A 107,127-nucleotide genomic window follows, 5' to 3' on the forward strand; every position below is an offset into this window, starting at 1 on the left:
CATGCTGTTGCCAAGTGATTCTAATTCATATTTTGATAAACATTTTACCCAATTCTATATTTGCTGAATTAGAACAATAATTTGACAAGGATTCATGAAGGTACATAATGCTATCACCTTATAATTTCATGGCTCAGAGGCTCTCCAACTCTTTGCCCTTAATATACCCAGTGTTCCCCAGCCATTCTTCCCCTATAAAACCACTACCACAACCCCATACTGCCAGTGCTCCCCTTCCCTGGCACTATTAGTATGATCTTAAATATAGGGAGACAGGAAATAGCAGATGAAAGTTCAGAAAAAAGGAAATGAAGCCTACCATTCAGATGCTAAAGACTCGGCAGTTCTGTACTCACAATCCATTTTGGAGATTGTTCTGATGAAGAACTCAAACCTCACACCCTTTTGAGAAATGGAACAGATAACAATAGCAAAATTGGGCTGTTATTGAAATAAAACAGAAAATATGCTAGACACAATATTTAAGCCTTAGCACACACATACAAAAATTTTGACTAGATATAAATATCATACAGTCTTCAAAAAAAAAAAGTGATCCTTAAACTTTGTACTTATAAAGAACAAAAGACCCACCCATGACATTCTATCATGTGACAACTTATCAATGGAAAATAAAATTTACTAATGTCTCCTTTAGACATAATTTTTAGAATTTTTCATTTATCCAGATGTCATTTTTTATGCTTTTGGTCAGTACTTAAAGGCTATATAAAATGCATTTATAAAACTCAACATTTTTATGCAAACTACATGTTAGACATAGAGAATCCTTACTAACAACCAATGATCTATGGCCCATATTTAAAGAACCACCTTTGTCCTTTTTTTTTTAAATATGGCATCTTTTTAAAAAAAATATTTATTTGTTTGGCTGCACTGGGTCTTAGCTGCAGCATACGGATCTTTAGTTGTGGCATGTGGGCTCTTTTAGTTGCGGCATAAGTACACTTATTTGCAGCACGCGTGTGGGATCTAGTTTCCTGATCAGGGATTGAACCCAGGCCCGCTGCACTGGGAGCGTGGAGTCTTAGCCACCAGACCACCAGGGAAGTCCAAAAACCACCTTTGTCTTTTTAATCCTCTAGCTGAAAACAACAGAACAAAACTGGAATAGTAGTGATTAACTCACCTGGGGAAATGCAGGAATTATATTCTTTTGAAATCCCAAGTGCCACCAAATATTTGGGCAAAAGAGGACAGCCAATGATATACAAGGTTTTTCAACCTTTACAGTATGGGTCAGATAATTCTTGTTTATAGGTGGTTGTCCTGTGCATTGCAGGATGGGTAGCAATATTCCTGGTCTCTATTCATTAGATGCCAGTACTACTATCCCACCCTCTCAGTTATGATAACAAAAAATGTCTCTAGGGCTTCCCTGGTGGCGCAGTGGTTGAGAGTCCGCCTGCCGATGCAGGGGACGCGGGTTCGTGCCCCGGTCCGGGAAGATCCCACATGCCGCGGAGCGGCTGGGCCCGTGAGTCATGGCCACTGAGCCTGCGCGTCCGGAGCCTGTGCTCCACAACGGGAGAGGCCACAACAGTGAGAGGCCCGCATACCGCAAAAAAAAAAAAATGTCTCTAGACATTGCCAAACGTCCCTTGGAGGAAGGCAAAACCATCTCTGGTTGAGGGCCACTATTATAAAGTGATAGGAGGATAAAGTTCAAAATTAGATATTCATAAAAAAAACTAGAAGATTGCAGTCACAGAGGTATCAATTTGATTTTTTGCATTATCTCAAAGTTTCTCCAAAGATTCACATTTTCCCAATGGAATAATTCCCTCAAGGTACAAATGACACTCCAGAGACAAGAAGAAAAGTTCATTTTATTGTCCAATCATTTTCTTAAAAAAATTTAATTTTTGATAAAATAAAACAAACTTTTAGTACCATAGAAACCTTTCAACATGTACAACGACATATTATTACTATGTACAACTTCAAAAACAAATGCTGCCAGCTCCAAGTAAAGTGATGTTGAACACCCTGACTACGCATAAGCTGTAGGAAATTTCCTAGATGGCCAATGTTTTCCTTAGCTTGGAAAAAAAAGTATACAATTGAAAAATATAAATAAGACCTTCAATCAGTTGAGAATCATAAAAACACTTTCTGAAGTTCAGTCATCTGGATCTTGGGGAATATGTAGTAGTTACGAGAGTTCAACAATTAAAATGAAAGCCTGTGGATATTGAAAACTGAGTATTCCGGGAGAGGTCCTGTAGGTTCACAGTCGGTCTATCAAAAATAAAAGCTATTCTTATTGTGGTGGAACTTGGTATCTGGCTCATATACCATTCTTCACCAGCTCATGGACTCCATTCTCATCAATGATTAAAGGTGCGTGGAATTCTTTATCTGCCACATAACTTTCTAGTCCCTACAAGAAGGGTTGAAATGAAACACAGTTAGAAAATTGGTGGACACTAGTCATGTAATGCTGGACTTAATGGCTATATAATAATGATAAAGCATGAATGCCAAGTTGGGTTGAGATACAGAATTTACAAGTCAATAAAAAATCTGCTTAGTATACTTTTTAAACTGGGCTTAATGACCTATTTATGGAAGCATAAAACAAACAACAAAAAGAGGGAAAGTTATTCTGATTATAATAAAAGTTTTAAAGTTAATAAGATGATAATCATTCTTCCTTATAATCATCACTTAGTAGAGTTAACATTCTAATAAGCAAGGTGGCTGTTTCTGATGTTAGAAGTGAACAATCTGACAAGGATCTCCAGAAAAAAATATTACATATTAGAATAAAGGGGTCCCTACATCCCCCAGTCTTAAAGGTGAAAGTACTAAGCATATGAACAAAACAGACCCACTGAAAGGAAAAATTACATCACACTAAAAAATGACAGATGATTTACCTAAAAAACAAGGCTTATTTTTTAAAAGCCCATTGCATTTCAATGTGTAGGTGAAATGAAGTAAACATTAAACATTCTGTTCATGGCAACTAATGGACAGATGCAAAGCCATAACAGGAACTCTCGAAGAGAAGGTTTCTCATTCTCAGGACGAGCTCCTCAGGGCAGGGCCACTGGAAAATGATGTTATCTTCTCTACGGACAACTCTACTTCAACATAAAACAATATCACAATCCTACTTCTAAAAGAATAGGGAAAAAAGCAAAAAGCAAACTTACTTCTCCAGCATAGGAGATAAGAGGAGAGATTTCACATTGTATTGGTACATCATTGGCATCCTTCAAGCTAAGAAAAAAAATCAGACACAGTAAAGATTCTGCTTCCCATGTTACTTGCCAGAGCGAAGATACAGACCATAATTTCCCTCTGAGAAACCTGCAGATAACAAAATTCTCCTAAACAAATAGAGCAGGTTCTACCTTCATGATCACTTAATTCCCTGAGGAGTAAGTTAACATGAAATCATCATGGTCCAAAAGACACTATCTGGGGTAATCACCAGTAGCTCTTCAAAGTACTTCGCCAACATTGACACACTTACCCCCTAACGTACATATCATTTTTTATCATTTCCAAATTTTAAGTTCATAGACAAGGGACTAGTTACTGAGTACACACTGTGTTCCAGGCTCACTGCGAGGCATTTTGAATCCTTCGTATTTGATTTTAACCCCTGCCACAGCCTTGCACGTTACATACTAATGTTGACCAACATTCTAAAGCTGCACTGTCCAAGGCAGCGGCCACAAGCCACATATGGTTATTTAAACTTAGATTAATTAAAATTTTAAAAATTAATTAAAAATTTAGAATTCAGTCCCTCAGTCATAATAACCACACTTCAAGTGTTCTGTAGCCATAAATGGCTAATGACTACCAAATTGGATAGCACAGATACAGAACATTTCCTTCATTACAGAAAATTCCATTGGACTAAAGGGTCAGTTAAATTATTTCCCAGTACAGCCCAAATCTCCTAGATTAGCTGAGCTGATTTATTCAATGTTTCAAGGTGCTTCTCGGCTACTTTCACCAAGGTCCCTTTTTTAAGAGCTAAGGCAGAATGCACCCAAGTGAAGGCAAGGCCAAAGTCACCACTTGCTTCCTCTAGATCACGTTCTAACATTTACAGCCACCTGCGATCCTGAGTTTCTAAATTACGTAACACAAAAGTCAATAAACAGTGCTTTTAATATGCTTAAAGTCACTAACTTCACTAACTTTGGTGGAGTCAATAAAATCAGAGGGCTTCTGAGGTTAGCCACACCTAATCTTTCTGTCAACAGAACCATTTAGTGAGCCTTCAAGGCACTCTATACCCTACTCCAACTCACTTGTCCTGCTACTTCCCACTCAAACCAGCCCAGACACATGCACTTTAGATTATTCCAAGTCATTCTCAGCTATGGTCCCTTTAACTATCCAAATCATACCCCCCCTCCAAGACATAACTCAAGCCCCAACCTTCCTTTGACCAATGCATTTCATAGTGATTGCTCTCATTCAGTTATTTATAAAAAAATAAATAAATTTATTAGACATGTGATAAGTCACTGCCTCCTAGGGTAATTATTATTTATACCACACATTTAACACATACTGCCTGATGATGTTACTTAACTTTTATGTATGTGCATCTTGAATCTCCCAGTAGGCTGTAAGAAATGACTTATTTCTCTTGTGTAAGCTACTTCAGCACCTGGGATACTAACAGTACTGAAGGTCTGTGTGCAGGCCTACAAACGCTTGCTGGCTGAATGAATAAACGAACTATGAGGGTAGACGGATGGCAGACTAATTCAGGTAAAAGATGAACTAAAAGATAGAGCACATATCTCTCCAGCCAGAGATGTAGATATGTATCAGATTCTATCAAAAGAGCTCAAGAGATCTGGTCCAGACCCTCTGGGGCAGCTTGGAGTCCTATAAAACCAAATGGGAAAATGAGGACCCATTCCATTGATAAGATGTATATAACCCAGCCCCACCTGAACCCCTAAAGGATTTGGTGTGCCGGGAACTGAAGGTGTTTTTGAACCGGAGGAACACATAGCCGACCTGAATATAACTTCCCTTCTAGTACCACAAAGATACCAAAAAAAACTAAGAAAGTTGGATGCCCGAGAGGAGAAAAGAGAGGAGCTCCCGTCACCAAATGTAAAATCTCAGGAGATAGGCAAATCAGCCCCCAACAGCCCTGTCCCCTAATTCTTTAGTCAAGCATCCTTCTGGTAGCTAACACTGTTGAGTAGGTATTCAGGTAAAAAATAAAAATAATGTCATTTTGTCAAAATTCAGCATCCTTGCTTCCATTCTTTCAGAATACCTCCAAGCTGTTTCTTCCCTCTTTTATAAAAAATACTTTCTTTCCATCTCTCATTTTTAAGTAATCTTTTCTACTCTATGAGGGCATCCTTTAATGCTAAGAATTTCAGCAGGACCTATTTCTAATTCCATGATCTCATTTGGGGCCAAACTTTGATTTCAGTTTAACTATTCAACAAATGGTTAAAATGAAGTAAATTGGGATGGGGGGGAGTGTGAAATAAAAGAACCCAAACAAGAACTAAATAATGTTTAAAACTTTTTGTATCTTAACTGAGATAGCTGGATGTTGTTTTCGGCTCTATAATTAAGAAGCTGTTTCACTTTACAGGTTAAAAGCTATGGTTCAATCAGAAGGAAATTTAGGGTCAAAAATTTATTTTTTTAATTGTAAAAGCAGGTTGCTTCCACATATTAAAGACGATGGATGGGACAGAAAATGACAAAGGGCACTGCATCCCAGCTGCCATGGCATGAGGGCAATAGTTAGCTATGGCTGCTATAAGAAACTAGCCAGCTCTGTTGAGTCCACTTCCTTGTCTCCAGGCCCACATCCCAGAAACAATGACACTCACAGGGACTTGTCTCTACAGGGCAAAGATGAGTGGCACAGGCAGGAAAAAACATACAGATGAAACTGACATCACTGCCACTCTATTTTTGAGAAAACCCCCATCTCCAGATCCTTGGCTATGTACACATTTCCCAAATTATCTTACAAACTTAAAATTCAGACTAAATCTTATTACTTTTAAAGTGTAACAAGAATACCAAGCTGACTCTTTAGCTATAAAGATAATGGCTTTTTCAAACTCTGTCAGTACCCAAACAAGAGAGGATACATGCTACTTCTAGCTAAAAATTATCAACCATTAAGACAAAAAGACACTTTCTTTAGAAGCAGGAAATAACTGACTAAAATTAACACAGAGAGACGAAAAATGGAGCTGTTACTATGAGAATAAATCAAAAGAACAGTTTTCTCCACGTTAAGAGCCATCAAATATGTCAGGAGCAGTTAGCCTTTATACTGACAGCATATATCCAATTTGATAAGACACATCTGCAGAATGTTATTTTTATCTAGCTTATGCTAAAAGGGGTAGGCTGGGATCCAAATTTGTTCTCCCTGGCCTGTAACCTGCTCTAGATTTTATCTTTTACTTGTTAACTTGTCACTACAGGCTCAAATACCTATGGTCAAATTCTTTAGAAAAGCATGCTCCCCATTTCCAGCATGCACTGAGATTCTGAGTTAGTGTCATCCAGCGAGATACCTGCCACCAAATAAGCAGTACCCCCACCAAAGCTTCAATCATCCACCCCCCCCCCCAGACCACCAAAAGGCAGAGAGCACTAAACTACAATGCCAGTTAGTATGGAGGGAAGCACAGCCCCATCACCATGCACTGCAGGCAGGCTGGTATATTTACTTGTGATTGACATCAGCTGTGATGGTCTCTGACTTTCCATTTGTAGCACTGCTATGTAGGAACAAATAAGCATTAATGGGAAAGGAAACATACCAAACAATAAAAATGAAGTGGAACTGCAAAATATACTTGACTGAAAGGCATGTATTTATGGTAAACTATAAACTTGGCAAAGGAGATCTGAGGGGGTAAAAAAAACGAAAAACAAAAAACTCAATGGTCAAAGATGAAGCATGAGGACAATATGACATGGCACAGAGCAAGTCTGTTGACAAGACAGAGCCTGAAAGTAGCCTTGGACTGCGAGACAGTCTACTACTGCTCCTTCTTGTAAAAACACAGTTATGGACCAGTAAGTTCCAATGCCCAATGTTCTAACCTTTACCAAGGCATTCTAGCGCTTTTGTGCACACAAACAATCTTTTTATCCCTTAAGAATATAAATTATACGGCAGAATGTTTTTTACAAAAGTATAGAAACATCGAATGATTTAGAAAGGGGGAATTCTAGGTGCCAAAAGAGGTTTTATCAAAAAACATAAGACGTAACTTACTTTATCTCACATTTGAATAGCTCCAAGGATCTTCTTTTTTTTTTTAATTCTAAAATCCTAAAACGTTTCCAAAGTTTGAGTATCAGTGAATGTAAGTAGCGTGCACATCCCTTCCTGGCACCTCCCTCAGCAATCTGAAAGTGTCATGGTGAGAACTGAAGTGCGCCTATGTCTCACAGGCAGCCTGTGGGTGGCGGGTCTTTTGAGGGTTGGAGGGCAGGGGCTCGTAGAGAGCACTTAAGTGAGGCCACAGATATATGGGCAGCAAAAATCAATCCTCTTGTGCTGTGGCATAGTGGCCTCTGATGGACTTTAACCATGGGGCACACCAGAAGAATTACCTTCTGACCATCATTCAGTAGGAGTCAGTTCACTGACACAGTAGAGAGGCATCCAAAAAACCAAGAGTTTTAGAAGATTCCTCTTTAAGGGGAAGTAAAGCTATTGTTCTCTTTGTAACAGGCCAAGCCTTCATTACTTCACATCAGGATCTGCCCACATCAATACTTTGCTTTTTTTTAAGTTCTAGGAATACATCAGAGATAGAGGAAAAGGAAGTGCAAGAGGAGAAGCCCAGGAAGCATACACACAAAAGAGAAAAGGCATCAACCTACCGCGGAATTGCTGGGAGGCGAGAGCCATTTTCATCTATGAAGTGGCCCCCGGCATTGAGGACCCAGCAATGATGGAGGGACATCAAAGCATGCCTTGCAGTAGTGGGGTTGTCCTTCCCGTTCTGACTGTCTGCATTCTTCAGTGGGGAAAACTCATCTTCCCGTAATACTTCATACACCACAAACTTCCTAGAGTAGAACCATACAAACACTGCTTTATTATGAAATAAAACTGTGCACACAGCTTCTGACTCCTCTCTATATAGCTAAGCCTTTGGTCTTCAATTACAGTCTCTCTTAATCCAATTTCAAACGAATGCTGAAAGAAATAATGTTCATTCCTGGATGAAATAAAGTTGGAATTCCCTTCTCTCTGCAAAATGAAAAATTATTTCCAACCCCAACAATAAAATACTTCATCTTAAGTCAGATTAGAAATCTTAATACAAAAAGATCATATTAGTACCTATTCTGGAACAAAAAAAACAGGCAAAAAGGGTGATTTAGAAACATATATAGGAAGATTACTCTTCTGCATTTTCATATTGGTCAAATTCTGAGACACAAATCTCAACATCAATGTGATCTTTAACAGAGAGCTATATAAGATAAAAACATGTTCACTGAAACATTTACTCAGATCAATAAGACATCCTAAACACAAAATGGGCCAATTCTCTATCTCAACCTTTTCTGTCTCTCAGCCAAAATAAGTGACTTTAACAATTTTGCAGGAGAGTCAGATAATAAACTAATTGAAATTTTTAAAAAAGTGCTCACAGGCAACTCAAACCATATTCTTGGATTGGTGGTTTCACACTAGAGGATGATAATGAGTCAAAACTATACACTCACAATCAAAATGCCATAACTGACATATATGCTGTCAACTGTTTTCTGAAAAGAGTGTTCTGCCTAGAAGAGTAAAGGGCAACGTTTCAAGACATACTTAATCTTACTGATGCGATTCGAAACATACTTTGCAAACTGGAAGATGTCAAAGACAAATTTTTCCATCTTTATTCCATTTGGTTTGTCTGGCTTAATTAACTGCCCCTGGGAATCCACATATGGAATCTTCTTTTGAGCCACATGGTGCTGCAACTGAGGTTCATAAATACTAAGTAGGAAAAGAAAAAAAAAAAAAAACGAAATCACTTTCCAAATTTAAAATGCCAGAGAATCTGATAATCATACTCAGGAGCAAACGCACCCACAATGAGTACTAAGATTTCAAAGGGAAAAGCATTTGTTAAATTTCAGTTCATGTTTAAATATTAAATGAATAGATTTCCCTATTCATTTCCTTAAATTAAAAAAAAAATCAAATCATGATCTCCAAAATAAAAAAATACACACACAGCTCACACCGACATCTCTCCCATGAATTCCATGTCTTTTATAAAATGTTCCACTCTTCGTCCCAACTTTCCCAACTGAGATACCATCAAGTGTTAGATGGAAAGATGAGTATTTATAATTACTTTGGATGAATTAATAACACAGCTACAAAAAGCATAGTGGAATGGGAAATATTTTGGGACTGGAGTTGAAATTCTAAAGTAAACCTGAAAATGGAAATCAAAAGAAAGCTGGAGTAGCAATTTGCATATCAGACAAAACAGACTTTAAAGACTATTACAAAAGACAAAGAAGGACACTACATAATGATCAAGGGATCAATCCAAGAAGAAGATATAACAACGGTAAATATTTATGCACCCAACATAGGAGCACCTCAGTACATAAGGCAAATGCTAATAGCCATAAAAGGGGAAATCGACTGTAACACAATAATAGTAGTGGACTTTAACACCACAATTTCACCAACGGACAGATCATCCAAAATGAAAAAAAAATAAGGAAACACAAGCTTTAAATGACACACCGAACAAGATGGACATGACTGATATTTATATGACATTCCATCCAAAAACAACAGAATACACTTTCTTCTCAAGTGCTCATGGAACATTCTCCAGGATAGACCATATCTTGGTCACAAATCAAGCCTTGGTAAATTTAAGAAAACTGAAATCATATCAAGAATCTTTTCCAACAACAATGCTCTGAGACTAGATATCAATTACAGGAAAAAAACTGTAAAAAAGTACAAACACATGGAAGCTAAACAATACGCTACTAAATAACCAAGAGATCACTGAAGACATCAAAGACAAAATCAAAAAATACCTAGAAACAAATGACAATGAAAAGATAACAACCCAAAACCTATGGGATGCAGCAAAAGCAGTCCTAAGAGGGAAGTTTATAGCAATACAGTCCTACCTCAAGAAACAAGAAAAATCTCAAATAAACAACCTAACCCTATACCTAAAGCAATAGAAGAAGAAGAACAAAAAAACCCAAAGTTAACAGAAGGAAAGAAATCATAAAGATCAGACCAGAAATAAATGAAAAAGAAATGAAGGAAACAACAGCAAAGATCAATAAAACTAAAAAATGGTCCTTTGAGAAGATAAACAAAATTGATTAGCCAGACTCATCAAGAAAAAAGGGAGAAAACTAAAATCAACAGAATTAGAAATGAAAAAGGAAAATAACAACTGACACTGAAGAAACACAAAGGATCATGAGAGATTAATACAAGCAATTATATGCCTATAAAATAGACAACCTGTAAGAAATGGACAAATCCTAAGTAAAGCACACCTTCTGAGACTGAACCAGGAAGAAATAGAAAATATAAACAGACCAATCACAAGCACTGCAATTAAAACTGTGATTAAAAGTCTTCCAATTAACAAAAGCCCAGGACGAGATGGCTTCACAGGTGAATTCTACCAAACATTTAGAGAAGAGCTAACACCTACCCTTCTCAAACTCTTCCAGAATACAGCGGAGGGAGGAATACTCCCAAACTCATTCTATGAGGCCACCATCACCCTGATACCCAAACCAGAAACAGATATCACAAAAAAGGAAAACTACAGGCCAATATCACTGATGAACAAAGATGCAAAAATCCTCAACAAGATACCAGCAAACAGAATCCAACAGCACATTAAAAGGATCATACACCATGATCAAGTGGGGTTTATCCCAGGAATGCAAGGATTCTTCAATATACACAAATCAATCAATGTGATACACAATATTAACAAATTGAAGAACAAAAACCATATGATAATCTCAATAGATGCAGAAAAAACTTTGGCCAAAATTCAACACCCATTTATGATAAAAACTTTCCAGAAAGTAGGCACAGAGGTAACCTACCTCAACATAATAAAGGCCACATATGATAAACCCACAGCCAACATTGTTCTCAATGGTGAAGAACTGAAACCATTTCCTCTAAGATCAAGAACAAGACAAGGTTACCCACTCTCACCACTATTATTCAACATAGTATTGGAAGTTTTTAGTATTTAGCCACAGCAATCAGAGAAGAAAAAGAAGTAAAAGGAATCCAAATCAGAAAAGAAGAAGTAAAACTGTCACTGTTTGCAGATGACATGATACTATACATAGAGAATCCTAAAGATGCTACCAAAAAACTACTAGAGCTGGGCTTCCCTGGTGGCGCAGTGGTTGAGAGTCCGCCTGCCGATGCAGGGGACACAGGTTCGTGTCCCGGTCCGGGAAGATCCCACATGCCGCGGAGCGGCTGGGCCCGTGAGCCATGGCTGCTGAGCCTGCGAGTCCGGAGACTGTGCTCCGCAACGGGAGAGGCCACAACAGTGAGAGGCCCGCGTTCTGCAAAAAAAAAAAAACTACTAGAGCTAATCAATGAATATGGTAGAGTAGCAGGATACAAAATTAATGCACAGAAATCTCTTGCATTCCTATACACTAATGATGAAAAATTAAGGAAACACTCCCATTCACCACTGCAAAAAAAAGAATAAAATGCCTAGGAATAAACCTACCTAAGGAGACAAAAGGCCTGTATACAGAAAACTATAAGACACTGATGAAAGAAATTAAAGATGACACAAACAGATGGAGAGATCTACCAAGTTCTTGGATTGGAAGAATGAGCCTGTGAAAATGACTATAATACCCAAAGCAATCTACAGATTCAATGCAATCCCTATCAAACTACCAACTGCATTTTTCACAGAACTAGAACAAAAAATTTCACAATTTGTATGGAAACACAAAAGACCCCGAATAGCCAAAGCAATCTTGAGTAAGAAAAATAGAGCTGGAGGAATCAGCCTCCTGGACTTCAGACTATACTACAAAGCTACAGTAATCAAGGCAGTATGGTACTGGCACAAAAATAGAAATATAGATCAGTGGAACAGTATAGAAAGCCCAGAGATAGACCCACACACCTATGGTCACCTTATCTTTGATAAAGGAGGCAAGAGAATACAATGGAGAAAAGACAGCCTCTTCAATAAGTGGTGCTGGGAAAACTGGACAGCTACATGTAAAAGAATGAAATTAGAACACTTCCTTACACAAAAATAAACTCCAAATGGATTAAAGACCTAAATGTAAGGCCAGATACTATAAAACTCTTACAGAAAAACATAGGCAGAACACTCTATGACATAAGTCACAGCAAGATCCTTTTTGACTCACCTCCTAGAGAAATGGAAATAAAAACAAACAAATGGGATCTAATGAAACTTAAAAGCAAAGGAAACTACAAACAAGATGAAAAGACAACCCTCAGAATGGGAGAAAATATTTGCAAATGAAGCAACTGACAAAGGATTAATCTCCAAAATATACAAGCAGCTCATGCAGCTCAATATCAGAAAACCAAACAACCCAATCCAAAAATGGGCAGAAGACCTAAATAGACATTCCTCCAAAACAGATAAACAGATTGCCAACAAACACATGAAAAAATGCTCAACATCACTAATCATTAGATAAATGCAAATCAAAACTACAATGAGGTATCACTTCACACAGGTCAGAATGGCCATCATCAAAAAATCTACAAACAATAAATGCTGGAGAGGGTGTGGGGAAAAGGGAACCCTCTTGCATTGTTGGTGGAATGTAAATTGATACAGCCATTATGGAGAACAGTATGGAGGTTCCTTAAAAAACTAAAAATAGAACTACCATATGACCCAGCAATCCCACTACCGGCCATATACCCTAAGAAAACCATAATTCAAAAAGAGTCTTGTACCACAATGTTCATTGCAGCACTGTTTACAATAGCCAGGATATGGAAGCAACCTAAGTGTCCTTCGACAGATGAATGGATAAAGAAGATGTGGCACATATATACAATGGAATGTTACTCAGCCATAAGAAGAAACGAAATTGAATTATTTGTAGTGAGGTGGATGGAGCTAGAGTCTGTCATACAGAGCGAATTGAGTCAGAAAGAGAAAAACAAATATCATATGCTAACACATATATATGGATTCTAAAAAAAAGGTTCTGATGAACCGAAGGGCAGGACAGGAATAAAGACAGAGACATACGGAATGGACTTGAGGACACGGGGAGGGTGAAGAGTAAGCTGCGACGAATGAGAGAGTGGCATGGACATATATACACTACCAAATGTAAAATAGACAGCTAGTGGGAAGCAGCTGCATAGCACAGGCAGATCAGCTCGGTGCTTTGTGACCACCTAGAGGGGTGGGATAAGGAGGGTGGAGGGAGACACAAGAGGGAGGGGAAATGGGGATATACATATGCACATAGCTGATTCACTTTGTTATACAGCAGAAACTAACACAACAGTGTAAAGCAATTATACTCCAGTAAAGATGTTAAAAAAAAAAAAAGAATAAAGCTGAGTAACTTTTTAAGAAGTAGTCATCTTAAATGTCTAAAAAGCAATCAAGTGAAGAATCAGATATTGAGAATGTCCTTCATTTAAAAATCTGGTGTGGGCTTCCCTGGTGGCGCAGTGGTTGAGAGTCTGCCTGCCAATGCAGGGGACGCGGGTTTGTGTCCCGGTCCGGGAGGATCCCACATGCCGCGGAGCGGCTGGGCCCATGAGCCATGGCTGCTGAGCCTGCGCATCCGGAGCCTGTGCTCCGCAATGGGAGAGGCCACAACAGTGAGAGGCCCGCGTACCACAAAAACAAACAAACAAACAAAAAAAAAAAACAGATGTCTGCATCGACCTCCAGAAATTCTGGTTCAGTAGATGTAGGGTAGACATCTGTATTTTTTAAGGTTTCCAGCTGTGGTAGAGAGAGGGTATTCCCTTTCTTATTCTTTGCTTCTCCAGAACCTAGCACAGTTGGAGGGAGGGAAGTAAGAGAAGAAGAGGGAGAACTGCTTTGGACTCCAGTTAATGCACTGAGGAGAATGGACTACTACAAATTTGCACTCGATGAGATATCGTACTGAAAACAACTACAATGTCAGGTAAACTTCCATTTGATAAAGATGCTCATCAGAAAGGAAGATGAATCATGTACGATATGGACTTGAAGTTTCTTCCTACTTCTCAAGTGACTTAGCTTCGGATTAACAATAAATAAAAATTTTTAAAAGCCCCCATCTTGCCCATACTTGACAACATCTCTCAGAAACGGTACAGTGAAGAAATGGTTGGCAATGTTCCCCGCATTGAACAGCAGTCGTCCATCTGAGCTTCGTTTTTGAGCCGTAGACAGAGAAATCTCACTATATTCCACCACCTGGTATACTCCATCCACTTGGCAAACCACTCCAACTGGTTCTGTAGGGTTCGTTTTCTCTACCACCTGCCCACCAAAGGAAGACAACAGTAGAGAAAGAAATTTAATCAGGCGCTGCATTGGAGATCTGTCATTTTCCAAGACCACATTTACAATTTTACTTACTTTATCTTTAAGGTATTAAGTCAAGAGGAATCTTTAGATAATCATCTATCTGAGAAGAGGTAAATTATCTCCCTCCTATTTATCATCTAACTAAACTGTACAGTAGAAATTCCATCATACACATAGGGCCCAGAAGAAATCACACTGGACTGGGAATAACTAAATGAGGAGTCTATGTCCCCCCGAATATGTTTTTATTACTGAATTTATCCTTAACCACACTCAACTACTTTGAGAATAAATGAAACAAAATCTGAGATTCACAAAACAAGAGAAGTAAGGCATTTTGCCTCTCATTTTGCACAAATCAATATTTCATTTGAAAATGGTGTTTCTTTCATTTTCATTCATATATATATTATAATATTATATATATATTATATATAATATATATTATATATATTATATATATAATATAATATATATATATAATATAACAGCAAATTCCTTATGTTTCAGGAACTTGGCTAGGAGGTAGGAGGGTTAGAGCAGGCAGGTCACAGGGTTCCACTCCAACTTCAATAAGAAAAGCCCACTCATATTTATGTTTTGCAGGCTAGGTTTTGTTTGAAGTAAGAGGTTCTATGCTTTTTTAAAAAGTCTGAAAACCAGTGATTTGATAATCTAGCAAAGACTCTAGGCTGATCAGGGAGCTGAGAGAAAAGTATTTGGTCAAAATCAGAGGGAAAACATAAGAGTATGCAATTTTAAAAAACCTCACAGGTGATTCTGATACCCCACTACCCTAAGCATATATCACTGACCTAAATTAAGTGTTTAGAATAAAATTATGAAACAACTGTATGCAATGCACTAATAGAAAACTCAAGCCTCAGATGAGATGAATATCCAGCAGAAGAATCAAACAATTAAAATATATGAAGATATTATTTTTGCCCTGTTCGATTAACAATTCAGCATATTCCAGAGTATTTTGAAAAATCTGTCCCCACTTTGAAAAGTCTATCCAAACCATACATGAAATTATATCAATAAAATTAAAGATTTTCTTCAGCAACTGATCTCTTAAAATAAATACGGCCAGTAGCAGTCCCTTCCAGACAACTAAAGCCACTATTGAGCACTTAGTTTACACAGCAATTAGAGATATAGGCACTGAGTGTAGCTCAGTGAGGCTGGGCTACTGGATACGTAGGCCTGCTGTGTAGTTTCACTGTTTGCTGCCCTGAAAGGAGTACAGTATTCAATGAAAAGAAACCTTCTACCACAGAAGTGGATTCAACTGGAGGGAAACATACAGCAAAATTATTTAAACCAATCATGGACCTATTTGCAATTCTAGTCTATCACTTCACATTCTCTACAGTAGGTATCTCAGTAGACAGGGAATCTGGAATAGATTCCTCCCATTCCCATTAAAACACACACACACACACACACACACACACACACACACACACACACACACACACACACACACACAAGGTTTGTTTTCCAATCACTTCTATACAACCCTACTCCTAACCAGCCATGGAAAATAAAAATAAGCATATTTACACTTTACTTCCCAAGTGTTAATCTGCCAGTAAAAGGTTTACTTTTGTAACAACTATGAACCTCCAAATACTATAAAAGTCCAGATTACAAAAGAAAGCATTTGTAAAGTACATGAAGTTGGAAGTCAGTTTATATTCTACAGAAAAGATTTACAGCATAAAATTAAGAGGTCTCTTGATTTCCTACAAGTTAAATCCTGAAAAGCTGAGTTCAAAGTAACACTTCAACCTCAAAGTTACTGCAACTGCCTTACAAAATTATCTTTTCTTTTTTAAACATTTTTTAAAGGAATTTTTTCTTTCTTTTTTAAATTTAATTTATGTATTTATTTATTTATTTTTGGCTACACTGGGTCTTCATTGCTGCACGTGGGCTTTCTCTAGTTGTGGTGAGCGGGGGCTACTCTTTGTTGCGGTATGTGGGCTTCTCATTGCAGTGGCTTCTCTTGCTGCAGAGCACAGGCCCTAGGCATGCAAGCTTCAGTAGTTGTGGCACGCGGGCTTCAGTATTTGTGGCTTGCAGGCTCTAGAGCGCAGGCTCAGTAGTTGTGGCACACAGGCTTAGTTGCTCCGCGGCATGTGGGATCTTCCCAGACCAGGGATCAAACCCATGTCCCCTGCACCAGCACGTGGATTCTTAACCTCTGTGCCACCAGGGAAGCCCTAAAATTATCTTTAATTAACAATCATTCCTACTCTCTCAGCTATGAACTTTTGTAAACCACTCCACTAAGTCTTTTCTCAAGACTCTCACTCCATGAAAAATACTTAATTCACCAAGACAGGAGCCTATTAAAGAATTAAAAAAGAATTCCCTGCATAGAATTCTACTACACACTATGAATCACTCCCTAATTTAGGTGTTTTTAAAAATATACTTTAACATCTTGATTTTTTTTAATTAAAAGCGTGGGAGGACAGATTACATAAATGGTTTCTACTATTTCTAAAAGTTTTTAACATATACCAGTCTTGTAATATTTCGGTTCCATCTGAATATGTATTTATGCATTCATTGAGTGACTATTACATTATATGCCAGACACAGAACTAAGCAGGAAGACTGAGACAGGATTTGTCCTAGAGGACCCAGGGGAAATGGAGAAGAGAGAATGGTTATATTTACATCCCTGTGTGATTAATATACTCATAAAAGTTGGCACACCAATTCAACGTTTTTTGAGCTGCCAGCAAAAATATAATTAATCTAAAGAATTTGGCTTTATAAATGTGATATAATACTAAAACTAAGAGTTGGGAAACAGTTCTAATCCTGCCTCCGCTAATGTGATGAAGGACCTTGAGCATGGAACTTATTTAGTACTGGAACTCAGAGTGTCCATTTCTGAGATCAAAGGGGTTGACCAGATAGATGATCTCTGAGGTCCCTCCCAGGTTCAACGTTCTCTAATCATTTAGAATTTAAATTGATTCTGAAGCTCAGAGCAGTAAAATTTTAAGTTTCCATTTTAGAAAGAAGAGTGACACCAAGTGGAACAAAGTCAGAAATACAGTTTTGTTTTGTTTTTTAAAGCTTAGTAGCTACGTAATTAAAATCCAATGCACTATTTCTATTACAGTTTAGTAGCTATTTACAATACAGCACAGATACTCATAGAGTACTGAAATGGATAGAGGTCTTCAATCAATGAACTAAACCAACCCTTTACTTTCAGAGTCAGGAGTCATCTTCTTAGGTCTACCAGCTTATTCTCTCAAAACTTGTACTAGTAAATTTAAGACTTCAGCTTCTGTGACTTTGCATTAGATTTGTAGATTAATTTGGAGAGAAATTACATCTTTATAATAGAAAATTTCCAACCAAGGATATGATATGTCTCTTATGGCAGCTCTTCTTTTTAAATTCATATATTTAAAATTTATATGTAGTTTAATTTGTTTTTGTCAGAAGCCTATACGGTTTTTGCTTCTGGGAAATAGGTCTTCCCTTCATGTTGATTATAAAATTATTCTAACACAACACTGTAAATCAACTAAACTCAAATAAAAAAATAAAAATAAATAAAATTATTCTAAACTTTCTTCTATCATCTTTATGGTTTTTTTACTTGGTAATGCCTTTGAAATTGATTTTGGTATGAGCTCTGAGGGTGACATCTTACTTTATTTTTATCCAGTTATCCCATTCATTTCCCCCCAATGAGTTGAAATGCCATCTTTACGTGAGTTTGTTTCTGACTGATCTGTTCCATTAACCTGTCATTCTATTCTGGTTTCAGTACTACACTCCTAGTTATTTTATTTACAACCCATTTTAATATCTGATAGATTGTCTTCAACCCTCTTCCTTCCTTATCATCATTTTTTTCAACATTTTCCTGGTCATCTTTACAATCTAAACTTTATTTATTTATTCTAAACTTTACAATCATTTTGTCAAATGTCCCCAAAATAGTCTCACTAGGACTTTGATCAGGATTGTGTTATACTTTAATTCTGTGAGAAATGATACCTTTACAGATTTCCAGGAAAGTAATATTTACATTAATATTTTCAAATCTTCCAAAGTGTTATTAAGGTCTTTCATGTCATAAAGGCAAGTCTCTTATATTATCATCTATGCAACCAAAAAAAAAATGCTAAAAAGAACTATGCCAAGGACAGCTGTATTATATGGCATTACAAACCTCCCTCTGTCTCAATATCAGTATGTTTGTGGTCATTCATGCAGTTATTTAATCTCGTTAATTGTCCTTATCCCCTATCTGCATATTTCCATCTTATTCACAAGACTATCATGAGTTACCCTGTCAAATGCCTTACTGAAGTCTACATCTGCTATTTCTACCATATTTCCTTTACCTACTACTCCAGTAACTTTGTCATAGGAAGAAACTGGGTTAATCTGATCAAATACAACTTGATATTAATGAATCCAACAACTTGATATTAATAAGCCCATCCCAGGCCTAGTGGTGACCATTCACTTTCCCAGGTACTTACAAATCATCCTCGTATATTTTAAACTCTTACTTGTGATGGACTAAGCATACATCATTACGTCTAGAATCAAATGTTGCCAATTTAAGAAAAAAAGTGGGTGCGGGACAGTTTAGTTACTTTAGAAGATGAATGGTTCTAAAATATCCAAATCACCCTGATAAATCTAGTTTGACTCCTGGAATGTATATACTGACAAGAGAAAGACCACTTAAAGCCTCATTATAGTTGAGAAAGGCATTACCTTTGCTCCACAGTCTGCTCCTTTCTGAATGCAAAATCCAATGAACCGTGGGTCTGCCACTTTTACTAATATGTTGTCAACACAATAGACATGAATGCTCCAAATGCCTCTTTGCTCCATATCCTCCACAATGTTCTGGGCTGCAAGAGCCCGATAAAGACCACCATTCCCATCTGGGAAACACAACAGCCTGTTAGTAGCACACCAAAACTCAGTGTGACGGTAACCCAAAGATTGTTTAATGTTTCTCAACTGGGATGAAGAGCTCTGAAAACCAGTTTTACATTACAGGGCCAAGAAAACTGAATGTCCATAAGGAAGGATTCAGGTGTCAAAAAGTTATACTACGTGATTTTGAAGGTAATTTAGCGTAAGTATAATTACATTATTAATGTGGGGCTAGGCAACTCCAAAGAACATACTTTTCTTTTTAACTCAGCCCTTTTAACAATTTGGCCTATAATATATTGTGAAACATAAAATTCTTTAACAGGCAGTTTTTTTTTATAACATTTCAAGTTTTATTTGTATGATTCAAGTTAGCTCTGTATTTATAGCCCCAACACTGACAATTTCATCCATCTCAAAAATAAAAATACATGAGTATTGATACCCAATGATTTGTTAAGAAACCAGATTAATATGAAGGTCTATGGTGATTTAAACTAAATATATGCAAAAGCCTCTTCTTTCCCCATCTATTTTTAGTGCTGCTTTAATGTACTTCTTCCATCAACAACCTCAGCTACAGCTTAAATGACAAAAAATTAGACAACTTCACAAAACAAAGCTAAAAATAGTAAACTCTTCCATTAATTAAAAAGAATTGAGTGGGGGGGAGAAAAGAGTTGAGATGAAATAAAAGCCTACACCTGCAACGCACCACTGTAAATACTGTTTTTATTTCCTTTCAGCCTTTCCTTCAAGAAGAGCTTCACAGAGATGAGAATCTGTTGACACATTTACTTTATATTATAGTGGGATCATACTTATGGTCACTATATGTGGCTACACAGGCAACACACTGCCCAATCCTAGGGATGCCATTAGCAAACTACAACTGTGCATGTAGCTCTGTATTTCCCATTCTCTTACTTAACCTACTGAAACTATTTCGCTTTGTCAATTAATATCTCCACACAATTATTTCAATACTGTTTAAGAATTAATGCTACAGGTAAACTATAATCTAGCCTCTTATTTTTTAAGCAGCAGATGGTTTCCAATTTTTCACTACAATGAACAATGTAGCCATGAACAATACTGTATATAAAATACTGGGGAAAGAGAATAAATACTCTGAATGCTGCTCAAATTGCTCTCAAGAGCAGACATCCACAGAAGTATAAAAGCATATCCATTTCACCCATGGGCATTTCCATTTTTTTTAATCATTGCCAAATTTAAAAATAATTAAAATATTAATTTTTAACATACAAATCACCGTATTAAAAAAATATATATCAAAACATAAAAAGCTACGTATCGTAAATCAACCGTACTTCAAAAAAACAATTTAATGAGTTGTGTTACTACCACTTCTAGTCACCATTAAATAAGAATGGTTACAAACCTGGAGCCATAGAAACCTTGTTCTTCTCTTCCAAAATAATTTTCCCATCAAAACTCATAGCAGGCAGCATTCCCTGCTGAAAAAAGATTACATTCTCTTTTTTTAAACCAAAGTACTTGTGCTTTGTGAAGAATTCCTTTGTAGATTCCATTGTTCTGCCACTGGTCATTATATACCTTGCAAGAGAAAAGTAAATCTTCTAAGCCATAGCACTATGTGAATCAGGGCAAAGTCAAGTCTTGTCTATTTCCTAAGCTAAAGAAAATTTTTGAGAGCACTGTTTGTTTTCACTTCCTTCATCCTCTTCCTGGATAAGGTAGCATTAGCTGCTACCCGAGGGGAATTTCCTCCAGTAACTTCATCAATCCTTATGTATAAAATAAATCTGTAACAATATTAAAACATATCTCCTGCAACAGAAAGCCTACAACTGGCTCAAGTAAACATTTTAGAACTCTGAAAGGTGTATTCTAGGTTGAAATCTCCTATTCTAGTAATAGGGAGAAAAGGATAAATGTAATACATTCTAATTATCTCTTATGGTTCTTTTTACAAAAAAAATGAAATGGAATCTGGGCTCTGCTCACCCTTTATTTAAAATCATAAAAGTGTAATTATACTCTCTGTTGTCACAAAAATCCAACCCATGCCACTGTAGCAAAAGAGAAAAAAATTCTATCTAAAACCATAATTAGTGACTACAATAGCTTTTCCCCTTACTAAAATGTAAACCATATATAAGTAGGGATTTTTGTCTGTTTTGGTTCTGTCTGTCTCGGTTCCCAGCACCTAGAAGTAGGTACTCAATTAATATCTGTTAAATGAAGAACATTATATAATTTCCCAGCACAGTCAATATCTGTCTGATTAACAAATTATCCTGGGTATTATGAGTATTATGAACCCTGGGCACAAAAACTTTGGGCATCATGATTTAGATGACAAAAGAAGTGACTAAACTGTTCCACATAAGAAAAATAAATTCTGAGCTGTGAGGAGAAAGAAAAAGAAGAAAATCCAACATGATAGTGGGAGGCCAGGGCTGTAAGTAGAATTTTGGCCACTTAGAACACAGATGTCCTTCAAAAATCCCCAAGGGAATCAAAATGAAGAAAATAGTTCACAGCTGGCCAATACCATCCTTAATAGCTAGAAAAGCTGAGGAAATTACAAAAAGCCTATTTTTAAAGGCATCAGAGAGCTACAAAAGCAACATGGATTAGAACTAAAATTCAAGAGAGTGAGAATCTTTCAAAGGAGAGCTAAAGATATGCAGCTGCCTTTTCCTGGGGGTATTTGCTGATCTGGGGTAAAGGCTAGTGGTAGAGAATCTGAGCTTGGACCAGGCAGAAGGACAGAGAAACCAGCAGAGTTTCTGTTGGTCACCTGGGGCTAAAATAAGAAGATTTGGGGCTAAAATAAGAAGATTAGGGACTTGAGGGATTTCAAACGCACAGCTGGTTTCCCCCTCAAAACATGCTAACTTCCAAAGCTGCTCCGAGAAACAGATTCAAGAGCTAAATCAAAACCTCTTAAAAAACAGAGCAGAATTTCCTGTAATCTCTTGGTGTTTAGAAGATGAACACTGGCCGAGATAGGCCCTGAGGACCTGGCATACTATCAGAGACTGAGAATCCCAGTTTGGCCCACAGCAGAGAAATCAATGGGGCTTTCAGCTGGTGTGTATGGGAGAAGGGTGAGGTTTCAGGAGGACTAAATAACCCAATACTTAAGGATATGAGTTTCTAGAGTGAGAGAACCCACCGAGTGCCCACAGCAGTGACTGAAAATAGATCCATACCACGTCGTCATGAAATTTCAGTTACTGAAGATAAAAAGAGACCCCAAATTCTTTCAGAGCAAAAGGGGAAAAAAAAAAGATTGGGGATCAGAATGGCAATGCAGCCCTCCAAAGCAATGCTGAAACAATAGAGCAATGCTTTCAAATTTCAGAAGGAAACTGATTTTCAATCAGAAATTCTATACATAGACAAACTACCAATCAACATGAAGTTTCTAGACCGAGAGAACCCTCTGAGTACCCAAAGGTACTCAGGTAGGGATTAAAAGTTGGAGGTGAGTATATATTGCTCGTTAAGGCTACAGTGATTATCTATCTAGCTGTAACACATATTTTAACATATATAGTAAATTATAGCTCCCAAGAAAATCTGTAGTAACAGGAAATACATCTGCCTACGAATAAAGTACATAGGCATTTTGAATATTATAAACCAATACATGTTCAGACACTGTCCCATAATGAGAAATATCTTACCACGGAATGATGCATTTGTTGCCATGATATTTTTCAGCTAACTGTTGAAGCTTCAGGATACGCTCTGCTTGAATCTGAAAAAGTGTCTTATGGGATGGCAAACCAACATCATACATCCCCTTGGGATATGCAACACCAAGTCTTGTCCCCTGCCCACCAGCTAGAAGAAGAACTGCTACTTTGTTCTGAGAAATCTGGAAAAGTCCTAAAAAAGAAAATACGTGTATCACTCTATAATTCAACACTTTAGGATTACATATACAAAGGTAGCTGCAAAGAGTCACCCTATCTGCATAAGGCGTAAAGACAAGGAATTCACAAGTAATCATGGATGACTATCTTGTTGATAAAAACATTTTTATTATTAAAAAATTAAATTTATATAACCCAACCAAACACTAAACAATGAATAATATACTTTAATGAACTAATAATTTTTATTCTGATAAGGTTGGAAGGCAAAGACCAAGAGATGTTATAAATGTTGTACAAGCACTTGACAACTTATCAGATGTGGCAAGTTAAGAAAAAGATAGGATAAAAGCAGATCCCTAGGCTTCAGGATGAATGATGATGCTATTAAATTACCTCCAGCTGATCAATCAATCAATAACAATTAATCAATCAATGAGCATGTAAGTATACTAGACAAGCTACCATCCAGTAAATGTAAAGAAAAGAAACCCTGAGTTGGGAAAGCAGTGTAGTCCAGTGGTTGAGAAGCTGGGCTCTGAAGTCAGGACAGCTGGGTTTGAAACCCAACTCAAGTGAATGAGCTCAGGGGATTTGCCTGCAAAAGGGCGTCAGGAGACTTTGTGGAATGATGGAAATGTTGTATATCTGACTGGAGTGGTAGTTACATGGGTGTGTAAATTTGCTAAAAACTCATAAAACTAGTGCATTTTATTGTATGTAATTATACTTCAGTAAAATTTATTAAAATGCCTTCTTTTTTTTTAAATGGGCCATCTATTGCAGCTCAGAAGGATGTGACACGGAGTTTTTTTGAAACTGTAAGTGAAACTATAAATGTTATTAAGAGACAGAGGCTCTCAGTTTGGATTAAAAAATAAAATAAAATAAAATCTTGCCATGTACCATTTCTAAGAGCTACCTCATAACTCTAAGGCAGACAGCTTCAGCACCAGAAGGTAGAGTAGCTTGTGGGAAGAGGCAACATAGAAACTGGATCTCTGGGAAGCTAGAAAAGCTGTAAAAGCTCAGATGTGATAAAGCAATGGCTGATGGCTTTTGTTCTATTTTCTGAATTTCATACTTTCATTAAAATTCTCAGAAATTCTATGAACAAGGCAGGCCACTATCCACAATTGTAGGCCAAGCCAGAGGGGGCAGTGGTGGCCAGTATCAATTATTATTATTTTTTACATCTTTAGGGAATGCAGGTTTGTCTAATTTACCAGCTTTAGGCTTTATGTGTTTTTGATATATTGGGCTTTCCTAAAGCTAATATACTAGTACATTGTGAACTTAAAGAAATATTCTTAATAAATCCATTATAAAATCAGAACTGTCCTGATTCTACAATCTGTCTTTGCCAGTAACTAAGTACAGCCAAGGATGTTATGCAAGAACTTTCTAGCAATTTTTTCAATCAAAAACTGTAAAAGCACATTAGATATTTCCATAATTCTCACCTTTGATGTAAAGCTGCGAGCTAAGCTATCTGAGAATTAATTTTCTCTCTTTCTTCCTTGCCTATAACTAGATTGTCCTTGTCCTTTTCTCCATGGCATTTCATTGTACCTTATCAGAGTTTGAAAATAAAATACCAGGGGTAATGTTAGACTCCAAAATAGTAACTAAAAATCTAAAAGGCAGGTATAATTTTCCCTATTTTAGAGATAATAGGCTCAGATGAGTTAATGATCTTGCCCAAGGTCACACAACTAAAAAGTGTGAATCAGGATTAGAACTTGACCCCAGGGCCTATTCACCAGCACTGCACTGCCTACAGCAGTCTCTTATCACACCCAAACATTTAACAGATAAATTACATAGCACCATAATTTTTAGGGGTGTAAACTGTCCTTCCTATTTCCTTCTTGCCCTTCCTACTCTTTTCCACTGAATTCATGAGAGGTTGTGCTGCCTTTTCTTATCTATCTTACCCATCACCCTACATGGAAAAGCTGCTGAGCCGGGAAGAGCCCACATTCTCCAAACCTTGCCAAACACTGAATTTCTAACAGCATTCCACCTCCGTGTTGTGCTTAAACACTCCCCACAACCACCATGTAACGAAGACTGGCTTGAGATGAAGTAATCTGAAGGGAACAGGGAACCATATAAAGCAGTTTTGAAAACCATTTTACATTTGGTTATTCCTTGAGTTATGAAAGAAACTATGGTTTCTAGGAAATAAATTTAACTCTGCTGTCACTGACCCAAAAAGCATTATTTTAAAATACAGGTCCACAATTCCTTACCTAAACCAGATTTATTTCAGAATTTTATTTCAGAATGCAGAACTCTTCAAAATTTAGAAAAGGAATATAGTACACAGACAATATGTTGTATTTTACCCCAGCAGATCTGAGACAGTACCTTATAATCACATTAAGTGGGGTAAAAAAAAGTTTATTAATAGTCTCATGTCTGTTCAGGTCAGGTTTTGCACCATTTTAGAATGGCAGATAAATAACTTCAGTCTGTCTAGACCCTCACATACCACCAAAGGTGATGGAATCAAAAATATTTCTAAACATGTTCCCAAAAAGTCCCAGATAAATATTCTGGACACAAAGGTCTTTGTTTTTTTGGTACTATTTATTTTCTTTATAGAGCACATGTGTTTTAAGTTGTACTGTTAATATGGCTCTAATCATCCTTCCTGCCTTCTTACTTTTTTACCTTCGGGGTCCAAAAGTAAGTTTCTTCTCTCAGCTCCCTTACCTGTAAAAGGTAAGAGCCATACTCCCAGAGTCAGCTCCACATCTGAGCTCCTGCTTGCCAGATGGCCAAGCAACACCAACCAGCGCTTTCCACAGATTCTTACTGGTTATCAAAATATCACTGTATAACCTTTTCTCTTCCTTGGATCAGTTCCCTAAACTACTGCTTCATTCCAAATTTCCAAATGTTTCCATTCTAAAGCTGTGCTAACCAACAGCTGATAGTGGTCTCTTTCTTCATTGAAATAAATGGTATGTGTTTGTTTCCTAAGTCCCCGACAGCCATACTTTCTCCAATTCTTCTTTCCATCTGTGGACCTGATAACCCATCTAATCACTATGTCTTAAAAGTAGCATTGAGACCATGCTTGCCAGGGGTACATTTCCAGGCAGATCTACATTTACATCTCATCTCCATCTAGCCACAACTATTATAACCAATTATAACACAATCCATAAATATTTGTGATGAAAAGGTGTCTCTGCATTAACTTCTTCCTGCTGTATGCATCTCACTTATGAACAGACAGAGAAAAACAAGAGGAAAGAAAGCAGTCCCTAGAGTATCAAAGCCAGCTTCAATTCAAGAACTAAATAAATGTAGCTACAGCTGTTGTTAACAATACCAAATCGTATGGGGCTGAAGTATTCATCCATTTCATCTGTGTTACTACAATAAAACTGCAATGTTTATCAAAAGTGTGTAACACATAAATTAGTACCTGTCTTATAATGACAGATAAAATACTTCTTGAAATTAAGCAGGCCAATAAAACTCAGTAAGCCTTTTAGTTACACGGCAATATACATGATTTCAAACTGTATGGGTCATAACATAAATTTTATACAGGCAGCACTGCACCTATTTGAAAAATGTTAACTGATTATAAACGTATTTAACCCATGTGACAATTAGGAAATTATGAACTTCTATCCCAAAACTTCTGCAAATATATGGGAAAAAAACCTGAAAAGTAAATTACTATATCATCTTTTCATTACAGGTCACTAGAGTTAATTACCTTCCCACAGAAATCAGGACCTAACACACACTAAATGAGAAGTTTAAAAAAAAAAAAAAAAATCAAGCCAGAATGAGCCATTTCCAGGGCAGGGGTATACCTCTCTCCTTGGGGAGTCATGCATGTTAGCCCAACAGAGTCCGAGCACTTTTCCTGATAACATTTACAACAAACAGAGGGAAGAGTTTACAGTGGCCTCTCACAGGTCAACTGCTTCCTGGATAACTTCCTGCTTGGACTAGCTCCTCTCATACATACTCTTTGATTTGGGCACGTGCCTGAAACAAGGAGCACCTGTGCCAACAGGTGCTTCTGATGTAGAGCATTCCCAGAGCTTTCTATCTAAACTTTCAGCACTCCTGGACAAGGGGTGGGGTAAACAGGCTATTCAACTGGTGGAAATGAAGAAAGACTATACACAAGAGAGGAGATATTTTAAGTCTTTAATTTTTAATCACATTTTACAGGTGAAACAATTATTTTATGGATTAACTACTTCCCCAAAATATTAAGCACAAAAAGTAGACTAATAAGGGAAATCTCTATTTGAACTCGTTTTAGATACTGGGGGATTATTGTGAATTTCATTAGGTATAATAATGGCATCGTAATTAGGAAGAAAATGTCCTTATACTTAAGAGATGTATACTGAATTTTATGAGGGTAAACATAATGTTTGCAAGTTGCCTTAAAATACTACAGCAGAGAAAAATGAAAGAGGGATAAAGCAAAATTAACAAAATTTTCATAATTATTTAATTAAGGTAATGCATATATAGAAGTTCATTATACTATTTTTTGTCTCCAAATATCTGCTTCCAAATATGCTTGAAATTTTTCATAATAACGATTTCTGGAGCAGGCTACAAGACTATACATAAACTATAATCCTAATGTATGTGTGTGTATATAAGAAAATACTATAAAATACTACTAGCGAGTATTTATCTCTAGATTGTGGGACAGCAGAGATTTATCTTTTTTCCTTTGTAATTCTTAGTATTTTCCAACTTCTCCAAAATAAGTATGTGTTACTTTTAAAATAAAACAAATCTGTTAGAAATATCACTGCACTAGATTTCAGGAAATGTAGAGGAGGATAATGTCATGAATACATTTTTTCTAAACAATCCATTTACTTTTCTACAATGCTATATAGATTAATTTTTTAAATGTCTCACAGGTAAAAAAAAAAAGGCTAACACTGAATATTAATTTCTTATTATAACACAGAATTACAAGATTGTTTTGTGTTCAGTTTAAGCATGCATTTCTTTTAATGAAGAACGGGATTTTTTTTTAAGCAAATATATTTTCCCAGTGTGAATATCTTTTCTAAAATGATATTCTCATTGAAGCTTCTGAACTACTTCCTCCAAGACCTCAGTTTTGTAAGATAGAGGTTTTTCAGTTACCACTCTACATTCCATTTTCTACAACTGGCCAGAACACTTCAAGAATTAAATCAAAACAAGATCTCTCTTCAATAAAAAGCACAGTGGTAGCTTACGTATTTATCCTTCACCAATAATTTTCCACCCTAGGTGTTAAAATGTCTAAGGTCAACAGCCACCAGACACTTTGAAATTATTGTACAATGCTTTTATTTCCCCTATCCTGGGGCAGTGGGATGGGGGCAGGCGCAGTGGGGGCTGGTGGGGGAGGTTGTCTTTGATACAATTATCAGGAATTTCCTACTATCTGAAATAAAGCATTGGAATCTTTGCAATGGCAATCTCTTTCCTTTGATAACTTACTGCAGAAACTTCCTTTTGTTATGAATTTGCACACATATGGCAGTTTCTACCTAATGAAAATGTTGTTAACGTCAGTTAAAAAGTCTCCCTCTCCACCCCTACTGCTTAAGCCACAAATAAATATTCTTCCCTTGCCAGCAAGCCAAAAGGAAGTTTGCTTTGCACCTTCTTATACTAGACTTGCTTGTAACAGTTCTGGATTTTAATCTAAATGAGAAGTCATAAATGTGGACTTTTAGTTCCACAGATTCCAACAAAAAGGCCATAAAGAAGAGACTCAAACTATAGACTCAAACTATAGTCTTGACTGTTGCTCATGGTCCCCATTATACAAGGCCAAAGCTTGGCTTTCCATAAGAGTTAATTCTAAGACTTTATCTCCATAAAATCACAAGGAGAAATATAGGCAGCTGGAATACCAGAGGGTAAGAAGAGGTCCTGTGTGGCTTTTGGTGAAACCCAGGGAGGGAGGGAAAGATTAATGAATCCAAAGTTAGTGGGGGTCACTACTGTCCTCCATTCAGAAGGATCCATCTGGAAGCCACTCTCTCACATCTTAGTGGCAGAGCCCTGCTCTAAGTAAGAAGCGAGGTTAGCCACTACCAAGCATTTTAAATACGAAAGGGCCCTCCTTGAAGATCATCCAATTATTTTCAATGTTTTCAATCTTCAACCCCTTTTAAGTAAAACTTCATCTAAAGAGGTTTATTTGTTTATGTATCAAATACATAAAAACAGGTCAAAGTAGAACTGCTCCTGGAGTGGGGAGATGAAAGGGCTGGAGACCTACCTGTTTAGTATCTGTTCCCCCCTCTCCACAGTTTCACCAGCAGTTGAAACCCTAGAGGTCTTTGGAACAGTTTGAAAAACAGTAGATCTGTAAGCCCAGAGAAAGACATGAAGATAATGGCAGAGAAGAAGGTTCATAATGGCAGTTATGTTTCTTTTTTGGGGGGTTGCAGGGAGTGCCAAAAAGCGAAAGACAATAAAAATACCCATAGTGTGGTGCAAATTTAGACTATAAACCATATCTATAAAAGTAAATATGTATATAATCGAGTACTAGGTGGCAATGTGGACAAATAAAAACATAGATTTGATGAGGTTATGGGCAATTTCTCTACCGTAGTTCTGTTACTTTGATATTATTTTTGCGATAGAGTAATGTTTTTTTAAAAAGGAAAAAGTATTAGTCCAATCTGTTCATTCGAAAACTGAGGAAATGAGGTCCAGATTTGACAATAGCATGTACAAACACTCAAGGGCCTGCAATATTTAGTCACTTTTACTTATGGAGGAGTAGTAGATTATAAAATCCACAGTTCTTAACCCTACCAAAAAAAGCTAAATTTTAGCTATTTTGCCATTGTCAAAAGCACTCATTAGTACTAGTTATCGGGACAGATTTTATGATATGCTTTAGAGGAAAAAGCATTGGGGAAATTCAACAAACATTTATCGACCAACATATAACTGCAGAACACTGCTCTAAATGCTATGTGACATACATAGACACCTAGGACACGGGCTGCTCTTTAAAAGTTTACAATGTAATGATGAAGATAGATATAAACAACCCTTATTATAAGGAAAAATGAAAGATGAGCATGGACAAACAATTTCAACCTGGGACACTGACAGAAAGGACAGATGAAAGAGTATGTGTGGTGAACCTTGGAGAATGAGTGTAAGTTTCCCAAGTGGCACAGCCACCTCACTGCACAGCTCCAGGAGACGGGTGGCGTCACAAGGTGATCCAGCTACATGGAGAAGGGGTAAAGGCCAGACCCAGCTAAGGACGAGCATGAGCAAAGGCAGGAAAGGCATACTAGAATGTTCAGAGAAAGGTGAATTACAGGGTCCAGCTGAAAGGTGTGGGGCAGTAGCAGTGGAGAGACACATAAGAGACAAGATTGGATAGGGCCGTGTTAGGGAAGGGTTTTGGAGTAAGCTAGCATAAACTGAATCATTCAGCTTGTGCTTCAGGAAGGGAAATCTAATAGAAGTACGGACACTGAGAAAGGAAAGAGACTTAGAGGCAAATTATGACTTGAATGAGAAGAGCCTTGAAGCAGGCACCAGAAATGAAAAGAGAATGGAGAGACGGGCAACAGGAGCCACTGCGGCCTCTTGGCCACACAATCTGTCACTCTCAGATCAGTCACCTGGCTTAAGGTCTTAAGGAAGTGAAAATACTGTTACTTTAATGGTTTTAGTACATCTCATAATAAGCCTTAGAGCAAATCTTCCCAGGCTCAGTACCTTCACTTTCCCAGGCCTGCAGCTGATCGTGATCCCTGGTAGCACTGCCCAACACCTCTCGAGGGACAGCTTCCATCCGTGAGTCCACTTTCTCTGGCTGGGAAGAATGGTTAAATCCTTCAATGGCCTTTTGGAAAAAGAAGTTCAGCTCCTCAAAGTTCATGGCCTGGAGCTCTGTGAAAAGTTCTACCTGTTGGGCTTCTTCCAGCTCATTCCAGAACTGCAATAGATGTTCTTGCCCAGCTTTGGACAACCTGAGTTTGAGGTCATTAACATTCATAATGCTCTGGTAGCCAAGTTTTGTGATAACTGGGGTGTAATTTCTGCACCTGTAAACCTGAAAGAGAAAAGAAATGAATAGCAGGTCGAAGTCCAACCTTAAAACCTGAGATTTTTCCTGCTAAAAATAAGTACATTAAAAAAAAAAAAAGGGGGCTTCCCTGGTGGCGCAGTGGTTGAGAGTCCGCCTGCCGATGCAGGGGACATGGGTTCGTGCCCCAGTCCGGGAAGATCCCACATGCCACAGAGCGGCTGGGCCCGTGAGCCATGGCCGCTGAGCCTGCGCGTCCGGAGTCTGTGCTCCGCAACGGGAAAGGCCACAACAGTGAGAGGCCCGCGTACCACAAAAAAAAAAAAAAAAAAAATCTTGGGAGTTCCCTGTGGTCCAGTGGTTAGGACTCAGCGCTTTCACTGCCAGGGCCCGGGTTCAATCCCTGGTTGGGGAAGTAAGATCCTGCAAGCCCCACAGCATGGCCAAAAAAATTTTTTAATAAAATAAAAAAAAATTTTTCAACCCTTGATGTTAAGGAAATTCTGCCTTTCCATCATGATCATACTCATAAGAGATCAAACTTGTAAGACAATGCTAATTATTCTTATATACCAGGCACTGCACCAAGTACTTTACCTACACGGTCTCATGTAATTTTCAACAACTCTATGACATAAATACTATTATTATCATCGCTTTACAGTTGAGGAGAATGAGGCACAGAGGGGCAAAGCAACCCGGCTGACTGGTGGAGCTAGGGTGTGAATGCAGACAGTCTGATCCCAGGGCTCTAGTTGCCTCTATACTACTCCTCTGACCACTAAGCTACTACTGAAAGAAAACTTGACTGTTTAATATTTCAACCCTTCTTTTATCTCTAAGGACAGAAACACAGAATTCAGAATACAACAATATCAAGAAGACAGGAACCCTATAATTATAAAAAATACATTTTAGGGCTTCCCTGGTGGCACAGTGGTTGAGAGTCCGCCTGCCGATGCAAGGCACACGGGTTCGTGCCCCGGTCCAGGAGGATCCCGCATGCCGCGGAGTGGCTGGGCCCGTGAGCCATAGCCGCTGGGCCTGCACATCCGGAGCCTGTGCTCTGTGGCGGGAGAGGCCACAGCAGTGAGAGGCCCGCGTACAGCAAAAAACAAACAAACAAGCAAACAAAAAACCATTTTATTTAAAGAGCAACTTCCACAAAGAAGCAATAAAATATATCCACTGTCTTTACTATGAATTGAGCCCTAGGAGATTGGTCCAAGATGGTGGAAAAGAAGGAATGTGCGCTCACTCCCTCTTGCGAGAGCACCAGAATCACAACTGCTGAACAATGATCGACAGGAGGACACTGGAACTCACCAAAAAAGATGCCTCACATCTAAGGACAGGGAGAAACCACAATGAGATGGTAGGAGGGGCGCAATCACAATAAAATCAAATCCCATAGTCGCTGGGTGGGTGACGCACAAACTGGAGAACACTTATACCACAGAGGTCCACCCAATGAAGTGAAAGTTCTGAGCCCCACATCAGGCTTCCCAAACTGCGGGTGGGCAAGAGGAGGAGGAATTCCTAGAGAATCAGACTTTGAAGGCTGGTGGGATTTGATTGCGGGACTTTGACAGGATTGGAGGAAGTGGAGACTCCACTCTTGGAGGGCACACATGAAGTAGTGTGCGCATCGGGACCCAGGGGAGTGAGCGGTGAGCCTACGGGAGACTGAACTGGACCTACCTGCTAGTGTTGGAGGGTCTACTGCAGAGGTGGGGGGGTGGGTGGCTGTGACTCACCACGGGGACAAGGACACTGGTGGCAGAAGTTCTGGGAAGTGCTCCTTGGCGTGAGCCCTCCAAGAGTCGGCCATCAGCCCCACCAAAGAGCTCCACTGGTAGGCTCCAGTGCTGGGTCTTCTCAGGCCAAACAACCAACAGGGAGGGAACCCAGCCCCACCCATCAGCAGACAAGCAGATTAAAGTTGTACTGAGCTCTGCCTACCAGAGCAACACCCAGCTCTACCCACCACCAGTCCCTCCCATCAGGAAGCTTGCACAAGCCTCTTAGATAGCCTCATCCACCACAGGGCAGACAGCAGAAGCAAGAATGACTACAATTCTGCAGCCTGTGGAAGGAAAATCACATTCACAGAGACAGACAAAGTGAAAAGGCAGAGGACATTGTACCAGATGAAGGAACAACTAAATGAAGTGCAGATAGCAAACTTCCAGAAAAAGAATCCAGAATAATGATAGTGAAGATGATACAGGACCTCAGAAAAAGAATGGAGGCAAAGATCGAGAAGATGCAAGAAATGTTTAACAAACTCCTAATAGAATTAAAGAACAAATAAACAGAGATGAACACTACAATAACTGAAATGAAAAATACACTAGAAGGAATCAACAGCAGAATAACTGAGGCAGAAGAACGGATAAGTGACGTGGAAGACAGAATGGTGGAATTCACTGCTGCGGAACAGAATAAAGAAAAAAGAATGAAAAGAAATGAAGACAGCCTAAGAGACCTCTGGGACAACATTAAACACAACAACATTTGCATTATTGGGTCCCAGAAGGAGAAGAGAGAGAGAAAGGACCTGAGAAAATATTTGAAGAGAATATAGTAGAAAACTTCCTTAACACGGGAAAGGAAATAGCCATGCAGGTCCAGAGCACAAAGAGTCCCAGGCAGGATAAACCCAAGGAGAAACACACTAAGACACACAGTAATCAAACTGACAAAAATTAAAGACAAAGAAACATTATTGAAAACAACAAATTGAAGAATAAAAACCATATGATCATCTCAATAGATGCAGAAAAAGCTTTTGACAAAATTCTACACCCATTTATGATAAAAACTCTTCAGAAAGTGGGCATAGTGGGAAACTACCTCAACATCATAAAGGCCATATACAACAAACACACAGCAAATATCATTCTCAATGGTGAAAAACTGAAAGCGTTTCCTCTAAGATCAGGAACAAGACAAGGATGTCTACTCTTGCCACTATTATTCAACATACTTTTGGAAGTCCTAGTCGCAGCAATCAGAGAAGAAAAAGAAGTAAAAGGAATACAATTGTAAATGAAGAAGTAAAACTGTCACTGTTTGCAGATGACATGATACTATAGGTAGAGAATCCTAAAGATGCCACCAGAAAATTACTTGAGCTAATCAATGAATTTGGTAAAGTTGCAGGATACAAAATTAATGCACAGAAATCTCTTGCATTCCTATACACTAACAACCAAAGATCAGAAAGAGAAATTAAGGAAACAATCCTTAATTTCACCATTGCAACGAAAAGAATAAAATACCTAGGAATAAACCTACCTAAGGAGATAAAAGACCTGTACTCAGAAAACTATAATACACTGATGAAAGAAATCAAAGATGACACAAACGGATGGAGAGATATACCATGTTCTTGGATTGGAAGAATCAATATCATGATAATGACCATACTACCCAAAGCAATCTGTAGATTCCGTGCAATCCCTATCAAATTACCAGTGGCTTTTTTTACAGAACTAGAACAAAAAAAATCTTAAAATTTGTATGGAGATACAAGATCCCGAATAGCCAAAGCAGTCTTGAAGGAAAAAAAATGGAGTTGGAGGAATCAGGCTCCCTGACTTAAGACTATACTACAAATCTACAGTAATCAAGACAATATGGTACTGGCACAAAAGCAGAAATATAGATCAATGAAACAGGATAAAAAGCCCAGAGATAAACCCACGCACTTATGGTCAATTAATCTATGATAAAGGAGGCAAGGATATACAACGGAGAAAAGACAGTCTCTTCAATAAGTGGTGCTGGGAAAAATGGACAGCTACATGTAAAAGAATGAAATCAGAACACTCCCTAACACCATACACAAAAATAAACTCAAAATGGATTAGAGACCTAAATGTAAGACTGGACACTATAAAACTCTTAGAGGAAAACATAGGAAGAACACTCTTTTTGATCCACCTCCTAGAGTAATGGAAATAAAAAGAAAAATAAACAAATGGGACCTAATGAAACTTAAAAGCTTTTGCAAAGCAAAGGAAACTATAAACAAGACGAAAAGACAACCCTCAGAATGGGAGAAAATATTTGCAAACGAATCAACAGACAGAGGATTAATCTCCAAAATATGTAAATAGCTCAAGCAGCTCAATATTAAAAAAAAAAACTCAACCAAAAAATGGGCAGGAGACCTAAACAGACTTTTCTCCAAAGAAGACATACAGATGGCCAAGAAGCACACTAAAAGGTGCTCAACATCACTAATTATTAGAGAAATGTAAATCAAAACTACAATGAGGTATCACCTCACACCAGTTAGAATGGGCATCATCAGAAAATCTACAAACAACAAATGCTGGAGAGGGTGTGGAGAAAAGGGAACCCTCATACACTGTTAGTGGGAATGTAAATTGATACAGCCACTATGGAGGTTCCTTAAAAAACTAAAAATAGAATTACCATATGACCCAGCAATCCCACTACTGGGCATATACCCAGAGAAAACAATAATTCAAAAAGACACATGCACCCCAATGTTCATTGCAGCATTATTTACAATAGCCAGGTCATGGAAGCAACCTAAATGCCCATCGACAGACAAATGGATAAAGAAGATTTGGTACATATATACAATGGAGTATTACTCAGCCATAAAAAGGAACGAAACTGAGTCATTTCTAGAGAGGTGGATGGATCTAGAGACTGTCATACAGAGTGAAGTAAGTCAGAAAGAGAAAAACAAATATCGTATATTAACGTGTATATGTGCAATCCAAAAAAATGGTACAGATGAACCAGTTTGCATGGCAGAAATAGTGACACAGATGTAGAGAGCAAACGTATGGACACCAAGGGGGGAATGTGGTGGGTGGCAGTGGGATGAACTGGGAGATTGGGATTGACATGTATACACTAATATGTATAAAACAGATAATAAGAACCTGCTGTATAAAAAATAATTTAAATTTAAAAAAAAAAGAATTGTGCCCTAAAGGACAAGCAATACACACATAACAATCAAGTGATATGGTAATGCTTTTTAAGAGCATTCCATGATAATCCAGCCAAATGTTAATAGTAATAAAAAATAGGAGAAAGAGGAAATATTTAATCTACTCAGCTAATACAGATAAATGCAAGAGAAGATAGGCATTGTCCAGAAAGAGTTCACAAAGGAAATATGATCTAGCTGTGCCTCAACGGTTGAACAGATTATATAGACAAGATTAGGAAACAAGCAGAGCCTGGTGGCCATGGTAAGTAAACATGTGTAGGATGGAGAGCAGTAAGAAAGTTCAAGTTTTATGTAGAATGATGGGAAATGATGTAGGTTAGGGCTAACCCATGAAGAGCCTTGAAAACTAAGCAAAAGAATTTAGACCAAACAGAGTAGGTAACAGGAAGCCAACACAGATTACTAAACAGGGCCGTTCCACCATGCTTTAGAGAGATGAGAGAAAAGAGCATGGCACAAAACAGACTGTAAGGAGGGACAACTAGAAGCAGGAAAACAAGTTAAAAGACAATTGCAGGTGTGAAAAACCAAAGAGCAACCAGATTTGTTGCAGAGGAAATAAGAGTGAAAGGGATAAATTTGAGACACACTGGGAAGAATCATCACTGCATTATAATTGCTTAGCTTAGATATAAAGGACAGAGGAAAAGTAGGTATCAAAGAAAAAGCAAGAATCTTCTCATGTAAGAATAGTAAAAGGCAATATACAAGGTAGTTGAGAGCAAAATTCTGGAGTTCAGCTGAATTACTTAATTTCCCTATGCCTCCGTTTCCCCACCTGTAAAGTGGGATTAATAATACTCTATCTCATGAGGACTATTAAACATCAAACACCATTTACAAACTCAGGTTAAGAGAACCTACATCTGTGGGTCCCTTGAAGGGGCAATAACAACAAACACTACCATATATATGGCAGCACGATTCTTATTGCTTTATAGATAGCTGCTAATCCTCAAAACAACTCCAAGGTACTGTTATTGGGATTACTTTACAGAGGAAGAAATTGAGCCACAGCGATAACTTGCTCAAGGTCCAAAACCAGTAAAGTGACGGAGCTAGGATTCAAACCCTAACAGCCTGACTCCTAAATTCATGCTCTTAACCATCATGCTATACTGACTCTCAAGAGAAAGACTCTGTTATCTCCACGTGCATGTGCATGTGCGTATATGTGTAAGAGAGGGGTGGCAAGAGAAAGAGAAACAAGTGATTTGTACTTTATTCAAAAATACAGACACAGTTGATTTTCTTATACCTGACTCACTTTGCAAAACTGAGTTCATAAGCCAACAGAATGGAGAAAGGAAGAAAATGTACAGGACAATAGGAGAGGAACTTTACAGGATGAACCAGATATAACCACCTCCATGCCACAAAAATCGTATTATTTTCTCCATTAATTCTGATAAGAGGTGTGTGCGTGTGTGTAATGGGTAAGCAGTAGTGAATAAGAGAATCAGACAAGGATTTTTACTTTGACAACCAAAGTCTGAAAAAGTTGAAGATCTAGAAATTATGACAGAACTTGCTATGTGACATATTTGGCAGTAGCCCACCATTATCAAACATAACTTTATCAGAATTTAAATTCCAGTTTAAAAGATATTTAGTATTTCCCCCTCCTCTTCTGGTCTCCTTCCTACCTCTATCTCTGCAGCTATACTATGTCCCCCAAATTGATAAGTAACCTCTTAGAGCGTTTGAAAAATAGTCATGGGGAGGAGCCATAACCATTGAATGCTTTAAATGCTTCACAGCACAGCCTATTAAGTCTTTTTTAGCCCAAGCTAAGTGAGGCAACTCAGTAACAGTGAAGGAACAGAAACTGCCTTCTGTCCACACCTAGTTAATTTCACCAGAAAGCCCTTAAACTAAAGGCACTACATAATAACATACACACATTATCACAATCACTATTCCCTTATTTCAGATTTCATAAACCATGTACAAATAAATATAGCATAGGGTCAGGCCAAACTTAACAAAATCTTCGGGAAGCCATACAGCACATGTGTGCTCTGAACCCTCCAATCCCATGTTGCTGCTTGGCCAAGCCAGGGGAAAGCCAGAAATTTCAACCCTCTTCCATCATCAGTATTAAAACAAAACGGCAAGTAGGTTTTGTCCCACTCTCATGGCCCCCACAAGTATCTCCAATCCTTACCATCAACGCTTTCAGAGTCTTTTCCTCATATACTCAGGACACCCCAACTCACTCCCACCGCACAGTTCCAACGACTTGTCCCCACTGTAGGCCCCCCAAGCTTGGCAAAACTGTCCACAAGGCCCTAGCCTGAGAACCTCAAGGCCCCCATCCCGGGTCCAGGCGAGGCTCCACTCCCAACCTCTTGACAAACCCCAGATTGCAGACACTGCCCATGTGGGCGCCCTCATGCCAGCTCTCCCAGCGGGGTCGCCGAAGCTGAGAAGCGCTGCGGGCCACACGGGAGCAGTGTGGGTGGGCAGCGCGCTCCTCGGTGTGTGCCAGGTTGCTGGCTCTTTGCACGTACGTGCGCCGCGTGTCCACGTCGCGCGCGTGGCCGTGGAAGCGGGTGCGTGGCGGCACCAGGCCCCCACCCGCCCCGGGTCCCGAGTCCCGCCGTCTCCTCCAGGGTGGCAAGAGTAGACAGCGACTGAGCTGGGAGTCCCTCACCTCTCTCGGCGCGACCACAGCTCCGCCCAGCTCCGGCTCCTTCGGCGCGGCCACTCATCGGCGTCCAGCGCCCGCTCCGAATATATACCCTCATCCGTGGGGCCGGGGCGGCAGGGCGGGCCAGGAGCTGGGGCCAGGAGCTGGGGCCAGGGGGAGCGCCGGCCCCAGCCTCCCCGCCCCTCCGTCGCCGCGACGAGTGGCTGCCCGCGCGGGGAGGAGTCGCAACCACCCGCCCAGACACGTCAGCGCCCACAGCGCAAGCGACGAGGCAGGCGCGGAGAGGAGCGCCGCGAAGGAGCGGGGCGGGGAGGGGCGGGGCCTCACGCGTCACTCATTCTCCAGTCCAATGGGGATGGCGCGAGGGGCCTGTCAGTAGGGGGCCCCGCCCCCCAGCGTCCTCGCGGCTGGGAGGGGTGTACTTTGCGTTCGCTGGGTGGGGCGAGTTCCGAGCCCAGCGGTGGTATCACGGTTAGGCCTTAAGATCCCTGACGTCACTGTGTTGTTCCTCGAGGTGCCGTCCTGCGGCTCCTAGTCTTCCCTGTGGCCCCACGGCTCGGGGCGCCCCCCCTTTTCCCAAAACGGACAGCGGAGCTGGACTGGGAGCTGCGTCATCCGGGTGGCGTGTGTCCGACCACCCACACAGAGGGTTGCGAAAGCGCGGCAGCCGCCGACGTCTCTGCGCAGAACCCCAGGGGCGGGCCTGGCGCGCCCTCTGACCTTGCGCCACTGTTTCGTCTTAAGCTGGCCAGGTAGTCGGGGCCGTGACCGTCTTTCTGTTCTATGGTGTTTGGGGTCGCAAACACGTGAAGCCAGACCCATTTACCTTTGCACAAATGGGCACCAAAAAAAAAAAAAAGAGAGGAAATGCAAGCAAATTTATTAGGTAACCTGAGAAAAATGAAAAGCGCGCGCCATAGAGAGGTAAGCCCGATGTCAGTTTTGTGTGACTGTGGTCTTAACCTCTCTGGGCCTCAGTATATGACACGAAAAGTGTTGTTGGACTGGTTGACCTCCAAGGCCGTTGCTGTGCGACTGGTTATAATTGCCTGTATACCATATAACTTTGTGTGGATGTGCACATGCGATTATATGCTCGGCACTGTGCCTTTGAAAGCTGTGTTTACGCGTGGCACTTGGCACATTTTCTGCAAGAAGTCCAAAATGTTGAAATACCAAAACATCTAGATTTAACAAAATACCTGACTAAGAAATTCAGGCATCTCGGTTCCTTTCTTCTACCTTCTTGAGTGCAAAAGCCTTTTAATTTTATCAATTTCAAAATCATCCACTGCATTAAGTAACTGAAAAATTTACCCTGGATGAGTAATGCTGGTAGTTACACATTCAGGAGGTTGAACACTATCTTTCATGATCACAGAATGTCATCCATTTGTTTGAAAGATTTATAGTTGTAGTGGTTATGAACATGACATCTGCAGAATTCCAGCTTCTTTGTTGCTTGGAATCTTTGGCAAGTTAACTTTTCTACATCAGTTTTCTCATCTATAAAATACAGACAATAATAAATATGCCCCTTAGGGGTGTTGTGAGGATTAAACCAGTCAATACAAGAACAGAATGTGGAACAGAGTAAATAATAAATTGTAATTGTTTTTATGTGAGTGCTTATGCTATGTCAGGCACTGGTCTAGGTCCTGAATACCTTGATATACTTAGCATCATCTAGAAAACCTTTTGTTGTTTGGATCCCTGATACTATAAAGAACATTTCTTGGGCTTCCCTGGTAGCGCAGTGGTTGGGAGTCCGCCTGCCGATGCAGGGAACACGGGTTCATGCCCCGGTCCGGGAAGATCCCACATGCCACAGAGTGGCTGGGCCCCTGAGCCATGGCCGCTGAGCCTGCGTGTCCGGAGGCTGTGCTCTGCAGCGGGAGAGGCCACAACAATGAGAGACCCGCGAACCGCAAAAAAAAAAAAAAAAAAAAAAGCCATTTCTCTCAAACCTTTCATGATAACTAAAAACAAAATTACTCCCATTAATGTTGCTGAGGTCCCCCTTGAAGAGACCTAGAAGCCTCCACACAATAATACAGCTTTGTGACCTTTAACGAAGGGAAAAGAATGTAAGACAATTGCTTTCTAAAAATATACTGTCACTCATCTACATTTCTACTCCCTGAGGAAGAAATATATGAGAATTTAGAAAAATTTGACCTAGGAGACCAGATTCAAAATCACAGTTCAACCCTGAATTCTTCCTTTATAAAATGAGGATAATACCTAACTCACGTGGGTGTAGTAAAAATTAAAAGATAAAGACTCTGTAATAGTGTCTGGAGTATTATAGGCATTCTATAAATCTTAGATGAATGAATGAATAAAGAGAAAAATCACTATTAAAGAGTTCATTAAAGAAAAAGGAAGAACTGAGCCCAGGACAAGTGTTTTCAACGCACTATTATAAAATCAAATTTTTACTTTTACCCTTTGTGCTAAAAATATTTTTCTAGTTTCTAGGCATAAAAAGGGCCGTAATCTCATCTTACCAGATAAATATCCAGAAACGTCTTGCCTAAAGAGTTATTTCTGTCTTTTAAAATATTTTTTATATACATAGTCTTTTAAAAACTAACGGCAGTGACTTCCCTGGCAGTCCAGTGGTTAAGACTTCGCGCTTCCACTGCAGGGGGTGTGGGTTCGATCCCTGGTTGGGGAACTAAGACCCCGCATGCCACGTGGGGTGCAAAATAAATAAAATTAAAAAATAATGGCAGAGAAGGCAAGGATGCTCACTATCCATGATTATTTAACATGACACTGAAGATCTCTTCTAATGCAATTAAGAGGAATAGTAAGAAACTTAAGAATTAGAAAAGAATAAGCAGAACTACCTTGAATTTCAAATGACATGAGAGTACCTGGAAAACTCTAGAAAATAAGATTAACTCAAACTATGAGAATCAATGATAAGACTAAATCATAAAAGATTTCAGTAAGGCTATAAAATGAACAGATAGAAGTCAATCATTTTCATATACACAACTAGTTAGAAGACATGATAATAGAGGAAAATCCCATTTACGATAACAACAAAGGACATTAAATGTAACACAAAATGTGCAAAAGCTGTATAAAGAAAGCTGTAAAACATTCCTACACAAAAGCCATAAAGATACCTGATAAAAGGAAAAACACCCTTTGTTAATGTATAAATTACACTCCATGTTATATTATAAATGTATAAACTAGACAAGCTGATACCAAAGTGCTCATGGAAAAAGAAACATGAAAGGATAACCAGGAAAGCACTGAAAAAAACTAAAAAACTACAATAAGAAGCCTACCTACCAGATACTAAAATATTCTATGAAACCCCTATAATTAAAACAATGTGGTAGATTGTGAATACATGTGAACAATGTGAACAATTGTGAATAGTCAAATGGAATAGACTAGACAGTCCACCTTTATAATATAGTACTTGGGCCTATTTAGGCCCAAGTACTATATCATAAAGGTGGCATCTCAAACCACTAGACTTTTGAGTAAATGGGACAACTAGGTAGCCACTTGGAAAAAGATGAAACTAGATCCGTACTTCACACCATTCGTAAGAATAAACTCCAAATACATCAGAGATCTAAGAGTAAAGTATGAAATCATACAGGTAGTAGAAGAAAACATGGAATACTACATAGCTACATGGAATACTACACAAAACAAAAAGAGAGACTGATACGAACTGAAAAGGGGTGACTTTCAGGACATTGGTATGTGTGAAAGAAAGCAAAGTGCAAACAAGTGTACATAATGAAAGAAGGGGAAATAAGAAAATGTACACACATCTGCTTATTTTTGGAAACAAAACAAAGCAGGAAAGACAAACCAGAAACCAATAAGATTAGTTATCTGCAGCGGGTGGGTAGGAATCAAGTGGAGGAATGGGGAGGGAAGTCACACTTTTCTAAATACAACTTTCTGTATAGTTTTGACTTTTGGAACCCTGTTAATGCTTTACATATTCAAAAGATGAAATAAAAATAACAAAGAGGGAGGTTGAACCCTGAAACAGAAACCAAACAAACAAATCAACCTAACTGTATCTTAAATAACATAACTTTTTACTGAAGGTTCCTTGGGGGAATTAACCCAAGTAAATTTTGAAGACAGTATTTTTTCACAGCTTTATTGAGGTTGACTTCAAATAAACTACAGATATTTAAAATGGACAATTTGGTGATTTTTGACTTATGAATATACCTGTGGGCACAGTATTTTAACTTTCTACCCTCAATCTAAAGACAAAATGAATTGTAAACAAGTGTTAAACTCTAGTTAGTAGGTTGGCTTTTCACAGTGGTGTGGGTTAGCAATTCTGAAACTATTTTGTTTGTATCGTGGAGGTGAGCAAATGACTAAATGTATTGAAGATAATGAGAGAGAAGTTACTTCTGGAGAAGAAAATTACACATATGGAAAGGCAGAGAGGCTAGAATTACCTCTTTAGTGCAGATTGGAATTGAAGTTAGCATGAACTCATGATTATTAATCCCAGTACAGAAATTGGCATACATATGTGTGTATATGTGATAGAAATGCATATTTTGGGGAAAATGCTAGCAGTTAGTGAATTTGGGTAACGGGTATATGGAACTTCTTTATACTGCTCGACAATTTCTCTGTAAGGTTGAAATTATATAAAAATTTTAAAGTTCAAAAAATTAGAATACAACTAATGGTGGAGTTCTTCACTATCAGTCCAAACAAAAAAAGAAAATCTTTAACCCACGGAGCACACAGCTCTGGAGGAAAGGACCGAGGGTGTGAGAGTCAACAGAATCATTTGCCTGTCCCCTGTCACATGCCCTCAATCACCGGGTCGGAAAGCCTCATCACCTGGGAAGCTGTAAATGCCACACAGTACTGTTTTGGGTGACAGCTGTGCTCCCTTAGGACAGGCATCATGCTAGGGAAGTGTTTTTCTCTAATTCTCAACCTTCCAGTTGAAAACAGGCTTAGATGAGGAGTATGGAAACGTGTTGTGCAGAGTGGGGAATGGCCTGGAATCCCTGGCTATTTATATGGATGTCCCTGGGCTTGAACTATTCTCTTAAGAACAAACTGGCACATTTTTCAGTATTCAATCAAGAACAAATAGATGTTTTTTTCAAAATATGTTTACTGGGTTGTTCTGTGCCAGTCCTTGTGATAGATACCACGGGGAATCAAAAGCTAGGGTCTGGGTCCCCAGGGAATATATAAACATGGGGGAGATGTTCCTTTTTCAAGCCAAGGGGCCATAGTGCAACAGTGAATGCACAAATGAAGGATTTCAGAGCTCAGAGAAGGGAGAGAATAAAATAAAGAAATTTCTTAAAAGGATAGGCCAGTAGGGTTTGAGAGAGCCAGGAGGTGAGAAGCCTCACTCTTTAAGAGTGCCACCCCTTGATCCCCAGCCTTAATAATGGGGCTTCTATGAGCCAGTTATTTGTTTTCACACTGGCAACACCTGATGCCTCCTTAGCAAAATAAACCAAGGAATTTGTACTCAGAGAACTTAGCAAGAGATCTAGTAGGGTTGGTACTAAATAAACTGTGAAATCAGAAGCATCGAAAAGGGAATATTTACCAAAGGGTATGTATTTTGGGTAGTACGTATGATCCCAACTTGGCTTTAAAAAAAAAAAAGATAATACTTTCATTAGTTAGATAGATAGATAAGATAGATTAGATAGATAATAGGTAGATAGAGGCTGTGAGATTAGGAAAAATCACCCTAATTCACTGAACTTCCCTTTCCTTATCTACAAAATAGAGATAACAATACATGCAATATATCTTACAGAGTTGGAAAGAGAATTAAAAGAGAAAGGACCCAGCACACAGCAATTATTCAATAAGTGTTAGGTGAATAAATAAGAGAAGGAAAGAAAAATAAAGAAAATAAGGGAAATGGAGTGGTCCTCTATTAAAAATACAGAATCATGTTGGGATTCCAAGAAAGGTGTTTTAAATGGGCTATTATCAGACACATTCAAAAATTCAGAAGTGTATACCAAAGAAGATCTTATGTTTTATCTTTTAGGGACAATGGGATTCCGGTGACTTCGGGGTGTTTTCTAAATTTACTAAAATGAAAATTATTTTACAATTAAGAGAATATATATTTTTTAATTTCAGAAAAGCAGGTATGTTACTTCACAAGTAAAGAGGCTACTTGCTTGCTTGTTTTTCCCTGAAGTTGTATCGGATATGTGCCAGTCTGTCCACACTTCCTTTTGTAGTACAGCCAGTGAGGATCCACACAGACTTTTCAAACAGGGGGCTGGTATTAATGAGCGTATACCAGGAGTCCTCCCTTCACTGTCCTGAATGTGATGGCCTCAGCTAGGCCCCTGAAAATCTAAAGGACTCAGGTTATTTCTCAGCAGTTCATCAGATCACCAGGAGGTCTGGCTTAGCATGAGTGTTTCATGAGATCACTATTTCCAAGAGACAAACAGATGAGTGGTGGAGGAATTAGGGCTTTGACTTTCCTGTTGATATTTTCCTAGGACTTGAGTCATCCTAACGTAATAGCTCATCATTCCTCCCACTCTCTAAATTTTCTGTAGCTCAGGCGGGGTTTTGAAATATTGTGAAATAATGAATACACCCTTTTATTTTTATATATATATATATATATATATATATATATATATACACACACACACTCAACATACAGCCCCTCTAAACTGACTATAATCTAGGAAGTAAATAAATAACAGGAAGAAATGAACCAGGGAGAGAGTAGATGAGTGCTGTGTGTAATAATTACAGAGATACACAGCCTCAGGACTCCAAATTGAGTAGGCTGTTATGGTGTGGGAGAGTGGACTTTAAATTCCATTCCAGTGCTGTTAGCCAGAGATTGTCTGGTCCATCTCCCTTAATTAATAGAAAAGGAAACAAAACCCCCCTAAAGTTAAGTGACTTATCAAAGGATAGAATAGATAATTAAGAAGCAGAACCAAGATTAGAAGCCTATCACTGTATAACAGGGTTTTTCTGGATTTAATGAGTGGAAAAATAATCCAGTCATTAAAAACCTCAACCACCATAATAAATGTTTCGAGTATATTTTCTTCTCTTCAAGCTAAAAGGCTCTCTACATTGAGTCCTGGGTCAAATATTTAATGCACCCTCTTGGGAGGCCACTTAGCTGGATATTTCTAAAGCACAGGGGGGCTGTCCCCAGGGGAAATTCCTTGGAAACTTAGCCTAGAATGGCATCTGGCCAGCACTGAAACCAGAGCTGCAACATATTTTGTTCTAAACCTGTCTCACCACCTATCTGGTCATTGTTCTCTTATGCCTCTCAACTCAATATGAATGACAAACCAAGGTATAGCATAAGTGGTTATTGTTGGAGATATCTCCTAGTCACCTATTCCTTCCTTATGAATCTACTACAGCTGAAATTTATTTTATATTTTCCAGGTAATATCTTTAAATAAGGAAAAGATAAAAATGGCATGTCACCTCCGAGAAATCTCATGCACAGCAAGGAGTTCCACAGATTTTTTTTGTTCCAGGCTCCACCTCTCCACTTGGCCTGTGTTACTTAATATTAATAGAAAAAAGACCTAAAATCGCAATAAAAGTCTCTGATAGTGCCAACTGGCTTAGCATCAAAATTGAAATACAAAATGCAGTTTCAAAACTTACTTGGTTCTCAGAGCTGCTGGGTAATTATTTCCTGTACCTCTCAACAGCACTCATTTACTCATTCACTTTGGTTTTGGCCGCTTAGCATAATAGGTAAGAATATGGACTCTGAAGCCAGAGAGCATGAGTTTAAGTGCTGACTATGCAATTACTTAGCTGAATGACCTTGAATTAATTGATGTCTCTGTCCCTCATCCCCCCATCTGTAAAATGGGGATAATGGTAGGACCTACTTACTAGGGTTGCTGTGGGGATTAATATTTTTAAAGTGCTTAGAGCAGTTTCTGACTCAGAATAAGAGCTTGGTAAGCTTTTGTTTAAAAAATAATATTTACTAAGTTTGGCTTACTGGGTATCAGGTATTGGGACTAGAATGGTGCAGCAGACAGACTCTAAAGTAACTCCCATGATCCCTGCCTCCTGGGTTGTGTAATCCCCTCCCCTCGAAGGTGGGCAGGACCCATGACTCACTTCCAATAGAATATGGAAAAGGTGATGAGATAATCATTCCCATGAATACATTATGCTATATGACAAAAGTGATGGGATGTCACTCCAATTATTAGGTTATATTATTTAAGACTTTTTGCTAGCAGACTCACTTTGACTTTTTTTTTACTGGCCTTGAAGAAACAAACTGCTATGTTGAGAACTGCCTATGGAGAGAGCCACATGGCAGGGAACTTCACACATGTTCTAGGAGCTGAGAGTGGCCTCCAGCCAGTAAAAATACAAATAAACAAAAAACCCTTAAGTTTGCAGTCCTACAGCCATGAGGAAATAAATTCTGCCAACAACTTGCCAGCTTGGAAGTGGATTCTACTCCAATCGAGCCTCCAGAAGAGAATGCAGCCCAGCTGACACCTTGATTGCACTGCAGTGAGACCTTGAAGCAGAAAACTAAGCCTTGCCCAACACCTGGATTACAGCCTTTTGAGAGACCCTGAACCAGATGCCCCAGGTAGCTGAACAGGTTGGAGAAAAACACACAACCATTCTGACTGGAGTCACTTTAAATTCATAACTACAATACTACGCAAATACCATATATTTCTATAGTCCACTCATTTTGCAATTCTCCTAGATAACTGTTTCACATCTTTTATTTCTCTCAAAGAGAAACGTTTGTAATAACCTTCTCCCCCATGCTCATTCTCAGCAGATAACCTTGCTTCTCCTTTCATTGAGAAAAAGGAACAATCAGAAAAGAGCTTCCTCAAGCTCCCACCACCACATCCAGCCATCTACTGTATCTGTACCTGTATTTTTATCTTGTCTCCAAGTGCTTAGAATAAACTATCATGGTCCAATCCTTCTACCCATGAGCTAGGTCCCATCCCCTTATGCCTCCTTAAGGATATCATGATTCCTAATAGGTATCTCAAAATTGGCATGTCTTTAACTAAGCTCCTGATCTACTCCTATTATCCTCTCCACTCTGCCCCACATACAAACCTACTTCTCTCAGTCTACTCTATGGTAACTGCATGCCCCTGGTTTCTCAGGCCAAAAAACTTAGAGTCATCCTTGGCACCTTCTCTCGTCCCAGAGCCAATCTACAGTAAATCCCATGCACTCTATCTTCAAAATATATCCAGAATCCTATCCATTTTCACCATCACTTTCTTCCATCCATGTCTAATCCAGCATCATCTCTTACTTGAATTGTACAGAGCAATAAACCCGCAACAGATCTCCTTGCTTCTACCCTTGCCCCTCTGCCAGCCATTCTCAATATAGCAGCCAGAATGATCTCTCGAATTGCATCACTCTTCTGCACGAAACCCTCTAACGGCTTTTTATCTCACTGGGACTAAAAGGCAAAATCATCAAAAGAGGGCTTCCCTGGTGGCGCAGTGGTTGAGAGTCCGCCTGCCGATGCAGGGGACACGGGTTTGTGCCCCGGTCCGGGAGGATCCCACATGCCGCGGAGCGGCTGGGCCCGTGAGCCATGGCCGCTGAGCCTGCGCGTCCGGAACCTGTGCTACGCAACGGCAGAGGCCGCGGCGGTGAGAGGCCCGTGTACCGGGGGAAAAAAAAAAAAATCATCAAAAGACCCGCAAGGTCCTACAAGAGCTCCACCCCACCCCACCCCACCCCACCCTGACATACAGTCCTTCTCTAACTCCCCCCTTTTATGCTGTCCATATCCTGCCCTGGTTCACCAGACCCCAGCCACACTGGAGCTTAGAATTTGTCCTGAGAGTGGTGGGAAGGCCCTGACGAGTTTTACAAGCCATCTTTCTTTCTTCTCTGCCTATAACGTAGGACAAAAGATAGACAGTTAATATCACAGACCTGCACTACTACGAAACTGTTGCGATGGGCCTTGCTGCCCCCAGCAAGGGCACAAAGGCTCCCTTTGCATAGTTGGTGGGGCTTGAGATACATTTCTTATTTTCCTTTTTGTGCCAAAAGAAAGATTAAAAGCAGAAAATTTAAAGACTGAAACTCTTAATGTTTTTAAAAGTTTTTTCTTAATTTTTTGTATTATACAAGTATTATAAGTATTAAAATTTGGAATGTACAAAAGAGGTAAGGAAGGAAGGAGGGAGAAAGGGAGGGAAGGAGAGTGAGGAAAGGGGGAGGGAGAGAAAAAGAGATAGAAAAGTAAGGAAGGAAGGAGGGAGGGAGGGAAGGAAGGAAAGAAGGAAGGAAGGAAGGAAGGGAAAGAAAGAAAAGAGATGAAAGAGAGAGAGAGAGAAAGAAAGAAAGGAAGAAATAAGGAAGGAAGGAAGGAAGAAATAAGGAAGGAAGGAAGGAAGGAAGGAAAGGAAAAAAATCATCCGAAGAACCTGCCACATAAAACAGTTCCTATTAACAATTATATTAAATTACTTTTTAAACCACCCCCACCCCTCCCCTCCCCAGGGAAGTGGGAGGAACAGTAGCTTCTCCTCTGAAGGCTTGACTTCATTTAGGATGCCACACCCTGCCCTGGCTGAGTTCACTTCTCACCCACAAGTTTTAGAAAAGGGGGTTTGCTTATGAGTCCATGACCTTTCTGGCATTTCACTCAAGTAACTTCTGACTAGGTTTTGTCTTGGCCATAAGGCTGTTTTTAAAAGAGAGTCTTGATTTTTCTCTTGATAGAAAAAGGATAAATTTAGTTGCACTACATTTTCAGCAGTTTTAATGAATGAGTGATAAAATATAAGCAGGCTACCCAAGAATAGAATAAATCTTTTCAAATTGAAATGACCATACAAACTCTCTTCTTCTCACTAGAATCCCTCATTAAATTATATCAGGATAGAATTCTACTGATCTCTGTGTTTTTTAAAAATTGATTTCTCCTTTTATTTATCTATCACTGAATATACTATCCTATTAGTGTTAGGTTTTATTAGTTCTATTGTAACTATTTTAAAAAGTTGTAATATTTTGTTTGGACATCATCATTTTTGTTTATATAACTCTTTAAAGATTGCTATTTATTGGTAGCCATAAAAGATGAAGCTTTAGGTCACAATTCAGTACACAGAAATAGTAATTGATAAAAAGTAATTTAGAAATTTTAAAATATAAATGAAACTTTCCAAATGGCAGTTGGTGACTCATTGATTACAGCATCCAATTATAGCCAGTTTGGATTATTTTTAGAATGAGGAAAGTACACATTTAATTAACAAACAATATGAAATCTTTCCAATTATGTGCTTAAAAATTTTCTGACCACAAAAATTTAAGAACATTTTCTAATAATTATTTTGGTCATTTTTTTCATCACCCATTCTCTTCACAATTGATCCAATAAAAGTATCTATGAACAATGCCCTAAATATGATAGTTACAAGACTGGCAGATTTCCAGAATTTCATTATTAAATATATTGGCTTGACATTTGTTATGCACAACAAAGTACATTTGGCTAAATTTAGTATAAAATTAATGTTTGCAAATCCTTTAGTTATTTATAACTATAGGTAAATTTCCATTATTTCTTAGGTGCATATTGTGAAATAGTAGACCTAAAACACAACTTTTTTAAAATGTGAAAGTGCCCCTTAAGTGATTCTATGCTGTCATAACTTCTCTCAGAAATCAAGTTTCAACAAAAGAAATAAATATCAATCAAGTAAATCATGGCTTAGAAAGCAAGGATGTTTCTAAATCATTGAGCTCTTCTCAAAATCAACTAAGATGTACAGAACAATTTCTACTGAATTTTACATGCATTTTTTTCTTATAGTCTCATTTCATCTTCATAATAATCCACTAGGCTAATTTCAATATCATCTTCATCTTATACATCAATAACCTTAGGCTTAGAAATGTTAAGTGATTTTTTTAAAACATCTTTATTGGAGTATAATTGCTTTACAATTTTGTGTTAGTTTCTGCTGTGAAACAAAGTGAATCAGCTATATGTATACATATATCCCCATATCCCCTCCCTCTTGCACCTCCCTCCCACCCTCCCTCTCCTGTCCCTCTAGGTGGTCACAAAGCACCGAGCTGATCTCCCTGTGCTATGCAGCTGCTTCCCACTAGCTATCTATTTTACATGAAATGTTAGGTGACTTTTGCAAGGTCTCATACCAGTGGCAGATTTTGAATTTGAACACATATTTGTCTGACTAAAAATTTCATTCTCTTAATCACTGTTTTAATAAGTCCATATCTCCAACCCTTTAATTTCCAAAACAGTAAGTACTCTCCTCATCACTCACCACCCATTTAGATATATATTACTTGGTGATGTCTAAAAAAGACAATGGTGACAAATTAAGTATCTGTGTACTTCTAATCAGTAATGTAGTGATATCTTATTGTTTTAATTTGCATTTCCCTGATGACATAGGATGTGGAGCATCTTTTCATATGCGTATTTACCAACCATCTGTATATTTTCTTTGGTGAGGTGTTTGTTAAGGTCTTTGGCCCATTTTTTTTTAACTGAGTTGGTATATTATTTTTTATCTTTTTATTTTCAACCAATTTGTGTCTTTTATTCTGAAGTTTATCTCTTATAGACAGCATATAGTTGTATCCTGACCTTTTTCCAGTCTGACATCCTCTGCCACTATATTAGTGTTTAGCCCATTTACATTTAATGTGATTATTAATATGGTTGGATTTATACCTGAAATTTTGCTATTTGTTTTCTTTATGTCTCATGTCTTTTTTGGACCTCCATTCTTCCTTTATTGCTTTCCTTATGTTAAACAATTATTTTTAGTGTAGCATCTTAATTCCTCTGCTGATTTAACTATAATTGTTTGGTGTTATTTTTTAACAGTTACTTTAAGAAATACAATATGCCTTGTAAGTTTTCACAATCTACTTTTGGTTAGTAATCACAATTCTGGTAAAGTTTAGCAAACTTGCTCTAATATAGCTTCATTTTCTCATATATATTACATATTTATATGTTATAAACCCAAAAGTAAAGTGTTAAAGTTATTCTTTAATACGATCTTAGGTCTTTTTTTTTTTAAGAGAAGAAAAGATTAAAATCTATCTTTGTCTTATATTTACACATATTTACCATTTCTGATGCTCTTCATTTCTTTGTGTGGATTCAAACTGCCATCTGGCACCACATCCTGTCAGCCTGAAGTACATCCTTTAGTATTTCTTGAAGGCAGGCCTGCTAGGAATAAATTCCCTAAGATTTTTTTTATCTGGGAATATTTGTAATTTACCCTCATTTTTTGAATCATGGTTTTCCAGAACGTGAAGTTTACTCATTTATTTCTCATCAACTTTTCTATTTTTACTGACAATTCCAATGGATATGGATTTCTCACTTTCCACCCAGATCAAGCCAGCCCTTCTAGCAGTGAAGCTGCTGGTTTTTACAGCCAGCCCCACCTTGGTAGCACTATCAAGGTATTAGGGTTGGGGAGTTGGAAACATCCCCAGGCAAGAATACCACAGACTCCCACTGCTTGTATAGAAGTTCAGCAGTTTCTCACAAATAAATATTTCTTAATTTGTTGTTTGTCTTTGGTCTTTTCCCAGACTCCTGAAATGATCATTTTTTGAAATTTTTGTCTAGTTTTGTACTTGTTTTTTGGGGAGAGCATTTTCTGCCAGAAGTACTGCTCTCTGATTTATATAGATTAAATATTCTCAAAGGATTTAATGCTTAGAACAGCCATTGACTTAACGCTTTATAATTTTGGCTGCTCAGGGCAGTAGGAGTGATTTCCTATCCTATTATAGAAACTTATTGCTCTAGAGTGTCACATTTTAACTTTATTTTTTCCTATTGGAAGTACAGCTAGTTCCTTTTCATGAGAGATAACAGGGGACTTAATTTACTGAGCATATACCAGGCTACTGACATGATACACTCTCTCATGCTCTATTTCTCTTTAAAATAATGATTGTGGGCTTTTTATAACTGTAAATGCAACATAAACTGGTTTTTGAAAAATTGAACAATACAGAAAAGATTCATCTCTCCAGAAATATTGTATAATGTCACCATCTAGAGAAAGACATACTTAACATCAGTCTACTTCCCCTCTCCCCCTCCACCCTTTAAATCTGTGTGTGTGTGTGTTTTGAAATTAGTTGCAGAAGGTGGGAATTAAATCTGCTCTCAAGATCATAGCCCTCTTCCAAGGTTCTAAGATTTGTAAAAATCTTTTTCTCATTCCAACTGCTGGGGTAGAAGAGAAAGCCATAGCCCTTTGAACTTGAACAGTGCCTAAGACATACATTTTGGTTATACAAAGATAAGCAAAGATTCTGTTCTTTAAGGAGAAACCAGATGTTTAGCTCCAAAAACTATATTGCCCTCTATATGCAAGAGTTTTTTCTCTGTGGGTACATATTTTATCCTCTAAGAATTTTTAAAATATAAATATGGATTGACTGCTTTGCTCTTAAAAATTATTGTTAACAGTAGGATAGACTGCTATCAGGAGAAAACTTGGACTAGAGAAGAAAATCATCTTAATTTGAGCTGGTGCTTCCCCCTTTTTCTTTCTTTCTTTTTTTTTTTTTTTATAGGAAGCAAAATGTAATTTACAGCCAGGCCCAGGAAGAAGCAAATCTTCAATAACCAAGGGTATGTTGGTTGAAAGAAGCAGCCAAACCAATAGCAATCTTTAATGTCTTGTCTTCTTTCTCCCAAGAGGGAAAAAATAAATGCTGTTCTTGGTTAGTTTGAGTTTTACTCATTTTTTTAGGTGAAGTGAGTAGGAAATCGTTGGCTGCTCTCATTGAGAGAGAGAGAACTGGAGTATCCCCATAACTCTCAGTCCAGAAAGGACAGCTAGTTCCTCTTTTCCCAGGAGCTGACGCAGTCTGAGTGGAAGGGAGTCATCATTACCATCTAACCAAAGCCTGAGGCATTCCCCTGAAATGTTGAGAAAGAGGGGAAAAAGTTCTTTCTCCAGTAGATGGGACTGGACTCTCCCAAGGGAACAGAAGCTGTGAGGCCACTCAGTTGAGGGAGTTTGATGGCAGAGGCTGTGAGAGAACAGAGGAGAACTGAGGGAAGAGGGGGTTGTGGAAGAAGAGATTGATTGATCAGTCAGTGCAGACTCTGTAAACCTATTTGGTAGCCATGGTGAGGATCTGCTCTTGACTCAGTTCTAGGGAAGCTATCAGTCTAAGATGCATGTGGGTACTGCACCAGAGTTCCAAACTATCTCAAATGGACCCAATATGTAGTCCATCTGCACTGTATTTTTTTAGCTTCTGAGAGCAAGATATTTTTGAAATCCAAATAATAAGATAATCCCAATTTCATGTCTTTGGGTTTCCCACAAGCAGAAAATCAGGTGACCACTCAACATGCTCTGTACCCAAGGAACACAATCTTGGACATACCAAGCAGCTGGGCTCCTTATTTCCACACACTCGTCTGTGAGTACTATCTTTACATAGCCCAAATGCCCATTAAATTGCTCCCCCAAAGAAAAGATGAATTCTCTTTGGAGGTATAAAATGCAGCTTGTGAAATCGTAATAGTTTTTCAATCTGGGAAAGCCACCCCAAAACTCTGCTAAAATGATCAGGGATTCCCTGGTTTCTTGTTCAGAACTTATATCTATGATCTTAATTATTCCATTTAGATTTTTTTTAACATGGTGCCTGGTTTTTTTGCGAACAATGTCTTTGGACTGGAAAAATATAACTTCCTATATCATACCAATTCCCTAGATTAGAAAGAGAAGGGTTATGTCACCCATCAGGCTTGGCTGCTAACTCAGCGTAGTCGGGCAAACCTGCCCTTTTCTGTAGATGGGCTATGAGCATTTGTTGAGTTGTTCTAACAGAGATCACAGTTATTGTACTTACCCTTGATTGAGAACTTTGTTTTTCCATAAACAAAGTTTCGAGTTTCTGTGTTGCTAAGGAACTTCAGAAGGGCTGTAGGTGTGGTAGGGGTGGTGCAGGGCAAGAATAATGAAAGGCCTATGAACTCAGACAACTGGAAGGCTGAGACATGTCGTAGTCCAAGTCCATTCATATCATGAGGTCAGTCATTACTAGTGTAATTTTTGTTTTCTCTTGAAAAAGTAGAAAATTAGTGTCCTGGAGCTCAAAGAAATATCATGAGCAATGAATGAAGTGTGGATTTTATCCAAGCACTGTAGTCTGTCCACATAGAACATATGTATGTGGGGCATATCTACAAAATTGTTCCGCTTTATTGAAGCTAACTGTGAAAAGTGTAATTAAAGAGAGACTTAAGGCTAGAAATTCTGGCTACCCTGGGGATAGACTGAATTAGGCCACAAAATTTTACTCTTAGCATATTAAACCAATAGCTTAAGAAAAAATTAGCCCACATGGGCCCTCACCTACATTAATAGTAAAATATCCTTTGTAAATTAGTCATCAGCCAACTAACCCAGCTTTTCATCCTGAAGTAATAATCCTCTTTTAGCTAGTCACACAGCTGTAAACTATAAGCAAAATGAAGAGCTCATAATCTTTGGAAGGAAAAGATAATATTAAAATCCCAAACAAAACTCTTGCCCAAAGCTTCATTTAGACCTGCCTGACAGCAAAATTGTATTAATGAGGTTAACTTTAATATAATAATTTTATATGAAACAAAAATTTGATGGTTGCAATATTTATTTTTTGCCCACAACGTCAAAGGGTAAAGAATATATAGTTTATACTTAATCATCCTTAGACAGCCTTAAGAACTTAAAAGAATAATAACAGTAAAAACAAGGAAGAAGGAAAAAACCTTAATAACTGTACGCTGGACCATCATAGTTGACACATTTTCCAACAACTGCAAGTAGAAATGAGTTTTCCAAATGTCAACTTGATAGAAATTAAAAGTATGGATTTGCCCAAAAATCCTGATATTTGGGATGTTTCTTACATCAAACGTAGTCAGGGTGAACTATGTACTAAACCAATACGGTTAGAGAAATGGAGATAATACTGAAAGGAAAAAGCTTTGAAAAGTTCAACCTGCAGCATGACATGGTCAGAATAATTAGGATGATGAGAACAAAGCAAAAGTAAAAAAAAACTCTTAATGGGGCGTTTCATGTGAATTAGCTCATTTAGTCATCATAACAATTTTATGATGTAATTACAACTATTATCTCTGTTACGAATGAGAAACCAAGGCTTGTAGAGTTTAAGCAGCTGCTTCAGTCACAGAATTAACATGTGAGGAAGTCTCTCCAACTGTAAAACTGCGATGGTGAATCATACAATCCCTCATCACTCAAACTTACCTGCATTTCCAAGTCACCTCCTTTGCCTGGTCTTTAAATCTCTAATTCTGCCTCTGTCTGTCTTTCTCTCTGTCTCTGTCTCTCTCACACACACACGTATGGCATCTGATTATCTCTGTCTCTTACCCTAGTAATTCGGCCTTTGTAAGCAGGCAAGTGGCCCTGATGTTCTGTCCAAAAAGATATTGGGGAACATATAGCATTAAAAAGAACAGATATTAAAAAGGAAAAAAAAACCCCTTCTGTTCCTTAACTCTTGGCCATTATGTCCACTTGTGATACCAACCAATGTTGCACCATCAACGGCCTTGCCAGATCTTCCCTATTCCTAAAGGTTAGCCCATTAGCTGATTTTCCTTTGGATTGGAAGAAGAAAATGATTATGTGCATGAATAGATAATATGAGTAAGTGGCCGGAAGCCATTTTGAGTGGCAGAATTCCAATTTGCCGAAACCATGAAAGTGACACCAGGTCACCACTTGGAAGCAGCCTAGGTCAGCGGCTATAGCTCCATGTTACCTATCATCACAGCACCAACATCCAAGTTCTCTTTCTTGGCTACAATCTAAAAGTCAGATGCTGAGGCCCTTGACGGATATTCAGCAATGATAAGAAGAGAGTGCTTTACCACAAGCTGGAAGCCATCTCTGATTCAAAGTGCTGAGTGAACACTTAGTCCCCACCCCTGCTGCTCCATGTGTAAAGAGCACCTTCAGAGTCTCACTCTTGCCATCACTCCACGTGCTTACCTACTCATTTCCAGAGGACCACGAGGGAACCGACGGGTAAGTTTGGGAATAGGAACTGGGCTTTCATAACCCATCTTTTCTTTGGTTCTGCAGAAAGCATAGGTTTTCTGCAAATGTCAGCCATTTGGTAAGCTTAGTAGTAAATCCTCTGCACTCGCCGTCACTGGATGTTAAGTCTAATTCTATGGTGCAGTATTAGGAAGCTTATTGTAGTCATGCACCAGAACTGCATTCTCCAGCTGTGCATCAGTAAACAGTAGCCATTTGAGCTCCAATTGCCTGACTTCTTTATCTCAATAAATTCAGGACCTGGTTCAGAGAAGAGGGGTATCTTTTTTTTTTTAATTATTTTATTTTATTTATTTTTGGCTACGTTGGGTCTTCATTGCTGTGCGCAGGTTTTCTCTAGTTGTGGCGAGAGGGGGCTACTCTTTGTTGTGGTGTGCGGGCTTCTCATTGCGGTGGCTTCTCTTGTTGCGGAGCATGGGGTCTAGGCACGCGGGCCCCAACAGTTGTGGCATGCAGGCTCAGTGGTTGTGGCTCACGGGCTCTAGAGCACAGGCTCGGTAGTTGTACAGCATGGGCTTAGTTGCTCCGCGGCATGCAGGATCCTCCCAGACCAGGGCTCGAACCCGTGTCCCCTGCATTGGCATGCAGACTCCTAACCACTGCGCCACCAGGGAAGCCCGGTATCATTTTTTTTAACTCTCTCTTTCCCTGACAGAAATAATGTAGTGTTCCTATTAAAACACATGTCCTTTTAGATGCAAGATAAATAAAACTCAGTTACTGCTCTTAAAGTTCTCAAATGCAATGGGGAGAAACAGAAAAGTTATTTAGCGTGAAGAAATTCTAACAGAGGTGGAGCACAAGATTCACTGGAGCACCAAGGAAAGAGTAGTTGAGTCAATCCACAGACCATAGCTTTACAAAGATGGTGGTGGTGTACAGGCTGATTCTTAAAGGATGAGTAGTTGTTTGCCAAGCACTGATGCACAGAAATGGACAAAATACTCTGAGCAGATATTGGAACACTGGGTCCAACGTCCAATACAGAGTTGGGGAGGAGAAGGCAGGGTATATGTTGAAGAGTTTGGTAAACATTGGAAGCAACTGGAGTGCTTGTTAAAAACACAAATGGGGGCTTCCCTGGTGGCGCAGTGGTTGAGAGTCCTCCTGCTGATGCAGGGGACACGGGTTCGTGCCCCGGTCCGGGAAGATCCCACATGCCGCGGAGCAGCTGGGCCCGTGAGCCATGGCCGCTGGGCCTGCGCGTCTGGAGCCTGTGCTCCGCAACGGGAGAGGCCACAACAGTGAGAGGCCCATGTAACGCAAAAACAAAAAAACAAAAAAACACAAATGACCAGGTTATACTACAAATTTACTGATCCAGAGGGAGGAGTAACCTGGGAATCTGTATTTTTAACCAGCACCCCAGGTAATTTTTTGATCAGGAAAGTTTGGGAAACACTAACTAAACTTGAGGAGCCATTGAAGAGCTTCAAGAAATGGAGGAATCTAATAAGAACAGTATTTTCAGCTGTTGATACAGTGGAGCTTGAAGGCAGGGAGCTCACTATAATAGTTTGAGGCTCTGGTGGTCCCAAACGTGCTGTTGACAATGGGCATAAAGGCCAAGGACTAAATTTAAAAGATATTTAAGGTGTAGGATGGGCAGGACTTAACTGACTGCATACTGACAATGACGGAGAAACTGGGTGGCTCCTGTTTCCGACATAGGTCACTGGGTGGATAGGCTATAAGCAGGAAAGAGAAGACAGTCAAGGTAGGTTTTGAGGTATCTCCTTAGCTAATGAGCAACTGTCCCTTCTGTAAGCACTGCCCCCTCTCCAAAGGAAGAGTCCACAATAATCTTTGCACAGTGTGGACTGGTTGTATCTTATTGATCTAGTATGGACACTTAAAAACACTATGCCAATTAGATTCTTTTCTGGTAATTTGTGATTGGACCTATGGAAAACCAGAGTTTTTAAACTGTGGCTGGAATTTTAATTGTTTGTGCTGTGGGCAGCCATATCCAGAGAGAAGACAGCAATAGTAATAGTAGTAGTAGCAGGAAGAAGAGGAAGAGGAGAGGCACTACTAAAGCAGGAATACCCCCAAATTAGCAGAGACTAAGAAAATAACCAGGAAGAATACCGGCAGCTTCCCATTTTTGGTTCCAACCTCTGTGTAAGACCTGGCTGTATTGCTACTCTTGTATTTCATAAACTCAACTGTGTCCTTATGATACATTCTTTTGTTTTTTGGTCTGTTCAATTCAGCTCTCTTTTATGTGCCATACAGGGATAAAGACTGCATACTGGGTTTTGGACATATCAAAATTTGAAGTATCCACAGGACATCCAAGTGAAAACATCTAGTAGGATGTTTGATACATTAGTCTGGTGTGCAAAAAAGCGGTGGAATGGCTGGGATGAAATACATATTTGCCTGTGTTTGGCATATAGGTTGAGGTTGAGTGAGAATGGTTATGGTCACTTAGATCATGGGAAAGGAGATAAATATAAGCTATCTAGACATTAAAATGATTCTGGAGGAAAGTTAAAGGCTTGTTATTTCAGAGGGAGTAGAAAAGATCCTTTGGTTATTGTGGTTAAAAATAGAATCTTCCCTAATTCTTAGAATTATTAAGTATGATTGAGGTCTAAAAACATAATTAATCTAATAATACTGTAAGTGATGAGTAATGGCAGACATTATTAGAAAGAAACCTCTACATGCAAATTTGACATAGTAGTATTTACTCCAGTGGAGCAAGAATGTTCATGCAGTGCCTTCCATTTCCTTTCAGGAAAACCCAACTACTACCGGACAACGTTGATGACCCTATCACCTACTTCACAGAATGCAGAAATTCAGGATGCAATACAACTGATTTGCTAAAGAGATTGGGAAGGATTTCTTAGTTTAGCTACAAATGAGGACCAGAATGCCTCGTGGAGTCAAAACTTTACCACACCTACTAAATTAGCAGTGGCCCTGGGATGTGGTCTGGGATGATTTCCAAACAAGTGTTAAGCATTATTTGTCATGGACTTTGGGCAATAAAATGTTTAACTTTTTTATTAAAGATCACTAAGATGTTTGTCAGTTATGATGGTTCCTTGGATCTTACTTGTTCCTTCTTTTTCCTTTTAAAGTCACACATTCCATTAAAATATTGTTTTAAAGTTTAGGCCCTGAAGCATATGCCATTTTCAGCATGCCATTCTTCTGTCCCAAATCCATAGTTAGTGACATAGAAAAAAGACAGGAAGGAAACATTTTAATTCTTCCAAATTTTCTTTGACCATGGAATTTGTCATTAGAAACAGAATTTTTAAAAAAATCTACTGTTTTCCATACATTGTTAGCAATTAACACATACTAAATTTAAAAGGCATGGTTTTGGGACTTCCCTGGTGGTCCAGTGTGAACACTCCCCCTTTCAATGCAGGGGGTGCGGGTTTGATCCCTGGTTAGGGAGCAAATATCCCACGTGCCTTGCGGCCAAAAAAACAAAATGTTAAAAAAAACAGAAGCAATACTATAACAAATTCAATAAAGACTTTAAAAAAATGGTCCACATAAAAAAAAAATCTTAAAAAAAAATTAAAAAATAAAAGGCATAGTCCTGAAAATAATTTTTTTGTATGATATTTACTATTTTGTCAGGCATATTCAGGTACTTAGTAATTATAGCTCTGCTTTCCCCTGCAGTCATAATTGAGAAATCCAAAGGATAAAATATACAGTTCAGGCAATATTGTTTCCCCTAAAAAAATTTTTATTTTTAAATTTATTTTTATTTTTTGGCTGGCCATGTAGCTTGTGGGATCTTAGTTCTCTGACCAGGGATTGAACCCAGGCCCTGGCAGTGAAAGCACAGAGTCCTAACCACTGGACCACCAGGGAATTCCTGGAAAGCACATTTTAAATGAAGTGTTAGCATTTATTAAATTACAAGAAAAGGGACAGATTTAAATATACAATCTAAGCTACTTTTTCCCAAACTCAGTTCTGCAGAACACTAACATCCCACAAATTCCCAACAGGTATTTTAAATACAAAAGAGTATTGATTGGGTCCTGGGAGGAGGAAAAACATGTTATAAAAGACATTGAGACAATTGAGACAAACTGAATATGGACTGTATATTGAATATTTCTGTATCAATGCTAAATTCCAAGGGTGTGATAAAGGTTTCATGGTTATAGAGGACAATGTTTTTATTTATTTATTTATCTATTTTGGCCGCACCATGTGGCATGTGGGATCTTAGTTCCCCGACCAGGGATTGAACCCACGCCCCCTGCATTGGAAATGTGGAGTCTTAACCACTGGACCGCCAGGGACGTCCCCAATGTTTTTATTCTTAGGAGAGTCATGCTGAAGTACTTAGGGGTCAAGTGTCATGATATCTTCAACTTTCAAATGGTTCAGAAAAAGAGAAATTACCATTCACTTATGTATATAAAGGGGGAAGAGCAAGAGATAAAACAAATGTGGCAAATTCCTAGAGGGGGCCGGATCAAGATGGCAGACTAAAAGGACATGGAGCTCACCTCCTCCCACAAACACATCAAAAATACATGTGGAACAATGCTCACAGAATACTTGCTGAACGCTGGCAGATCTCATAAAACAAAATTGCAAGAAAGATCACCAAGTAACTGTGTAGGATGAAAGAGAAAAAAAGGAATCGGGACCGGAGGAGGAACCTGTGAAAGAGGAAATGTTCCCTCACCCTGAGAAGCCCCTTCACCAGTGGGGAGGTCAGCCAGGACAGAAAGGAAGCTTCAGAGGCTCAGAGGAGAGTACAGCAGCCAGCTTGCAGCAGGCAGAACAGAGAGAGACCAGCACAGAGGGTCTGTGCCACCTCTCTACACTCCCCAGGCCCAAGACGTGTCTCCTGGTGCACATGGGGGCTGGATGCTGAAACTCTGGCTTCAGCAGGCAGACCCAGGGAGAGGGCTGGGGTAGGCTGCATGGAGACAGTCTGAAGGAGCTGGAGTGTGGTCTGGGCCACACCCAGGGTGTGTGCAGGAAGGAGCCCAGGTCCGCCACTGAAGCCCCATTGTTAATTTGCGTACTCAAAGGGAGGGGCTGGGCCCACCATAGCAGCCTCATTCTCGGCCTGCTCACAGCTGGTGCAGTTCCACCTCTAAGAGTTCTGGGAACAGCAAGCACTGGCGGCTGTCCCCATGCAGAAGCGGAGCTGAAATCCTAGCCCTGTCTCAGCGGCTGTGCAATCCATAGATTTATATGCTGGCAGTGTTTTTGTAAACTCATTGCCCGCGGGACATCCAAGTGGATTACTGGTGCTCCTGCAGCTGCACGGGTCCAGCAATGGTGGCTGTGGGCTCTGTGGGTGCGCACATGCAGAGGCAGGGCTGGTGTCTGGGCAGACTCAGTAGCTCCCACTGCGGGTCCAGATGCGTTACTGCAGTGGTCCCTGTGCCTGACCTCAGCAGTTCCGTGCCAACAGATCTGCATTTGTGGCTTTGTGTACAGTGCCTGAGGGAAAACTAGTCCGATTAGCTGAATTCCCACAGTTGAGGCAGGGCCGATGGCAGTGCCAAAAACAGTGTACTTTGTGAGCCCACACAACAGGTGACAGGTGACACCACAGAGCACACTTCCCGGTGGACAACTCCTGTGAAGGAATACTCAGTGGCTCCTCTCTCAGCAGGAACACTCCAGCCCCACCTACCTCACACCGCAGCTCAGAAACAGACGTGGGGGAGTCTACTCCAACAACAGGAGAGCAGACCTGTCTCCACAGGTCTGTGACAACCACAGAGCAAAGAGGAGGCTCCACTCAACAACCAGTTCAGGCTCTGGTCATCACAACAACAATCACATCCCCTAACAAGGGGATAACGGCCAGCACACACTGAGGAAAAATGAGGCAGGCATCCATACTAAAAACAGCCCTTGCACCAAAAATATTGGACTCATGGAGGCTACACAGGTACACTCCTATATAAAAACAGCCCTTCAAGACAACAGTAGATAACAGTTTCTCCTAAACTCATAGAGTCAGAGAAATATAAGTAAAATGAAGAAGAAGAGGAACCACTCCAAGTTAAATGGTCAAGAGAACTCCCCTGAAACAAACAATGAAACAGACCTCTTAAGTCTGGTAGACACCAAGTTCAAAAAAGAGATAATTAAAATACTGAAGGAATTAAGAAAGGCTATTGAGGACTTCCCTGGTGGCTCAGTGGTTAAGAATCCACCTACCAATGCAGCGGACATGGGTTCGAGCCCTGGCCCAGGAAGATCCCACATGCTGTGGGGCACATAAGCCCATGCGCCACAACTACTGAGCCTGTGTTCTAGAGCCCGCGAGCCACAACTACTGAGTCTGCATGCCACAACTACTGAAGCCCATGTGCCTAGAGCCCATGCTCTGCAACGAGAGAAGCCACCGCAATGAGAAGCCCACATACTGCAACGAAGAGTAGCCCCCGCTCACTGCAACTAGAGAAAGCCTGCACGCAGCAATGAAGACCCAAGGCAGCCAAAAATATAATTAATTAATTAATTAATTATTTTAAAACAGAAAGCCTATTCATAGAAATACGGATCACTGTAAAAAGGAACTAGAAACTATAAAGAGGAGCCAAGAAAAATTAGAAAACTCTGTTGCCAAGATGAAAGCTGAGCTAAAGGCAATGAATAGCAGAATGAATAACGCAGAAAAATGAATAAGTGATCTGAAATATAGAATAATGTAAATCACCCAACAAAACAGCAGACAGAAAGCCAAATGAAAAAAAAAAAAAACAAATAAAAGCAGCATAAGAGACTTATGGGATAATACAAATTGTGCCAATCTGTGCATAATAGGAGTTCCAGAAGGCAAAGAAAGAGAAAATGGGACTGAAAATGTACTCGAAGAAATTATGGCTGAAAACTTCCCAAACCTAAAGAAGCAAACAGATATCCAGGGACAGGAAGCACAGAGGATACCAAACAAGATGAACCCAAACAGACCTACACCAAGACATTATAATTAAAATGGCAAAAGTTAAAGGCAGGATTCAAAAGTCAGCAAGAGAAAAACAGAGTTAATTACAAGGGACCCTCTGCCATAAGGCTATCAGCTGATTTCTCTACAGAAATGTTGCAGGCCAGAAGGGCGTGGCAAGATATATTCAAAGTCCTGGAAGGGAAAAACCTGCAACCTGGGATCCTCTACCCAGCAAGATTATCATTTAGAATAGGAGAGAGGAAGAATTTCCCAGACAAGCAAAAACTGAAAGAATACAGCAATACTAAACCTATCCTAAAAGAAATATTAAAAGGTCTTTTTGAAATAGAAAAGAAGCAAGAATCTATAAGAAAAAGAAAACGACTATAGAGTAAATCACTTAAATAAGTCTGTACATAGATTATCAAAAAAAAATTTTTTTTCAAATTTTTGTGGAAGTGATGAAAACTACAATGAACAGCAAAAGGATAAGCATGAAGATGTAAAGGAGGGCATCAAAATCATAAAATGGCAGGGAGGAGAGTAAGAAAATGTAGATTTTCTTTTCTTTTTTTAGAATGTGTTTGAACCTATATGATTACCAGTCTAAAGCAAGTAGATATAGTAATGGGTTAACATACTTAAAAAACAGGGGAACCAGGAATCAAAAATATACAATAGATTCACAAAAACCAAAAAGCAAAGAACACAAGCATAATACAAAAGAAAACCATCAAAACACAAAAGGAAAAACAAAAAGAAAAAGGAACAAAGAAGCAATACAAAATCAACTGGAAAACAAGGTATAAAATGGCAATAAATACATATCTATCAATAATTACCTTAAATGTCAATTACCTGAACTAAATGCTCCAATCAAAACACATAGAGTGGTACATTGGATAAAAAACAAGAGCCTACAACATGCTGCCTACAAGAGACCCACTTCAGGGCAAATAACACACATAGATTAAAAGTAAGAGGATGGAAAAAGATATTTCACTCAAATGGAAATAAAGTGAGGGTAGTAATATTCATATCAGATAAAATAGACTTTAAAGCAAAGGCCATAAAGAAAGATAAAGAAGGACCTATATAATGATAAAAGGATCAATACAAGAGGATATTACACTCATTAACATATAATCACCCAATATAGCAGCACCAAAATACATAAAGGAAATACTAGCAGACATAAAGGGAAAAACTGATGGGAATACAATAATAGAAGGAGAATTTAACACCCCACTCACATCAATGGACAGATCTTCCAAACAGAAAATAAGGCAACAGAGATCCTAAATCATACAACAGAACACTTAGGCTTAATTGATATTTTCAGGACATTATATCCAAAAAACAAAAAAAAACAATACACATTCTTTCCAAGTGCACATGGAACATTCTCTAGGATTGATCACATACTAGGACACAACAAGCCTCAACAAATTTAAGAGAATAGAAATTATTTCAAGCATCTTTTCTGACCACAACAGCGTGAAATTAGAAATCAACCACGGAAAGAGAAATGAGAAAAAAACAATTATATGAAGACTAAACAACGTGCTACTAAAAAACCAATGGGTCAACAATGAAATCAAAGAGGAAATTTAAAAATACCTTGAGAAAAATGGCAATGAAAATACAACCATATAATATCTATGAGATGTAGCAAAAGCAGTCCTAAGAGGGAAGTTCATAGCAATACAGGCCTTCCTCAAAAAACATGAAAAATCTCAAATAAAAAACCTAACCTACCATCTAAAAGAATTAGAGAAACAAGAACAAACAAAACCTAAAGTCAGCAGAAGGAAGGAAATAAACATCAGAGGGAATTAAATATTGATAAAGTAGAGATTAAAAAACAAACAACAACAACAAAAAAAAACCCAAGAGCTGGTTTTGTGAAAAGGTAAACAAAATCGACAAACCTCTGGCCAGGTTTACCAAGAAGAAGAGAGTGGACTCAAATAAACAAATAAGAAATGAAGGAGGAGAAATAACAACCAATACCGCAGAAATACAAAAGATCATAAGAGAATACTATGAACGGTTATATGCCAACAAACTGGATGACCTAGAAGAAATGGACAAGTTTCTAGAAATATACAGCCCACCAAAAGCAAATCAAGAAGAAATAGATAATTTGAACAGACATATCAATAGAGGTGAAATAGAATCTATAATAATAATAATAAAAAAAAACTCCCTGCAAACAAAAGTCAAGGTCCAGATGGATTCACTGGGGAATTCTACCAAAAATACAAAGAAGAAATACAAAAATATACTGATCCTTCTCAAACTCTTCCAAAAAATTGAAGAGGAAGAAACACTCTCAAAGTCATTCCATGAAGCCACCATCATCCAGATATCAAAATCAGACAAAGACACTACCAAAAAAAAAATTACAGGCCAATATCTTTGATAAATATAGACTGAAAAATCCTCAACACAAAATTAGCAAACTGAATCCAACATATAAAAAAGATCATACACCACGATCATGCTGGCTTCATCCCAGGGTCACAAGTATGGTTCAACATACGCAAATCAATCAATGTGATACACCACATCAACAAAAGAAAAGACACACCACATGATCATTGCAATAGATGCATAAAGGCGTTTGATAAAAATTCAACATCCATTCATGATAAAAACTCTTACCAAAGTGGGTATAGAGGGAACGTACCTCAACATAATAAAAGCTATTTATGACAAACCCACTGTCAACATAATACTAAAAGGTGAAAAGTTGAAAGCCTTCCCGCTAAAATCTGGAACAAAACAAGGATGCCCACTCTCTATTTAACACAGTATTGGTCCTAGTCACAGCAATCAGACAAGAAAAAGAAATAGGTATCCAAATTGGAAGAGAAGAGGTAAAACTGTCATTATATGCAGATGACATACTATATAGAGAAAACCCTGAAGACTGCACACAAAAACTACTTGAACTGATAAATATATTCAACAAGGTAGCAGGATACAAGATTAGCATACAGAAATCTGTTGCATTTCTTTACAATAACAATATCAGAAAGAGAAAGTAAAAAAAAAAGAAAATCCCTTTTAAAATTGCACCCAGGGCTTCCCTGGTGGCGCAGTGGTTGAGAGTCCGCCTGCCAGTGCAGGGGACACGGGTTCGTGCCCCGCTCCAGGAAGATCCCACATGCTGTGGAGCGGCTGGGCCTGTGAGCCATGGACGCTGAGCCTGCACGTCTGGAGCCTGTGCTCCGCAACAGGAGAGGCCACAGCATTGGGAGGCCCGTGTACTGCAAAAAAAAAAAAAAAAAATTGCACCCAAAGAAATAGTTAGGAATAAACCTGACCAAGGAGGTGAAAGACCTATATGCTGAGAACTATAAAATATTAATATAGGAAATTGAAGATGATTCAAAGAAATGGAAGGATAGCCCACTCTCTTGGATAGGAAGAATTAACATTGTTAAAATGGCCATACTACCCAAAGCAATCTACAGATTTAATGCAATCCCTATCAAATTAACCAGACATTTTCTGGTTAATTAACTAGAACAAATAATCTTAAATTTAGATGGAACCATAAAAGACACAGAATTGCCAAAGCAGTCCTGAGGACAAAGAACAAAGCTGGAGGCATAACCCCCCACCCCTGGACTTCAGACAATACCAAAAAGCTACAGTAATCAAAACAGTGTGGTACTGGCATAAAAACAGACACATGGATCAATGGAACAGAATAGAGAGCCATAAATAAACCCACACGCCTACAGTCAATTAATCTTCAACAAAGGAGGCAAGAATATACAATGGAGAAAAGACAGTCTCTTCAGCAAGTGGTGTTGGGAAAGCTGAACAGCCACATGTAAATCAATGAAGTTAGAACACACCCTCATATCATACACAAAATAAACTCAAAATGGCTTGACTTAAATATAAGACACGACACCACAAAACTCCTAGAAGTGGACATAGGCAAAACATTCTCTGACATAAATCACATCAATGATTTCTTAGGTCAGTCTCCCAAGGCAATAGAAATAAAAGCAAAAACAAACAAATGGGACTTAATCAAACTAATGAGCTTTTGCACAGCAAAGGAAACCATATGCAAAATGAAAAGACAGGGCTTCCCTGGTGGCGCAGTGGTTGAGAGTCCGTCTGCCGATGCAGGGGACATGGGTTCATGCCCCGGTCTGGGAAGATCCCACATGCCGTGGAGCGGCTGGGCCCATGAGCCATGGCCGCTGAGGCTGCACGTCCAGAGCCTGTGCTCCACAACGGGAGAGGCCACAACAGTGAGAGGCCCGCGTACACAAAAAAAAAAAAAAAAAAAAAGAAAAGACAACCTATGGACTGGGAGAAGATATTTACAAACGCAACTGACAAGAGCTTAATTTCCAAAATATACAAACAGCTCATACAACTCAATAACAAAAAAAAAAAAATCCAATCCAAAAATGGGCATAAGACCTAAACAGACATTTTTCCAGAGAAGACATACAGATAGCCAATAGGCACATGAAAAGATGTTCAACATCATTAATTACTAGAGAAATACAAATCAAAACTACAATGAGGTACCACCTCACACCAGTCAGAATGGTCATCTCTACAAATAGAAGATGGCGGTGTGGGAAGATAAGAGTTAGCATCTCCCCACAACTAGGGCACCTGCCTGCCACTGGTGGGAGACTCTGACCCCCAAGGAGATGGGAGGAACCCCAGAGTGAACTGGTAGGATGTAGGAGGACCGAGGGGGGAGGAGAAGTGGAGGCCAGACAAGATAGCACCCCTGAGGCCAGGGAGATCAAGAGAGGCAGGTGGGAGGGACTCTCTGGGAAGAGCAGGAGAGGAGTGGAGGGCGATCTCCAGGCCCACTCGGGCTGGGGAACTTGCTGAGCCCCCAAGCCGGTTGCCGTGTCTCCAAAGCCCCATCCAGGCCACATGGGTCCTGGGGCATAGGAGGGAGGCCAGGGGAGATCAGGAGTGGTAGGCAGGAGGGGACACCCAGAAGGAGCGGGAGAGGAGCGGAGGGTGACTGGCCTGCCCACTCAGGCCTGGGGAGCCTGCTGAGGTCCCAGGCTGATCCCCCGCCCTCCAAAGCCCCCTCCAGGATGCATGGGTCCTTGGGGGCACAGTAGGGAGGCCGGGGTGGGGGAGGGGGTTACTGGATCAGGAGAGGCAGGTGGGAGGTGCCCTCAGGAAGGAGCAGGAGATGAGTGGAGGGCGATTGCCCCACCCACTGGGGCCCAGCAAGCCTGCTGAGCTCCCAGGTGGATGCCCTGCCCTCCAAAGCCCCCTCTAGGCCATGTAGGTCCTTGGGGGCATAGGAGGGAGACCAGGGAGATCAGGATAGGCAGGCAGGAGGGGCCCTCCCAGACCCCAGACCTGAGAATCAGGAGAGGAGGGCATCTGCCCCACCCACTTAAGCCCAGGAAGCCTGCTGGGCTCCCTGGTGAGGTACCCTGCTCTCTAAAACCAGGGGTGGGGGGCACGCCTGGGCCCCTTATGTTCCTTGAGCCTAAACTCCATCCCCCACATCCCCCAGGGCCTTTTCCAGCCCTGTGGGTCCTGACCATTGGCCCCACTGACCATCCAAACCTTGCCCTTGCTGTAGGCCCCACCCTCCACAGCCAAGGCCTTCCCCTCCCCACCCTTTTTTTTTTTTCCTTTTCCCTCCTGCTCTTTTTTATTATTGCATTACTGATGTACCTTCTGGTTGTTGATTCATCTATATTTTTATTTTTACATTCTTTCTAACATATCTGTTAGCTTCCTAGTCTAATTTTAGTTTTTACTTTGTTATTGTTGTCTTTTTTTTCTTTTTTGCTGCCCCACGCGGCTTGCAGGATCTTGATTCACGAGCCTGGGGTCGGGCGGAAGCTCCTGCAATGGGAGCTCTGAGTCCAAATCACTGGACTAGCAGAGAACCTCAGACCCCAGGGAATATTCATCGGAGTGAGGTCTCACAGAGTTCCTCATCTCAGCACTAAGACCCAGCTCTACCCAATAGCCTACAAACTCCAGTGTTGGAAGCCTCAGGCCAAAAAACCAGTAAAACAGGAACACAATCCCACTCATAAAAAGAAAAAAAATGAGATGGCCAAAAAATATGTCACAGATGAAGGAGCAAGGTAAAAATCTACAAGACCAAATAAATGAAGAGGAAATAGCAATCTACCAGAAAAATAATTCAGACTAATGATAGTAAAGATGATCCAGAATATCGGAAATAGAATGGAAGCACGGATTGAGAAAATACAAGAAATGTTTAACAAAGATCTAGAAGAACTAAAGAACAAACAAACAGAGATGAACATGAAATGAAAAATACACTAGAAGGAATCAATAACAGAATAATGGAGGCAGAAGAATGAATAAGTGAGCTGGAAGACAAAATGGTGGAAATAATTGCTGAGGAGCAGAATAAAGAAAAAAGAATGAAAAGAATTGAAGACAATCTCAGAGACTTCTGGGACAACACTAAATGCACCAACATTTGAATTATAGGGATCCCAGAAGAAGAGAAAAATAAAGGTTCTGAGAATATATTTGAAGATATTATAGTGGAAAATTTCCCTAACATGGGAAAGGAAAGAGTCACCCAAGTCCAGGAAGCACAGAGAGTTCCATACAGGATAAACCCTAGGAAAAACACACCAAGACATGTATTAATCAAACTAACAGAAATTAAATTCAAAGAAAAACATATTAAAAGCAGCAAGGGAAAAACATACAAAGGAATCCCCATAAGGTTATCAGCTGATTTTTCAGTGGAAGCTCTGCAGGCCAGAAGGGAGTGGCAGGATATGCTTAAAGTGATGAAAGAGAAAAACCTACAACCAAGATTACTCTACCCAGCAAGGATCTCATTCAGATTCAATGGAGAAGTCAAAAGCTTTTCAAACAAAAGCTAAAAGAATTCAGCATTACCAAACCAGCTTTACAACAAATGCTAAAGAAACTTCTCTAAGCAGGAAACACAAGAGAAGAAAAAGACCCACAAGAACAAACCCAAAACAATTAAGTAAATGGTAATAGGAATACACATATCGATAATAACCTTGAATGTAAATGGATTAAATGCCCCAACCAAAAGACAAAGACTGGCTGAATGGATACAAAACAAGACCCATATATATACTGTCTACAAGAGACACACTTCAGACCTAGGGACACATACAGACTGAAAGTGAAGGGATGGAAAAAGATATTCCATGCAAATGGAAATCAAAAGAAAGCTGGAGTAGCAATATATATATTAGATAAAATAGACTTTAAAATAAAGACTATTACAAGAGATAAGGAGGGACACTACACAATGATCAAAGGATCAAGCCAATAAGAAGATATAACAAGTATAAATATATATGCACCCAACACAGAAGCACCTCAATACATAAGGCAAATGCTAACAACCATGAATGGAGAAATCGACAATAACACAATAATAGTAGGGGACTTTAACACCCCACTCACACCAATGGACAGATCATTCAAACAGAAAATAAATAAGGAAACACAAGCTTTAAATGACACAATAGACCAGATAGATCTAACTGATATTTACAGAACTTTCCACCCAAAAGGGGCAGAATACACTTTCTTTTCAAGTGCACATGGAACAATTTCCAGGATAGATCACATCTTGGGTCACAGATCAAGCCTTGGAAAATTTAAGAAAACTGAAATCATATCAAACATCTTTTCTGACCACAACGCTATGAGATCAGAAATCAATTAAAAGAAAAAACTATAAAAACCACAAATACATGGAGGCTGAACAGTGCGCTACTAAATAACCAAGAGATCACTGAAGGAATCAAAGAATAAAGAAATACGTAGAAATAACTGACAACAAAAACAGGACGACCCAAAACCTATGGGATGCAGCAAAAGCAGTTCTAAGAGGGAAGTCTATAGCAATTTGATCTCACTTCAAGAAACAAGAAAAATCTCAAATAAACAATCTAACCCTACACTTAAAACAACTAAAGAAGAACAAAGAAAACCCAAGTCAGTAGAAGGAAAGAAATCATAAATATCAGAGCAGAAATAAATGAAATAGAAACAAAGAAAACAATAGCAAACATCAATAAAACTAAAAGCTGGTTCTTTGAGAAGATAAACAAAATTCATAAACCCTTAGCCAGACTAATCAAGAAAAAAAGGGAGAAGACTCAAATCGATATAATCAGAAATGAAAAAGGAGAAATCACAACTGACACTGCAGAAATACAAAGGATTATAAGAGACTACTACAAACAACTATAGGCCAATAAAATGGACAACCATGAAGAAATGGACAAATTCTTGGAAAGGTACAATTTTTCAAGACTGAACCAGGAAGAATCAGAAAATATAAACAGACCTATCACAAGTAATGAAATTGAAGCCATAATTTAAAATCTTCCAACAAACAAAAGTCTAGGACCAGATGGCTTCACAGGCAAATTCTATCAAACATTTAGAGAAGAGTTAACACCAATCCTTCTCAAACTCTTGCAAAAACCTGCAGAGGGAGAAACACTCCCAATTTCATTCTAGGAAGCCACCATCACCCTGATACCAAAACCAGAAACAGATATGACGAAATAGAAAATTACAGACCAATATCACTGGTGAACATAGATGCAAAAATCCTGAACAAAATACTAGCAAACAGAATCCAACAGCACATTAAAAGGATCATACACCATGATCAAGTGGGATTTATCTCAGGGATGCAAGAATTCTTCAATATACACAAATCAATCAATGTGATACACCACATTAACAAATTAAGGAATAAAAACCATATGACCATCTCAATAAACGCAGAAAAAGCTTCTGACAAAATTCAAAACCGATTTATGATAAAAACTCTCCAGAAAATGGGTATAGAGGGAACCTACCTCAACATAACAAAGGCCATATATGACGAACCCACAGTAAACATCAAACTCAATGGTGAAAAACTGAAAGCATTTCCACTAGGATCAGGAACAAGACAAGGATATCCACTCTCGCCACTCTTATTCAACACAGTTTTGGAAGTCCTAGCCACGTCAATCAGAGAAGAAAAAGAAATTAAAGGAATATAATTGGAAAAGAAGAAGTAAAACTGTCACTATTTGCTGATGACATGATACTATACATAGAAAATCCTAAAGATGCCACTGGAAAACTACTACAACTAATCAATGAATTTGGTAAGGTTGTAGGATACAAAATTAATGCACAGAAATCTCTGGCATTCCTATACACCAACAACGAAAAATCAGAAAGAGAAATTAAGGCAACACTCCCATTTACCATTTCAACAAAAAGAATAAAATACCTAGGAATAAACCTGCCTAAGGAGGTGAAAGACTTGTACTCAGAAAACTATAAAACACTGATGAAAGAAATCAAAGATGACATAAACAAATGGAGAAATATACCATGTTATTGGATTGGAAGAATCAATATTGTGAAAATGACTATACTGCCCAAAGCAATCTGCAGATTCAATGCAATCCCTATCAAACTACCAATGGTATTCTTCACAGAATTAGAACAAAAAAATCTTACAATTCGTATGGAAACACAGAAGACCCCGAATAGCCAAAGCAATCTTGAGAAGGAAAAACGGAGTTGGAGGAATCAGGCTCCCCAACTTCAAACTATACCACAAAGCTACAGTAATCGAGACAGTATGGTACTGGCACAAAAACAGAAATATAAATCAATGGTACAGGATAGAATGCCCAGAGATAAACCCATGCACATATGGGCACCTAATTTACGACAAAGGAGGCAAGAACATACAATGGAGAAAAGACAGCCTCTTCAGTAAGTGGTGCTGGGAAAACTGGACAGCTACATGTAAAAGAATGAAATCAGAACACTCCCTAAAACCATACACAAAAGTAAACTCAAAATGGATTAAAGACTTAAATGTAAGACCAGACACTATAAAACTTTTAGAGGAAAACATAGGAAAAACACTCTTTGACATAAACCACAGCAAGATCTTTTTTGACCCACCTCCTAGAGTAATGGAAATAAAAACAAAAATAAACAAATGGGACCTAATGAAACTTAAAAGCTTTTTCACAGCAAAGGAAACTATAAACAAGACGAAAAAGACAACCCTCAGAATGACAGAAAATATCTGCAAACGAAGCAACAAACAGGGTATAAATCTCCAAAACAAACAGGTCATGGAGCTCAATATCATAAAAACAAACAATCCAGTTAAAAAGCAGGTGGAAGAGCTAAATAGACATTTCACCAAGGAAGACACACAGATGGCCAAGAGGCACATGAAAAGATGCGCAACATCACTAATTATTAGAGAAATGCAAATCAAAACTACAATGAGGTACCACCTCACACCAGTCAGAATGGCCATCATCAAAAAATCTTCAAACAATAAATGCTGGAGAGGGTGTGGAGAAAAGGGAAGCCTCTTGCACTGTTGGTGGGAATGTAAACTGATACAATGACTATGGAAAACAGTATGGAGGTTCCTTAAAAAACTAAAAATAGAACTACCATATGACCCAGCAATCCCACTACTGGCATATAGCCTGAGAAAAACATAATTCAAACACAATATTCATTGCAGCACTACTTACAATAGCCAGGACATGGAAGCAACCTAAATGTCCAACAACAGATGAATGGATAAAGAAGATGTGGCACATATATACAATGGAATATTACTCAGCCATAAAAGGAAACGAAATTGAGCTATTTGTAGTGAGGTGGATGGACCCAGAGTCTGTCATACAGAGTGAAGTAAGTCAGAAAGAGAAAAACAAATACTGTATGCTAACGCATATACATGGAATCTAAAAAAACAAAAATGGTACTGATAAACCTAATTGCAGGGCAGGGATAAAGAGGCAGACATAGAGAATGGACTTGATGACATGGGGTGGGAGGGCGAAGCTGGAGCGAACTGAGAGTAGCATCGACATATATACACTACCAAATGTAAAATAGTTGGCTGGTGGGAAACAGCAGCACAGCACAGGGAGATCAGCTTGGTGCTTTGCAATGACCTAGAGGGGTGGGACAGGGAGGATGGGAGGGAGGCTCAAGAGGGAGGGGATATGGGGACATGTGTATGTATACGGCTGATTCGCTTTGTTGTGCAACAGAAACTAACACAGTATTGTGAAGCAATTATACTCCAATAAAGATGTATTAAAAAGACAAAAGTCTACAAATAATAAATACTGGAGAGGGTGTGGAGAATAGGGAACTCTCCTACAGCGCTGGTGGGATTGTAAATTGGTGCAGCCACTGTGGAAAACTGTACGTAGGTTCCTTAAAAAACTAAAAATAGGGCTTCCCTGGTGGCGCAGTGGTTGAGAGTCCGCCTGCCGTTGCAGGGGACACGGGTTCGTGCCCTGGTCTGGGAAGATCCCACATACCGTGGAGCGGCTAGGTCCATGAGCCATGGCCGCTGAGCCTGTGCGTCCGGAGCCTGTGCTCCGCAACGGGAGAGGCCACAACAGTGAGAGGTCCGCATACCGCAAAAAAAAAAAAAAAAAAAAAAAAACCTAAAAATAGAGTTGCCATATGGTCCAGCAATCCCACTACTGGACATATATCCAGACAAAACTATAATTCAGAAAGATACATGGTCTCCAATGTTCATGGCAGCACTATTCACAACAGCCAACACATGGAAGCGACTTAAATGTCCATCAACAGATGAATGGATAAAGAAGATGTGGTATGTACACACAATGGAATATTACTCATCCATAAAAAGAATGAAATAATGCCATTTGCAGCAACATGGATGGACCTAGAGATTATCACACTAAGTGAAGTCAGTCAAAGAAAGACAAATATCATATGATATCACTTATATGTGGAATCTAAAATATGGCACAAATGAACTTATTTATGAAACAGAAACAGACTCACAGATATAGAAAACAAACTTACGGTTACCAAAGGGTAAAAGGGGTGGGGGAGGGATAAATTAGGAGACTGGGATTAGCAGATACAAACTATTATATATAAAATAGGTAAACAACAAGGTCCTACTGTATAGCACAGGGAACTATATTCAATATCCTGTAATAAACCACAATAGGAAAGAATATGAAAAAGAATATATATATATATATATATATATATATATATATATATATATATATATATATATAACTGAATCACTTTGCTGTACACCAGAAACCAATACATTGTAAATCAACTATACTTCACAAAAAATTTTTTTAATGTGGCAAAATGTTAACAATAGGTGAATTTAGGTGAAAAGTATATTGGCATCAACTTATACTATCCTTCTAACTCTTTGTTTAAACAGGCTTCTGTTCAAGACTTCTCTAATAAAATTGGGAAAATGTATGCAGCATATCCAACTTATTTAATCATGGAATATTTTCATCCTACCCTGCTCCCCAAAGCTTCTCTTAATATCATACAGCATGTTAGTGTTCCAAGGATATAGTCTGGGAAATGCTGAACTAAACACTAATAGACTCTTCTCTAAGTTCAACTGTTCAGTTCCTGATTAACTAAACTTTGGCTTTCATTCTTAAAGATGAGCCTTTGTATGTTTGATCCTTTCTCTCATAACAGTTTGTCTAAACATGCTCTGAAATGCAGGTTTGCCTTTTTAAACAAACAAAAAATATGGCACGGAAAATGGGCTTTTGGAAATGGTTTAGTAATTATGTGTTGCAAACTCTCTTGTGTTCTATCCTGTTTTATAAGTCAAGGATTCTTATTAAAAATTGCAGAATGGTGGCGAGAAGTACAAATTACAATGAAACACCTCATGTTTTTAAACTGGAAATTTGCTTTGCTTTTTAATATAATCATGCTAAGACTCAAGGATTTGGGTTTTTCAGACATACAGTTTTATGCAGTAGAAGGAAATGAAAAACCCAAATTCCTTAACTGTGGGACCACATACACTCTTTCACAAAAATAATTAGCCATATCTTTAAAAAGTCCAAAGAAAGTCTACCCTTCCAAATTCAATAACGTGATTCATTGCCAATGTTATCATTCACGTGTCAATAGGTTAACATTTTATAACTGTTCCCTTTTGCTTTGTAATTGAAGTAGAAACTACCAAATTGTCATTCTTTGAAATATTGAAGTCATCCATAACCAACTGGCCGCCAGTTCTACAAACTCATTTTCAAATCAACAAACGTTTATTGGGCAATTACTGTAGTCCAGCATGGTGCTAGGTGCTAGGGATACAGATCAGAATATGGTGACCCAATGTCCTCAAGGAATGCACTTTGGGCAAAACAAAATGGTAAGTCTAACCACATTGGAAATACATGTATACAAGTACGAAGTTGGCACAGAAGCATTAATGATATTTTGGGGGGAGGTGGGAAGTTGGGGGTGGAGTTTAGGGAAGATAACTTGAGAAAGTGACAGTTGAGCTGTTTTAAAAGATGAGCAGGATTTCATCACACAGGTAAGATGGGGGGACAGAGAATTGAATGACATTTTGATAAGAAGCTCAGATACAAGAAAAAGGTCTTTGTAGAAAGATGGATAGTTTAGTCCAGACGAAGCATAAAGTATAAACAGAGAGGAAATGCAGCAAGATTTGTAGGAGGAGCCAGATTGTGAAAAATCTTATATGCCAATCTGAGGGAATTAGATATTATTTTGAAGGCAAATGGGCAGGAAAAGAAATAGGAAATAATGTGAAGAATTTTTGAAGCGGGGAGTAGCATGATCAGGTTTATTTTTAAGAATGAAAACTGTCAGCATTGTGAAGCAGAGGCTGGAGGGCATGAGACTAAAGATGAGGATCTTGTGAGAAGCTAGAGTAAGGAGGAGAGATCAAGGACTAAACTAAGTAGTATCAAAGGAAATGGAAAAGGGAAGATGGATCAGAGAGGAATTACTGGGTTGACTAGAAGGCAATCCAGCATAGTGGTGTTAAGAACATAATTTTAGAGCCAGACATCCATTTACCCACTATGTAACCATAGGAAGTAAGATCATCTAAATGTTCATTTTCCCAACCATAAAATGAAGTGAATACCAGTACCTTCCTCACAGGTTTGTGATTATTAGTGTGGGGGAAAAAATGATAATGAACAAAAAGCATTTAGCACAGTGCCTGGCACAAAATAAGTGCTCAATTAGTTACTATTTTTACTGCAACTATCAGGGAGAAGGAGGGATTGAGAACGACGGACTCCCAAGTAGCTTTCCAATCCTACAGCTCAAGTCCTTTGTTTAGATCAGTGCTCCTCAAAGTACGGTCTCCAGACCAGCAGCAGCAGCATAATCTGAGAACTTTGGTAGAAGTGCAAATTCTCAGACCCAGCAAGAACTACAGTTATAAACTTTAGAGGTGGGGGACCTGCAATCTGTATTTTAACAAGCCCTCCCAGGTGATGCTGTTATATGGTGACTGTGAGAATTACTGATTAAACATTCATTTTCTCAACTCTGAGCTCTTAAAACAGTCTCTTAGGGTATCCGTCTCAGCAGTCTCTTTCCCTTGAATTCATCATACAGAACAGCCATAGGCTTCCTAAAAAACATGCCACTACTAGAGAGACCAGTATAGGATTACCACCTCTAAGTCACAGGAAATGTTGGGCAAGCTTATTTAACCTATTTGGGCCTCAGTTTTCATATGTAAAAGGGAACATTAAACATGACATAAACTATCTAAAATAGTACCATCATCTAGGAGATGCTCCACAACTGATGGCTGAACCTACTATCTCACACTGTTGTCAGAAATCAAGTCACTTGATTAAAGTCATCCAACTTGATAAAAGAACCAAGATTAGAACACAAGTCTCCCAACTATGAATTTTGGTTCTTTTCCTGAAACAAGGCTGTTTCTAAATTATCAAGAACATTTATTCCAAAAAAAAAAATATGTTTCAGTATTGTCAGTTTGATGTACTATTTTCAAAGATGAAAAATCACATTCTTTAGAAATGAATGAATGAAGCTACATGGAAATTTTTCAATGGTAGCTCTCAGTAAAAATGAAATCGTAAAATAAGTATACTTACCTGTTATCTAAACTTGAATATTTATACTAAATACAGAAATATTTGAAATAAAAAAGCAATTCCTTTATTTTTAAGCTTTATTTTATCACCCTTATCAAACAAACACACATCAGAAAGCGTATCAACAGTGCATCTTATGGTAAGTCAGTTTACAACAAAACTGAACAAGGCAATTGTGTTTACAGATAACGTTTGCAGCAAAAAACTATATGCAGTACAATTAATTGAAACGCAGTGTCCATACTTTTTAGGTATATAGGAAAGTGGAAAGTAAAAGTTCTTTGCTACTCAGCAAGAAAAAACAGGTTTAAAAGACTTGAAATCAGAAATATAGGGATTTGAGAAAAGAACTTCTTGGTACTGATACACATCTACATTTATAGTCCCACTTAGTTATTAAAAAAAAAAAAATCACAAAATAGTAAGACATCACCAAGAACAGAGAACCATAGTGCCAAGAAATGCCAAGACCAATACGCTATTGAAACAACTGGTAGAAATGTTACAGACAACTATGCACTATGTACTGTAATATTCTTGTAGTTCTGAGGTGAAGGTAAACCAACAGGAGAGAATACTCCTTATAACTGGCTTTGGTTTAAGTGATCGTTCACATTTTTTCTAACCATACCTTCTAATCAAAAACATAGCAATTACATGTTATTGAGGGAAAATAGTAGTAGGTTTTAATATTCACAACCAGACACTCCAGTGCTGATATGGGAAGCCATAAACTGTTAAAAATCTATTAATCATAACTGGATTTCAAAGAGTGACCAAAAGATAACAAAGATGGAGCCCTTTGGGGGGAAAAAAAAATCCCTTCTACCCCAGATTTGCCACTGTTAAGAGGATATAAAGGAATGTTAAATTACTGAAGATTTTTTTTTTCAAAAAAATTAAGAATGAAGGAGTTAAATCCTACTGGAAAAAGATATGACAGCTTTACACTCTGCAAAGTAAATATTCTACAGAGATGCAGCTTAACTTTTTTTTTATTATAATAAACACTATTTACTTCATAAGGTGCTATAACACTGCAGCTAGTGCATACTAATGCCACCCACTGTACCCACTGTGCAAAGGGAAATAAGGAGATGGCTAATCCCGTTTCTTTCTGATCCTTGATTTGCATAAGTGTTGATATATACCAAATACACAAAAGATGGAGTTTAACTTAAATATGTATTTTAAAAAATTAGACCAAACTGAATATGGATATTTAGTCTGATCTCATACACTCTTAAAATAATTTTCTGGGGAAACAATGATGAGGAATGTGTAGGAACAGCAACATTTCTATGTTACAGGTACCAAACCTGGATTTTTAAAAATAAATATCATTTTTAGGTCATAAACTATATGAACAATTAATAACACCAATAAGGAAGATATTTTCCTCCCCTCATCTATTTTTATTACTTACCTTTCTCTTCTTAACTCTTAAATTTGGCAGACTTCTGACAACTCATGCTAATAAAATAACACAGCTATAGATAATTCAAATAACTGAAAAGACTTAGACCACAAATGCGTGATTTTGGATGTGTGATTTAGAACACCTCACTACATTTGCTTTTACACACTCACTGTCCTGACATCATGAATACTATTAAGGAGAGAGCTTAGAAGGGGAAGGCAATTCCACCCTGGGATAGAAGTGACTATGAATAATTCTCTTGCTGACAATCAAGAGTTTATGATAACAAATAGCTCTGATGTTTACATAAGGGTTTCCCAAAAAGGAACAAAAATTTTGACAATTCCAGTTTTGGGGTTTTTTTTCTTCAGAATGTGACTTATTTTCATTATACAAGGTAGTATAGCAAAAGAAGCTCTTTTCTGCACAACACAACAAGGATCAACAGTCATATAAGGCAAAATAAGACACAAAGCTTCTCTGTGCTTTTAAATTAAAATACCACAAAGCTAAGTCATAAAACATACATGACTTTCAAAAACAAAATCAATTTTCTTTAGGATATTGTGACAGCTACTCAGGGAAATAACACTCAGGCAATCATTTGATAGATTTCCCATGAATTCCAGCATTTATGGTGTCACAAACATAACTGCCATGATTATGACAACTCTCTGAAAAGCACAAATAAAGCAAATAAAACATTAATCGTTCTAAACAGTATAAGGGACAACAAAAGTGCTGAGTTGTAGGAAAATGAATAAAAACTTCATATCAGGAGAACAAAGATTGTGTAAACTATACATCTGATATCCTGAAGATCACCTTCATGACTACCTATAAAATAAACAATTTCCTAAATGCTCTCTGGTTTATAGATATTTCTTTTACAGCCCATTTCTCCTATAAAATTGCAGGAAAAACAGTTAAAATTGTTTACCTTCTTAAATATCCATAAGTACTTGTCAGTTGCATGTCAGTGTGTAAATCTATTGGTCATTCACTGTGTGAATTTAAAAAGCAGTGAAAGACACTGGAGAAGGGGAGGTGGCTAAGATAACAAACATGATACACCCTGTGGTGTCAGGTAGAGAAGCAGCTAACCTAACACAAAACAAAATCTTTAAAATTTGGGGTACTTCAAAAACTAAAACATCCATGTTCCTCTATAACTAAGAAAATATAACTTACCCAAATATACCGTAAGAGGCTCAGATGAATTCCATATCATAGAGATTCAACAGTCTTATATTCATTGAGAAAGCCAGAAAGTAATACTAACCTGAAAAGGCTAACATCTCAAAGTAAAGGTGATTTATTGAGCACCTTAAGAAGAAATGGAAATTCTTTTGAGCTAATTGTGACCAAAGGCTGGTCTGTATTGTGACCACACTTGACAAGAAATAAATAAATTTTACCAGAGCTAGAGTAGTAAGATTTGAAGAAGGAACCTAATATTAAAAATGGAACTAGATCCAAGGAAGAATTTGATTCTGCCAGATAACTCTGGCTTTCCATTATATGTAATATTGGGGGGAAAAATCAAATATGAAGTTTTACACATATAAAAAAAGGCAAACCCAGGCAATTTTGGAGTTTTATATTAAGTGACTCAATCCAGAAGTTATTCCAAGGAAAAGGCAAAGGAGCAATAATTATCATCATTTGGGAAGCGTTCACCCAAATGAGTTTTAATATTTTCCAGGAAACACAAGGCACTTGCTTAAATCTTTGACTGTCTACACATCCACCAGACTAAAAGTCATGATGCAATTCCATCTCTACACTTATCTGAATAAAGCCACCTAGCACGTACCTTTGCATAAAAGTCCAGGTAAAACACGTGGTTACTGAGTGTCTCCCTCACTCCCTCACCCAGTAACTATGTTATCATACTTATCATCAGTTACTATGGTGCTGATTTTCATTAAACTATAAAAAATAAAATGTCATGCTGCCAAGTATAATAGTAGAAATTAGGTAAAATAGGCCTAATTTTATAAGGTCACAATATAAGTCTAAAAAGATAATGATGCCAAAATGCCAGTTACCTGCATTTGAGAAATAACTCAAGTGAGCCATAAAACAGCATCTGAGTATTGTAACTCTGACTATAATTTATTCCATAAAGGTAACTGATTCCCTTACCAGGGTGAAAGCCCAGTGTACTAAGACAGAAACAAACCTTATGCTCATAGTTTCTTCAACTTCCTTTACATGGCAGCACTCTTTCTGGCAGCATTCCTTATAATAAATTTGTTCAAAGGTTAAAATATAAGTACAAGCAATATGAATCTAGAAGGCAAGTTAAATAAGAATTGAGAGATTTTTGAAAAAGGTTAATTTAACATAGCTCAGCCCTCTTTATTTAGCAGCTGGAATACCAAAAAGAAGGCAATACTTGTCTCAATGAAAACAGGGAGAAGGATGAGTAAAACTATATTTATGGTTTTGTTCTAAAAGAAGCCTAGTATTGGCTCAAGGAATAGCAGAGAGGGAATTTTTCTCTGAAGAGTTTCTATACTGATGGCCACAAAACAAGGAAGACATTCAGTAATAATAAATGCAATCTCTTATTGTAAGAGGCTCATTTTGTTACTCCTTTAAAATGCAGCAAATAGTTTCTTTTAGCAGTGCTATCTTTCACTGAGGTGTCCAACTCTACTTATTCTTCTCTAAATACAGCATTAAAGTTTTGAAAGTAGCCAACTAGCGACCTCCTCCAAATATGTTTCCAAAGAACCAAAGATTTCCTATAGAATTATCAATTTACATGCCTTTTCTGGGACAAAAATGTACCATGAAAATACCATGGAATAAGGAAGAAACTGGAAGGCAAGAGGGAAGGAAGCACAGACATTAATTTAGGGAAAGAAAAACTACCTGAGATAAAATTTTCCCAAAATGGTAGGGGTTAAGTGACATGAACCCTCACATGTTTACCCTACCTCTCAAAAAGAAAATTTCTGTCTTTAAAACTTCAAGGAATCAAAATCTCTGTGTATATATTTCATCCTAAAGGATCATGAAAATTGCATCATTCAATATTTGGTTCAGGTTTAAAAAAGATAACAAGATTAAACTTCTTATAATATCAGAAGAGGGAGGGAGAATCTGCAAATGTCATCTTTGGTAGTAATGGGCTAAGAGCTATAAAATAACAATTTAAGTCAAAGGAGGCACCTCCATTCAATTTTGTGGCTTAAATATAAAATATTTAATTCGATGCATGGTTACTTAGGCTTATCAATTATTCCCTCAGCTCCCTTAAAATCTAGTTAGCATCTTCTATAATAAAATTCTACAGTGTTAAACACTACATATACGCATGAATACATCAGCAATAAGAAGACGATCGAAGAATGCTGTGAAATTCAGCATCAAGATGTTAGCAGCATACTGCAACATTAAGCTTAGAAGCCTACCTGCAGTTTATTTGTAAGGATTTTTCTTTTTGGTGGTAGTCGGGGGAGGGAGAATGAGAAAGGTATATGTGCTAACCTAGAATACTTGCCCTTAAAATGAATTCATTTGCATTCTGTGTTCATCAGTATGTATGGAAAGACCTGGTGTTTTTAATCACCATGGAAGCTGCTACCATCCAAACGGTTATGTTTTAGGAAAGCTTTGGTCTCCACAATACTCTCTTGAATTTTTATTTGAAACCAAACCAGCTAATCAACCTCTGAAAAGGCCGAAATGAAAAATAATAGCTCTTCCTTCTAAGGGCACACATTAGAAGCTTACTCTACAGTTCTCCCTTGGGCGCCACGCCACAGATCTTTTGGCAATTCATTATACCGAATTTGGCTTCATAACAAATATTAAGGAGAGTCCTGAATAATTAGGTAACTGTGACTAACTAAAATATCAAATGGTAATTGTCTGCATAGGGTAAAATAATTCATCCTCTGAGACGTAAACTCTTAATTGGGCTCTCAATAACCTGCGTGGCACACACAAGGGAAGACTATATGAGGAGGCTTCCAGCAGGGAAAGATATAAAAGCTTTTTCCTTAGGAAAATAAATAAATAAATAAAATTTTCATTTAGTTAAGAAAACAAAAAATTCATAACCTGTATACCTTTCTTTTTTTGTATAATCAGTGCTTTATAAAGGTTTCCTAAGATTTAAACCTTTGAAGACAATCTACTGTAAAGTGGGAGGAATCCATAATTATAATTCCTGAAACCATGTAGTCAACCTGTGCCCGTGAACTCACGAATACTAGTTTCCTCTACTGGGGGACACATTAGATTGCTATGAATCTTTTTAAGAATTCTTCGTAAGTTTTTCTTCTTTTCTATTTCTACCTTATTATAGCTACACCTTTCTTAACTTCCTTGTAATCAGAAGTCAGATCACCTGACCACCTAGGATGCTTTCCTCTAACGTCTCTTCAGCTAAGGATAGAGGTAAAGAATGGGGGAAGAGGAAAAGAAGGAGTGGGAGGGAGATGAGAGAGAGAAAGAAAGAAACAAATAATCCTTGACTATGCACCCTTTGCCTATTTTTTTTCCTTTTCCCTTCGCTGAACAACTAATTCTTTCTTTCTGACCCAAGTCAATTTTTCATCATAGTAGACAGAACTCTACCTTGAGAAATTTTACAGTGATCCTAGAAGATTCAGTACAAAACAGATGAGCTAATGCAGGGTCTAAAGCAGACTGAAAAAAGGGGCAATTTATGTGTACCAAAACTTTTACAAGAGTTTTCTCACTTTAAGAGAGTTTCAATGTAACCCAGTTTAGATTTGTGTGTTCTGGGCCTCTCAGGAATGAACTATTTTCTCATTTCACTCTATCAGACAGACCGACTCCCAAAAAACTTGTATCCTAAATCTTACAGATATTAAACAGGTAGGGAGGAGATGGGCATAGACTGTATTAATTCACAAGATTCACACTATAAAGAAAGCTACTCAAATTTTCTCTAATCTTTCACACCTGCACACTCACTCGAGCATACATACCGGACATAAAAATTGTGCAAGATCAAGCATTAGCTTCCTATTTTAAAAGCCTTAATTAAAAAAAAAAATGTAGATAGGCTCACTGCAGTTTCTTTAAAGGAATATTCAGTACTACAGTACTCCTTTAAAAAAATTCGTAACTCAGTGTTAAGAACACAGTAGGGAATTGCTGCTTAACAATTACTTAACATTACTGAGAGCATCCAGTGCCAACTACAGATATCAATAAGGAAGACCCCTCTGACAACATAAGGGAATAATCTGTAAGTGATGTCACCAACTCTAACAAATTTGTTCATAATATTCACTACAACATGATATTATTCATCCTTGCTTCATGATCACATGAAAGAGTTAATATCTTTTTAGGTTACGTACTGGAGAGCAGCACTTGCCCTACTGCACAAAAATAGGTTGCCCACATGGATGCTCTAAAACCCCTCAATGTATAGCTGAGAGGTCTTGTCCTACTCAGTGCCAAATGTCTGCAATGCAGTCACTGCTTGAGCAATGGCTGCACGTCGGTAGGATGGAATAAATATACAAAGTATTCCCTTAAAATGATAAGGGGGTACTTCTGCATTCAGATGTAGAATACAATAACCCAGGAAACAGAAGAGGAGAAACAGGAAATAGTCCTTAGGTTACTGATTAAAGCAAAGTTTGATACAGATATCCCCTCTTGTAGGCACTCAGTGGGTAAAATGTAGCCACAACAAACTTCCCATCAAACATCCTTCCAGTCAGTAATTTCTGAGCAGCTTTGGAATCACCAGCATTTGCATACTCAACAAAGACCTGTAAGAGGACAGAGAAAACAAAGTAACTTCATTTTTATCAACATTGTTTTAGAACAGTGCTTCTCCAACTTTAATGTGTGTGTGTATATATATGTGTGTGTGTCTGTGTATATATATATACACACACACACATATATATATATACATACATATATATATATACACACACATATATATACATACACACATATATATATATATATATATATATATATATGAATCACTTGGGGACCTTGTTACAATGCAGATTCTACTTCAGTAGATCTAAGGTGGGGCCTGAGTCTCTGCATTTCTAAACAGACTTCCAGGTGATGCCAATGCTGCTGGTCCAGGGACCACATTTTTGAACAGCAAAGTTTAGAATACTTCCTTAGAACTCATTTCAATTCTGAAAAATTCCATCAAAACATACATCCTTTTGTCAGTTTCATAAAAGAGTGCTGAATAGTGCTAGACATTTGCTGAAGACAGGGCTGAACAGCCCAGAGAACAATGACATTTTGACAGTGTCTCAAAGAAGATTTGCAGAAGCCACGACTATAGCAAGGAAGAGGTTTAAAACTAGGTAATTTCCTTTCCCATAGGTAAACGAAATAGCATAATAATTTATTAGTTCTTTCTGATGATCTAAAGCAAAAGTTACAGGGAGGCGACATGACTTGAGATGACTTGTCCTCAGTTACCCGTAAATACGTGAGCCAGGAAAAGAACTGCCTTCCCTCCTCAGTTGTATGCCTCATTTGTTACATCGATATTCTCAGGGCTTCACCGGTGGCGCAGTGGTTGAGAGTTCGCCTGCCAATGCAGGGGACGCGGGTTCGTGCCCCGGTCCAGGAAGATCCCACATGCCGCAGAGCGGCTGGGCCCATGAGCCATGGCCGCTGAGCCTGCGCGTCCGGAGCCTGTGCTCCACAACGGGAGAGGTCACAACGGTGAGAGGCCCACGTACCGCAAAAAAAAAAAAAATATATATATATATATATATATATATATATGAGAATATATATATATATATATATATATTCTTCAAACTGAGGTGCGAGCATCCTAGGACACTCAGAGACTTTCAAAGTGGAAGCAAGAATAGACAGTTTTAAGGACATCAACTTCCAAATTCTTAACTTTCATTTGTACCTTTTCCTAAAACTGGATCTACCTAGAAGTTCAGGCAGGTTATTCCTTTTCATTTCCCCTTTCATAGGAGCCCTTTTCCCAGCTGACGAAGCAAAGTTATTACCAAATGGCATAAAAACCTTCAGGGCATAAAAAGAAGCAATTTCAAATACAGTACTTTTTTTAATGGACTGTTTCTTCATTGATAAACAAAGCTCCATGCCCTGCCTATGACTGGTCACTCCCTGTCTCATGCAAATATTTCTGTTAAGGATGATGTGTGACATTAGACCTAGGATATTTTGGCCTGTGATGGGATTTTCTGAATTCATATTTATTGTAAAATGGACAGGTAGAACTGATTTTGTCTCTTCCATTCTATGACATTTTAAGCTATGCATTACTCTTGAACACAAAGTAGAGACCATCCAGTGCTAAAAATTGATGCTCATCTTTTCACCTTAGATATACTTAATATTTTATATCTCCTTTTCTTACCAAAAAAAATGTGCTTAGCTGTAGTTTCTAGCAATACATACTTTTTCACTAAATACAAAAGGAAGATTACATGATGTCCAGTGAGAAAAATGAAGCTCTTTCTGACTTTTTAAAATTGATTCATAATTACTCCAAAATCCATACACCAAAGTTCAATAAATGAGTAGACATGCAATTATAGAAGGAATACCAAGCTTTCTATCAGATTCCTTGCTTCATAGATAACCTATAATTTTACACATTATATAATTCTGAACTAAATAAAGAGGAAACATATTTTATAACTTACTATGTAATTAAATAATTATATTAGAGTTCTATCATTTTAATCTTGACCACTTTTATAATTGTAAGATGCATCCCATAGTCTACTTTCCAGTATTTTTTTAATATTCCTTAAAAAAAATAACATGTTAATTTGAACTGAAATAGTCAAACTGGCTTTACCAACTAGGCAACAGACATTTTCAATAACCCAAGGAAGTTAAATCTGTGATTCTAAGAGTTTATCAAAAGTTGCTTTCACTCTCCAGTGAATATCAGTAGAAGCTTCTTATTTCTTTTGGTGATAAAGCAAATGTCTTCTTGCTCATAAAGACTTATTTTTTTCATATCATCTTAAAGATGGATACTTCCCCCCTGAAAATACTCCCACTGTTTCTCTATGCTGTGTTTCCCATTCTATTTTGACCACTCAGATTAATATCGAGTCAGATCACATTAGTCCTCAATTCAAAATCTTCCAATACCTTCCCTTCTCATTCAGAGTAAAAGCCAATGTTATCTCAAAGGCCTACAAGGCTCACTCTACTTGATTTGTCCCTTACACTCCCATACTTCCTTGATCTAATCTCCCACTACTCCCCATTTTTCTCACTCTGCATAGCCACACTGACCTCCTCAAACCTACCAGGCATACTCAGGGCCTTGGAACTTGCTGTTCTCTTTGCTGAAATTCTCTTCCTTACCTCCTTCAAATTTTGACTCAAGTGTAATCCACTAGTGCTTCCTCACCTGCCTATTTAAAACTGCAATCCACCCCTCCACAGCACTCTTTAAATCTCTTCTCCAATCTCTTTTTCCCCATAGCACTTTTCACTATATATTCTTTTATGTTTTGATCACTGTTGTATCCCAGTGCCTAGAAAATAACAGATGCTCAATAAATACTGGTTGAATAAATAAGCAGCAATGATGTATTCAGTATGTTCCTGACACTGAATGAGGTAAGTGCCGTTATTACTAGACTGGCAATAACTTTTCACTAAGACTAGAGTGAGATTTCTTTTGTTTTTTTTTTTTTCAGTTGCCAAGAATTTTCATAATATTGAACCATGAAAAACAAAATCTACAACCAGAAGTGATTTCACCCACCAGGGGACATTTGGCACTGTCTAGAGACATTTTTGATGTCACAACTGAGGAGGAGGGTGGAGGGAGGGCATCTAGTGAGTAGAGGCCAGGAATGCTGCTAAACATCCTATAATGTACATGACAGCTCCCCCAACAAAGAATTATCCAGCTCAATGTTAGTGGTGTTGAGGTTGAGAAACACTTAGAGTAAAAAATATTCTGTTTTCTGAAAAATAAAAAAAAACTACAGATAAAAGAAAGATTTAATTTAGGATACAGAGTTTTCTTTAGAAACTGTGATCATAGTTTTAGCCTATACATTTTATAGATGAAAAAACTATGGTTCATCACAAAACCAGTCAAGTTGAAACTGGAACTCAGCTTTCAGGATTCTCAGTCCAGTGTATTTTCGTTGTTTAAATTATCACTGATAATTCTATTACAATCAGAATCTAACCTAAATGGTTTCCTAACTATACTTAATTAGAACAAAATTGGGCCAAATATTTCTGTAGCTGACCCTGACCTAAATTAGCATATGATTCAGCTGGCCTGTATATAATGGCTTAAAAGTAGGTTAATATTTTAAAAAAACAAATTTTAACAGATAAAAAAGTACATGCATATTATAGAACTTTTGGAAAAAGTGAAAAGTACAAGAAAATAAAAACAGCCATAATGCAAAATTCATAATCCCTAGCAACATTCTGTGTACATCTTTCTACAAAATTAAAACATTTTGTACAGGATTTTAATAACCTCTGAATCATTCTGGAATTATGAAAATATTCACTTACTTGTCCTCTGCCAGGATTTTCTTTTGGAACAAGCAGAGATACCACTGGTCCATATTTTTGACACTCCTCTTTTACATCTTCTACAACATCTGGTTATTAATAAACACAACAGTAATCAGATGTAATTAATGAGCATTCATTATTTTCATATTTTAAATTAAAGAATTCAGGAATCCATATCTAAGTAATGAGGTCATTTTATATAACTTCTAAAATTAAGCTTAAGTTAAGAACAATAGAAATTCAATGCATTTAATAATTCTTTTTATATTTTAATTCTTTTTGAATAGTTAATACATTCAAGTGACTCGAAATCCAAAAAAATAGTTTCCTTCCCACTTTCCAAAATGTCATTCTGTTCCTCTCCCTGAAGACAATAAACATTATCAGTTTCTTCTGTATCCTTCCATAAATCTTATAAGCTTATACAAGCAAACATGATCATATATGCTTTAAGTAAAAAGTTCCAATCTTGCTTTTTTAAAATTAACATTACATTTTTAGATCTTTCAATATCATTACATGAAATTTTCTCATTTGTTTTTATGGCTGTGTAGTATTTCACTCTATACATGGTTGATAAACTCTCTAATGCGTCCTACTGCTGAATAATTAAACTATTCCCAAGCTTTTTGCCATTATAAACAATATTGCAATAGATAAACTTGTACATATCTCATTTCACTTGTGTATTTCTAAATTAACTTTCTAGAAATGGAATTGCTAGGTCAAAATTGATATGAATTTGTAATTGTTAGAGTTACCAATTTGCCTTTCATAAAGGTTCACCAACTTAAACTCTCCAGGGATGTATGAGAATATGTTTTCCTGTACCTCACTCACAGGAGGGTTTTCATATATTTTCTTCACTGTCAATGTAACAGGTAACAAAGATATCATAGTATGGTATTAACATTTCAATAAATGAGAATGAAATATGTGTGTGAGATATATTGTACATCCTTTCATATAAATTGTCTATTTGTATCCTCTACCCATTATCTACTGGCTTGATTTATAGGGGTTCTTTCTGTGATAAGAGCTGTAAATATTTTGTCTTTGGTGGTTTATGCAAGGTAAAATTTGTTGAATTAAAATTTTACCTCTTCGGAGTTTTGTGCCAGACTAGTAAAAGGCCTTCCCCACTCCAAGAATATATATATTTTTAATCTCCCATGATTTTTTAGTTCAACTTTTTTTCCTTTATTCTCTCCTTCCTGCCTGCCCTTCTTCCATCCTTCCTTCCTTTTCTCCTTTCTTTTTCTTTTTTCCCTGTTTTACTCCCTCCCTTCGTTTTGCTTTAAACTCTAACCTGTACATGATTTGCAATTTATTTTGGTCTAAAGTGGAAGGTCTGAATCTAACTTCTTCCCCACCACCATCAAGATTACAAGACAGCTGTCCTAACACTTACGATTTCTAGCAAGGCAAACTTACCTAAAACTAGTGTTATTTGAAGATGACCTTGCTAATTAGAACTAACAAGGCATTTAATGGTACTATATCATCTGTTGCACTTTAGTTCACATAAGACTCTTAAACAGTAAGATTTAAGAGCAACATTTAAACATTTCAATGCTCAATGTATTTAGAAGTAGAAAAAAGGTGTTGCATAGCAATATACACAGAAAAGAGTAAGTATAGTCTACCCTAACGTTTATTCAAGGAAGTCCAAGCTTGACTTTTACAGCAATAAAAATTATTAGGAGGAGACAGAATTAAGTACAGTAGGTAGACAGACTTAAAAGACTTAAGTAGTGGGGCTTCCCTGGTGGCGCAGTGGTAGAGAGTTCGCCTGCCGATTCAGGGGACACGGGTTCGTGCCCCGGTCCGGGAAGATCCCACATGCCACGGAGCGGCTGGGCCCGTGAGCCGTGGCCGCTGAGCCTGCGTGTCCGGAGCCTGTGTTCCGCAACGGGAGAGGCCACAACAGTGAGAGGCCCGCATACCAAAAAAAAAAAAAGGACTTAAGTAGTAATTTGAATTAGATGTCGAGATTATTTAGAACTACTTTACCATAAGGACCTGATTAAAACAATGCTGAGGGCAAGACTATTCTTTCAGATAAAAAGGCATCCTAAAAAGTAGAGACTGGAGATTCCTACAACTGTCACAGATTCAAAGAAATTATGTTTGTTTCATTTGTCAGATAACTATATAGAGCTGATTTACCCTTACAAGAGACAGTATGGTAAAATTAGCTTTATCTGTAATGGTTTAATTTTCCACAAAGAAAATGTTTAATACTAAGCAATTAATATTTTTATGTTTGGTCCTGCTTTTTTTTTTTTTTTTTTTTTGCGGTACACGGGCCTCTCACTGTTGTGGCCTCTCCCGTTGCGGAGCACAGGCTCCGGACGCGGAGGCTCAGTAGTTGTGGCTCACGGGCCTAGCCGCTCCGCGGCATGTGGGATCTTCCCGGACCGGGGCATGAACCCATGTCCCCTGCATCGGCAGGCGGACTCTCAGCCACTGCACCACCAGGGAAGCCCCTGGTCCTGATTTTTAGTCCATTCATCACTCTGCTTCCAGAATGCTCTTATTAAACACAAGTTTGACTATATCACTCTCCTAGTTTAAATGTTAATGGCTCTTTATTACATTTAACAAAGAACAAATATTTATTGAGTACTTATCAGAAGCCAGGGACTATTCTACCCCTGATGCAAAGTTATCTTGTGTAGTTTATATTCTAATATTACTATCTGTGGGATTAAAGTCCAAATTCTTAAACACAGCAAACAAGTCTATTAGATATCTGTATTCTGGCTACCTCTTTAGCTTTAACTGACTGTTCCCCAATAAATATCCTAAGATACAGCCATACCAAACAATTTGCTGTTCTCTGAACATGACACACTTTCTCTCATCTCTATGTCTTTCAGCTACTTTTAGCTCAACCTCAACTTTTGGTCAAGCAATTCTAATTACTAACAGAGCTCAGATATTACCTCTGTAGAGATGCCCATTCATGCATCACTCAGATTGTGTTAAATACCCCTCCTCTCCGCCTCAGTACATTACCCTACCTTCAGATTTATCAAAACTATAATTGTTTATATAACTGTCTCCCCTATCACACTAAAGTCAGGAAATAATTCCACAGTGGCAAGTATATACTCAGTAAATATGTCTTGAGTGAATGAATTATTAAAAGCAAAACAAGAGAGCTAAAAGGAGAAGTGAAAGATTAGGGCAGGACTAGAATAGACAGGGAGAAAGAAGTTGCTGGGAAAGATAGCCTTCTTTATTAATTTTGTAAAGACCTATGAGATGTAAGAGTTGAAAGGACCTTAGGAACTGTTTTAGTGTACTCAAACCGCTATAACAAAATGCCACAGACTGAGTGGCTTAAACAACAGACATTTATTTCTCATAGTTCTGAAGCCTGGAATTCCAACATCAAAGTACAGGCAGATTTGTTGCCTGGTGTAGACAGCTGCCTTCTTGCTGTATACTCACATGGCAGAGACAGAAAAGAAAAAAAGAGAGGAAGGAGAGAGACACCTCTCCTGTCTCTTCTTTTTTAAAGGGCATTAATTCCATCATGAGGACCCCACGTTTAAGACCTAATCTAACCCTATTACCTCCTAAAGTCTCCAACTCTAAATACTATCACATTGGGGATTAGGGCTTTGTCATATGAATTTGGTGGGGGACATATTCAATCTATAGCAGGAATCAAAAGTGAGAGTACTTTAGAGATCATATAGTTCAATACCCTCACTATATAAATTTGTAAAATATGAGAATCTTACAAATTGGTATGACTATTCCACACAGTTAGGAAAGACACATTAAAATATAATTTAGGAAACACTGACCTTCATATTCTTCTTCATTCTCAAGATAATCATCATCCAGCACATTCAGCAGTCTTAGCACTGGAGTAGGAAGCATCACCAAATCTTCAATATGAGGGGCTGTTAAATTCATTATAACATGGTTAAATGTAAACTCTCCCAAATAAATTGACGACTACCAGGCAAAGGAGCTTGGGAATACAAATTAGTTCTGATGTCTCATTTGATTGTAAAATAACCAAGAAAAAAATAAAGATGTATACAACTTACCAAAAGGAATGCTAAAGAATGGGCTGCACAATGCCATTTCAGCAGGAATTCTTCTGCTTGGATCATCATGAAGCATGCTAAAACACAAAAACAGGTATCTTTACAATTTTGTCAAATCTTTTGAAAATGCAACCATTAAAGAAAATAAAAACGTCTAAATGTTCACCACAGCATTAATCAAGTAGCATGACTTACTGAATCATTCATCTACAAAAAAAAATGCTATTTACGAGTAAATAGTTCAATAAATTATTATATATACCTAAGACATAATATATTTTAATTTAAAATCTTTTTGATTAATAAATACAACATGGCAAAGTGATCCACACTCTGTAACACTAAGTGAAAAACAGCTAGACATAGATTTAGGGTAATCCAATTAAAAAAAAACAAAAAGAGGTGAGATGACTTTTGAGCCTTGTCAAATCCCCCTAATAATAAAGCAACTTGATAGCAAAATCAAAAATCTATGGACAACATCTCTAACAAAAGTAGGTAACCCCACTAGACTCCAAAATACAAGAGGCTAGGGAGAAACCATCAATAGCAGTAGGACTTGCACCACATTGGCATGTATGTAGAAGGAAGCAGACAAAAATAACAGTTAATGTGATGAACCAGAGAAAAAAATAATCCCAAAGAACCAACAGGTATTCACTGGAAAGCACAGTTAGCCAATTTGAGAAAAGCAGCTGAAACTACCAGGGGTTATACATTCTAATTCCAAGTGAATGCAAGGGGTCCTCTGTAAGACCTGAGGGGGCTGAAGTAATCTAGACACTAGAACCTCTCAAAACCAACCAGCTGAAGCTCCCTTCCAGGGCAGAGTCCTGCAAAGAAAAGAAAACTTGGGAAGAGAATCCACATTGATGGGGTAAATAAATTGAGAGAGAAAGAGACAAAGACACCAGGAAAAAAGCAGGGAAGGGGAAGAGCCATGACATCTCAGGAAAAGAAAAAAAAACACTTTTTCAAAAAAAATTACACAGAACAACAGAGGAAGGAGCCCTGTGTAGTTAGAAAAGGTACACCTTCTTCTGTAAGTTTAGGAAAATGTATTTCATATAAAAATGAACCACATGAAAAGTATTATAACAAAGTTACTACGCAAGAAAAGAGAACTGCAAAATAACTGCCCTCAGACAACGAATGCATGCAAGAAAGACATGACCACAACACAGGTGAACACTATAACCTACCATTTCAAATGAGCTAAAGGCATTTTTTACAAAGATACAAGATATGAAAGAGTAACATAAATCAAATTAGAAAATTTCAAACATCAGATAACAGAACTCAGGAGAAACAAAAGGAAAAAATAATTTCATAAAATAAGCTTAAGCTAGAAGAGACATAAGGATGAATAAACACAAGAGATAATGTCTCAAAGACAAGGCAGAAAGGAGAAAAAAATTTTAAATAAAAAAAATGAAATAAAAAAAGATTCAAGAAAAAGTGATAATACTGAGTAGAGTCAAAGAAAATCTAATATATATAATGGGAGTGCCTGAAGGAAAAAAACAAAACGAGGGAACAAATACTAAGAACTAACTTAAGAATACTTTCATAAAACAAACAAAAAGATCTGAAACTACATATTTCCTGAGAATACAGACCCTAAAAAATCAAAATCTATTATTCTGGTAAAATCACTAGACTTTTAAGAAAATGATGACATCCTCAGGGCATCTAGGCCAAAAGACCAAGCGACTTTTTTTTTTTTTTTTTGCAGTACACAGGCCTCTCACTGTTGTGGCCTCTCCCGTTGCAGAGCACAGTCTCCGGACGCGCAGGCTCAGCGGCCATGGCTCACAGGCCCAGCCGCTCCGCGGCATGTGGGATCTTCCTGGACCAGGGCACGAACCCGCGTCCCCTGCATCGGCAGGCGGACTCTCAACCACTGCACCACCAGCGAAGCCCCAAGTGACTTTTAATACAAAGACAGAGTGTCATCAACACGCTGTTTTCAACAGCAGCACTATATGCTAGAAGAAAACAGAGTACAGTTGACCATTGAACAACTCCAGGGTTAGGGGCATGCCCCCTCCCCACAGTGTAAAATCCATATAACTTATAGCTGGCCCTCCATATTCACAGTTCCTCTGTATCCACGGTACTGCAGCCGCAGATTCAACCAACTGCAGATCATGTAGTAACATACTATTTACTACTGTAAAACATCCATGTATAAATGGACTCTTGCAGTTCAAACCCATGTTGTTCAAGGGTCAACTGTAATTTAAGACACTCAAGAAAAGTGTCTGCTAAGGATTTTTATACCCAGGTAAACAGACTTTCAAGTATAATAAGCACAGTTTAACTATGATTAATATGCAAGGGACTTCCCTGGTGGCACAGAGGCTGAGAATCTGCCTGCCAATGCAGGAGACACGTGTTCGATCCCTGGTCCGGGAAGATCCCACATGTCGCAGAGCAACTAAGCCCATGCGCCACAACTACTGAAGCCCACACGCCTAGAGCCTGTGCTCCGCAACAACTGAAGCCACTGCAATGAGTAGTCCCCGCTCTCCGCAACTAGAGAAAGACCACGTGCAGCAACGAAGACCCAACGTAGCCAAAAATAAATAAATAAAACAAATAAATAAAACAGTATTTAAAAGAAAAATGTTAGGGCTTCCCTAGTGGCGCAGTGGTTGAGGATCCGCCTGCCAATGCAGGGGACACGGGTTTGCACCCCAGTCTGGGAGGATCCCACGTGCCGTGGAGTGGCTGGGCCCATGAGCCATGGTCGCTGAGCCTGCACGTCCGGAGCCTGTGCTCCGCAACGGGAGAGGCCACGGTGGTGAGAGGCCCGTGTACCGAAAAAAAAAAAAAAAAAAAAAGAAAACAAAATGTTAAAAGAAAAAAACATGTAAGAACTCAAAGAATATTAATCCTATGATCAAGAGAACAAGCTTCAGTAAACTAAAATGACTAGAGAGACATCAACACAAGGATCAGTGATGAACATTAAACATCTAGTTACACATAGAACTGAGATTAAATGAGAGTGCTTGAAAACAGAGTGCATAGCATGTAATAGCTATATAATTTGACAATGCAGATATAACTTTTTCAAATGAGGGAAGAACGGGAAAAGCATATGCAAAAACAACTGTTTTCAGTAATCTTACTATACCACTATTATTGAGACTGTTTTAGTGTAATGTGGAATGAAGCAAATGAGTAATTATGAAATATTCTAATCTGGCATTCTCTTTGTCCTTAAGAACCAGAATTCTTGACATAAAAGAAAAGAGAAAGAGATGTAAAACAGAAGAAGTAAAAACACTGTGGTTCTGAATTTAAATTGGAAACATCGGTATGAACTCTGTCCACTTAATAGGCCTTGAAACAATGACCGCTCCAGTAGCAGTCAGTATTCCTAATACCCAGATTGTGGTTTTTAAAATACCATTTCCTACTAAAAGAAACCAGGCTTCTTGGAGAAATGCTACTTCCAGGTCTGGGGCAGGAAATGTGTACTTTGAACTAGGAACATCTTACCACACCAGATAAAAATGAAACTATTACAGATAATAAGGTCTGCCAAAACCAACTTGCAGAGGCTCACATTCCTCAAAGATGGGATAATTTCAGCTTCAATTAGGATAAGAACTGCAATGGATTGAAATATACCAAATATATTTAAATTCACTAGTTAATAATGATACTTTGACCTTTCAAAAAGGGGATGGTCTGCTTTGGAAGATGACAGGGAATCAATTCATTATGAAAACAAGTCAAGAGAATCAAGCATTTATTTCGTCTTAACTAAATGAAGAGAAAATGACATAATAAGAACATCACCACTCTACGACCCCTAACAAAGTCATGGATCTAGGCACTAAGTATTAACAGTTCTTAACACATAAAATGGAGATGGCCACATTATGTGCTGACATAAAAAAACAGAATACCATCTACAGTCTGGAAAAAAAAAACCCTCTAGATACAAATATACAACTACCAATTTACAGAAAATAGGGAAATATGCTAGACTATACTACAATAACACAATCTGTAAAATTCAGACTGTGGACAACTATACTGAGTCAACAACCCAGGCTGTTCAACAAATAAACAAAGGAACAGGGAGAGTAGGAGATGGAAAGGGACCTTTTAGAGTAAATGAAACTTAAAAGGGATTTGTTTTTTTTAATAGAAGGGCAACACTAAACCATAGTGTTTAGGAATGCACACTTAGGTAATAAAACTATAACGAAAACAGGGAAGTAATAACCATGAAAGTCAGGGTAGCGGTTACTTTTAGGGAGGAAGAAGGGGCTTGAGATTGGGATAGGGTACGTAGAGGACTTCAGGAGTAGCTGGTAAAGTTCTAATTCTCAACCTGAATGTAGTGGATACAAGAGTATTCCTAAGCATTCACTAAGCTACACATTTGTTTTCAGTATCTATGTTTCAGTCTACAAAAAAAAAAAAAAAGAAAGTTCAAATAATTTGCATGCATACACAACAAAATACGAAGAAAAATACTGAAAAGAAATACACCAAAGTGGTAACAGTAGAAAATGAGCTTATAATTTTTATTTTTCTTGTCACAATTTTCTATAGCTTCCAAATCTAGTATTACTTGTAGAAAAAAGGGAAAAAAAAAAGTATTATTAAAAACAAAATAAAACCAAACCCCTCAAGCTTAAATAACAAGGTCAATTAGACTTTTAAGTCTATCCCAGAATCCATTACATAATTTGACTTCTATCCTAAAATCCGTTATATAATTTTACACTGCCTCTTTTCAATATAAAATGCAACATTTAATATCTAGTATCAATCAGACACTGACAGCTATTTAAAACTACTGTAATTTGTAAGACACACACACCACACAAATAAGTGCAAGTAAAACTGGTGAAGCTGACAATGGCACTATGCATCTTTGGGACTGGAGAACTGGCTACAATTTCCAGAGAGTTCATGCAGCAGTGCAGCCTGGGTCTTTGGACAGTGAGTCAGGAATATTTGCTTGTGCTTTTGATCAGTCTGAAAGTCGGTTATTAACAGCTGAAGCTGATAAAACCATTAAAGTGTACAGAGAGGATGATACAACTACAGAAGAAACTCATCCAGTCAGCTGGAAGCCAGAAAGTATCAAGAGAAAGAGATTTTAATGTGGCGTTGTCTTCATGGTGGTTCCAGTTTTGTTTTTTGTTTCTTTTTTAGCTTGGTGTTGATGAGAATATCCAGTCATTTGTGCTCTGGCTAGGAATATAAAGCAAAAACTCACATGCTTGAATCATTGCTTTTTCATATTTTACAATGAACTGTCCTCTCCTCATGTTTTTATTTCTAAAATAAACAGTTTGAGATTCTAGGAGGTAAGATGCAGATATCAAGCATATGTGGGTTTGTTGAATATAACTATCCTAAAGATAGAATGATTTATCACTTTTATTAAAACACTTTTTTTTTTTTTTAACTTACAGAACTGCTTACTGTAGTAGGACATGTTTTGAGGGGAGTAGTCTTTTTTTTTAATCCTTTAAAAACTGGTATCTATGACTGATAATTTGGGATTAAATGATTTGAAGCGTTAAAAAACAAAACAAAACAAAAAACTGGTGAGATGTGAGTTCCATGGACTGTAATGTCAATTTCCTGATTTTGATATTGTACTAGTTTCATAAGATGTTACCACTAGGGGAAACTGGGTGAAATCAAAACACTACATCTGTATACTTTAAGCAAAAAGCTCCATGACCGCCTGACTCATTTCATTATATACACATGTGTAATTTAATTATCTCTGATCAAAAACCGCAGTGTCATTTCCTTAGACACCAAGATTTATAAAACAATCAATCATGCCAGATAAAAACAGACACCTTCACTTACAATAACTGACGCTAATCAGAACACCCTGCAGAGCAACACCTGGCCCAGGAGTCACGTGGACCAGCTTTCTCAAATACGTTTGACAACGACTATCATAAGGGCATGACTAACTTGCCACCAAATCTGAATGGCCGTAGGTTCACTCTGAGAAACAAACATTCCTGGGTAGAAGGAGTGGACTAATGAGCAGTTTTAATGAAGCTTTAAAAGCCAGTTTGGAGAAAATTTAAGAATAGGGTTACACATCCTTTTAATTAAACCATTTGTCAGAAATCATGTTTTGTCAATTCAAAGAAAGTCTATTTTATGTCACTACATTTTTAAAGACAGGAATTATTTTTATATTAAAAAACAATTTAAAAATTAAATAAAAAACACTGTATCTGTCCCCAGAGTTTTCAATGGTAATTATTTAAAGTATAATATATAATTACTTTACTTGAAACTTTTATTTGGTAGTCCAAAGTAAACTTAGTCTTTAGTTAATAAACACCTATTCTCTATCATATATAGAACTGTCAGAGCTACGAAAGGCCCAAGGTACAGTGATCCATCATCTATCTTCCACTGAATAATTGCTAGGAAGAGCCTAATACCTGGTACTCACCAGGAAAAAAGAACACTCCTTTGAAAATAAATTTAGTAAACAACTTGATTGCTTTCTTATTAGAAGCTAGACTGTATAGAATATCTAAAGATTTTTGATTCTAAGGAAGGAAAAGTTCTACATGATTAAGCAAACCAGAAATAATAATATAAATCCATTCAGAAAAAAAAGCCAGCTTAAAGTACATGTAACATACCTTTTGATAAGGTCTCTTAGGTGATAGGCTGGAATTGCGGCATTCACCACTGCTTTACTGGCAAATATGTGATCAATAATAGCAGAACTGTTTGCCTAAAAAGACGGAGAAAAGTCTTCCTTTGGTTATTCAATTCAGTCTGTATTTACTAAGTACTGGACACATAGCACTGAACGGTTTGGTAAATTAAATGCAACAGAAAACACTCTCTTCTGAGAGCTTACAATCTTAATGAAGGAGATTGGTACATTATTATAAAACTTCTCGAGAAGAGGAACATCTTTTCTCCATTCTCAGTACCTGACACTCTATGAAGACTTACCAGATGAATGAATAAAGAAACAAATACCAAAGCAACCACACAGAAATGTAGTTTAATGCAAAATGAGAAAGTAAATGTGTGCTAGGTGAGTCAGTGTCTTCATGATGAGTCTTCAATTGGTTTTCAGACAGAAATAAAATAAACTATCAAAGAGAAACCAGGACAGTATTTAAAAATTTCATCTGTCACATTATTCATACCTTAAATCCTTGTGGAACATAACATTTTCTCCCTGAGTACTGTGGAAGTGAGTACATGAGTAAAAAGACCCGATATCATCATCATCACCTAATACCACAGGCCACACTCTATGCTAGGAACTAGGTATCATCTCTTTTTTAACCTCAACGCTGTTATCCTCATTTTACAGAAAGTAAACCATAGCTTAGTAAACCTAAATAAATAACTTAGAGGTGGGGGAAGATATAAACCCTAGAGGTTTAACTTCAGAGCCTATGTTCATACTCGGCAATTTTGCCTCTATAGAAAGTGATAAAATACAGAATAATGATGCTTATATCTAGGAGACAAATAATGGGGAATGCTTTAGTACACATCATGCCTCTAAATTTCACCAAAAAAAATGCCCAAATGTGATCTAGTTCTGATTGGCTCTGGCTCAAGAAGAAATAGTCCAAAGAGCTCAAAGTTAGTCAAAGCTAAATGTAGAAAATTGATCCGTTTATCTATATTAGCACTAGAGAAAGAACGGACTGTTTGGAGTACTAATGATACAGAATGATACTGGTTTTACTCACATGGCAGTACTTTTTTTGCCAAAAGTAAGCATTAGGTACACCCACTAGGCTATTAAAGTATTTATTCCAAGAACTGCTTCACCAGGTATAGATGACTAGGGGTTTAAAAGAAATAAAACTCTGTATGGTATAATGGCCATACACTATGCATTAGATGCTCAAAAAAATACTTGTTTAATATCAAAACCAATAATAATTCCTAAACATTGTACTGTTTATCAAACCTCTAACCTAAAGGATACTGATATCATCACAACATTAAAGCCCCAATGTGTTGGAAAACATAATGTAGTTAATTCCTAACTCATGAATATGTGAAAGGTTAATTCCTATGTCAGAGGTTTGGAACTTAGAACCCATGTTCCCAAAGAAACAATGTTATTAGCAGCACTTTCTCAGGATAGTTCACATATAGAATACAAATAAACACGAAGCAGAGTGGAACTGTGGACAGAACACTGAACTTCTGAGTAGGAGGGACAGAATTGGGGGCCCAGGTCTAGAACATCCAGTTGCACTATCTGGAGCTAGTGGCTTTACATAGCTGTGCCTCCAAGTTTTCATTTGTAAAAGAATAACCAATATCCATTCTAACGATCCTCATAGAATAGTACTATATTAGTAATATTTTAGAATATAATACTACCTTACTAAACAAATCACTGTTGCTTCTTTGGGGAAATGCATTCATTCAAGCACTTACGACACGCCAGGCCTCAGCTAAAAACAGTGAGCATGCAATGCTCACTAGCACATCTGTAGCTATGGGAGTGAGGAATGGCATTGAAGGTAACATGAATACAGTAAGAGGAATATGGAGGAGATGAAGCAATCAGTGTCTTCAAAGAGAATCACTATAAACTGAGTACACTTACATTGGGATTAAGGGCCCCAAAGCAAAACAGTGGTAGAGTTTACCTTCCATTCCTGAGATCTGACTGTATGTTTCAGTTTCATTCCTGAGAACATTTCCAGTAAAATGATTCCTAGGCTCCACAGATCAACAGCTGAGGTACATTCTGTATCACTCTGCAGGCCAGCCTGGGCCAAGCAATTCTGCAGTTCTGCTTCCGGAGCCCGATACCCGTCTGTCTGAATGTACTTTACATCCTAAAGAAGATGAGTAAATATTGTAACCAATCAAAAACTGCCCACTTTCCATCCAACCAGTGTATTTACCTCTCTGAAAGTGCAATGAGCCACTGCCAGACCGAATGTCAAAATTTTGAGTCCTTGGCTACCACAATGCTTTGGTTCATTAACTGGGTACTTGTCAAAGGCAAGCTGTACACTTTCCATACAACTGCTCATTTCTTTAGATATTCTCTTGCCTGTCAGACACTGCTGATAAATAAGGACACTCTGCAAAGAGCTGATAAACCATGGAGAATGGAGCATTTGCCAGAACTGTCACATGAGTTCTGCCATTAGACAGAGTCCCAACATTGAAGACACTAGTAACAGTAATTCAGCAATTAACCAAATGCTCAAAGAAAAAAAAGCCTTCTATGTAGGTAAAGTACTTTTAATAATTCCACAGCCCTCTTGTACTAGCTCCCCCTACCTGACCCAAACATATATCCCTTTTTAATGATTATGGCAATGAAATTCTTATTTGCTTCATCCCCAGGCACTTCAGTATTTTACATAGAAATATCTCTTAAGTCTCTACTAAATCACCTCTGTTATTTAAAAATATTTTGTTTAGACCATTGAGGGGGTGGGGAGAGAAAGTATGTCTTACCTGATTGCCTTCTTTGAAGCTAAGTCCAAAGTCAATGAGTTTAAAACATTCATTCTCGGCACTCCACAATATATTACGTGGTTTGAGGTCTGCATGGACATAACCCTCATGATGAAGAAAAGCAAGGGCCTCTAGAACATCTCTGGCACAATGCTGTATCATCCACATGGAACAACCCTGGTGACTGGAATATAAAAGCAATTCCGAAACACTGACATCCAGGAGTTCAAGCAACAGACAGCGTGATGGCACATTTGGAGAGAAGTGGATTGTAAAGACTCCATATAAAGTCACTAGAAAAAGAAAAGAATTATAATACTTTAAAAACCAGACTCCGAGTAAGTGACCATTAAAGTAGATACAAATTGGGGGTAGTCTAGATAAGGATAACTTTGATGAGCAAGCAAGCCACTGTAATTTAGTTTTCCCATGAGTAAGATTTTTGGGCAACTGGGTTACTTTATTTTAATAAAATGAGACGACCTTCAACAGCGGATTACTATTCAAAGATATTAAACATGGCACAATAATTCAAATTGTGTTTCCCAAGCACTCAGGAATGGGTGAATAGGCACTTAGGGTGCCAAGCAAAAATGATCAAAAGAAAAATCCAAATACTAAGTACTCTTACGGCAAATGTCACAACATGCAAAATCAAAACTGAAGACTCTTTCTTGATCCAAAATAGCACTCTATAATCTAAATATTAAAAAGAGAGATTGAGACTTTCAAGATGACATTTTAACCTAATCATGTAAAGATTCAACAACTCCTTAGGTCTGCAAAAAATTTCCATCTTAAATACCTGGGTTATATACACCATTTAGCAACCCTTAAAAAATTAAAAAAAATAAAAACTAAAAAAGCAACACTAGTGTTAAGAAATTCTTCTCCAAATGGTAATATTTAAAAGGTCACCTTCAAATTAAATATGGATCATGCTTGCCAGGAAATAAGACATTTCTTTATTAACCAAAGCCGTTACTAATTATAAGCTCTCTGTTGGTATAGTAACAATGAAAACTGTTTTCATACATCAATCATCAGTAACCATCACATATTTTACATTCCGAATATCTGAATCATGAAACATGGTCTTACCTGGGTAAAAGTATAAAGTGCTTATGTATAATTTTCACACTTCCATAAGAACTACTATGTAAAATTTGGGAGTCATTTCTCCCAAATCCATACTAAATATGTATCAAGTAACACCTATACGAGTTATTAGCATTGACGTCACAAGTACTAGCAATATTTCCCATTTTTCACTGGTGTGCAAAGATTAAAACATTTCCGTATAAGACATGACAATCTAGTAAAGATATGCCTCTTTTCACTAGAGAAGATAATTCTCTGTGCTAATAGGTGCGGCATTCTCCAACGAGAACTGAATCAGAACAGAATTTATTGAGCATCTACTACGGCCAAAGCAGACCACCAACTCCACCGTATTGCAGAGTGAAAGCGGGACGGGAAAGGGCCCTGGACCGGGTGATAAGGACAGGGCCAGACCCACTTGTCCAGCCTAAAAGACGGAAGACGGAACGCCAGGCTGCAAGAGGGGGTGCATGCCTGGACTGGGACCTGAGCAAGACGAGAAGGGAGACAGCGGCTATTACCGATGTTCCTGTGACCCTGCAACTGCTCCAGCGCCGCCCTCTCTTTGCGGAAACCGTACTCGGCGGCCGAGGCCGCAGCCCCGGTGGTGCCCGGCGGTAAGAACTGCTTCAGAGCGCCGGGGGGCGAGCCGGGTGTGCCGCAGCAGCGCACACGATACACCGAGGCCGAGGAGCCGCTACCCAGGCGGCTCTGTACCTGCCACAGCCGCCCGAAGGCTTCCAGAAACCGCGGCGGCTCCGCGCCCCACGCGCAGCCGGATCCCGCCATCGGTGCGGACTGAGGGCGCTGACACGGAGCTGACGCGACGCCCAGGGCAGGCCGGCAGGGCCCGCGGTCACATCCCCGCCCGCCGGACCAGCGGCTCCGCAGGGAGGGGCCTGCAGCCGCCTCACCGACTGCCGGGACCTCGGGCCGCCATGACACCGGAAACCGTAGTTGCTGTGGGGGGGTGGGGGTGGGGGGGTGGGGTGGGGGTGGTCCCAGAAGCCGGAAATGGAGGAAGAGCCAATCCTGCAGGCTGAAGGAGGCGGGCCCAGAAGGGGCGGGGTCTAGAGTTGATTAGAGGAATTAAGGTTTGGAGGAAGGGACTGAGGTTGAGAGTTGTGAAACTTTCTTGAGTTCTCACTGTTCCAGGCCCAATGTAAACCGCTTTCACACACGTCACCTGAATTAAAACTGATCCTTTTTCTTGTTGAGGCACCTCACCTCAGCACTGGGAACCTAGGAAAATAAAACCCCGCCTACATTTCTCATAGCCGGGATCCCAGAGGAAATATCCCAGTTACTAAAGGAAAGGGTTTAACACCACTTCCACACCTATGGGCACTAGTGGCTATAATTCTGGACGCTCAGGCCTCTGTCTCCTCTTAGTCTACTTTGCCTGTGGCTGCCTCAACAAAAAGCATCCAGTCCCAGGCAAGTCTTCAAATGACTGTAGCTCTGGCTGAAATCCTGACTGCAAACTCTTGAGAGACCCCTAAGCTAGAACCACCTATCTAAGCCACTTCTGAATTCAATCCTGCAGAAATTATGACAAAACATGTTTATTGTTGTTTTAAGTTGCTAAGTTGTGGAGTAATTTATAATGTAGCAGTGAAAAAACTAAACTAGAAAGGAATAAATTAATGTCTGCAAAATTTAACATTGTTGAAAAATTGCTTTGTAGACTAGTTGTATACATTTATGCTCTAATTAGCAGTCAGTGTGTAACTTACCATACCCATATCATTATAAAGTATTATGATTAAAATTTTTTCTTTTTAATTTTATAAGTAATAAATGATATTTTGATATAGTTTTTATTTATTTATTTTTATTTATTTTATTTATTTATTTTTTTGCAGTATGCGGGCCTCTCACTGTTGTGGCCTCTCCCCCTGCGGAGCACAGGCTCCAGACTCACAGGCTCAGCGGCTCAGCAGCCACAGCTCACGGGCCCAGCGGCACGTGGGATCCTCCAGGACCGGAGCACGAACCCGCGTCCCCTGCATTGGCAGGCAGACTCTCAACCAGTGTGCCACCAGGGAAGCCCTAGTTTTTATTTTTTCTTGTTGTTAGTAGTGTACACCTTTTTCATACTTTTATTAGATATTTTAATTTTCTCTTCTGTAAATTTTCTTGCAAGATCACCTTGTAGATTTCCTTTTTCCCTTTACTTTCCTTACTCCTATTGTCTTTCTGATTAGATCCTTTTCTTTCCACGTGGCTGGTAAAGGGCAGGAAATACCAGAGGCTCACTTGGAATTGCAGGCTCTAACTGTAAGGAAT

General features: G+C 38.4%; 1 protein-coding gene and 1 long non-coding RNA gene across 15 annotated transcripts; one reads left to right on the plus strand and one right to left on the minus strand.

Annotated features, from left to right (window-relative positions):
* Nucleotides 1-1,830: 1,830 nt before the first annotated feature.
* Nucleotides 1,831-105,789, minus strand: UHMK1 (U2AF homology motif kinase 1). 14 transcript variants are annotated; one of them, XM_019931992.2, is made up of 18 exons: nt 105,360-105,777; nt 103,738-104,030; nt 102,912-103,103; nt 100,914-101,008; nt 94,252-94,328; nt 94,003-94,101; nt 90,179-90,267; nt 31,181-31,517; nt 23,228-23,432; nt 20,950-21,125; nt 19,377-19,549; nt 14,362-14,555; nt 8,870-9,010; nt 7,891-8,079; nt 7,277-7,333; nt 6,723-6,770; nt 3,183-3,249; nt 1,831-2,404 (listed from the first exon to the last, which is right to left on the minus strand). In XM_019931992.2, exons 1-18 carry the CDS (start codon nt 105,625-105,627, stop codon nt 2,312-2,314), a joined length of 2,793 nt encoding a protein of 930 aa, XP_019787551.2. In that variant the 5' UTR covers nt 105,628-105,777; the 3' UTR covers nt 1,831-2,311. The 14 variants fall into 14 exon arrangements, 10 of the variants coding, with proteins under 10 accessions (XP_019787551.2, XP_073661107.1, XP_073661124.1 ...); XM_073805006.1 differs by having other exon boundaries at nt 6,723-6,773; XR_002175750.3 differs by having other exon boundaries at nt 2,323-2,404; nt 3,183-4,887; nt 105,360-105,778.
* Nucleotides 39,573-60,781, plus strand: LOC109549459 (uncharacterized). Its single transcript, XR_004526406.2, has 3 exons — nt 39,573-40,069; nt 46,589-57,273; nt 60,053-60,781. It is a non-coding gene; the product is annotated as an uncharacterized lncRNA (long non-coding RNA).
* Nucleotides 105,790-107,127: the final 1,338 nt, after the last annotated feature.

Source organism: Tursiops truncatus, chromosome 1, assembly GCF_011762595.2.
Source record: "Tursiops truncatus isolate mTurTru1 chromosome 1, mTurTru1.mat.Y, whole genome shotgun sequence".
In the NCBI taxonomy this organism is placed as follows: Eukaryota; Metazoa; Chordata; class Mammalia; order Artiodactyla; family Delphinidae; genus Tursiops; species Tursiops truncatus.

Excerpts from the sequence above, each read along its gene's own strand:
- UHMK1 (XM_073805006.1), bottom strand. The coding sequence starts at position 105,627 with ATGGCGGGATCCGGCTGCGCGTGGGGCGCGGAGCCGCCGCGGTTTCTG. Across the intron at positions 104,031-105,359 it reads GCAGGGTCACAGGAACATCG|TGACTTTATATGGAGTCTTT; the intron begins GTAATAGCCGCT and ends TTCTTTTTCTAG. Across the intron at positions 94,102-94,251 it reads ATTCTTTAGCATTCCTTTTG|CCCCTCATATTGAAGATTTG; the intron begins GTAAGTTGTATA and ends TGAATTTAACAG.